Source organism: Passer domesticus, chromosome 24 (genome assembly GCF_036417665.1).
Source record: "Passer domesticus isolate bPasDom1 chromosome 24, bPasDom1.hap1, whole genome shotgun sequence".
NCBI classification, from domain to species: domain Eukaryota; kingdom Metazoa; phylum Chordata; class Aves; order Passeriformes; family Passeridae; genus Passer; species Passer domesticus.
The window spans coordinates 3,790,621-3,934,016 of NC_087497.1; the positions used below are offsets into that span (position 1 = coordinate 3,790,621).

General features: G+C 49.2%; 1 protein-coding gene and 1 long non-coding RNA gene across 3 annotated transcripts; both read left to right on the forward strand.

Moving 5' to 3' along the window:
• The first annotated feature begins 2,101 nt into the window (after positions 1 to 2,101).
• Positions 2,102 to 118,758, forward strand: GRIK3 (glutamate ionotropic receptor kainate type subunit 3). 2 transcript variants are annotated; one of them, XM_064398689.1, is made up of 17 exons: positions 2,102 to 2,475; positions 66,407 to 66,583; positions 67,401 to 67,658; positions 69,131 to 69,312; positions 73,686 to 73,739; positions 77,751 to 77,924; positions 80,480 to 80,623; positions 82,557 to 82,664; positions 86,420 to 86,533; positions 89,051 to 89,254; positions 97,998 to 98,221; positions 104,202 to 104,320; positions 106,100 to 106,317; positions 112,846 to 113,068; positions 113,284 to 113,534; positions 114,461 to 114,491; positions 114,872 to 118,758. In XM_064398689.1, the coding sequence occupies exons 1-17, from the start codon at positions 2,361 to 2,363 to the stop codon at positions 115,102 to 115,104; spliced, it is 2,829 nt and encodes a 942-aa protein (XP_064254759.1). In that variant the 5' UTR covers positions 2,102 to 2,360; the 3' UTR covers positions 115,105 to 118,758. The 2 variants fall into 2 exon arrangements, with proteins under 2 accessions (XP_064254759.1, XP_064254758.1); XM_064398688.1 differs by lacking the exon at positions 114,461 to 114,491 and having other exon boundaries at positions 2,109 to 2,475.
• LOC135285924 (uncharacterized) lies at positions 90,455 to 96,553 on the forward strand. Its single transcript, XR_010350546.1, has 2 exons — positions 90,455 to 92,017; positions 92,100 to 96,553. It is a non-coding gene; the product is annotated as an uncharacterized LOC135285924 (long non-coding RNA).
• Positions 118,759 to 143,396: the final 24,638 nt, after the last annotated feature.

Below are 143,396 nucleotides of genomic sequence, written 5' to 3' on the forward strand. Positions count from 1 at the left end.
GCCATGTGAGCTGCTCTGCTGAACACCTCAGGTTGCTTTGGGAAGGAGAAGCCATGAAAGCCCACGAGCAGCCCTGGAGTGCTCCTCTGCCTGTGCCCAAGCTCGACTGCTGTGGTAATTTCTGGCACAGAGCTGTTCCTGTCCTGCCCTGTCTGACCTACACGCAGGAGATGAGGACTGTCTGTGACCTCCACACACCCATCTGCCACTAATCAAATAATTTAATACAAAATAAACTATTTGTGCTGGCTCTGCAGTAGGATCCAGAGGCTGAAGCTGAGGTTGGAGCCTTATCAGTGCCGGATACTGACAGAAAGGCAGGAAGCAGCATTCCAAACTAACTGAATATTTCCTCCCAGCTACAGTTTAATTTAAACTCTCCACAAAATCAAACCTCTACTCCGTGTGCTGGAGTCTGCAAAGAGCAAAGAACAGCCACAGCCGAAACAGCCCTTTTTACCTGCTCCCTCCCAACAGCTTTGTGGGGCTTTTTTATCTGCAGGTGCAAAGAGTCACCAGGTTGTGACATTTAATTTTATAACAAGTTCACAGAAACAGCTGTCCTTCACTTAAGCAGTATTTAAAGAAATTTTCTTCCATGCCCTTTTGCTAAATCTTATCCATGTTGGTGTCAGGAGGGATAAAAATATCCTTAACACCAGCCAGTCTTTTCTGTAACCGTCTCAGCACAGGCAGGGAGGTTCGGGCTGGGAGCTGCAGCCTCGGCCCTGCCCACAATCAACACCAACAATCCCCCTCCTCCGAGACCGAGCTTGTGGCAGCGCCTGGAGGGGGCTGAGCAGCCCCTCTGCCTCGGGGCTGAGGAAGGAGTAAGACGAGGAAGAGGAAGGAGTAAGACGTGCCCTCCACCACGACACAGTGCTGAGACCCCAGGCCACGCTCAGCTGCGCCTTCCCAGCCAGGCACCGGCTCAGGGAGGCACCGAAACATCCCCGGGAGGGGCTGGTCCTGCCCCGCCCGTGCAGCCAGAGACTCTTCCAGCTTTTCCTCATGATCCCGTGCTGGTGAGGCTGTCACACTCCCCGGCCAATCCCCCCCGCCGCTGCTGTGCCATCAGCCAGAGCCCAGACAGCACTGCAGCGGGCACGCAGGGAATCCCCCGCGTGTCCACCGTCCCGCACTCGCTGCCTGCTGGCCGAGGCGACACGCAGCAACTTCTCTTTGAGTTGTAGATCAATAATGACTTGAGGTGTTCCTCCTCCAGTCCGCACACCCCGGCTCCCGGAGGCTGCTCCTGGATGGGGCTCTGGAGCAGAGTGCAGGACGGCGATCAGCATTTCAGGATGCCGAGCTTGCTGCTGGCAAGGAAAATTAAAGAGATGAGCCGATACAGAGTAATAGTATGTTTGTAAGAAAATTAAAGATTTGCTCTTCAGCTGTTCCAGGCTGGAGTTAGCAGACAGCTGGCAAATGGCAACGATTGGAAATGATGGAATAGATCAAATTATTTAAATGAGAAAAAAAGAAATTCACCCTAGCCTGGCCCAGCACGTTGACAAAGCAGCTCCCGGTCCGCTGCACGGGCAGCCCTTTGTCTCTGTCACCGAGGTCATTAAACTCCCGGCTGCGGAGCGCGGGCCGGGCGCCCGCCGCGGTCACCCTCCTGCAGCGGCCCCTCCCGCCCCCGGGACACCGGCCCCAGCCCCAAACCCCCTGCCCGGCCTCTCCCGGCGCCCGCCGGCGGGGACACCGGGACCCCGGGGTCATCAGGGACCCGCGAGCGCTTGGGGGACACCGGGCACCCCGCGATCTGCGTGGCAGGTCTCCGTCGGGGGCAGAGGGAACAGAGGCGCTGCCGGGACCCCTTCGCCATCCCCCCCCGCCCCGCGGTGCCCGCCGAGGGTCCCCTTGGCATCCCGCCCCGCGCCCGCCGCCGGCGCTGCCCTCGCCCCGGGGGAGCGGGCGGGTGCCGGGGTGTCAGCGGCGTGCCGGGTGTGTGCCGGGGTGTGCGTGTGTGTCGGGGGTGTGTGTCAGGGGGTGTGAGTGTGTCGGTGTGTGCACGCTCCACTCCGGGGCTTTGCGCGAGCCGCGCATCAGCGGTAGGAGGGGACAGAGCCGCTCCTGGGGCGCACCGGCAGCCCCGGCTCCGCAGGTGCCGCCCGACCGGCACCGGCACCGCACGGCTCGGCACGGCCCGCCTCGGCTCGGCTCGGCTCGAAAGGGAGCGGCCGGAGCTGCGGCTGCCGCGGGACGGGCCGGCGCGGCCGCTCTAAGATGTGCCATGAGCCGCCCGGCCCCGGCGCCGAGCGGCCGCTCCGCCTGAGCCCCGGGCAGCAGCCGCCCGCGTCCCCGCTGCCCCTGGGGCCGTAGGGCCGCGCCGGCCCGCGACCTCCCCAACGATGCCCCATCTCTGGCCGGCGCTTCGCCGCGTCCTCTGGGAATACTGGGCAGCGCTCCTGGTCGGCGGCTTCTGGGGACAGAGCTCGCACGGGATGCCGCATGTCATCCGGATCGGTAAGGGCCGGCGGCGGCGGCGGGAGAACTTCGGCGCCGGGGCGGAGAGAGCGCTGCCCGGGGCCGCGGCGGGGGATGCGGTACCCGGGGCTGCGGGATGCGCTGTCCGGTGCCGGGGCGGAGGTTCCCCCGGTGCAGGATGCCCTGGCCGGGGCTGGGGACGCGCTGCCGGTGCCGGGGCGGCGCGGCGAGGCGGGGGCTGTGTCCCGGAACGGAGCGGGCAGCGCTCTGGGTGCGAGCAGCCGCCCCGGGAGAGGTGAGAGGGGGGTGCTGGGCACCTCGCGGAGAGGAGAGCAGAGTGCTGTCCCTCTGGAGAGTGGGGTGCTGATTCCCCGGGGAAGGGGGACGCTTTGCTCCCGGAGAGGACAAATGATTTGCCTGTGGAGAGGGAGGATGCTGAGCCCCCAAAGACGGGGGATGCCGGGCACCCAGAGAGGGGGGATGCTGATTCCCTGGAGAATGAGGATTTTTGCTCACAGAGATGGGGATGCCGAGCCCCGGGAGAGGGGGCATGCGGAGCTTGTGTCGAGGAGGGCTGCGGTACCCGGTGCGAGGAAGGCTGTTGAGCCTGCGGCAATAGGGTGCTGTGCAGGGGTGCTTTGACCCAGGGCTGGATGTGCCCAGAACAAGGGACAGACAGCCCGGGGGAGCCCGCGGCACCGAGTCCCGCTGCCTGGAGGATGCCGGTGGGCTGGCTCCGCTGCAGCTGCTGCTGAGGACCAGGCGTGTTTCATTAAATTGCTGAGGTTCTGGGGAAAATTAATTTTTAATAATGTTACATAAAGTAATTGCACAGATAACATCCTGGGAATGAGTCTGCGATCTTTCTTTTCCTAATTAAACGAGATACTTGTTTTAATCATGTCATGTAAAGAACGGCGCTGATTTCTGTTACATCCCATGCACTTTGCCATTGGTACACATTCCCGGGGATTTGCTGTCTGCCCACTAAAAATTACAAGGACAAGTTTACCTGCTTTTTGACGGTTCAAATTTTAACTCAGAAAAACGAGTGAAAACTGAATAGATAGGTGAATAATTTTAACTGGGAAAAAAAAAAGGGTCTTACTCATGCCAGTGCAACTGCACAGCAGCAATGTGAAAGCCAGAAAGAGAAAAATGCTGCTCCTGAGGGACAGGTGCTTTTTGAAGTGAAACACTGTCACCTCCAGCACGGCTTGAAGTGTCTGCATGGCCCAGATCATCTCATGGACAAGGGCTTGATTCCTGCAGGGTGAGCAGCTGGTCTCCCCCAGACTTCCGTGAATGGGGCACTCCAGGCAGATGTTATCCCGTGCACATTGTAGTGCCAGAAATATTGGTGGAAAAGGTTAATGGATCTGCCTCCGGGCCTGTGGCCCTGGCGGCTGCTGAACTTTCACCAGAGCCAAGCTGTTTAGTATGCTCAGCCTCCGCCTGGAACAGCTGGAAATGTTTTGTGCCACACAAACCCACTCCCAGGGAAGCTCGGTGGCTGCTGACAGGGCGCGCTGGGCTCCGCCAGTCCCACCGCAGGAGCGGGGAGGAGGTGTCCTGCTGGGAGAGCCCCCCCGTGTGTCACCAGCCTGTCCCCAGCGAGCACCGCAGTGCCGTGGCGGAGTTTCCCTCCCCGGCAGGTCCCAGGGCTCTGATCGCCTTGGGGGCCGCCAGCCGTGTGCGGGGGCTGTGGCAGCTGGGCTGCCGGGCTGGCAGCTCCTCCTGCTTTGGGCTTGGCAGCAGCGGGCCTGATTCTTGGTGGCCAGAGCCGGCTGCTGCCAGGCTGGTGCTCCGAGGGGCAGCTGCAGCTGTGGCAGATGCTCGCGGGGAATGGGCTGAGGCCGCTGGGGCTGGCGGCTGCTGAGGCTCCAGGGAACGCTCAGCTGGCTCCTGGGGGATATTCAGGCTCAGGAGTGTCCCTGGGGGCTCTGTGGAGATGTTTAGTGTCGACTCTCAGTGCCTCAGTTGTCCTGAAAATGGATTTTCTAGGCTCAAAGCAATTGCACAAAAGGACAGAGGAGATTTCAATGCAGAGATTGCTGCCAGCCCTCCACGAAAGCGCTTGGGTCTGCTGCAGCTCTGCTCCCCTTCACCGGGCAGGGAGGGAGGGATGGAGGCTGGGAGGGAGGGATGGAGGCAGGGAGGGAGGCAGGGAGAGAGGGAGGGATGGAGGCAGGGATGGAGGCAGGGAGAGAGGGAGGGATGGAGGCAGGGATGGAGGGATGGAGGCAGGCGGGCAGGAAGGGAGGAAGGGTTGCTGTGGCACTGCCAGCACTGCCGTGCCTTCCACAGGAACGGTCTCGCTTTACCTGCTGAGAAATCCCACAACAGTCAGCCCCTCATCGAGCCACCTTCTTGATCAGTAAAGTGAGAAACTTAAAAGATCAGAAAAAAAGGCTTTAATCGGGGCTGCAGGGAGATCTGTGTTTACCTTCTCTCTCAGCTAAAACTGGCATCATTTTGTGACCTCTTTTTCAGCCCACTGAAAAACTGCAGCTTCTTGCCCTGCATTAATTTGTGCAAAGCTGCCCTGGCTTTCAAGTAATTATTTTAATTATTAGGTTATGCCGAGAAGTGCAGAACACTTAAGTAACTATTGGTTTAGCACTGAAAATCAAACCAGAGAGAAAGCAGGTAACTTCTCAAAGCTCTCTTTTTTCCCTGTGAAGCTGACTATTAAAATAAATACAGGGAGAGATATCTAAGAAATGGAAGAAAAAGCCAAAAGCGCTCTTTCTCCCACCAGTAAAATATAAATATTTAATCTACACATCTAAACATAATCTATACATGCACCCGTACAAAGAAAATCTGTGCCTTGGTACAGGATGCGCTTTTTAAAGCAGGAGCTGGTATCTGAATCTTATTCAACAGCTGCTCGGTTATTACACAATCTGTTAAATATTTGAAAAAGCCGTATCAGAAAACACCACCCGAGTGCTCAATTCAGCTCCAAGTTCCCTGGAGCAGAGGCAGAGGAGGGTGCTGGTGTGAGGAGCTGCTCACCCCGCCGAGGGATCCTGCGCTGCTGCCCGCCCTCGCTGCGGCTGAGCTCCGGCACATCACACCTGCTACCAGGAGCTGCGGAGCATTTGCAACGTCGCAGCTAAAAGGAGTGCCAGCGAGGTGTTATGGGGCCGTGGAGAGCCCATTTGGCTAACCTGCACTCGGATTAAAAAGCAGATTAAACGCACAGACAGAGCCCGATGCCATTTTGTAGAGCTGGTGGCACCGTCCCTAACAAAGCAGGGCGGGATGGGTGGCGCAGCTGGAGCAGGGCTGGTGGCTCCAGCAGAGCCATTCCAGCCTTCTGCTCTGCTGAAGCACCATCAGGAATTCCTCCGAGTGACTCTTTTGAGGGATTGTGTGTTAGTGAGACACCCGTGCAGATTGGATGCCAATGGGATGGGATCAGTAAATTGTAAAGAACAGACCCTGGCACCGGGCAGGGAGCAGGAGCTGGATTTGGAGAGTCCTGAGTGGGTTTGAGAAGGTGACACCACGCTGCCCTGCTGCCATCACTGCCCTTGGCCACCCACTCCTGCCAGGAGTGCCCCTGGTGTGCCCCCTCTGTGGGCAAGGGTCCCAGCCCACCCCTGGGTCACCCCAGCCCAGCTGTGTGCCCCTCTGCAGGAGGAGTGTGCCAGGCCAGGGAATGGGTTCATTTTCCTTGCTGCATTTTAAAAGGCATCACCTCCACATCTGTGTCCTCACTTTTGTGCCAGGTTTTTTACTGAGGTTCTATTCCTGCTGATATTTGTGGCAATAATCCCACCTCAAGCATGTCTGACAGTCCCACTCCTGTGTCTCCGAAGTCGCTGTGAGCAGGATCAGTCTCCAGCAAAGCTTTTAAACAAACAACCCTGCGTGAGGAATTTATCGGATTTTATTTCTTGTAGTGTCTCTCTAAGCTGTGTTTGCATAGAGAAGGGGTCAGAGCATTGATTGTTTGTATGATTTGCAAGTAACACAGAAAACACAATCAAATTGGAATCCGTGTGAGAAAAATATCATTGATTATTTACACAAATACATAGAAAACAAATTCTGTGGATAATTATCCTGCTCTCTGTGATTGGCTTTTCTGAGGCTTATTATGCTTGTCAGGAATTTTATTTTGAAACCACCTTCCCACACTCTGCAAATGAAGTTGTATTTTTAAAAATAAAGCAGAAACAGGCTTTTCCAGGCTGAAAAGGCAGCGCCCAAGGGCTGGGAGCTGCACAGCCATGGGGGACATGAAGGCTGGAGTGGGAGCCCTCAGCAAGGCAGCTCCAGGGTTTTTCTGCCCAGCTCATGCCTGGTGACCAGAGTGGCCAGTGTTCTTTGGGGAGGCTGGCAGGGGATGGCACCAGGGTGGTTTTAAATCACTTTTATTGCCTCTGTAGCTTCTCCTGCATTCCCTTGGGCATTTCTGTGACCGTGCACCCACTGCTCAAGCATTTCATGGTTGATAAAGTTATTTCAGGTCACGAGACGCTTTGTGTGTCAGATAACACATTCTGGTAATTTCAGCAGGATAGGAGGGCGGCAGTGTAAATTGTTTGGTGGTAAATGAATTCTGAATACATTTGAATAACAATGTTAACTCTTTATCGCAGAATAGTCTAATTATTTGATCTTGGCATTCTCTCGAGAACTTCATACAGGAAATTAAGATCAAACCACATAGCAGAAAAGAATAGACTCTCATTTATCACGAGGCAGGAGAGACAGCAAAGCAGACAGCTCCGTGCTGGGCTGCTGCCTCGGGGCACTTGGACACCCTCGGGCTGGGGACAGCAGGGTGTGGGCACAGCCTGAGGGGTGAGGGAGCCTTGGGGGGCTGGGTGTGCTTGGATAGAGGTGGCTGCACATCTCGGGACACGGTGACACACACCGGGATACCCTGACACACCCTGGGACACACTGACACACACTGGGACACACTGACACAACCAAGACACACTGAGACACACCAGGATACCCTGACACACACCAGGACACAGTGACACACACCGGGACACAGTGACACACACCAGGACACAGTGACACACACCGGGATACCCTAACACACCCTGGGACACCGTGACACTCACCAGGACACTGTGACACACACTGGGACACAGTGACACACCTGGGACACACTGACACACACTGGAGCACACTGACACACGCCAGGTCATACTGACACACACCAGGACACACTGACACATCCCAGGACACACTGACACGCTCGCTCCCGTGGCATGGCACCTCCTCCCGTGCTGCAGTGTCACCTCTGGTTTTACCACCAGCAGGTGCAAATCCTCCTCTTTGACCCGAATCTCTGCATCTCGGGTGTTTTTATTAATGAGAGTGAGCAGGGGCTGCTGCTGGGAGGAGGTTCCTGCAGAGCCTGCCCGGCACAGCCCGCACGGAGCGACGCTGAACTCATTCTGTCTCGGCAGAGCCGGCTCCCTTCTCCCGGGCAATGAGGCGCTCTTGGGTACAGAGCAGCACTTCCAGGGAATTAGCGCTCCTGATGGAGACCCAGTGCTCCTGTCGGAATCAGCGCTCCTGTCGCGATATGCGCTGGCGCCCAGCCGGGCCCGGCATCGGCAGAGGGCAGTGCCCCGCCGCGGCTCCGCACCTGCTCCGGAGCAGCGCGCCGGGCCAGCCGAGCTGCTGGGCATGCTGGAGCCTCCTCCCGGGGCAGAACGGATTCCCAGCTCTCGTACCGAGCTGTGCCAGCAGAGATGCTGAAGTCCCTCCTCCCGGGGCAGAACGGATCTCCAGTGCTCGCATCGGGATGTGCCAGCCGAGCTGCTGGGGATGCTGGAGCCTCCTCCCGGGGCAGAACGGATCTCCAGCGCCGGCACCGAGCTGTGCCAGCTGTGCCAGCTGTGCCAGCTGTGCCAGCCGAGCTGCGGGGGATGCTGGAGCCTCCTCCCAGGGCAGAACGGATCTCCAGCGCTGGCACTGAGCTGTGCCGGCAGAGATGCTGGGAATGCTGGAGTCCCTCCTCCCGGGGCAGAACGGATCCCCAGCTCTCGCATCGAGCTGTGCCAGCAGAGATGCTGGAGTCTCTCCTCCCGGGGCAGAGCGGATCTCCAGCTCTCGCACAGAGCTGTGCCAGCTGTGCCAGCAGAGATGCTGGAGATGCTGGAGTCTCTCCTCCCGGGCAGAGCGGATCTCCAGCTCTCGTACGGATCTCTGGAGATGCTGGAGTCTCTCCTCCCGGGGCAGAGCAGATCTCCAGCTCTCGCACGGAGCTCTGGAGATGCTGGAGTCTCTCCTCCCGGGCAGAGCGGATCTCCGGAGCTGTGCCAGCAGAGCTGCCGTGCTGGAGTCTCTCGCGGAGGAGACACGGTGGCAAACCCGCCCGGCGCGGTGTCTGCAGCCAGCGTTAAGCCTCCTAATCCAGTGTAATGTGTGTCTCCCCAGCTTCGCCATCTCCTTCCCCTCCTCTCGGCTGCAGCTTTACCGCGATGCTGTCTGGCTGTTCCTGCTCCCTGTGCACAGCAAAGGACGGGCGTGGAAGTCTCTGGGAAAGGCAGATAGCGAGTTGAAAGCACCAGAGCCATGGGCGAGGGGGTTAGAGGCAGATGGTGAGAGGAGCTGAGGGCTGAACGAGAGGATAAGTGCTGCTCTAGGGCAGGAATAGATGTGGAACACGAGTGCTGTGCCCCTTAGAGAATCCAGCTCGGTTTGCCAGGCAGGGATTGTCGCAGTGTAGGCCGGTGCAGAGGGGATTTAAATGGGATGGGGGTTCATGCATTGATCCATCGATTCGTGTTATTGACAGTGAAAACAGGGGTGATGTGCTGCTATTTACCACTTGTAATAAAGACTAAAATAAATGCAGGTCCTTAGCACAAGAGAGAGCTCTTAAAGCAGGTGGAGGGCTCAGCTCATTGCTTTGTCATTGCTTCTGCACCAGCTTTTCTTTGTGGTTGCATTTTTAACCCCTTCTGCCTCCTCTCACCCCCCTTTGCTGTGCTGCCCCCGGGAAGGCACAGCTTCACTGCTCAGGTTTGCACTGTGACGCTCTCACCACGCCAGCATTCCCTGGATCCTTGTGCTTTAAATCTGCAGCGAGACACTGAGCATGAACACACAAATTTGTGACTGCTCTGTTATTTCTGGCAGGGAAGATCATCAGGAAAACGTGGTTCAGCTGCAAACGGCTGAGGAGAGCGTGGGGTACCCCTGCGTCAGAGGCAACCCCAGAGCTGCTCTGAGCTTCCCCCACGCTGCTCAGCTCTGCAGCACTGGCAGGAAGAGAGGAGAGCAGACATCAGCCTTGGGCACCACACAGTATCTGTATTATTTAATGCTTTAGTCCCGGGACCTTGTAAGACATTGGCTTTTTTGCTGTGTCCCAGCCAACAAACTGCACTCCCTGTGTGGGGTCAGATTCAGAGAATAAAAATCAGAAGTGGGAAGCATTGAGGGAACAACTGGCACATTCTGTATCAGATCGTTGTGCCCGGGACATTCAGCACAGCGGTGTGACCTGGAAAGCAGCAGGAGGGACTGGGCTTCCAAAGGCACGGACCGTGTGGGGACGTTTGGAGAAGTTTTTAAGCAGACAGATAAACCAAAAGCTTAGACAAGACAAAGACTTAAAATTACATAAGTGTTCAGACAAATTCTTGAATTTGGGCCTTGCACTTTGCTCATTGCTCTGGCAATTGGGCACTGGGGATCCCCTCTAAGGGGTACCCAGCTCCCCTGGCACTGAAGCACTCAGTGTTACACAGGCTTTTGAGACAAAGTCCAATTTATCCTTGGTGCCTGCAAGCTTCAGAAGCACCAGCTGTGTGGAATGGTGGTTCCTGCCTCCAGTAAGGACTGGGATGAGGCCACTGACTGCCCTGGCAGAGGCCACTGGGCACTCATTAGCTGGTAATGACATCTGATGGCTGCGGCATGTCCTTTGTTCATGGGGGACTTGGGGGTGAACAGCCCAGATCTCTGAACTCACCAGCTCCCAGGTGAGTAGGAACATACCTCATTCCTAAAATAACAGAGCTGGTACTGCAGAACCCAAACTTGATTAGAGCTGTGGAAGTGTACAGGGAGAGGAGAGCCGGCGTCGCCGTGGGCGGCTTCCCCCCACTCTAATGAATAGATGGCTGTCAGCTCGCACTCTTCTCCCAGGATGGAACAGTAAATAAAATCTGGTATAACCCTCAAATTTAGCTGAGTTATGGCTGTCTGTGGGGACTGAGGTGTTAGACTTGTTGGTTAGCTCTGCAGTGAATTCAAAGCACTCTGAGGGAAGTCACCGCAGTGATTTTAAATTCCACCCCCTGTGAGACACTGTGCCTGCCTGGGTGCTTGGGCTGAGGGGGATTTTTCCTGGCTGCAGCAGAAGTTTTGTGCTGGGAACAGGGTGGATTCTCTTCTGAATGGAACAAACAGCCACGGCACCCACTCAGCAGAGACAAGGCTGGATGTCATAGAACCTCAGAATGCTTTGGGTTGGAAGGGACATCAAAGCTCAGCTCATTCCACCCCCCTGCCATGGGCAGGGACACCTTCCATTATCCCAGGCTGCTCCAAGCCCTGTCCAGCCTGGCCTTGGACACTTCCAGGGCTGGGGCTGATGTACCCCTGGGGCTGTCAGATCACCCACCCACTGCTGGCACTAGTGTGGGAGTGTGCCCCCCAATGACAGAGTGGCAAAGCTAGCCTTTGTCCCCCAAAAAAGGAAAGAAGCCCAGAAGTTTCTCTCAACGATCAGGTGAAAAGCCACCTCATAGGACCTCAGAGACTTTACCAAAAACTCGGAGTCATCTAATTGGATAGAAGCCAAAAAGTCCCGCCTGGCCCATCAGGTAGAAAAGAAGAGAACAAAAGAACTAAGAGGCTTTTGTGAGGTGTTCATACTAGGGGCAGACCTCTGTAGTTGGCTCGAGTTTTTCTGTTTGTTATTTTGCCTTTTATTAAACCTGTTTTGTTTCTAACACTGCAGCAGAAGCCATCCTGCTTATTATTTGCCCCCAAAGTAATAGCTAAGCTATCCTTGGGTGTGTTAGGTTCCCTTTTGAGGGTTTATAAGACCTAGCCTGAGAAAAAGAAACCTAACACGTGAGGAGCAGCCCCTCAGCCATGCCAGGGATGTTCCCTCCCTACAGACCTTGGGACAGACACCAGTCCTTTAGCACTGCAGAACTCCCAGATGATATTCTTTTATCGGATGTGCAGCAAAAGGTACATCATGATTAGCCTTAAAAGCTTAAGCTTTTTCTTTGCCTGTGCAAGACAGATTTATAATATTTTCCCTTTCTTTTTTAACACTGCATTCTTAGCGCAGACAGTGATTTATTGAACAATCAATTTCCTTATCTACGTAACACATTCAGGTGATCCATCAACGCCAGATAATCAATCCAGCTCGGGATTTTAAGTGTATATATGTATACTTGTATATATATTTTCCTCCTGTACTGTTGTCAGGCCAAGTAATGTCTCCCTTTCTTTGCTCCTTTCCTTTCCCAGTGACTTCTGTTTATGGTGTGTAAAAGAAACCCCCCAACATTATATTACACCTTGTAAGTTTTACGGTACTTGAGAGGTTTATGTGCTATGAATGTAAAGGGCAATGCAATAACGCAAAGGGCAGTGAGACATTTTTAAGCGCAGAAGGATATACACAGAGCTGAGGAGATAAATCTGGGTGGATAATCGTCCCACTGTGTCTCTCCTATTTATGAGAGGGAAAGACATTCACTGCAAATCATGCTTCAGGTCACTCGTGCTCTGGTCTCTGCTCTGCTCTGCTCTGCATTATTGGCTGCTTTAACTGCTCTTAATCTGCTTTGGGGTCTCTGCCCTGGTTTGGAGCCGTGTCCTGGCCCAGCAGAGGGGCTCAGCCCAGGTGGGGTGTGATTCCCCATGGCTGGGGTGGTACATTGGTACAGCTCAAGGACTGGGGTGAAAAACGCCAATCGCTTGGTTTAAAATTTTTAAAGTTTAATAGTAATAAAATTGTTATAAAAATAATAAAATATTAAAAAATAAAATAAATTATGTATATTATATAAATATATATTAATATATATATAATATATATAAATTACAGCAATAAGAATTTGGACAGTCAGAGTTAGGACAATAAAGGACAATAAAAAAGCAAAGAATTACGAACCTTCGGATGCTTTCCTCAAAAAAGCATGGCTCGCTAACAAAGGATTAACCCTTAAAAGCAATAGCCTGTTGCATATTCATATATCTCATACATGATGCAAACATTCCTTTCAAACTAGGGATTTTTCTGTTTATTTCTGTCCCTCTTCATCTTGCAAATCATGGTTTGGCTCTGTGGCGTCTGAAAGGAGGTAGAAGGAGCCTGGTTCTTCTTGAAATATTTTTTCTCTTGGGATTTTAATGTCTTGTTGCTGTTATCTCTGTGTGAAGAATTTCTTGATTATCTTATCCATTCCTTGAGCTAGTTAGAAAAGCATCTTACATCTCATAGTTTCTATTTTAATATTATGTTGTAGCCTAAAACTATATTTGACACACTACTTAAAAGGATTAATACAGCATGACTTTCTAACATAACACATATAACATTCATTTTAATATTTGCAAAAAGCCAATCATATAATACATGTTTTTCACAACTGGGGTACGTGGAATTTGATGTGGAATGTCCTCTGTGATATAATATTTGATGTGTCTGTCCTCTGTGAGTTGGGAAAGGGCTGAGCTAGGGAAGGAACTGTAGGAGGGATTAAGAGGAGTCCCAGCTGCCAAGTCTGGAGCTTATGGTTGGTTGAGCTGGGAAAGAGGAGCCTGGGCTCAGCCTCCCACAGTCTGGGTGTTCAGTGCTGGGGTTTGGGCTGTTCTGAGAACAGGTCTGGGAATTCAGCTAACACTGTTCCTGCAGGAGAGGAACTTCTCAGGGCATTCAGATTTCTGAAACAATCAAGCCATGAATCCCTCTCAAATGTGAATATTCAGAATTCAGCATTTGCAATTAGCAGTAGAATTGGAGATGAATTGCCATTACTTTCAGAGGTCAAGATAAGTTGCATACAAAGGTCACTGTTCCATATGCTTGGTTCAAAATCCAATTTGTTTTTTGGGCTTACGATGGCAGAAACACTGATGATTTTGCTATTGCCACATGTTAGGTATTTTCCGTGCAGGAAAAGACTTTGCTTTAATTACTTTCAGTTTTAACTGGCTGGCACAGAGCTGAGATTTCCCTGATTTGAAGCATCTCATCAAAAGTTGAGAACTGAAAACCTCGTGGTGTGGCAGAGCCCCATGGAGCTGCCAGGAGTAGGAGCTGGTGGCTGCTGTCCTGCTTCCCATGGTGACAGCAGCTCTCCAGAATGTCCCTGGGGTGGGAGGAGGGGAGAAGAAGCTGCAGAGAATCCTCAGAATCCACGTCCCTCCCATCCACGCAGTTCTGCAGAGCCCAGCACCTCCTGCAGCTCCAGGTGCTGTTTCTTTCAGCAGCAATGCCATTACCATTTTAAGCTGAACCAGGGACCTGTAAAAAGGGTGTTCTTGGTTTACATCTCTGGTCTATAAAATCTTAAGGACCTGCTCTTTTTTTATAGGGAAAGAAAACCATTTTCTTCCTCATTTTATGCACTTTTCTTCTTGTGATTTTTTATTTCTGCAAAAGCAGTTTTTGTCATCTTTGCTTAGACAAAATTCAAAGTAAGACCCTGGATGTTTTGCTTCAGGGTGGCATCTCAGCTTGGCTCATAATATTTGAATGGAAATAGGATCTGCAGTTTTCTCTCCTATTCATCTACATCACAGCAAAAGGGTTGTCTGGAATGGGTGTTGCAAAATCTTAGATGAAGCTGATAATATTTTTTAAAATGCAGGGCTTGTCCCTGCACAGTTGGCCAAATTTCCCTTAGGTTAAAGTTACAAATAAGATGTTGCATACAAGAAATTCTCAGTTCTTTGAGCAGCTACTTCTACCCTGTGGTGCATTCCAATAGCAAGAACTGACTTTGGATGTGTGCCCATCTATTTATAAAGGATCAGTAAATAAAATAGTTAGAACCATCTTTACTTAATTTTCTTAGACATTAATGCAGTGGTTTCTATTGGAGTGCTTTTCTTTTCTGCAGTGCAACTTCATCCATGAAATGTGGCAATTTCAGTTGCTGCATCCATTTCCTCCAGCTGAAGGGAGAGCAATTGGCACAGAGCACCCAAAATCCAGCCTGAGCTGCAGATCTCCCTCTTTACACTTTGGATTTGCATTTACTTTATAATTTTTCCGAGGCAACTCCCACAGAATTGATTGTCACTCCCTTTCCTTCTCTTTCCTACTCCAAGGATCACACACACACACTTGGTGCCCCTGGCACAGCCACTCCCTCTGTGACTTTCAGCTCAGATGCTGAACTCCCCTCCTCATCCCCAAGCCTCAAAAGTGGAGGGAAGAGATGAACACAGCTGAAATCCTGAACAAGCTGTACTTCCTGGTATTTTAAGAAAATGCTGAATTTTAAGAAAGCTCTGAGTTTCCTCAGCAGCTGGATGAGATTTTTTGTTTGGGAACAGAACCCCCAGAACGTTCCTGGCTTCCTAAAGATCCTGGGAGGTGCCACCAGCCTGGGTGACAGCACTGGTGACACTCTGAGCACCCACACTGACCCCACCACCACATGCACATGACTTAAAGGGAAGTTCCCCCCAGCCTGGTGCCCGTGGATATTTAATGCTGGCCCAGGCACTTGGTCTCTATATTCTGTGTTATTAAGGTCGTTCTATGTGGTTACACGACTCTTTGTGCTCTGTGAGTGTTTGTGGGGAAACCAATTTCCATATGAATTATGGAAGTTGATACCAACAGGGCTGTAATTCGTAAATTGTTCTGACAGCAACATTTTGTAACAGAACACAGAGAAACCAGGGTAATAAAACTTGCCATTAAGGGAGTGGACTTGTGAGTCCTAGAAAGAAATCTTGTCCAAGGATTATTTATGATCATTGCACACCAAAATGTGTTTTTGCATTTTTATTGCTGGCAAATTACTTGTAAACCCACCAGGGAGCTAATGATTTTTCCTCTGAGGCCATGCAACTTCGTTTTGGTTTATATATATCCATTTTTGCCACCAGTTAAGCTGTCACTTTTGATTTAGATTAACAATAATTATTTCAAAATAGCTCAGGTGTTAAGGGGTTAACTGTCTTTTGACTCCAGCTGACAAAATCTACAGGACAGTGATTCCAAAGGAGAAAGGTGGTGCCTGGGCAGGTTTTCCCTGGATCACTGCAAAGGCGCTAACCACCTCTAATGGGGAGCACGGATTATTTATGTTCTTCTGCAGCTCCTCATTAATTTTTCAGAGCACTTGCTTGAAGAGTTCCGACTTCTGGGCTCCTTCATTAGTGTTACCTGTTCAACAGCGTGCAGCAGGGGAGGTGACACTTCTGAAAGGAGCATTTCTGCTTTCCAGGGGGGGACAGCAGCAGGAAGCTCTGCACAGGGAGCTGGGAGCAGGGACAAGGTTTTAGAGAGGTTTTGACCTCCCCAGTGGGGCTGGCTGGTGCAGGGGCTCAGTGGCCTGAGCCTGCCCGTTACTCCTGTGAAAAATGCCAATTACTTGTTTTTAGAATTTTAAAAGTTTAATAGTAATAAAATGGTTATAAAAATAGTAATATAATTAGAGTAATAAAAATTTGGACAATTAGGATTAGGACTGTACAAGACAATAAAAACAAAGAATTATGGACAATCCAGGTACCTCTTTCTGGGCAAAATAAGCCCAAAAAAGGACCCACGTTAACAGAGAATTAACCCTTAAAAGCAATAGCTTGTTGCATATTCATCCATGATGCATAAATTCCACTGATTTGAGACCCTGGCAGGGGGCTCAGAGACCTTGGAACAGAGTCAAAAACACCTGTGCCTTTGATTTTAGCCCATGGAAAAAGTTATCAACTTTGTGTGAAGATTTACAAGCCACAAGAGTTTGAGTAGAATGATGGTTAATTTGTCACAGGGTGAAAAGTAGAATTTTGGGGTTTTAGAATTGGGGTTCAAGGGGAAAGATGAAGGAATCTGGGCATGTCCTGTCCTTCTTCTCCTTCTTCTTGGCCTCCATCTTCTGTGTGATGGTGGCACTTTTGGATTGTTTAGAGTAGAGACAGACTGTCTGACATAGGTGATAGGTATTGGGAAATTATTGCAAATAAAGTACATGTAGTTCTTAGTATAAAATGTTAACACCACCTCAAGGGCAGTCAGTGTGCCACGAACTGACCTGCTGGACAGAGCTCAGCTGGTCAGGGAAAGAATGTTATAGATAAGGAAAAATAAACAACCTTGAAAAGCAGAATCAGTGAATCTCAACTTCTTCTTTGGCTGTGGGGCTGGGAGAAAAAAGACTTTCTAACACCTTAGGGTCATCTCGACCCCAGAACCCCATCACAGGCGCAGCCATCGCTGCTCCTGCTCCCACCCTGCCAGCCAGGCTGAGTTCAGCTGTGCCCCCGATGTGTCCTGTCCCCCAAGTGTCACCAGGGCCTCTGTGTCCCTTCACAGGACAGCAGCTTTCACCTATCCTCCTGCAGTCACTGACAGCAGGAACACCCCGGCTGCAGGGAGCAGCAGGGAGCCCAACATCAGCCTTACAAAGGTTAAGGGAGCACTAAATATTCCTGGCCGTGGCTCTCAGGGTGATGACACCTCTTTTTTTGTGATGTGCAACCTTGGACAGACTTTCCTGGAGCTGCCCCCAGAGATCACTCAGTGCCCACCCACTGTTGTCAGTCCAGCTGGCATCCCCTGGGCACAAGTAGCAAATGGGTGGAGATGTTTGTTAGATTTTGGGGGTCATGGGACATTTGTAAATTCATTATCAAAGTCAGGAATTACTAATTGCATTTTTGATCGTAACAGAGCGTTTTGTTAGAGCCACATTTCCTTTATGGATTTTCAAAGCCTTATTTTTAGAGAAATAGTTTTTGATCTGTTGCTGGCTCCTGTTCTGCTCTATTACAGACTCCCTGCATGGCTTTGAACAAATGACTTTGCTCTTCTGTGCCTTAATTCTGTACTTGTAAAATAGGGCTGAGCACACTACCAGCTCCTCTGGGCTGTGGGAGTGGGAAGGGTTTAGAGCCTGCAGATGTCAGTAGCCGAGCTTGCCACACCCAGCAGGATCTTTGAGGCAGAACAAGCAGATATGAGCAGGAACAGCCCTATTACCAGTGAAATACTGGGATTATAACCCAGGACTCTCTGACTGGAGCAATTCTGGGGGAAAAAAAAAGAGACTATCCTAAATACACTTAACTGCTTATTTAATGTAGATTTTAAAAGTTATTTATCGAAATTTAGCAACTGTTTACTCAATCCAGTACTGGAAAGCCTTTAAAACATACTCTTAATAATCCCTTTGTATTTAACTAATGTACAATAGCGTGTGCTATTACATTGCAATTACACCCTATTTGAGACACTTAATTAAAAGGGAGGCTGTAATGAGCTCCCAATTGTTTGGCTCCTCAGCCAGACCCACACGATGGAGATTCTGCCTGTCAGCGGGTGCCAGGCACATCCTGGAATGACACAGTGGCAGCGTGGAGCTGCTCCATGAGAGACTGGGTCTGTCTGGGACTGGGTCCGTGTAGGACTGGGTCTGTGTGGGACTGGTTCTCTGTGGGACTGGGTCTGTGTGGGACTGGGTCTGTGTGGGACTGGTTCTCTGTGGGACTGGGTCCATTTGGGGCTCGTTTATTTGGGACTGGGTCTGTGTGGGACTGATTCTCTGTGGGACTGGGTCTGTGTGGGACTGGGTCCATTTGGGGCTGGTCTATTTGGGGCTGGGTTTGTGTGGGGCTGGTCCATGTGGGGCTGGTCCATGTGGGTCTGGGTTTATATGGGGCTGGTTCTGTGTGGGACTGGGTCTGTGTGGGGCTGGGTCTGTGTGGGACTGGGTCTGTATGGGAGTGGTCTGTTTGGGGCTGGGACTGTGTGGGGCTGGGTCCCTTTGGGACTGGGTCCATTTAGGGCTGGTTCTGTGTGGGGTTGGGTCCATTTGGAGCTGGTCTATTTAGGGCTGGATCTGTGTGGGGCTGGTCCATGTGGGGCTGGGTCCATTTGGGACTGGTTTATTTGGAGCTGGGTTTGTGTGGGGCTGGTCCATATGAAGCTGGGTCTATTTGGGGCCAGTTCTGTGTGGAACTGGGTCCATTTGGAACTGGGTCTGTGTGGGGCTGGGTCTGTGTGAGGCTGGTCCATGTGGAGCTGGGTCCATTTGGGGCTGGATCCATGTAGGGTTGGATGACCAGGGTCATGACCCCACAGGGCTCTCGGGCTGTTGGGGATCACTCCCATTCCATATGGGATGGCTCCAATCTTCTCCTCCTCTCTGGGAGAGAGGTTGGACCATGGATACTTTATGATTCTGGATTCCAGAGCTCCCCAGGACTGGAATGTCACAGGTCAAGGGTGCTCTTCAGAAGCAGCTCTGGCTTCATCACTGCCATGGGAACCAGCACCAAGCCCTTCTCTTCAGGAGCCACCTCCAGCTTTGGCCACAAGTTCTGATGTGGAAGGGCAGCCTTGGAAGGTGCACCAAGGCCAGAATGCTGCGTGACGTTCTTGGGAACCTTGGGAACCCTGCTCTGTGCCTGGGCAGCACATGGTCTGTCCTGCCCTGCCCTGGCCTCTCCCACAGCTGGGAATCATAAATGTGGCACACACAGTGCCGTGCTGGGAATCATAAATCACAGTGCCATGCTGGGAATCACAAATCTAGCACACAGTGCCGTGCTGGGAATCATAAATCACAGTGCCATGCTGGGAATCACAAATCTGGCACACAGTGCCATGCTGGTGTGGTTACCCTGCCCCGTGCCAGGCTGCCATGGGCTGGCTCTGTGCAAGAGCTCTCAGACATCTGTCTGCAGCCAGCTGCTTGCCATCCCACCAAGTGGCTGCTCTGCTTCTCTCAAATAAAAAATAATAACCCAAGCCCCCTTTAATTCAAGCCTGTTTGAAATCAGAAGCGACAACAGCTTTGCGCTCGCTCCATGGCGGGATATGAAGTTAATTTGTATAAGTGATTCTCTTGCTTTTAATTTATCAGCCTGAGATTCCAAACTGAGGAACACAGGGACCCCACGAGGCGTGCCTGAATCTTTCAGGAGTGGAGCTTGTTTATTCAAGTGCTTGAATATAGCTCTTAATGGTGTGGTTGAGGAGTGCAGTGCAAGGAAGGCAGGATAAGAGATCCTTCTGCTCCCTGGGTCACTGTCCAGGCCCTCACTGCAGTGCTTGTGCAGGACCCCAGAGTGAACCAAACCCTTCTCTTACAGAGAACTGAAACAACAAGGACAGAGGGATCTGTGTGCAGCAGCTCTTTGGGTTTTGCAGGGGATTTTGAGGCCAGCCCAGGTTTATGAGCTGCCCATGAGCCCAGTGCACAGTGTCTCATAAAAATCCTCATTTTCCCTCTGGTTGGATTAATTTTTTTTTTTTTTTTTTTAGAGATGGGGTAATTGAGAGGTGTTTTTCACTCTACATTTTCTACAAATCCATTTCCCACACCCTCTCAGCTCTGCAGTTGTATTTTGTTTGCAGTCTAAATCTAATAAGAGGATCAATGGAGGTTTTGGCAGGGAATGGTCCCAGTCCTGGGAGTGGTGACTGATGCAGCCACATGTCAGAAATCCAGGACAGCAGCCCTTCCTCCCAGGCATGGGCCAGGGAAGGCTGTTCCCTGGCATTTTGGTTAGGAAAGGAAGGATGCTTCCAAGTGAAAGGGAAACAGAAACCTCCAGGTGTTTTTTGTTGTTCCAACTGCTTTAAAATGATGTTTAGATTTCACGTATCAGTAATTACATACACTTGGGTGGTATTTAATGCCAGCCACTGATGGATGCTCTATAATCCTATAGAGAGAGAACACGTTTGTTTTCTGGGGCTAACTGCACACAATCTGTTATTGTGTGATGTTGAATACTTCGAGGGTTGGTGCTTTTCAGTGTTGAGCATAAAAGCCAGGCCTCCCTGACAATAACCTCCATTAATCAGGCCTCCCCAGTCCCCAAGCCTTGGAGACTGCCACGTCCTCTTTGTACACCAAAGCTTGCCAGGATTCCAGAGTGAAAAACCTCCCACCGATCTCCCGCTCTTTCATTTCTTCTTTTTTTGGTTTAAACAGGAAAATAGCCTCCCAGTACAGCTCCCACTGCTTTAGCTGCATCTCCACACGTTTCTTTTAAACTAACTGACAGCTTATGGTGGGAAGGAGAAACAGCTGCAACTTGCTGGGAGCGGGGAACTTCACTTCCAGAGGATTCAGCTCCTTTTGTTTTACACAAGAGCTGTTGAGTGCTCAGAGCTTTAAAAAATACGGCCACTCATTCCGGCTCCTGAAATGTGGATTCAGGGCAGAGGTGTTCTGCAGGCTCCCCAGAGAGCTGGAAGCAGGAATGAAGATCCCCCAGAGCCCCACTGGCTGCTGTGCTTGGCTACACTTCCACAAACTCCCATGGGAAATGAAATTTTGGTGCTTCAGCTCAAGTTTTTATCACTGTTGGAGTCCTCAGCTGTGCTGTTTGATATGTCCCAAACTCCCCAACTGCTCTGAGTGGATGGGAATGACAGAAGGAGAGGACACAGCCTTAAGCTGCACCAAGGGAAGTTTAGGTGAGATGTTAGAAAGAAATTCTTCACTGGAAGAGTGGTTGGGAAATGGAATGGTCCCAGGGAGGGGTGGAGTCACCATCCCTGGAGGAGTTTCAACACAGACTGGAGGTGGCACTGAGTGCCAGGGTTTAGCTGTGAGGAGGTGCCAGGGCATGGCTTGGGCTGGGTGATATTAAAGGTCTTTTCCAGCCTAGTTCACTCTGTGATTCTGTGATGTGGGAGCACTCCAAAGTGATCCTGCTTTTACTGAGGTGCTGAAGCATGCCAGGGCTTCCAGAGTGGAATCACTGCAGGGCAGGGCCAGGCTGGGGCAGCACTGCAGGGGATGGGAACTCTGGGTGAGAAAAGCATGACCACGGGGCTGGGGAAGGAGGTGGCAGTCACCTGGCTGAGAAAGGGGGTTTGAGGAGAGCAGAATTTGCTCCAAACACCATCCTCTTCCTCTTGGGCAGCTCCTGCAGTGGGGACATGCAGGGTCCCAGCTTGGCCAGCCACTGTGGTCAGCCAGCAGCCAGATCCCCTCAGGCCATGGGTTTGTGGTGCTCCTTGGGGAGAAGGGCCCTCCACTATGGTTTAAAGCACGTTGGAAAAAGCCAGAACATGCAAGAAAAGCCAACAAACCCAGACTGCAGCTGGACACTTTGGTGCTGAGCAGTGTGTAACCTTGACCTCATCCAAGCTGTATTTTCCTCCTGAAGTCAGTCCCTGCTTGTCCTTGAGGGGCAGTTTCTCAATGGAGAAGAGACTCCTCGGAGCTGCCAGCCAAAATAAACCTAATTGTTGCATTGTGTCTGAGCAACTCTGAAAGTTGCCAGTAACAGCTATCTCAGACCATCACAATCAACATAATTTTGGTCTTAATTGCTAAGTATTGCTGTAGAAAGACTGGCTGTCTTTCTGCTCCAAGTCCTCACAGTTGCTCTCCCAGGTTTCAAGATGCAGTGAAAGTTTTTGGGTTGGTTTTTCTTTTTTTTTTTTTCACACTACGTTTCAAATGCTTCATTGTCAAACTGGTTAAAAGCCCTTATTTATAAAACGTGTGCGTCTCTTTCAGCTTAACTGAAAAGGCATTAAAATAACTGCAGCTGTGGAAAGAATAATTACAGCGAGATTTTGTCAAGGACTCTCTTGTCTGATGTTGCCATCTGTGACATGGTGAATGCAAAGATCATTTGAAACATAGGCAGTTAATGTAGAGAATAATTTCAGAGCTTTTGATATTTATGGTAAATTATTGAAGTTTATTGTTTGGTTTTATGGCCTCATTATTCCGTGTCGTAAGGATCTCTGGTTTTTGTGTTGTTCTGCACTTCGATTTCCACTTTGTGAAGAAAAGAACCCTGCAGTAAAAGTAACACTTCACACATTTCAGAAATGTTTCAAGGAGACATCATACTAATCAGATTATTTTCATGCACCTCAATATCATCCTTGATGCCTTTAAAAAAAAAATCTGGAGAGAAAGATCTTCATTTTGACCAGGTGTTAATAGTCAGTCCTTCAGGCATGGGCAGTGACAGGGGCTGGTAAACATTACAGACTTGCATTAATTTTCTCTTGTCTCTTAGAATATTGTTTCTGAGACTCCCTCTGAGAGGACATTGCTGCATTATTTCCTTCAACAACCCCTGACTGGCCAAATTAGGAACAGACTGTCGCACTGGAAATGAGTAATTGGCTGCCAGAGACACAGAAAAGGGGACTTGGCTTCCCCCAGACTGGCTGCTCTGAGCACGGGGCTTGTGCTGGAGCCAAGTTCGTGTGCTAATTAACCAAATGAGGGCATGGCCAGGCTGGGGGGCAGCTCCTGCCAGGCTCCCCCTGCTCCTGCTGGGTGTGTCCCATGTCACCTGCACGTCCTGCCCCACAGCAGGATGGGGACAGCACCCCTGTGAGTGTTTCCCTCTAAAACCCAAGGGACTGCTCCTGCACTGGGCTCTGAGCAGGGTGTGAGCAGCTGTGCCCAGGGAGGGTGACCCCGGCAGGAGACTGATGGGGTGAGGGCTGAGGCCTTGTGGGGCTACCTAAAAACATGTCAGACAAAATTAAGGGAATAAAAACCAGTTCTGTTTATTGAAGGGCCTTCAGGTACATTTCAGGCAGACAAAGCCCCCCAGGGCTAAACCCAAAATGGACAATGGGTCACAGATTGGTCCATTTTATAAGTTTGGGCCATTTGCATATTGGGGGTTTATCTTCCAATTCCAGCTTCAGCTAATGAAGTCATTGACCCCAAGTTTGCTCCCCCAACTCACTTTTGTTTCCATCTCTCAGGCCTGAGGCAGTGAGGTGTCCTTGATTGCCAGCCTGGAGAGGAATTGTTGTGTCTGCCCAAAATGGGAGAGCAGCAGCTCACACTGTGTGTGGAGTTTGGAGTTATACACTAAAGAACTGCAGGATGACAAATACATGGAGAATATAGAAGCTGAAATGCTGAGGCATCAGGGTCACCCTGGGTACAGCACCCACTGTGCCAGTTCCTCACTATGGCTGCTTACAGCAAACCCCCCCAGCCTTTCTGTGTAGTGCAGGGATGGTGCTGCTCACAGAGGATGAGGTTTGCTCCTTCTGGGGAGCTTCATGTGGCTCCATCTGAAAAGCTTCATCAGCACTTTGCTTGCAGGTGCTGCACAGCACATCCTCAGCAGCACTGTGAAGCACAGCAAGTGCCTCCTCCACCAGCTTTCCCTGCTCCTGCAGCACTTCCACAAGCCCAGGGATAGCTGAGACAGCCCAGCAGAAGTATTTTGTTCGATATGAACTTTTCAGTGGGACTGGGATTGTGTTTCCAACAGCTGAGGCTGCAGCTCTGCTGTGTGCTGGCAGTCCTGGGCAGCTGCTTTGGAGAGCGTGGAGCAGAACTTGGGAGGGATCAGGAGCCACCTGTCTGCCCCTGCAGAAGAGTCTCTTCCCACCAGCCAGCCTTCTGCACCGGCTGTGCGTGCCCTCTGCAGCTGCTCAACATCTGGATCTCTCTCTGGCTCTGTCCATGCTAAGTGCTGGCAGCACAGCCTGAGCACCCGGAACTGCTCCTGGGTCACTGGGCAGGGCACAGCTGCTCCAGCCAGGAGCTCTGCCCTGCAGATCCCTGTTTGTCTCCAGGAGAAGGTCGTGGGCACTTCTGGAAACCATCTGAGGAGCTGAAATGCTGCAGGAGGTGGGAGGGGAGGGTCAGGAGCCTGCAGTGAGCAGACGTGCAGCAGCAAGAGTGCAGCAGCCTGGGCTTAGGGCAGCCAGCAGGGCAGAGGTGGCAAATCCAGTTTGCCACAGCCCAAATGCTGTGGGCTTACTACAAGAGGAACTAAACTGGGAATAAATGTGAAGGTCAGGGATTAGTAGAGAATAAACCAGGTAACATTTGTTTTTCTATCTATAATACAGCCCTGGGGCAATTCCCTGTTTGCCCTCAGCCATCCAGGGGCACAAGAATCCCTCAGGAGTTTCTCCTGAGCCTCACTTCCCACCTCAGGCTGTACAGGAGGCTTTGCCACATTTAGCTCAATCTTTCACATTTCTGTACCTAAAATTAGACACTGTGCTCCATCCCTGCACTCCCGGAGTTCCCAGCCCTAGGGAGGTCGATGTCTGCAAGCACATGAAGAAATATTTAAAGAGCAACATTTGCAGACCCCTGGAAGCCAGACACTGCCAGGTGTTCCTTTATTTAGAGGAAAAGTAAGTTTGTGTACGCAGGTGGTTTATGCTAGTTAGTAAATTTTGGTAATTTGTCTATCCCTGGTAACTTGCTTTGCAAAACAATGCAGCTCATTTTGGAAACAAATGAAGCACATGGATTCAGAGCTGTGCAGCTGATGAAACACAGGCAGGACAAAGCAGTTCCCCACTAGGGACTTTCCCTTTCCTCTGAGCAGTGATGGTTTCCAAGCAGAAGAATGTCAGAGAGTGAGAGCTCCCTGTCAGCTCAGCCCCAGGTGGAGCAGGAACCTGGTCCTGCAGGGCTCTCACAGGCTGGGGGTGCCAAAAACCACCAGTGGGAGCCAAAAAACACCAATGGGAGCCAGAAAAACACCAGTGGAGACAGGAAAAACACTGGAGCTCCAAGACAGCCTCAGGTACTGACAGCAGGAGCATCATCTTTGGGATTCCTGATTCCTCACAGACTGTTTCTGTGGTGGGAATGTAAAGCCCCAGAAATCTCTCCATGCAGTGACCAGAGGTTTATGTCCAAAAAGGAGACAGATGAGTCCTGTAACTTTATAAAGGGAGAGGCCATGGGGCATTCCCCTGGGATCGCTCAAATTTTTGGAGGACGCAGCCTCCTTTTATCCCAATTTCCCAGCTGCATTTCCTTTCTCTCTTTCTCCATTTCTGAGGTACTTGAGAGGTACAGACTTCCCAAAATGCCTGATACCCAAGATCTCCCTTGAATGTATAACCCTCCTTTTAATTTTTAACTCTTACAGAATTTAGGGATTTTCTTTCCCATTGTTTCTTTCATCTTTCAATGTCTAATTTCATTTATCAGCAAACCTAAAGTTTATTTGTAAAAGCAAATATCTTTTTCCATTCGCCAATCAGTGGAATCCTTCCCATTGTTTCTTTTCTCTCCCAGTGCTAGTTTTATCTACCAGCAGACCCAGAGGTGGTTTGTAAAGACAAATCTGCTGCTGGTTTGTAAAAACAAATCTGCTATTCCTCTCAAGGTGAGGCACATGGTCAAGGGCCAAGTTGGCTCTGCCCAGCTCCTGCACGTAGGAGACAAGGTCAGAACCTTTCCTAGATGTGTTTACAGGCACTGCCTCAGCCCATGAGGTACCACTGGCTGGTTTTGACCCCATGCTGTTGAAAGCCCTGAGAGGCAAAGCCTCTCTCCAGGATCCCAGAGCCCCCTGGGTCTGTGCGAGCAGCGTCCACTCCCCTTGTCCATACGTTTTTTTTCCCTGTGCATAAAGGCACAGATGGCCAAGCCCTGGACAGGCACCCGAGGTTTGTGAGGGCACGTGTGTGCTGGGTGTGAATGCACACTTGTCTGAGCACAGCCCGAGCCTGTGCTCACTGCTACCACTGCAGCAGGGGCTACCCAAAGTGCCAGACCTGGTGCTGACACACAGGGAGTTTTTCAGCTCAATAAAGCTGCAGCAAGTTCTGCCCAAAGTGCCAGACCTGATACCGACCCACAGGAGGTTTTTCAGCTCAATAAAGCTGCAGCAGGTTCTACCCAAAGTGCCAGACCTGATACCGACCCACAGGAGGTCTTTCAGCTCAATAAAGCTGCAGCAGGTTCTACCCAAAGTGCCAGACCTGGTGCTGACCCACAGGGAGCTTTTCAGCTCAGTCCAGCTGCAGTGGAAGGTGTGTACAGAAATCTCTGTGTGCATAGCCAAGACTTCTCTCACTCATGAGGTCCTTGGACCTCAGGGACAGGTATGAGGAAAAAGCTTTTGCTCTGCTATTCCTGGCTGTGCCTACACCAGGTCTGCTGACAACACCACTGAAGGAAGTTAAAGGTTTCAGGTACTTCTGTTCTCTCTGAGTGCAGTGCTGGAGTTTGACACAATGGGAGCTGGCAGGGTGATGGGATCTGACAGCTCTGAAACAGCCCCTGAAATACCAACTGGCCAAGTGAAGCTCAGTTGTATTTGCAGGGAATGTCCCGAGGAAGAAAGGAATGATGAATCTGACTCCATGTTCTCAGAAAGCTAATTTATCATACTATATTAAAGAATACTATACTAACTATACTAACAAATACAGAAAGGATACTTACAGAATGCTAAAAAGATAATAATGAAAACTTGTGACTCTTTCCAGAGTCCCAAGACATCTTGGCCCTGATTGGCCAATGAGTCAAAACAACTCACACCAGAATGCAATGAAACAATCACCGTGGGTAAACAATGTCCAAACACATTCCACATGTGAGCACAACACAGGAGAAGCAAATGAGACAAGAATTGTTTTCCTTTTCTCTGAGGCTTCTCAGCTTCCTGGGTGAAGGGATTTGTTCAGAGAATGTGAATGCCACAAAAGTCTGCACCACATCCATCTGCAGTGGGACAGTGCAGCAGGGAGCTGCAGGGGGACATTTGTGCCCCTCGTGGCTCCAGCTCTGCCCAAGGACATCTACAGCAAGAGCACAGGGGATGAGCAGGGCACTGCTGCCAGAACAAGCCATGGACACTGGACTGTGCCACCTCTGCCTCCCTGCCCCAGCTGTGGACAGAATTCCCAATGCTACACCAGAGTCAGGGAATCCATGCCAGCAGAAACTGGGGCTGCTGGCCTAGTTACCACCACAAACAGGCAGGAGAAACCCTGCACTTGCATGTAAGCAAGAGTCCTCGTGCTCTTTGGTTTCTTTTCCTCTGGCTCTCATACTTGTTAGCTCAAATTAACATTCATAATGCAGAAGCCATTGGAACATGCCTTCCAGACTCACAGACATTCCTGTTATGGTCAGGATTAATCACAAGGGATAATTAGAGTATTAAATGAAATAATTATAACATTATGACTCTAATAACCAAATTCATGGATATTAGCTTTGGAGAAAAGACAAATAGAGGAACCAGAGAAGTTTTGATGGGTGCCTCTAGCTGCATTTTTTTTTACTTTGCATTTTTGATTTAAAACTCCCAAACATCTTCCACACTGAGACAACTTCCCATAATCTGAAAGGGCTGGAGCCATGGGGCTGCTCCTGCAGAATATCCACAATGTTTGGAGTGCTGAAAGCTGAGCATCACAGCACTGGGGAGTGGGGAGCACCCTGATTGCCCCTGCACCAAAAAGCCTCAGGGCTGGGGAGACAGAGCTGCTGGAATGGTGGAGCTGTACCTACAGAGTGATTTGTTTGTGTGGCAGTGCCTGCTCTGCCCTCTGGCTCCACCACCTCGTGCCAGCTAGGAGATGCCCAGCCAGCTCAGCTCCGTGGGACACCAGGCTCTGGCAGCATCTCCTGGCCCCAGGCGTGACCTCCTCTGAGAAAATGGAGATTTTCTCTGCCTCGAGGATGTGATTATTGCATCTGACAGAGCCCTGAGTGCAGCCAGGCTTAGCTTGTCCTACAGGACAGCTGCTGCTCTCCAGGGATGCAAACCCTGGTGGTCAGGGCTCCTTGGAGCCCAGGAGGTTTCTGTGGCACTAATGTATGCTCAGTCTCTCTCCTATATTCTGTGTCGTGCTACAGAGGAATAAATGAATTCATTAAAGAATTATGCAATTGCAAATGTTTAAAAATACCAAGTACGTACATTTCTGGGAGCCTACACAGCCCTGTGAGGGGCTGGATGGGGATTGGCACATGTTCTCAGGGAAGGGAACAGGGAAAGTGCTGCTGGGAATGCAAGCTCTGCTGCTCAGTGCTCTGCACACACTCAGCACAGGCAGGGCACTAAAAATGCAATGAAATCTAAAATACACAGACTAAGCAATTTCTTCTTTCCAACAAGCAATATTAATTCTCGATAATAAATTGGGGTTTTTATCATATGATCCCTGGATGATTTAGAGTACAGCCAGATTTATATTAATATTGAATATTTCCTCTCTCAGGCAACAAAAGACAGAGTTCCTTTTGGTACCTGGAAACAGTTCCCACGATCTGGGGAAGAAATCTCAGTGTGAACTACTAATATGCCATACTCCATATATAACCTGGTATCTGCACTTGCAGTCTAGATATTCTAGTCGAAGTTTTAGTATCACTCAGTTCCAAAAAGAGACAAGACTTGGGGAGCAGTTGCACGTCTGAGCAGGCTGCAGATGCCTGGGCTGCCATGGACCACACACCCCCTGTCCCTGCACACTCTGGCTCAGCTCTGCAGTGAGTCCCTGCCTGAGGAACATATTACACCACTTTAATTTCAGAATTTTTTCGTAATATTAAATGATAAGATTTTTTTTTTTTGCAGAGTTCTGACAAAGCAGTCAAAATCCAGTTGCAAATGCTCTGCTGTTTATTGATAGCTCCGTAATACAGGCGAGGTAGGATGCCAGACAGCTGCATTTCCTGGCATTTAAAAAGAATTCACTGTAATGTATTGTAATGCATTAGCATAATAATTGGTAAGCATTCGCAGATGAATAGTTTACTGACTGATAGATTTTGTACAGAAACTGTGAAGGTTACATGGAGGGTGAAAACATTTCACTGTGTCAATGAACATACTTAATTTTTCTGGAAGTGCTATTTAAATTGTGCGGCGCTGGGACATTAGCATAACAAAGGCACAACGCGCGAGTTTGTGCCGTGATGGGGAACACTGCCCTGCCGGGCTCCGGCGGTGACCCGTGAAAGGAGGGCTCGGGGTGCTCCCAGCCCGGCACAGACACGGCAGAGTCCCGCGGCTGGGGCTGCGGCTCCTCCTGTCCTGCTCTGCTGCCTCCCATCCCTGCCCTTGTCCCTCCTGTCCCATCCCTTCTCCATCCTGTCCCTGCTTTTCTCCCTCCTGTCCTTGCTCTTCTGTCTCCCATCCCTGCCCTTGTCCCTCCTGTCCCATCCCTTCTCCATCCTGTCCCTGCTTTTCTCCCTCCTGTCCTTGCTCTTCTGTCTCCCATCCCTGCCCTTGTCCCTCCTGTCCCATCCCTTCTCCATCCTGTCCCTGCTTTTCTCCCTCCTGTCCTTGCTCTTCTGTCTCCCATCCCTGCCCTTGTCCCTCCTGTCCCATCCCTTCTCCCTCCTGTCCCTGCTTTTCTCCCTCCCTTTCCTGCCCCCTGTCCCAGCCCTTGCTCCTCCTGTCCCTGCACGGGTCATCTCTTGTCCCTGTCCTTCTCCCTCCTGTCCCACCCTTTGTCCCTCCTGTCCCAGCCCTTGTTCCTCCTGTCCTTTGTCTTCTCCCTTCCTTCCCAGCCCTTCTCCCTCCTGTCCCTGCTTTTCACTCTCCTGTCCCTGCACTTCTCCCTCCCTTCCCTGCCCTTCTTGCTTCTGTCCCTGTGCAGATCCTCTCTGTCCCTTCTGTCTCCTGTCCCAGCCCTTCTCCCTCCCATCCCAGCCCTTGTCCCTCCTTTCCCTGCACTTCCCTCCTGTCACTGCCCTTGTCCCTCCTGTTCCATCCCTTCTTCCTCCCTTCCCTGCTCTTCTCTCTCCTCTCCCCGCCCTTGTCCCTCCTGTCCCTGCCCTTCTCCCTCCTGTCCCTGCTTTTCTCCTTCTTGTCCTTTCTCTTCTGCCTCCCATCCCTGGGCGAGTCCTCTCCTGTCCCCGCCCTTCTCCCTTCCTTCACTGCCCTTGTCCCTCCTGTCCCAGGCTTTCTCCTTCCTGTTCCAGCCTTTCTCCCTCCTATCCCAGCCCTTGTCCCTCCTTCCTTGCCCTTGTCCCTCCCCAGCTCTTCTCCCTCCTGTCTTTGCTCCTCTCTCTCCCTTCCCATCCCTCCTCTTTCCTGTCCCTGCCTTGTCCCTCCTGTCCCATCCCTTCTCCCTCCAGTTCCCACCCTTCTCCCTCTTATCCTAGCCCTTGTCCCTCTCGTCCCTGCACTTCTCCCTCCTTCCCAGCCCTTCTCCCTCCTGTCCCAGCCCTTGTCCCTCCTGTCCCCAGGCCAGCTCCCCCTGCCTGCTCTGCCCTCCCGGGTGCCAGGGTTTGGATCCTCTGGTTCGCTCCAAGTCTGATGAGCAGCGTCTGAGGGAGCTGGGGGGGCTCAGCCTGGAGAACAGGAGGCTCAGGAGGGACTTTCTGGCTCCCTAAAACTCCCTGGCAGCAGGGTGGGACCAGGTGGGATCAACCTGTTCTCCAGAGGACAAGGGACAGGATGAGTGGAAATGGCCTCAAGCTGCTCCAGGGAAGAGTCAGGTTGGGCATCAGGAAGAATTTCTTCATGGAAAGGGTGATCAGGCATTGGAAGGGGCTGCCCAGGGAGGTGGTGGAGTCCCCATCCCTGGAGATGTCCAAGGAATGACTGGGGGTGGCACTGAGCACTCTGGGCTGGGGACAAGGTAGGGATTGGTCACAGGTTGGACTGGATGCTCTTGGAGAGCTTTTCCAGCCTCAGTGATTCTGGGATTCTGTACTGGTACGTGTCAGTGTTCTGGGCAGTGTTCTGGGCTTGGAGACAACCCATGGTCCTGACCCTGGGAGTCACCACAGCTCCTGTCCCCTGTCCCCAGAGCCACCAACGCTTTGTCCTCCAGAGCTGAGCTGTGGAGCCCTAGAGCAGCGCAGCTGCAGGACCAAGATAAGTAGGGGAAGTGGGCAGCACCAGCAGGGTTTGGGCTCAGGGGAAGAGGAAAGATGCAGAGAATAGTATTTAAATATCCATGAAGTGCCATGTGTGTGTGTCTGCGCTGCTTCTCTCAGGGCACAGCGGCAGGGACCTGCTCATGGACAAAACCTCATCGCAGACTGGGACACCTTGAAAGGCTTGCACTAACTCCCAGGTTTTCTCTGGGTCTTCTGAGGTCTTGGGCATGAACAGACATCACCTGGGTCCCCTTGAGAAATGCACATTTCTGAATAATTCACAGCCTTTGGCTGCTGCCTCAGTCTCCTCCCTCTTGTACCATAGTGACAACTCTGCAATTACCTCAGAGAAAACCAAAAAGCCATTGGAAAGGACACAGCTGAGATTTTTCTGGACAGAAAGTTTATGGAAAGCATTTAAAATCAGATTTTCACTTGCCATTATATATGTTAATCCCACTGTCATCTAGAATAAATTGGGGAAAACAGATGTGAGGAGGAATGAGATATTCCAGCATGGGAGAAGACAAAGATTTCATCTGCACTGGCACCAGGTGGCACAGACAGGCCTCACCTGCTGGGGATCCCAAGCTGTTTCACCACACAGTTAATGTTCATCTCCAGAGCAGGAATATGGGATTTTCTTAAAATCAAAGGAACTTTTTGTCCAGGTGATAAACCCAAAAATCTTCTTAATCATATCCATCTGACCTACCAGAAACAAACAGATTTTAAGTGTTTTAAGATTTCATCTGAGAGCCTCGTGGACAGGTAGATTTGCACAGGTACCTCATTAACTGTGGTACAGTTAGGTAATTTCTTCCAGAAATGATGGAAAGATGAATCAAACCTTATTTACAGGGATCTTTTATTTTAACATTTGTGGCATTCATTTTTCCTCCCTGGGAAGTTCCTGTGGCATAAGGGGGGAAGGTGCAAACAGGATTTGTACTTAACCTCAACATTTGTCATCAACAAGACGCCCTTCTGTAGATTTTTAAAACCACCATAAAACATGCAACACATGGGATATAAATAATGGATTAAGAAAATCTTGCTCGAGGTAAGAATATGTAATTGCTAGAAGAGGTTCCTTATTTAAGAACAGGAATATTTAGGATTTTGGGGAAAGAAAGCCCCTGATGAGGAGTCCACAGACAGACAGGCAGCTGCATCCCAACCAGACCCTTCCATGCCTTCCCTCAAAAATGTCACATTAAACAATTAAACAACTCTTCCTCCTGGTATTTTAACTGTGAATCTTCTTGATGAGCTGTACACAAACATGACCCATTCAACTCCCTGAGTCTGACTGGAAATAAGGAAATGGAAATGCAGTTTATAGTAACAGATTTCCTCTGACTTTACAGCTGCAATGTGTTTCATTAACACTTCGGCAGCAATTTGCACTATTAGGGACAGATTTTCTTCCAGTAAGAAGAGAGAAAATGTACCACTGTGGAGTGTAAGGATGGAGTCTCCAGCCACTGCCTCCCACGGGCTGAGCAGGCCTGGGGAGCTGGGATGGAGATCTCTGGGCAGACACCTCACCTCTGGGTCTCTCTGATGCCTTTAGCTTTTATATTTTCCATATATTTGTAATTCTTTAGTGCATAACTCCAAACTCCACACACAGTGGGAGCTGCTGCTTTCCCATTTTGGGCAGACACAACAATTCCTCTCCAGGCCTGGCAATCAAGGACACCTCACTGCCTCAGGCCCTGAGAGATGGAAACAAAAGTGAGCTGGGGGGAGCAAATTTGGGGTCAATGACTTCATTAGCTGAAGCTGGAATTGGAAGATGAACCCCCAATATGCAAATGGCCCAAACTTATAAAAGTGTGAAACCTGTGAGCCGTTGTCCATTTTGGGTGGCCCTGGGGGGCTTTTTCTGCCCTAAATGTACCTGAAGGCCTTCAATAAACAGAACTGATTTTATTGCCTTAAGTTTGTCTGGCCTCTGTTTTTAGATAGCCCAATAAAGCATCACCAGACAGGGCAAGAACCCCACAAAACAGGCAGGACACACCCAGGCCTGGTGTGGGATGGAGGTGGCCGTGGATCTCACAGCACAGAGTTATCCCCAGGCAGCATTTCTAGAGGCATGTCAAGAATTACTCTGAGGGGAAATAAAATTTTTCTCGTTCTTTCTCCCGCATTTCCTGTATCTGTAGTATAACACTGTAATTCCTGCATGTTTCTTAATAATTCCACTACATTTTTGATGTGAGGGAAGTAGAGAAAACACTTTCCCCAGAATACCCCAGAGGAGCCTTGCTCTGAATCACATCTCTCACAAATCCCAACACTGTTGTGCTCCACCAAGGCAGCACCAGGGGAACTTCAGGCTCCTTGTGCTCAATAAAGAATTCCCAGGAGTTCAAAACCAGTGGAAACAGGGCCAGGAATTTTGGACTGTTTGGGCTTTTTGGGCTTTGGGCTTTTGGTGTTGCTGCCTCGGCCCTGGCCTTGCCTGCAGCATTAAGTGATGCAATATAAATAATTATATCTAATTTTAAAAGAAAGGGCACAATACTGTGAGATGCTTTGTAACAGAAACAATCCCTTATTCCTGGATAAAACTTCCAGTGAAGGCATGACATTCACTCACCAGGAAGGGAAATGATAGAGGCAACTGGAGCTCTTCCAGTCTGGGTTTGCTGAGGCTCTGGGGGGAACTGGGGCAGCAGGTCTTGCAGTTTGATTGAGAACAGCTGTAAAATGGCTTTTTTTAGCTGAGAACTGGCTTTGGGAAAGGGCTGGATGGCAAATGGAAAAAGGACAAAAGCACATGGCCAAAGGGAGTCTGGGTGTGCTGGGGGGGAGCTCAGGATGGCTCAGGATGTGTTAAGGAACTGCAACTTCAGAGGGAAAAACACATCCAGCCACCAAAACGCTCATTAAATTTTACTTCTGGCTCTTTAAAGGAAATCTATTATTTATTTCTGTTCAGATATATTTAATAATTAGCTGAAGAGAAAGCTAGCAGCAGATGGAGACATTCCTGGGGACAATTTGAGTGCTGAATGTTTCATGATGAACAAATGTAACTCGCAGCCCTTTGCTTCAGACAGAAGGGGGTTTGCAGAAAATGTGGGAGGTGGCAATATTTTTTTTTAATGCTGTTTGTTTAGCAAATAAACTGTACTTTATTAAAAACACAAATTTTTAAGTCTTCCTGAGGAGTGTGTTAAAATCCATGTTAACATCTCCATGTTTTACACCAGATGAAAGCAGATCATTCCCGTGAATGAAAATGATGCTAATCCCTGGATAATGCAGACAAAATCCTGAGTGCAGCTGTGAGTGGGTTTGCCTATGACAGCAGCACTTCCTCCTCGCAGGAAATCCCTGCAATTTCAGGAGAGTTGGCATTTCTGCTAATTTTAAACACGAAGCTCATATTTTGCATTCAGATGAAGACCCCTTAGTGGGGTGGTCTTTGCTCCAGGCTGGACTCATCATTCCTGAACAGAAAATATGATTCCAGGGATTTTTTTTGTTAGAGGAGGGTGGACCTTGCACAATCAAATCTCAGTAAAGATGTATGAATAGTACCCAAACCTAGAAAAACCCACTATTTTCAGTCCATTCCTTCAGTTACTGGGGAATGATGTGAAGAGGGAGCTCAGCCTCCTGCAAACTCCCCTCTGCACTTTTTCATGAAAATACATGCTTTCTCCCTCGAAATTTAACAGCCTTTCCTCCCTTCCCCTGTAGCACTAAAAATCTCCTCAAATTCAACTTTTTAAAATTTTAATTCTGTCAGTGTTTTAAACATACTTTGCCAAACCCACCGATGGTCTGTAACTGCAGAGGGCACAAACACGAGAGGAGAGGAGAGGAGAGGAGAGGAGAGGAGAGGAGAGGAGAGGAGAGGAGAGGAGAGGAGAGGAGAGGAGAGGAGAGGAGAGGAGAGGAGAGGAGAGGAGAGGAGAGGAGAGGAGAGGAGAGGAGAGGAGAGGAGAGGAGAGGAGAGGAGAGGAGAGGAGAGGAGAGGAGAGGAGAGGAGAGGAGAGGAGAGGAGAGGAGAGGAGAGGAGAGGAGAGGAGAGGAGAGGAGAGGAGAGGAGAGGAGAGGAGAGGAGAGGAGAGGAGAGGTCTGGGGGTCCTGGGATTCCAGCAGGAGCTGTCTGTTGCTGGGAGCAGGGTCTGGAGAGGCAGACTGCCTGGCTGGCACCAGTGCCTTAGGATTTTAGCCTATTTTTCAAATCCTGTTCTGCATTAGTGCATAACTCTAAACTCCATATAAAGTGTTAGTTACTGTCTCCACATTTTGGTCAGACAAAAAAATTCCTCCAGGCCTGAGATCCAAGGACACCTCACAGCCTCAGACCCCCAAAATAAACAAAAGTGAGTTGAGGGGGAAGCAAACTGGAGTATTTGACTGCATTACCTGTAGGTGTAACTGGAGAATTACCCTCTGATATGCAAATAGACCAAACTTATAACTGTATGAAAAACTCATGACCATTGTCCATTTTGAGTGTAGCTCCTTAATGTACCTGAAGGCCCTTCAATAAAGACACAAAGATATAAATATACAAATATATAAATATATTAAAATATTTATAAAATATTTATAAAATATAAAATATAAAAGTATATAAATAAATATATACATTTATATACTTGTATCTAATATCTATTATAAAGGTATAATATATAAAAATATATAAAGACATACCTCTATAAAAATATAAATATATAATATGTATCTATATAAATATAAATATACATAGCAATATGTAATATATATAAAGAAATATAAATATGAATATGAATATAAATATAAATATAAATATAAATATAAATATAAATATAAATATAAATATAAATATATACATATACAAATTAATATACAAATAGATCCTATTTTACTATTTTCACTTTGTCTATACAAATAAATATACAAGTATATCCTCTTCTATTCTTTTCACTTTGTCTGGCCTCAGTTTCCAGGCAAGCTCCAAAAAGGCATCAGCACCATCCCTTCCCCAGCACGTGGCAGTGCTGGCAGGCCTGCCCAGGGCACAGCAATGCCACGTGCCACGCTGCCTGGGGATGAGTTAGTGCCCTCAGCACTGAGAACACCCTAGAATGTGGACTCTGGGAAGTGGTATCGATGCCGGATGCTCTGCACAGCACACTTGGCTGCCCCCATATATACTGGGTAATAAATGCCCCCTTGGTAGGAGGAGATGGTATTTCATTGCAAAAGTAAAAAATAATAACGAGGGAAAGTGCTATCTCAGCTCGCTGCATAAACAGCTCAAATAAGCAATATGCAGGCATATCATTTGGAACCCAGATTAATAATTTCTGTTCTGAGTGGTGGTAGCTGGCCTGATTTATTGTGGTGATGGTGTTACGGCCTCAGACTTTATTGTCCTTTAAATTATACTGCAGTCTATACAGGAGGCAGACAGGGATCTAAATCAAGTGTTATTGCCTGTAAATTTGGAAACAAATAGTAGTTTTTCCCCCTTTAAATCACTGAGTTTGTGTGTTTTATAAGGTGAATGTTACGACTTTTTATGGGACTGAAGTTTTTGCTTCCCCACCTCTCTCTCCCATCCCAGCCCTGGGGGATTCACAGCCTGTGCCTCTGCCTCCTCTCCATTTCCCTGCACACTCTGAGGGGCTGAGATCTGCCCTGTCAGGGCACCACTTATTGATGTTTGTTTTATGTTGGGCCCTTTTGGGGGCTCCCTGGGTGGGGAAACCCTCCTGTAGCAGTTCTGTCCCAGGAAAAAGGAGATGCACGGGACTTTTTCGGTCTTCAGCTTCTTGTTTATTGTTACCATATCTAAAGTCTTGCATGCTGTCCACACCAGGCTCAGAGTGCTGGAAAAGCACCACAAAATGGCCAACAACCTCTTGTTGCAAGGTATTTTAAAGCTAAACTATCCAATTAAGAACTGACACTTAGATTATTTTCCCTTTTAACCCAATAACTGGTCCCAAAGAGCTGCAATGTATATATGTATATATTTTCTGCCCAGTTAAAAAATGCCACCCAAACCCATGTAGAAGAAGGAAGAAGAAGCATGAAGAAGGAAGAAGAAGGAACTTGGGACAACACCCTGTGCCCTCCATCTTGTTTCCATCCACAACATACTAAAAATCTCAAAACCTAAATTTGTCACCCAAGTGATCCACCTCCACTACTCTCTATAATATGTTTCACACTTTTGTGGATTCTAGTGTATCTTGAAGTCTAGGAAACTTTCTCCATGAATGAGGGTCAAAGTCAGTGCCCCTGGGTGTCAGGGCACCCCAGAGCAGACAGAGAAATATTGAGCAGACAAATATTCCCTGTGCCCTGGGTTCCCACACTGTGGGTTCCCACACTGCACTTTTGGGGTTTCTGCTCAATGGGGTGATTTTAATCCAGCCCAAAGCCCCACACCTGCAGTGGGATGGCAGTCAGGCACTCACTGTGGCTCTGCAGCTGGCAGGGAACCACCCTCAGCAGCCATGTACACAAATATCAACCCTGATTCTGAGAAAGCACACCCACTGGGGGTGCCTGCTGGCACCACGGGCTCCAGGGCCTGGGATGGGGCAGCCCAGTCAGGAGGTCACTGGGGAGCAGGGGGGTGAAGCTGTGCTCCCCTCCGAGCTGTCAGACCAGAATTCACTCACAGGCACTGCTGGCTGCTCATGGTTTTGTCACTTCACACCTGGATGTTGGAGCAGACTGTCGCTCTAGGACACTAAATAAAATGACATGGACAATGACACTGGAACCTCCAAGGGAAAAGAAGGGAGTTTAATTTCTGACTCCAACATTTATAGATTTTCAAAAGTGGCAGTGGATTGGAGGGTGACGGTGCCACCTCTCCAATGACACTGGACAAACCAACAGTCTATCAAATTTCTCCTCCTCCGGAAAAAGACAGAATGTAAAACTATTAATTATTTACATAAAATTGTGTGAGAAAGTTCATTACAAGAATGTAACCATCAGAATGCTCAGAGGAACTTAGAAGAACAGGGCGACATCAGACCATTTCTGCCGTGCCTGTGGTCCTGCTCAGAGCATTCACAGTGTCCCTGTTTGCTCCCTGGGGACACAGAGCAGAGGTGAGGGCAAAGCAGGGACCCCCATGGCAGAGCCACAGGGACAGCGGGAGGCCCTGACAGCAAAAGGACCCTGTCCCAGAGGGGCTCTACAAACCCAGGCAAAAGGCAGCCGTGGCTGTGAAGAGCTTCTGGGGCTGTAAACAGCTGAGAGAGAGAAAGGAGAGACAGGGAAGGAGAGGGAGGGCGGGAGCCTTGTGGTGCAGATGGAGGGAAGAGTGGCTGGAGTGTGGTTACCAAGGGACAGCATATGGCACATTACAAATCCCTCCTTCCCAGGCTGCCCAAAGCATTCCAGCTCTCAGCTCAGCACAGAGGGAGCTGGGCAGACCCCTCCTTACTCACACAGGGACTGAGACTCTGCTCTGTCCTGCGTGGCACAGCCTTGGACAGCCACAGAACAGGCAGGGCAGGGACACTCAGAGTCCCCAGCCTGTGGCTGGAGCCACGGGCAGAGGATTCAGAGCATTTTCACACATCAGTTCTGGCTGTGATGCTGCTCGCAGACCTGGTGATGATGTATTTGCCTGGCCTCCTCTCAGGGAAGAAGAAAAATGGGGAAGGCAAAATGTTTCTGTGTCTTTAGGCTTGGAACAAATCACTTTTATGTTACCAGAGCAGCTGTAACCATTAGGGAATCCTGGTGGCCTGAAAGAGCTGCTAAAGAAAACCTTCCTGAGCTCCTGTGACACCTGGGTGGAGAAGCTGGGTGTGACCATGGGCTGGCCAGTGCTGGGGACCCTGTGGGGTCCTGTAAGGTCACTGCAGGCGCTGGCACTGCTGGGGCAGGAGATGAGGGGAGAATCCTGCCTTCCCAGTGTTCTGGTTCCATTAACAGATTTGCAGTAATGCCTCTCCCTCCTCTTCAGCACAGCACAAGCCAAAGCCCTGCATGTAAATAAACATGAGGAAAGCCTTTACTATCACATCTGCATATTTTAGTTGAGCAAAGGTCGGAGTTACACAGGGAATGGAATGGCCTTAAACTGCCAAATCCCACTCAGTGACCCTTCCTGATCTCTTCAGTGCTCAGTGCCCTCATGGAGGAGAAACAGCTGTACCTGAACATGTAAAGTTCCTGAGACTCGGGGTATTCATTGCTGCTGCCATGCTTTCAGCCGATTCAGCAGCTTCTCACCCGTGCTGTGCTTTAGCTGAGAGGCAGCTCCAGAGAGCTGAGCCACATGCAGAGGCAGCACAGGCAGCTGGCCTGCAGCTCTCTGTGTTCTGAAGTGGAGATCTCTACTCAAGAGCTGCGAAAAAGGTGTAAAATGCCACCTTTCCAAGGTGTTAGTGTCCTAAAAACAATGCTAAGAGGCCCAGCCTTGGATGTGGCAGCCTGTGCCTCACCTCCCCTGTCTGCCTCTTTGTTCAGGCTCTCAGAACCATGACACAGACGCTATCAAGGCTGAACTTGAGATGACAGCCAAGTTTGGAGCTCCTGCTTTTTGAGTGGGTTCATAAATTCAGCATCACATGGTTTGCTTTTTCCTTTAGAGATCTATAAAAAGCAGAGTGCGTTGTGCCCCAGCGGGGCTTTGGCACAGGAATGGTGCCATTGTGAGAGCAATCTCCCCTGGCTCCTTTTTTAAACACCCTCCTGGAGTCCCTCTGCCCACGTTCTGGTGAAAGCACTCCACAGCTTAACAGCTTTGACATTTTCATTTCTGTTTTCCTTGAAACCCTTAACATCATCTGATTGAGCATTACAGCCTGTTTGCATCCTGTTGCCTGCGAATATCTATCACAAGCCCTCACGCTGGAAGCACGAGGCGTGAGGCTGTGACAGAGATGTCCTGATGAAGTGAAGGATGGCAGATGAGCTGCTGCAGCCCCTCTCCGAGCCCTGCTCTCCTCACAGACCGTTCTGTAGATCATTTGCTCTCTGGCTAATGGCTCCTGGCAGGTAGCACAAGAGCCTGTTTTTATTTCATGAGCGCTCCCAGGCTGCTGCCAGGGCTCCTGGGCTCTGCTCTGCCAGGAACACAACTTTGCACTTTTCTTCCATCAGCTGCTGCTGCAAGGGCATCACAGACCCTGTGCTGCTCTGTGTTACCCCTCAGCATCTCATTCATGGCTACAAGCAGTTGGGGAGTATTGCATTCACAGGGGATGCCCGTGGCAGGAATGATGCATCTGACTCCATGTTCTCAGAAGGCTAATTTATTATTTTATAATACTGTATTATGTTAAAGAAAACTAAATTATACTATAAAGAATAAAGAATATTCTAAAGAAACTACTAAAGAATACAGAAAGGATACTTACAGAAGGCTAAAAAGATAATAATGAAAATTCAAGACTCTCTCTTGAGAGACTCTCTGACCCAGCTCGGTCCCAATTGGCCAATGAGTCAAAATAACTCACAGCAGAATCCAAGAAACAATCACCTGTGGGTAAACAATCTCCAAACACATTCCACATGACCACAACACAGGAGAAGCAAATGAGATAAGAATTGTTTCCTTTTCTCTGAGGCCTCTCAGCTTCCCAGGAGAAAAATCCTGGGTGAGGGGATTTTTCCAGAGAATGTGAATGCCACAGGGCAGTGAAATGCAGCCTCACCAGGAGCTGTCAGGAGATGGAGCCCATGCCAGGGAGCCTCCCTGCTGGGAGCTCCTGACTAAAGAGCTGCTGTTCTGTCATTAATACCCCACACAGCTACACGTCCAGGCATTAGCAAGCTGCTCCTCACAGCTCTTCTCAGATCTTGTCCCACAGCTCTGGAACACGCTGTTCCACAGGAGTCTGTGGATGTGACAGACCCAGCTGAGGGGAGCTCGGTGCCTCGTGCCACTGGAGGTGGCAGCCCCAGCACTGCTCCTGCGCCTCCCCAACCCAATATCTGCCCAGGGACTGCCAGGGTGGGGGCCAAAACAGCACCCAGGTGCTCTCAGAGCTGCACCTTGTACCCCAAAACAGCACCCCAGTGTCCTTAGAGCTGTACCCCAAAACAACACCCCAGTGCCCTCAGAGCTGCACCTTGTACCCCAAAACAACACCCCAGTGCCCTCAGAGCTGCACCTTGTACCCCAAAACAACACCCCAGTGCCCTCAGAGCTGCACCTTGTACCCCAAAACAGCACCCCAGTGTCCTTAGAGCTGCACCTTGTACCCCAAAACAGCACCCAGGTGCCTTCAGGGCTGCACCTTGTACCCCAAAACAGCACCCAGGTGCCTTCAAAGCTGCACCTTGTACCCCAAAACAGCACCCAGGTGCCTTCAAAGCTGCACCTTGTACCCCAAAACAGCACCCAGGTGCCTTCAGGGCTGCACCTTGTACCCCAAAACAGCACCCAGGTGCCTTCAAAGCTGCACCTTGTACCCCAAAACAGCACCCAGGTGCCTTCAGAGCTGCACACTGTACCCCAAAACAGCACCCAGGTGCCCTCAGGGCTGCACCTTGTACCCAGCCCTCATCTCCCACACAAATCCTGTTCTGCTCCCCCTCTGCATTCAGTTTCAGCAAATCCTTCCCAGACAAAGCCAAGGCTACAGAGTGCCTGGCAAGCAAGAAGCTTTTCCAAGCCCCATTATGTGTTCAAAGGTGCTGGACATCAGAAGGACTGCATGTCCCTTTCATTGCATAGCAACTAATCCTGCCAAAATGATGATGATGATTGCCACAATTTCAGAGCTCTGGGTGTTCCTCCTGCAAGAGCAGCACAGCAGAGGAGCACACAGACCACACTGTGACACCAGGGACAGGTCAGTGCTCCCTTCGTGGGGTGCCAGGTCTGTGTGCCAACACATCTGAGGGATCCATTCACCTTTGATCTCTGTTTTAAGTTCTCATCCTGTGAGCAGAGAGTCAGAGCTGGGTGTTCTGCCAGCCTTTGCCCTGGTGCACAGGGGTTTGGGCACAGCCCCAGCAGGGATGGCACCTCAGTGGCTGCGCTCCCTTTTTCTTCCATTTGCTTGGGGGTCCAAAGCATGGCAGGGTTCAAAGGACCCCCAGTGTCACAGCAGCACGCTATCATCTCTGGGAGCATGATTACAGCCAGGACTGAAAATTGCACAAAATACCTCCCCAATGATGAAGATTGCAGGGAGGCTGGAAAATTACCTTTTTCATTATGTCTTAAAAACACTGCAATCTCAGCCTGTGTCTGAGATTCCAGGAACTGGTGTGTTGTTCAGAACAGCACTGCTGGAGTGGGCTTGCAGAGAGCAAAGCAAATGGAGCCTTCTCCCAGCCAGGTACACCAGGACCCCTGTGACCCCTGGTTTTAAATCCCAATACTCTGAATTTGCCATGGTTGTTGAAAGCTTTCTGCAGCTCCCACTAAACGGCAGGAAATGCTGGAGGAGGTTTAAAAGAGGAGAAATTGGAGCCCAACAGACGCTTTTGCAGGCTCTCAGAGGTGCCCTGGGATGACCCAGGATGGGGGCTGGAGAAAGGACTGCATTGGAGAAAGCACAGGGGAGAGTCTCACAGCTGGGTCTGTCCCCTCCAGGGTGCACTGGGAATCCTGCAGGGTGCTGGGGTCGTGCAGCAGCTCCTGCAGCAGTGCAGATGAAAGGACCCCTAATTCCCATCAGCAAAAACCAGCTGCCAGCCCACGGGTGCTCCATGCACTGTCCCTGAACCCCGAGTCAGGGTCTGGCAGCAGCTCTGCCAGCTGCCTCCTCCCCATCCACAGGTGATGCCTTAGGGTTTCAGCTTTTCTATTTTTCATGTTTGTAATCCTGCAGTTCTTTAGTGTATAACTCCAAACTCCACACACAGTGGGAGCTGCTGCTTCCCCATTTTGGGCAGACACAACAATTCCTCTCCAGGCCTGGCAATCAAGGACACCTCACTGCCTCAGGCCCTGAGATGGAAATAAAAGTGAGTTGGGGGCAGCAAACTTGGGGTCAATGACTTCATTAGCTGAAGCTGGAATTGGAAGATGAACCCCCAACATGCAAATGGCCCAAACTTAAAAAAGTGTGAAACCTGTGACCCATTGTCCATTTTGGGTGTAGCCCCTGGACATTTTGTCTGCCCTAAATGTACCTGAAGGCACTTCAATATATATAACGGCTTTTTATTCCTTTAATTTTGTCTGGCCTGTGTTTTTAGGTAGCCCCAAAAAAGGCATCAAGGGCTGCCTGCTCCATGGGCACGGGGCAAATGTTCTCTGTGGGCTCCATCCAGGCACAGGCAGATCACACAGGTGGGCTGATCAGACACCCATGAGCATGGACATGGCTCAATCCCTGTCTGGCTAAAGGAAAAACCTGCTCAAAACTGTCTGGATAAGGTGCTTCAGAGCCACAGAGACAGCTACTTCTTTGTGCCAGCCAAAGGGCATCTCTCTGCTGCCCTGAGCTGTGTTTGGGCCTGGGGTCAGGGATGGGCTCACCAGGAAAAGACTTTGCCCTCAGAGAACTGGAAACCCTCTTCCCTGCAGTGCAGCACCCAGATTCTCTCATTTAAACATCACAGAGGCTCCAGGGGCTGAGGTGCAGCTCCTCAAGCTGGGGAATCTTTCTGAGTAACTTTCTGGTCCTGCACAGCTGCTCACACAGCACTGGCACCACAGCCCTGGCCAGCAGCTCCCAACTCTGCAGCCTCCAGCCTCAGGGAATGTACCAGAATGTGGAGATAAATTTTATTCAGCAAATCAGAGAGAAAAAGGGCTTTGGCTGGGAGCCCACCCTGGCTCATGGCTGAATGGGAGCCAGCAATGAAATTAAAAGGCAGAAACAAACCACAAAAAGCATTGTTGAGGAAAAGGAAAAGTAGCAAATTGATAACAACAAAGATAAATGAGAAATAAAAAATTCATAAGAAAATCTAAAGGCATCCTGATAGAATATCCACGGTCAGCAAGGCAGAGGAGAACAGGTGAAACCCTAAGAAACTCTATTGAACTGACAGAACATTATTAGAGCAATATGATGTAATTGTTGTTACCAGTGCAGAGACAACCAGGAGAATATTCAAACAGATTTCCTGATCTTTACAAGGAAAGAAAAGTGGCATCTAGTGCCACTGAGGGAGGCTGAAGTGCATTTCTCCCCGTGGGTACTGGGGAGAGAGCCCAGCCTGCAGTTTTGAGGAGAAACTAAAAACCCAACAGCTGCCCTGAGGCCTGGGTGATGACCTGGAGCAGCTCGGGGTGCAAGGACTGATTCCAACAAAATGTGCAAATCTGGAGAGCTCTAGGAGCTTGGAGAGAGTGGTATGAGGGAGGGGAGAGCAGGAGGAGCCCGTTAATGCAGGCTTGGCAGAGCTGACAGGAAAGTCAATTACTGGAGCATTTAGCAGCAGTGTAATGCTGCTGCACACATTTCCATGGAAAACAGTCGTCAAATAAGTCTGACTTCACTCTCTGATGAGGTTTGGGATTTGGGTGATACAGCCTCTCTTATCCAGTGCTGGAGCTCAGTGTTGAATGAGCCTGGTGCAGGTGAGTGGCATAAATTAGTGTGAGGAGCTGCTTGGGAGGATGGGGAATGCACAGAAACTGGTGAGGTGCCTCTGCAGGGTGCATGAACAGGCCAGGGGTCTGAAGGGGCAGACTGGCATTTCTTGTTTTCCTGTCTATTTTTAGGGAATAAAAAAATACAAAAATCACTGTACCAGTATCTCTGAACCCTTCTTAGAAACAGCATCCCCTTGGAGCAGCCCAGGTGGAGAGCTCACACAGTTCTGGGAGCCAGGGGTGATGTATCTGGTTTTTAGAGTGCCAGCATCACCCTGGCTTTGTACCCTAGGACAAGAAATTGTATTTTGGCAGAAAAGACATCCAAGGGCTATTTCTTCTCCGGTTTATGTGGTTTAATCATTCTTCCTTCCACCCCAACTGCTCCCACTGCTGGGAAGTAACACATCCCATGTGTCCCTGCACCAAGAACTCCAAACAATGCGCTGTCTTTGGAGGGCTGTGAACAAAACACAGCACATTTGTGAGGCACTTACTGGGGCTGCTATAAAAAGCACTTCCCATGAAGTGTGCTAGTGTGGCACAGCTGGTCAGGTCACCACTGGTGCTCCAGACACACTTCCTCTGCCTGAATCAATTTTTGGTGTCATTTTTAGCACGCAGTGAATCTTATTTCTTGCAACAGTATAACAGTAGGGCACTAAATAATCGCATTAGGGGAGGTGAGAACAGATGCATCTTGTTTTTGAAAACATTTCAATTTTCAATTGAATCAGCCTGGTGAATTCATGCTCAGATATTCTGTGCTGCAGGGACACTTAATAATAAAAGTTCCTTTCACTTGCTTTTCCAGGGCGCAAATCTAATACATGACTGTCAAACTCTGGTCACTATTGAATTTACACTGGCTTTTTCCTGGCTATCAAAAGCAACCAAGTGGCCCAACTCGAGCAATTTGTGGCTGCTCAGAGGAGCTGGAGTTCCCCTCTCAGCCAACACAGCCGTGCACATCTGCACATCATTTAGAAGGCTTGAATTTGGTTTACAGAAATCAAACTTTTTCAGGCTAAGGGCAAGAACCCAGGAGATGGTGGCAGAGCTCCCAAGGGATGATGTCCTGGTTGGAGGCAGAATGGGCAGGGGTGGCTCTGGGCTGGGCAGGACCTGGCACTGCTCACACTGGGCTGCTGCTGCGTGGGACCAGTCTGAGCCCCTGCAGGGCAAAGTGTTTTTTCCTTCTGTCAGAATGAAGTCAGTACCATCCCCCTGGCTGGAGGCACAAGTCTCAGACTAACAGGCATAAAAAGCCTTTTTTAGCTGAGTTTCTGAAGACGAGGCATTTGAAGTCGGCGTCTCCGATTAGTCCCGTGGCAGCTGAGCACCTGTGATTGCGTGCTTTCATTAGATTTTTGTGTTAATTGAAAATGCTTTTGAAAGCCATGGAGTGCTGTTGTGCTGCAGCCTCAGTGACCTCAGCCAGGTCTGAAAAAAGGAGCTCTTTCCTTTGAAGCACCCAGGCAGGAGAAGTCTGGCGCCAAGATGCTCAGAAAATTTGTTCTATTATTATTTTAGGAGAAGAACAAACAGATTTGGCACCAGCAGCAGAGAGCCTGGCCCAGGTCAGTGTTTCTTGCCTGGGCTTTTTCCATTCCCACAGGAATCCACAGGCATCTCCCAGCACTGCCAAATGCTGAGGGGCTCCAGGTACCCGGAGAGGAACTCAGTTCAGGGCAAGTCCTCCCTGGAGCAGAAAGGACTTTAGAAAAGAGATTTCTTCCCTCATTTTCCTTGGCTGGAGAGCTGCAGTGAGTCAAGCTTGCTGACAGTGATTCAAGCCTGGATTTTACCCTTTCAAACACCTGCATTTCTTTCTTTTTTAGCAGGATCCATCCAAAAAGAACTCAACAAAGAAACAGGGTTTCATGCAGAAATCGAGTAAAAGCTATCATACAATTTTGCTCTGATGGGAGGCAAATACAGAGTAATTTGGGCTGAATTTTCCTTTAAGTTTCTTCGGAAATGAAACCTGAGATGGGAAGGAGGATGAGGGAAATTGCTCCTCTGTATCCCTGGGAGCTGAAATTGCTGAGCACTGCAGAGCTTCACCAAATCCCCTTATTCAGGACACACTCTTGCAGCATTGGTAGATGGGACGGGGCTGAGATTTGAGAATGTCACAAGCAGCACCACGAGCAGGCAGGGGCTCTTTTCAATCCACCATGTGCATAACAACCCTGGTAGGCACAACATTTTCAAATATTCTCAATATAAAACTCTTTTTTAAATGAATCTGCTTGCCATGTATATGCTGTGCAGACAGATAAGGGATAATGTGCTCAACACAAGGTAATAATTCTTCATCATGCGAGCTCCTATATTCACAGACAACCTGCAGCTGAGCAAATTCAGTCTAGGCAGGCCCCAGAAATACCTATTTGGTCATCCAGCAGAGCAGAGGACATGCACTGGGAAACTTCTGAGGAGTTCAGCCTTCTGTATGTCATGAGATGACCCAACCAGGGGTCAGTGACCACAACTTCAGCACATCTCCACACTGTCCAGCAGAAAATTGACTCTGAGTCAGCACAACAAGGCTTCTCCTTCCTTAAGATGAGCCTGTGGTAGATACCCCCATGCTTTCTCCAGGCCAAGGCTGTGGTGGGATCTACATCTCTGACAGGGGTGGGAAGCAAAGCTCCTCTGGCCTTTGCTCACTGCTGACTGCACTGTCCTGGGGCACAAGGTCACCCAAACACACCACACTCAACATGCACCTGCAGGGCATTTTAAATAATGCACTTTAAAAATGAAGACATGAAAGTGCCTGCAAACCTAAGACACCCCACACCACGAACGTGTCGGTGGAGTTTGAGAACAGGCTCGGCAAATAATGGAGCATCTGTCTGCAAAAAAACAGACAAAGGGAATAATCAGGCCTGGGCTTATTTTTATATCATAATTCACTGCTGGAGTGTGAGTGTCTGTGGCTGGACTCCTGATAAGCAGCAGGCAGGCAGGACGTGGTGACCAGCTGGTGCTGCTGGCACGGCTGCCTGCACTGCAGCAGGACAGAGCAGGACAGGAGGGGAAACCACAGCAATTCCATGGCAGAGGAGGGAAGGGGCAGGCACTGAGCCCTGGAGCACAGCTAGTGTCACTGTGGCACTCCATGGGTGGTGGTTCACCCCACACTGCTGCACCACACCATGCCATTATGATTTTTTACCTTTCCTTTCATATAACCTGGATGAATTCTCAGTAAAATGCCCTTAGCATGCATATTTGTAATCCCTTAAGTCTAATAACTTAACATAGTCCTAATATTCTGTTAAAGTCAGGAGACCAAACTCCCAAAGCCTTGCAGTTGGAGGCTGGAAAGCCCTATGCTATCTTGAAAAACCAATATTCCCGCTAAAATACATCCTATAAACCAGGATTGGGCCCATCCAGGGAGGAATACTTCAAGGGAGGAATACTTCATTCAAGCCTCTCATTGGGGGATCTTCGTTAGATATGCTAATTAGCAAGGTCTATTAAATTACATACACAATCTATCGTGTGTGTGCATTTCAGCACGCTCCACCTTGGCAAAGTGTTGCACCATAAGGATCCTTATAAACACCAAGATAAAAACCCTATAAGGTTTTTATCCATAAGGATCCCTATTGAACACCAAGATAAAAACCCCTTTATCCCTTAACCATGTCTGGCTGTTAATTTGTCCTAAAATTACCAGGGAAAGACACCACCCACGCTGCTGTACCCCACAGTGGGGCTGCTGTGCCCTGCCTGAGCCCTGCCAAGGCTCACAGCCCCTCCACACTGAGAGCACACAGGAAACTAAAGAGCCAGAAAAGCAAAGTACTGCCAGAGAGAAGAAAAACGACCCAAATGTAAGTGACAAGTGTTGTTTGAATAGGAAACAGTGTCTCGCTGAACTCTGCACATAAAATGAGTGGAGAGAGTGGAAAATGTCTGAAGCAATTTGCAGGGGTTTATTGAATCCCCACAGGGAGCTCCAGATGGTTTGTGTGGCCAGTGTGGCTTTTGTTGCTCATGCAAAAGCTGCCCTGAGTTTTCAGGAGCGTTTGTGGTGGCAACAGGGTTTGCTTTCCTCTCTCCCTGCCTGCACTGGCAGGGGGATTCTCTCCCCAGTGAATCCCACAGGGGCTCCTCTGTCCTCCCCACTGCCACCACCAGCCCTGGACAGGAGGGACACGCTGTCCCTGTGCAGCACATTGGTGTTCATCCCCCTTCTCTGTGTTTTTGGGAGTCAGAGGCTCGTCCTCAAACCCGCACTTCTGTTTTTTATGATGCTTAAAGATGTTTTTGTGGGCTCTGTAATGAGGCAATCTGTTGTCATCAGGCTGTTCCAAGGGGTTTGTAGGCAGGATAATGCTCAGGCACAGCATTTCCCAGGGGGATGAGATCCACAGGGCTGCTCCTGACTCCTGTGACAGCACCTGGCACAAGCCTCCACCCTGTGCCCCACGAGTGTAAAGGCATCAGGTTAAAACCTACAAGATCCCCACACATCCTGTTAGGTACAGTACAGCCATTCCCTGCAAACCCTTCCCAACTTCTCCCCACCAGAGCCAGACTTTCAGCTGGTGGAGAGCAAATGACTTCCAAGACCAGGGGAGGCAGCAGCTCTGGGGCAGCCTGGGGTTTTGCAAACCACCCCCAAGCAGAGAGAAGCCCTGAGTCAATTATACATCCAAGCTATTCTTTCCTTGCAGTTTCAGATCAGCCCCCACCATATGCTGTGCTCTCACTGCTTTCTACCTAAAGTAGAAAAGGAAGAAAAGTATTTGAGGTTTGGGGTTTTTTTCAGTTGTGCATTTTTAATTGGACTATAAATTCCACTTTGTTGTGTTCTAGAATGTTATTTTTATTTTCCAATAGAACTGTCTCTTCTTTGATGAGGGCAGAGATTTATTACCCAATTTCCAGCTTTACGTCTCCCTTTTGGTCTGTTGTTTTAGCTGTTTCCTGGTTGTACAGACAATCCCTTTCCCCATCTTTTTATAGTTGAATTTCCTCAAGTCCTTGTTTCTGCACTACTCATTAATACCCACTTCTTTCACTCAGTCTCCTCAGGATTCATCCTGGATCCATCCACACACCTACATTTCCATTTTATATCTTCTTGAGGATGTCTGTCTGAGCTTTCCATAATTAGACAAGATATTGTCATTGCGCAGTGTGATGTTACAGTGATTTTATGGCTGTGTTTATGCTCTGTCCCCATGCCCAAACCCTGCCCAGAATTACTGAAAGGCCACTGCATGTGTTTATTTTTATAAATCCATGGAGAATGTCACATCACAACCTTCAGGAGAAGCCACAGCCTCTTGCCCAGGACCCTGTCAGGAGCCTGAACCAGTAACTGGTGATTGTGCAATGGAAGGAAAATGGAGCCAAAGTTAATTTCAGCACAAATACCCTGTAACCTGCTAATTAAACCAACTCCCCGGTGCTCTGCCCTAAAATACCTCCTCGTTAATAGGCAGGGCAGCAGGGCCACAAGTAGGACACAGCTGTGCCCTGGCAGAGGCTCTCCTGGCTTGGGCACTGCCAGCCCAGCGTGGGGTGGGCATGGAGAGCTTGGGTACCTGCCCTGGGCACCTGAGAGAGAGCTGAACTGCCCTGGGCACCTGAGAGCTGAACTGCCCTGGGCACCTGAGAGAGAGCTGAACTGCCCTGGGCACCTGAGAGCTGAACTGCCCTGGGCACCTGAGAGAGAGCTGAACTGCCCTGGGCACCTGAGAGCTGAACTGCCCTGGGCACCTGCAGACCTTGAGTACCATCCCTACACACCTGGAGGGCTGAACTGCCCTGGGCACGGCCCTGCCTGTCCCCCAAGAGCCACAGCAAACCCCAACCAGGCTGTTCCAGGGGTTTGTAGGCAGGATAATGCTCTGGCACAGCATTTCCAGGGGGATGAGATCCACAGGGCTGCTCCTGACTCCTGTGACAGCACCAGGTACAAGCCTCCACCCTGTGCCCCATGAGTTTAAAGGCATCAGGTTTCAACCTACAAGATGCTGGGTGCTGGCCACACTGCAGCCAAAATAAGCCCAGGGCTGCTCTGGTGTGGTGAGGTGACTTCAAGGGACAATTCAGGTTTTAATTCCAAGCCCTGCACTGCCCACGGGGCTCAGTTTCTGACCTTTCTGCACACAACTTCTGTGTTTATCTAAGCAAAGCCTTTTTTGCTTCTAAACTAAAGAACCAACCCACATCCTTCACTATTATTTCGGTCTATTTATACAAAGTGTAGCTCTGTGCAGACTTGAAAGGTCACAGGAAAACCCAGGGAGTGAGTTGGCCCCATCGGTTCTAATACTGCTTTGACCTTGGGAAGATTCCTTGTATTAATCCAGGAAAAGGCACAGTTATTACTATCTGATTCCACTTTAAAAATGAAAATTTGCAGAAAGATTCAGAAGAGAGAAAAATCTCCCCCCCTTCCTTTGGCAAAGTGTTTCCTGTGGGGGCGGGTGAGCAGCCGGAGGAGGAGAAAAGTTCAGAAAGGCATTTGTGTTTATCCCTTTAGCTCCACAGACAACCCCCTTGTTCCTCTGTGACCTTTCACTTGCACTCGTCCTGCAGAGCCAGACCTTTGTGTATCTTTGTTTCTGCATTTCAAAGCAGGGATTATTTGAAGAACACTCAAGGAAAAAATAAGTTTCTAATATTCATGCAATACACCCTGTAAGAATGTGTTTCAAAATACACTTGAGCAAGATGAACAATGCCTGCTTGGATGAGTTCTGGGAGGGAAAGCTAAAAATAACATTATTAACAGTAAAATCTGTGAAGGACAAAGCCACACACATGGCTGCACTGGTAACCATGGCCCGTCCTCAGCTCATGGCCCATCACTGTGACTGCCCACCCCCCTGAGCAGAGCCACCAGCCCATGGGGACATGTCTTGGTGTCCCCAGCAGAGCCATGAGTGGGACAGGAGAGCCACAACCTGCTCAGCAGCCAAGGGCAGGTGTGTGACACAGGAGCTGGGGCACCCTGGGCAGCCAAAGCCGCCTGTCCCCAAAGCCCTGGGAGTGCTGCCAGCCATCCCTCACTGAGGGACAAGGGAATGAGGGTGGATTCTCTCTGACCAACTGCAATATTCACACTTCCAGGGGATTCTATTGACTGGCTGCAGCTGCCAAAGAGATTAACTTGGGACATCCTTGTGTCTGGATTACTCTACTGGAAGAAATGAGGAGTTGGGGTTCCCTTAGGTGAGGGGAGAAGGGGAAGGTGAAATTCACGTCTGAAACCCATTCAGTTGTTTCAGCAGCACGTTAATGAATGAAGTTCAGAGCAGCTCTTGCAGGCAAAAGGAACCCAGGTGGAATAAACAGTTCCACATGCTAATCCAGTCAAAGTTTCTGTCTTCATCTCCAAGGGGACTGCAGGATCATCACTGCATTAAGGCTCAGCTAAACAAAGAGGGGGAGCAGAAGTTGTAGCTGTAGGATTTTTGGTTTCATCAAGCCTGACATCTCTGAGATAACACATAATTTTCATCTCTGTTTGAAAGCATTAATAAAAATTTGTTAGTTCAGCATGAATGCCTTGGGAAGAACCTCCCAAATCCACAAAACTGAACAAAGAGCTTGAATTCACTAAAATGAGCTCCTGTTTATTGGGGTAGAAGTATTTTATTACTGAAGATGGGAAAGGATCACACCTGCACTGGCTCCCTCATACCTGCCAGGAGTGAGAGGATCCACACTGAGCCAGGGTCACTGCTGATCCTGAGCAGAGAATCATTTTCCTGAGCCTTAATCCTACCACCTGCAAGCTCCAAAAGTCCCATCCTTCCTCCCCTTGCCTTCTAGCTGGTGTCTGTTTTTTCTCTTTGCACTATAAAGCTGGAGGATTCTCTTTCTACTACAAAGCTGAGCGAAGCCCTAAGCTGGGTTATCCCCATCATTGTCTGGTGAGACGTGACTCAGGTCAGGCCTTGCAGCATTTCCATAAACAGTACTTAGGAGGTGAAATAATTCACACCACGTTTCTTGTGAGTATTTGCCCCAGAGGAACCTGAGCAAAGCCTGGAGATCCACAGATCTCCCTGCTCTGGGGAAGACAAGGTCACCTCCATGGTCACCCCTGGGGCAGCAGTGAGGGGTGCAAGGACAGACCCCACCTCCCTTCGTGGTTTAGTTTCGTATTTTTTCTGCAGTGTTGCTGCATTTCAGCCGCAAGGCCCCACCACAGGAGCTGGAACACCACCACTGATTCCCAGTGCTGCCTCATATATCCTCATTTTTACTGCTGCCTTTTTTGGGCTTACCTAGAAAGAGAGGCCAGACAGAATTAAAAGAATAAAAGCAGGTATATTTAGTGAAGGGCCTTCAGGTACATTTAGGGCAGATAAAAACCCCTCCAGGGGCCACACCCAAGTTGGAAGATGGTCACAAGTTTTTCAGACAGATATAAGTTTGGTCCATTTACATATCAGGGGTTAATCCTCCAATTACAGCTTCAGATAATGAGGTCAGATACCCCTAAATTTCTCCCCCCACAATTCTCTTTTTTTTACACTTTTTTGGGGCCTGAGGTAGAGAGTATCTCAGGCCTAGAAGGATTGTATTGTCTGACCACAATGTGAAGACTGTAGCTAATACTTTATGTGGAGTTTAGAGTTCCACACTAATGCAGCACAGGATTTGAAAAATAGAAAAGCTAAAATCCTAAGGCATCATAACAGCCCCAAGGTGTTACTGGTGGATTTTAGCTAAGGGAATCCCACAAAGCAGGGGAACTGCACACACTCACCCTGGCAGGGCAGCCAAGGTCAATAGCAGCTGCAGGACAGCACAGAGGATGCAACTTGAAAGCCCTGTGCCCCCTGTCCAGCCCCCTTGCTGGGATTTTACTGGGACTGACGTGTTTGCAGCAGCTTAATTCTGAATATTGCAGAGGACAAGTGGCAGTGACCCGACACTTCATCTAATGAGCTTCACGTGCTGCTGCCCAGCACAGTCCCACTTACTGCTGGGCCAGAAGATGCTGGAAGCATCTTTTCCAAATAGCTTTTAAATATATTACACGCCTCAAGAAGAAAGTGCTGCAAGAACTGGCGGCTGCAGCGGGGGGTGTCTGTCTGCAGCATCCTCTCTCCATTTGCCTTCACATGGACAGCTCTGCTTATTAATCTTGCTTTTTGTCACTTAACTCAGAAAGTGAAGATATCACTCAAGTTCTGCAGCAGTTATTTGTAAAGCAGAGGAAATCAGGGGTGCTGTCCCCATTTCCAGTCCATGGTCCAGGTACAGAGCACTGACCCCATGGGGCTGTTCCCTGCTGCTCATCCCACACACGGGAGGAAGAGGAGGAGGATTGTTTTGCCCAACTTCATGTGGTTTCCCCCCAGACAATCTGCTTACTGTACAGCCCTTGTGAGAGGAGGATGCCAGCTCGTGTTCACTGATTTATAAATAGGGTGGGAAATAGGAACCCTTCACTCCTCAGTTTTCCTGTCAGAAATCTCTTCCTTCAATATGCTTTTTAATTAAAGTCAAATTCAGCTCAACTGCATGCTCAGCTCCTTTTGCAGCTCCCACTCACCAGTATCCCTTTTTCTCAAGCTTCTTCAGGCCACTTTTCCATTGAATTCATGCTACTCCCAGTTTACAGCTCCCAGTTTACACCATTACAAAGGAGATATTGACACACCTAAAATGTAAGAAATGGCAGGAAAAAAAAACCTATTCCAGAAAAAAAAAAAAAAAAAAAAAGACGTCTCACTTCAATCAGTAGATCCATTAACCCTTCCAGAGACCTGCCTGCTCCCTGGAGCAGTTTGCTCATTGGTGCTAACGAGGCATGAGTTATTGCTCATGTTTATGATAGGTTGATGTATCCCATTAATTAGCTCTGCATGAATCAATGGAAGCCAGTGAACACATAATCCTTGGTAATTCATAACTCTGGAGCAGAGGAAACAGTGTCCTCAGCATTAAATAAACAGCAATCATGATGATGAATCTCAGGATTCCACACATCAGGGCTCGAGGGCTGGTGTGAGCAGTTCCAGGGTCAGGTCAGTGCAGAGCTGCCAATGGCACAGTGACATCCTCTGTCTCGAGTGACAAAGGGCTGTGTGAAGCACTGCACAGTGACTAACACTCTGTTTTAACTGGATTTACGTCTCTTAATAAAGCTTTCCTCTTCCACCTTCTCTAGAATTGGAATGCTTTTCTAATTCCCCCTTTTCTGATCTACCAACTAATAATTTACCCATTTTAATTTGTGATTCATTGTGTTTAGTCATAATAATGAATATTCAGCTTCATTAGCAGATACTTGGTTCAGTTCCTGCTGAGACACTCAGCTCTGCCAGGGTGGCAGCTGGATCATTGGCAGCAGATCCCTCTGGCACTGGGGTCACTGGCAGTGGATCCCTCTGGCAGTGGGGTCAATGGCAGAGGATCCTGTAACAGCAGCATCTCCCTTCGGAGCAACAGCCCCCAGTTCTGTAGGGACATGATGCCCATGGCACTGACACCATGCCTATGGCAGTGACGCTGTGCCCATGACAGTGACACCGTGCCAGTGGCAGTGACACCGTGCTGATGGCAGTGACACTGTGCCCATGGCAGTGACGCTGTGCCCATGGCAATGACACTGTGCCCATGGCAATGACACTGTGCCCATGGCACTGATGCTGTACCCATGGCAGTGACACTGTGCCCATGGCAGTGACGCTGTGCCCATGGCAATGACACTGTGCCCATGGCACTGATGCTGTACCCATGGCAGTGACAGTGTGTCCATGGCAGTGACACAGTGCTGATGGCACTGACACTGTGCCCATGGCAATGACACTGTGCCCATGGCACTGATGCAGTGCCCATGGCACTTGGTGCCCATGGCACTGATGCAGTGCCCATGGCACTTGGTGCCCATCACCTCCCTGGAGCAGGGTGCCCACAGCAGGTGCTGCCCTCCCCAGAGCTCAGCCCTGGGCGGTGTTTGGGAGCAGTTCCCTCCCATGGCACAACCCAAATCCCTTTTCCCAGCATGGACAGCACCAAGACCCTTTCTGCTGTGAGCACCCAGATCTGCATGGGCACTGCCAAGCTCTGACCCTGGGCAGAGAGGCAGGAGCAGGATAAACCCAGTGCCAGGGCAGGCTGAGAGCAGGCAGGGCACCCACACGGTGCCAGGGACCCCCAGCCACCCTCCCTGAGCCCAGGGCAGCGCCGTGCTCAGAGCACAGCACCAGCACAGCCCCACGCCAGCTGCTCCTCTGCGAGCCAGAGCAGGTTCTTAAAGCTGGTTTTGATCATTTAGGGAATGTGGAATCCCTTTGGAGCTGAGCTGCCAGGCAGGTCCAGCACGTCCCTTCACATCCCCTGGTCTGTGTGTGGCTGTTTGTAAACCAAGAGTACAGATGACAGGAAAATAATGAAAGCATTTTTCAGAGCAGATCCTTTTGTCATTCCCTTTTTTTTTAGGTGTTTTTTTTTTTCTTCCATTCCCTGGAATAAAGTGCTGCTTTTAAGCCAGCAAATCTTTCAGCTGTAATTACCCTGGGCATTCAGAATTGAAAATTAAGAAATGGGGGGACAGAGTTAAAACAGAGGGAGGGAAAATAACCATTCATAAAATATATTGAAGATTGTAGGTTTCAAAAATGCCCTCCCCAGGCAGACCTTTCCCATCATGAAAAATTTCAGTCAAGGTATATTAGGAAAGAATTCTTAAAAAATTGTGAGCTTTTATTCTCACAGGTCCCTGTGCTGCCCCCACCTCCTGTACCCAGCAAATGCCACATCCTGGCAAATTCTGTTTTTTTCCCATTGCTTAACAACACTAAAACATTAAAATAGAAAGAGGAAAAAGCAAAATCAGCCTCTGAATCTCCCAATTACACCTTTGGCTGCCCCAAGCACCAGCAGCAGGGGCAGGTCAGTCCTGCAGAGCTCCACACTCCCTCTGCATCCCGCACTTCCTGGGGACCTGTTGAAATCTATTACAGACCTTTGATCTCTGCCTACAGAAAGGATTTTCTGAGGAGAGGAGATGGGATTAAGCAGAAACAATTTTCCCAGGGCACTCTGTGGGTTTTTTTCCCCCTTCTCTGCTTTCTTTTAAACAGAAGATGCCAACAGCAAAGATCCTCACAAGGTTTTGGGACTGTCAGCTCCTGAATGGAATCCATTCCATCAGTCAAATTTAGCAGCTATCAGGAGCAAATACTCAGCATGTGGCAAAAAAAAATCTTGTAAAATGGAACTGTTAAATATTTAGGGCAGATGACAAACAATGTGTCATAATATTTGCAGAGCTGCATTTGCCATTCAATGCCTTGTCTTAGTCAAGGCCCCAATTTTTGGAAGCATCAATGCAAGAGTGAGAAACAAGTTGACTGTTGGTGTTTAGCTACACTGTGAATGGAAAACAGGATTTAATGCAGGTTTCTTATGTCTAATATATGCTACATACCAGGTGGGTATTAACATTTATTAGCTGCGTCTTAGCAATGAATATTGGAGAAAAATTTAATTAACATGCAATAATTGGCATTTTAATTTAGCTTGGCAGGTCTGTGTGCAGCCAATGGGCTCTCCCAGTGCAGAGCTCAAAGAATTGCAAAATCCAGTTTAGCTGGGAAGACAATTATTTTCCCAAAAGAAGAGAATTTGGTTTCCAGCACCCTGTATTCAGTTTGCAGTGAATTTTCACAAATGAACCAGTAGCACCCAGTTTGCACTGGGATAAATGGGAAGAACAGTCACCTGCTTGGAAGAAGCTCTTGTCCCCAAACTGGGGAGGGGGGAAGGAGCCAGCCCTCAGATCTCCAGCACAGAGTAAAGAGAAATCCAGAGTTTTTTATCACCCTGCAGGGTGATAAAAAAACTCTGTTAGAAGCCTGGCACGAGGTGGGATTTATGGGATTTATGTTCCAGTGTGGCCTCACTCCCTGCTCTGCACCTCACCCCTATGGACACCCCAGACCCCTCCACAGGGCAATAAAACCCCACAGAAAACACACTTCCAGCCATGCCACCTCAACCCTGTGTTACACTTCTACAATAATTTGAAGCTTTCAGCCCCATTTTCCCCCATGTTTTGGAGTGTAACACGTGCTCTCAGCTCAAAGCACTGCCATAAAAATGACATTTGAGTGTGCCTGGTTTATCCAGCCTCAGTGGTTGCCAGGCCATTTGCTGGGTTTAGGCTGTTCCAGAGAGGTTTTGGGGAGGGGGGCAGGGATGGGCATGGACTGGTGGCACAATCCAGTCCAGCAGTGGGGTGGCAGAGAGTGGAGGCCGGAATTTACACCAATAAATTCTGGGCAGCACACACACACAAATCTGAGCAGGTAAATAATCCCAGGGAGCCCAGATACCTGGTGAGGAGTCCCACAGTGGGAACAGGACAAGCACAAATAGCCCAAAGCTGCCAGATCTCCCTTTTGTAGAGAAATAAACCTCACAGACCCCATGGGAGCCTGTCCCAGCCAGGAGGGCAGTGGTGGGATGTGGTGTCACTGGGACATCAGCCCTACGGGACTTCTGAGGCTGCCACTTTGGGAGATTTGCATTTCCTGTAAGCTGAATACTGTGTAAATTAAAAGTTTCGTGGCATTTCCCTTGCCTTTATCTTGATGGGAATCTGTTCCTCTGAGATTATGATGCCGCTTTCTTTTTTTTTTTTTTGTAATTAATTGAGCTGCTTTAAAAAAAAAAAAAGCAGCAAGCCCATTTCATTTTAATCATGTGTCATGCAAATTAGAAATTTAAATATCATTAAGAAATCTGTTGCTAACTTAATTTATTTCTGCTGTAGCACCACGGAAGGCTTTTGATCTGAGATTAGCGCTTTGATCCGCTCCCTCGGTCGGGGTTACGCTCCGCCGCCGCGCTAAACGCTCCTCCTCAGATGTCAAACGTGCAACACCAGAACAGCTTGTTCAAAGCATGGCAGAGGAAACGCTGCCAATTAGGCCAAACGAGGAGGGCTTGCAAGGAGTGTGTCTCTAGGAGCCACAGTGTGGTGTTTGTGAGGGTCCCCTTGCAAATAAAACTCACCAGCCACAGTGTGGTGTTTGTGAGGATGAGGGGAGAGATGAATCTGACCCTATATTCTTAGAAGGCTGATATATAATATTATATTATATTAATTATATCATATCACATCACATCATATCTATCATATTACATCAATTATATTATATCACATTATAATATAATATAATATAATATAATATAATATAATATAATATAATATAATATAATATAATATAATATAATATAATTATATATAAGTATATATAATATATATTATATACATTATATATAGAATTATATTATAATTACATATAATTATATAATTATATAATTATATTATATATTATAGTATATATAATATATATTTTACATAATTATATTATAATTATATATAATTATATAATAATTATATATAATTATATAATTCTATTCTATTCTATTCTATTATATATAATATATTATATATATTATATTATATTACATTATAACATGTCATATAATGTCATATTATGTTATATCGTGTCATAACATGTTATATCATGTTATATTATGTTATATCATGTCATAACATGTCATATCATGTTATATTATATACTAAAACAATACTAAAGAAAGAGAAAGGATATACCCAAAGTCTAGAAAAGAATGCATAATGAAAACTCGTGACTCCTCCCGGAGTCACAGCTGGCTTTGATTGGTTGTTAAGCAAAAACAATTTACACGGAACCAATCAAAGATGCACCTGTTGGTAAACAACCTCCAGACCACATTCTAAAGCAGCAAAAACAGGAGAAGAGAATCAGATAATGATTATTTATATTTTTTTCTCTGAGGCTTCTCAACTTTCCAGGAGAAGAAATCCTGGTGAAGGGATTTTTCAGAAAATATCACGGTGACACCACAGCCTGTTCTCTTGTGCCCTGGCTCGTGGGGACAAGCAGTGCCAGCATCCAGCTGAGGATGCAACAGGTCATCCCCAGGAGCAGTGACAAACCTTTCCAGAGCTTCCCTATCTACTGTTCATTAAAAACACAACCTGCCATGTTCCATTAATTCCTCATTTAGTGCGAGTAAAGTGCTGATACATACATTTTAGCTCCAGTGGTTTTAATCAGTTAATTTAACCAGAAGCATTAATAATGTATTGCTTTGCCACTTGACTGCTCATCTGTTAAGCAGCTTATACATAGAAGAATGTCACCCCCTGTGACATGAAGTGCCTAATTCAGAGCAAACGAAATAGGATTTTGCATATTCAATACAAAAATGAGAAAAGAAGGAGACACCGTCTCCTGGGAATGGCTCAACCTGCTGTGACGGGATTTCTGTCCTGGCAGGTGGGAAATCCCTTCTCGTGGGACACTCTCACACTTTACGTGTCTGATTTTCTGGTTGAATTCATTTTCTTGGCATTACTCAGCAAGTACCTGGCTCTGCCTCCTGCTGCACCATGTGCTGGAATCAGAGGCACTGGGAATGCATCTCTGTCCATCAGCTCCCTTGCCAGCCGCCGTGGGGTCCCAGGGACACCCCCAGAGTGACCAGACTGGGGGGCTGTGGCAGGGAGGTGACAGCAGGACTGCTCCCACTCGGGTTTGGCTGCATGATGCAGGGTCACAGCAGCTGAAATAAAAACCTTCCTGGTCACATTTGAGGGTGTTTGGGGACAGGGAGCTCCTGGACACTGGGGGGATCACCCACCCACAGTGCCTGTCTCTCCTCTGAGCTCATGGGAGATTTGAGCTCCATGTCCTGCCTCTTCCCAAGGATGTCAGGCAGCAAATCCAGCCAGGTGTGCTGGGGAGCTCAGGAACACCCAGACCCAAGCCCAGAGGGGCTGTGCTCAGCCCCTGCTTGGCTCCGTTTCTCTTTAGGGCATCGTGGGCACAGGGAAAGCTCCTGGGTGGGCAGGTACAACACGGGCTCCATCAGCCCCATGAAACTGGGGTCCTCAGCAAAAGCAGGTGGAAATGCCTTGGACCTGAGAGCCAGGGAAGCTGCCAGGGTGGGAGCAGCTCAGGGACAGGCTGGTGCCTTTTTGATTTGCACAAAAGAGGCGCAGAGCGAGCCAGACACACCGGCTCTGAGGTTAATCCTCTCCCCCCCGTTCCAGGCAGATCCTGCTCCTGGGTTTTTAGCAATCAGCATCCAGAGCGAGGAGCTCCCGTGGGCAGGGCCAGCTCAGCCCCTAGCCAAGCCCTGCACAGGGGCTCTCTTGCGTGAGGCGTGTTGATGAAGCCTGAAATTGCTTTGGATCCTTGGCTGTGCTGCATCACATTAAGCAGTGCCACGCTGAAGTGACAGGGCCAGTGCATGATCAGCAGCAGTTGAAGGGGACAGGGACTCACATCCTGCCGCTCTGTCAAAACCCAGAACCCACTGACAGACCACAGGAATTATTTTCAGCTCCTTCCCAGAAGGTTTGTCTCAATCAGTTCACAAGTTGTGCTGGCTGCCTTGGCGTGGAGCAGCTCCATGGTCCTGCTGCAGGGCACATCCCAGGATGCTGCCTCTGCCACTCAGGGCTGGATGGGAGCCTGTGGAGAGCTGGGCAGGGACCCACTGCACCTCTCTGGCAGCAAGGGCTTCCCAGGAGTACTGAGGGTTCTGGAAGTGTGGGAGCCCCCAGTGCTCCTGGCACTGCTTTCCTATCTCATCACTTTACAGGGTGGGGTTGTTTCTGTTTGGGGACCAGCTCTGAGGTTAATCCTGGGGTTGTTTCTGTTTGGGGACCAGCTGGCATCAGCACCACACCTGGGGGCTCTGCTGTGTGCCAGGCTGAGCACAGGACCAGCTCCTTGGAGCACACTCCTGGAGCATTTCACTGCAGCAGCTCCCTGGGGGAAGGTGCAAGGAGAGATTTCTTGTGAATAAATCTGTCATTGCTTTCCCATTTTGTTTTGCTGATGTTTATTACCCTCTGGATTTCCTTGCTCTCTCTGCATCCTTATTATTGCACCTGAGACTGCCACAATCCCCCAGGATGGGCAGGTTCTGGGAGTGGAAACCCCATTCCTAGACACAACCTTGTGCTCCAGGGAACTTTCTTTCACTTCCCAGCAGTGTTATCTCATTTCTCTATATAATGCTGCTGTATAAACAGCAGCTCTCAGGGGACCTGGGCCATGACAGTGAGATTCTCCCCACTGGATTTGCCAGCCAAGCAGCAGTGTCAGGTTCTCCAAGCCTTCCCAGGGAGGCAGCTCTGTGAGGAAGACTCTCCATAGATTATCCACTCTCTGCCTCAGGGAGCTGTGGAGCAGCATCCTGCTGGAAAAGGCACTAAATTCTGTGTACCTCTCCTCATATCTGCTAATACTGTCCCCAAAACAGAGTGATTTGTCCTCAGAAGAGGGCAAATCCCATGCCTCAGGAGGAAACAGCAAAAACATTTTATAACCTCAGAGAAAATAAAACACAAAAACACAGCTTTGGGCATGGAAGGGCTGTGAGAGGGAACGGGAGCTCCCGTGTCCCTGAGGAGCTCTGCCAGCTCCATCCTCGGTGAGAGCTGTCTCAAACCAGGTATTTCTTCCCGGATGTCACATGGAAAGAGGCTGTCAGAGCTGTCTAAATGTGTGAACAACACTGTCAGCGGGGGAGAGAAAAGTGTTATCAGAAATAGTTGTTCTTCAAAGCTAAATAACTCCGTGATTTATAAGGAGTAGAAGATAAGAGATCACACTGCACGCTGAGGGCTGCTGAAATTTTCTTTCTGAGAATGAAAGCTGTTTGTTTTGGTAAAAGGCAAAAGAGGGGAGAAATGAAAACCTAAAATCCTTTGACTTTCTTGACTTAGCTCTTGACAAAGCTAAAAATAGCTGCGCTGGCACTGAGCCCATGCAGCCATGTCCTGGGATCACTGGAGCAGTGGAGGAGAGTTTCCAACCCATTGTCCAGGTGTCATTTACCATTCCCAAGGTTTTCCAGCATCATCCCTGGGGACAGAAGAACGCAGTGCAGTCTTACTGGATACAGACAGAGCTGGGCCTGTTCTGATTGCCATCAATGGGATTTTTGGTGTTCTGTGGGATCCAGGTTTTACCCTGAAGAGAGGCTCAGTTTTTGCTGCTCTGAGTGAGAGCCTCTGTGGTTTTCAGCCAAACTTCCCCTTCTGCCTGCCCAGCCCCACTACTGCTCCTCTGGTCTAGACCCTAAGGGAGTTTCAGCCACTTGCTCTGGAATCTCATTTCAGATTTTGAAAACTCCTCACCTTAACAGCAATATCGAGGTCATCAAATAAAATAACATAAAACAGTCAGACGTGAAGCTGATTGTAATTAGTGTGTTTTCCCATACGCTGGCTGACATTCTCCAGAGAGCAATTAGTCTGCTTTAAGAGTAAAAGACAACTGAATAATTATTTAACCTGCCTGGGATTGATTTTAAAATCCAAGAAGTCAGATATAATAATGGATTGCTTCATCAAAAAATATGTAAAATAAGTGATAAGCCTTCATCAACAGCTTGTGTGAGGCATCTCCTACAAGGCTGACTCCCAGTCCTAGATCCCACTGCTCCAAAGGCCCCCCAAACATGGCATAAAAAGGTTTCCAGGGAAAAATATCTGTGCAAACAAAGCCAACCTGAATTGATAAACTTCAGTGTGTGTTGAACAGCACCTGATGCTGCAGTGGGGAGTCCTTGGGCTCTATTGACTGGTCAAGGAACATCACACATAAATCAGGCAGCAAATCCTCTCATGAACCTCAGGAGGATGTCACAAAGCATGACCGACTTTGCTACGGACATCTTTTATCTCCCTGCCAAGCCACAGGACAGGAAGAAAGAAGGAATGAGAAGCTGAGACCTGCACACACAGCAAAGAGTGGGAAAGGCCACGAGCCCCAGAGAGCATCCAGTGATCTCCAAGACATGGGAACTAGCTTCCAAAATAGGTTTAGAGAGGGACAGCAACACTAAAGGAGCTCCACTTCTACTTTCTTGGGTGGGATTTGTCAATATGAGGTGTATAAAAGTGGAGAATTTTGTTGTGAGCTTTCCACATCCATCAACTCTCATCTCTGAGAGTGAAGCCAGGTGAGGTTTCTGCCCAAGGCCCATGGGGGAACAGCTGGAGCTGCCCACAGCTGTCCAGCCCTCAGCAGCAGATTTCCCAGCCCTGCTCCTTCATCTCTCCTGCTGAGGCTTTCAGGGCACTCCTGGGGTCCCCCAGCCCAGCCATCAGCCAGCTGATGTCACACCCCTCGTGCTCTCAGTGCCACGAGCTGAGCATCTCCATTTTGCTCAAATGGAAGAACTGCAACAATTATTTTCATAATTAGCTGGCTTTGCAAATTAATGCCAGTTATGCTGTGTAATCATGATGAAGATTATGCATTAATCAGCTGTTTCAAGCCAGTTATTAGGCTCTTTAAATAAAGATGGGAGTGAATGTCTCTGAAGGAGCGGCGTGCGGCCAAGAGGGATGTGAGGATCCAGAGGGGTGTGCCATGCACAGATCTGACATCAGGTGCTCCCAGTCTCCCCAATTTCTGAGAAAACACCAGGCTGGGGCATGCTGTGGCTGCCCTCAGCACCTCAGGGAGATTCCCAATGCCCCAGAGTATTCCTGGTGTGTTCCCAGCAGTGGGAAATACACAGAAACACATCCCTGCTGCCTGTCAGCTCTCTCATCACCTGGCCCTGAGCTCAAGGTGCTGGGTGGCTGCACAGAAAATTCTTTCCTGCCAAAAAGCCTATTATATCCAGCTGGATGTCTGGAATGGGAATTTATTTAGGATCAAGCACCAATAATCCACATTCCCAGCCCTTCTGTATTCTCTCATAATAAGACATGCTCTAATGCAACTTTGAAAGTGCTGGGCTGGGAGAAAGCCTAATGCCAGCTAGTGGATAATCAATGTTACATTTACCACTTATCACTTCAGGATGATACTAAAAACCAAAAAAATCCCTGGCTAAACAGTCTGGACAGTGAAACTTTGAACAGAGAGATGGGGTGAATCTCACACTCACTTTAGTTTTGTTTATTGTGTCTGATTTGATTTTGTAAATGAACTTTCTTCTGCCCTAAGAAACTTAAGTTGAGCTGCCAGCATATGCAAACTTTGATATGGATGAATAATTTTCTTTGCACCAGTCAAAACCCAAATGTTTTGGCATAATCCAGTGAGAATGAGGCACGTGGACAATTCTGCTACACTCCTGCCTACGCTGCTCAGTGTTCTGGACTGAAAACCTGCCCATGAGTGAGTGGCTGAAAATCACGTGAGACTGAAATGACACTCCAGAATGAGCACTCAGCCTCTTCTTTCTTTATTCTTCTGCCTATTACCAAAATTAGCACTGAGTTCAGTGGGTTTTTTCTAGCAGAGACATGCAGGAAACAGCTCAAACTTATTTTATGTCTGTGAATGGAAATTAATTCCCACCCTCGCTTCACAACTGGGGACAGGATGCACAAAGACTGCAGAGGGAGAGGAGGAAAGGGACTTGTGACAATCAAGGGGAGCAGAAACTCAGAGGCTTTTTGCAAGTCCTTCTGCTTCCTTGCTGAGGACATCTCCAGCCATCACTCCTGTGCTTCACCCATGGCTCTGGTCACACTCCTGGGAGGACACCCAGAGCACGGCCATCAGCCAAGTTGTCAGCTTGGCTCTGGCCAAACTGGAACTCCTGGCTAGCACCAAACTGCCACAAAACTACAGAAAATGTGCTCAGGCTGCTGGAGGAGGATTCATGGCATTGCCTGAAAGCCAGCAGGGCTCAGCAGACATCTGTTGTCTACAAGAAAACATTTGAGGACTATCTTAAATTGAAGAGGAAGGTTTTTTCCTTCTGCTAATGAACCCTGAGACCATCTGTTACCAATTGTACTTGCTTATTTCGCTCATCCATTAATTATTTTGCTTTACTTTTGAATAAGATAGAGCAAGGTTTGTGTCTTTCTGTGGTTCTGTGAGGGGCTCAGGGTGGCTCCTGCATCTCAGAGACAAGGACAAATCATTACATAAGCCATGCCTGCACCAAGTCACTCCAATTAGAGTGGCTGTCAGTGGGAACTGAGGACAAGACTCACAGACACAGAGCCAAGAAACCCAGCGATGCTGTGACATGAGCTTGCTGCCCTTGGGGAGGTGTAATGGCATTAACAACTTTTGAACACAGGAAAGCTTCATCCGAGATGTGCATTACTGAGCAGAGAAGCTGTAGGGTAGGCAAATCCAGAACTCTCTGCTGGTCTGAATTAAAAACTGGGAGATCTAAACATGAGGAACAATGAAAAAGGAGAATGGGGCTGAAAATGGCACTGAAAATAGCCAGCAGCACTGCCCTGCCTGTCTTCTGTGCAAGGACCAGATGGGTGATGAAACAGGAGGATTTCAAGAGGAGGGCAGTGCCAGTTTTGTACCCAGTAACTCCCCAGAGCACAGACCATAGGCAATAAGCCTGTCCACTTCCCATGGTCTGGTCCTAAATTTTTATGGGAAGCCACTTATCTAGCTCGTAAAAATATTGCAAGACTTTAAACCACCTGTTACTGCCCCACAAAGCTGCCACCCTGAACGTTCTCATAGACCAGAATATAAGAAAAACTCAAATCTTCACATCTTCATTTCAGTGCAGGACAGGTCCTCAAGCAAGCCCTGCTCCACCTGCAAACATTCCAAGAGTTTTCTCATCCCTGCTGCATGAGTTTGTCAAACAAGCTGTGGCTCAAGGGTGGAATTTTTTTGTCTTGCAGGAGGAATCTTTGAGTACGCAGATGGCCCCAACACGCAGGTGATGAGTGCTGAGGAGCAAGCCTTCAGATTCTCCGCCAACATCATTAACAGGAACAGAACTTTGCTGCCCAACACAACCCTGACCTATGACATCCAGAGGATACACTTCCACGACAGCTTTGAAGCAACTAAGAAAGGTAAGAGCAGAGCAAACTTCTGAGCAGCTTTGTGGCCATTTATTCAGCAGAAGAAAGGTCTGGTTTCCAGACCAGCAGCTTGTTCTGTCCTGCTCTCACCAGTGATCTGGATGAGAGCTCCTGCTGGAGCTGACCTTCCAGAGGCATTTTAATACAAGGGGAACAACTACCTTTTTTGCCTCTGAAACCTCAGAAAACTCCTTTCAGCGTTTGCTCTAATCCTGAGCAAAGGGCTGGAGGCCATGCCTGTGTTTGTGTAGCTGCATCCCTGGCAGTGTTCACATCCATCCTGTGGATGTTCTGTTCTCTTAATAACAGTCACTTTTGATTACTGGATAACAGCAGCACACTTGAATTGCTGAAGGGGAGGGACTGCACAGCAAAGGCTGTGAGCTGGTGACCTGAGGGCTCGTGGAGTTTGATTCTGGCTGGGGAGAAAGGAAACCTGCTGCGTGAGCTGGCAGCTATTGGAGGGACATCAGCAGGAGGGAGCTCTCTGCTCCCAGCCAGCCCGGTGACCCCCTGTCCCTTTTCAGATGGTTTTGTGGTGGAGGCTCCCTCAGAGGGGTTTGGCACTCCTCTGTGCCTCTGCCAGTCCCTTTTCAGATGGTTTTGTGGAGGAGGCTCCCTCAGAGGAGCTTGGCACTCTTCTGCACCTCTACCCACTGGTCTATACCCACCTGGCATAAATCATTCTCTCTGTGCCCTATCACTGCTGCAATTAGCCAATATCAGTGCTGGGTCAGTGCCCACAAGTGTTTGGGCTGTGCCCATAGCTGTCCCAGGCTTTGCTGACATTCCTTCCTTGCCCCTCCAGCCTGTGACCAGCTTGCTCTGGGGGTCGTTGCAATATTTGGACCTTCCCAAGGCTCCTGCACCAACGCTGTCCAGTCTATCTGCAACGCCCTGGAAGTGCCCCACATACAGCTCCGATGGAAGCACCACCCTTTGGATAACAAGGACACTTTCTACGTCAACCTGTATCCTGACTATGCTTCCCTGAGCCACGCCATCCTGGACCTGGTGCAGTACCTGAAATGGAGGTCAGCCACCGTGGTGTACGACGACAGCACAGGTGGGTAAAGGAGGGGCTCAGAGAAGGAATCCTGGAGATTTTCTGTCCTGGGTCTCTTTGGGAGCTTTTCCAATGAACCCTCTCGAGAGCCAAATGATGCCCCGTGCACTGATGAGTTCCCAGAGCTCTAGACAGGGCTGTGGGAGGCCCTGGGAGCTTTTAAAGCATTTCATTCACAAAGCTCCAGCAAGTGGAGCTGTGAGCTGGCACAGGGTCATGGGGGGGTTCATTGGCATGGGGTGACCATCTCAGCTTGGCTCTTTTGGCACTGTGGTGCCCCTCTGCAACAGAAAAGCCCCTGTCCACAGCTGCCATGGAGGGAGCAGTTCCCAGCTAAAACCAAAAGCAGTTCTGGAAAGTTTTTTTTGTTTTCTGGATAATTCTGTAACACAGAGCTGGCAAAGTTCTTCATGTAAGGAAAGCTGTTGATGGTTAAACAAAACAAAGTGCTGCACAGCTCTAGATATAGACCCCCCCAAAAAAAACAAAAGCCACATTGGATAGCCTGTCCAACCTAATTTCACTAAACCAAATGGTTTCTTTAGGGGAGGGCTGATGAGAACACAGTTTGACATTCCTGTTTTGCAAATGTGGGTCACAGTATGTTCCCTTTGTGGCATATTCTAATGTGTTTCTTCTGTGCAGAGGGACACGCTTCTCTCTTCCCTCTTGCATTAGGCATCTGCTGAAATTCTCCTTGCAACATCAGATTCCAATAATTCCTGCTCAGCTGCGTCCACCATGGCCCTTTGCCTTGTGCAGGAAACAGAAATGAATTCTGAGGGTAGTAGGAAGTTACGAGTTGTGATTAAGTGACCGTTACGATCTACGCGACTCATAAATCCAAAGTGCATATCCATTTTTTCCTTTTGCTGGTGTGCATGGTAAATATGCAGATTTTAATTTGTTGTGCAGCTGATTATCACATCCTGTCCTTTCTCAAGGGCACATCTGCTTAAGAAAATTCTCTGTGATCCCAGAGGTGTCTGAGGTTAGGACCAACCTGCTGTTCTCCCCTTCCTACTCAGTGCAGGGACCCATCCAGCTCTACTGGCTGCAGTGGTGGCAGGGAACCACCAGGAAAAGCCATTCTGTCCTAGAACAGCTCCTCTGGGGTCAATGGTTGACACGTGGCACCTTGGCTTTGATTTGGCAAGGGCCTTTTGAAGGAGGGATGGATGGATGGATGGATGGATGGATGGATGGATGGATGGATGGATGGATGGATGGATGGATGGATGGATTGGGGATGGATGATGGATGGAATCATGAATGGATGGATGGAATCATGGATGGATGGAATCATGGATGGATGGATGGATGGATGGATGGATGGATGGATGGATGGATGGATGGATGTCAGTCCTGATCCCATTCCATGGAGAACAGGGGAAGCACTGAGCTGCTGTGGCCCAGCACTGGCTAAGGCAGACCTGTAACGCTGTGGGTTTGTCTCTGTGTGACACCTGAAGGCCTGATAAGGCTGCAGGAGCTCATCATGGCCCCGTCCCGCTACAACATCCGCCTGAAGATCCGCCAGCTCCCGCTGGACACCGACGACGCCCGGCCGCTGCTGAAGGAGATGAAGCGGGGCCGGGAATTCCGCATCATCTTCGACTGCAGCCACCTGATGGCAGCTCAGATCCTCAGGCAGGTGAGCAGGGGGCCAGCAGGACAGCAAAGTGGCTGCCCAGGAGCCCATGGGTGAGGGGTGGCTGTGATGAAGAGTGGCCCCACCCTGGGTGCAGCTTTCCCTTGGGCCGCAATCCACAGCTGCACTAAAAGCTACAGCATGTCCATCCTCCAAGGACTGCTGGATTTCTACAGAAAATAGTGTTTTCACTGAAAAACTGGAAGTACCAAAAAGTGGCTGTGGGTGAGAAGAAACAAATGTTGCAGGAGGAGAAGGGGCTGTGCTGAATGCAGCGCCCAGCCCAGGCTGGTGCTGGACAATTCTGTGGCTCTCCCTGCAGCTGCACAGCCCCAGCCTTCTTCCCTCTTCCCCCTTCTCCCTTCATTCAAGCTGGCTCTCCCAGCCAGGAGGGACTGCATCCTCTGTCCTTTCCCCAGCAGCGTCTGCAGTTCTTGGACTTTAAGCCAGATGTCAGTGATTTTCCATTCTTTTGGGCTCCCTCCTTTCTTCCTCCACAAGTTCCTCCACTGGAATTCTTGCAGCTCACCCCAGCTCCTCCTCATTCCCGAGTTCCTTTGGGATTCAGGGTCAATGTGAGGCAGAGGAAAAGGCTCTCACAGAGATGCTAAAAACCAGCTGGTGGAAGTGTTTCTCCTATCAGCCCAGCACAACACCACCACACAGACTAAATAAATCCCTGCAGGGATGAGAAAACAAGCACAAGGGAAGAGCCTTCTCCTGCAACCTGCATGACACAAAATGAAGGAAGTGCTCAGAGAACTTGGAAAGCCTGGGAGGGATTATTATGGGAAGCAATAGAAGGGGCTCATTGTCTCCTGCCAGTTATTTTCCTGTGCTGGTTGTGTTTGGTGCTGCTCACTTATTATACAGTTTATTATAGTTTATTGTGCCATCTGCTCAGCTCATCACCGCTGGTGCAGAGTGAGGAAGATGGAGGAGAGGGGGGACTAGGGGAGACAAGTCTCTCTAAGTCCTTCTGGCTGGGTTTGTGTGTGTGTGTCAGGGTTTTGTCAGGACCTGAAGCCATGGATTTCAGCTTAGCAATAAAATACTGTGTATTTTTACTCAGGGAAATACTGATGTATTTTTCAGAATCTGGGAAGTTGCACAAACTCAAACCACAGCCTGGCTGCTCTCTGCATGCCTGGCCACTCTGGTGTGTAACATCAGGCAGGTTCAGAGCAGTGCATCACGACCTGCAGGTCACCCGCATCTGCTGAAGACTAAGAGCTGTAGAAACCTCATATTTTCCTCACTTTTCTACCTAGCAAGAAATCCATGCCTAGAAGTGCCACTTTTATTTGGGAAACAGCTCTTTTCCGCTGAAAGTACGAGCTAGGCAAAGCCATCTCCTGGAGGAGGGGAGTTTGCTTCCCTTCACAGCGGCAGAAGAACAATGCACAGAACAAATAATGGACTGAAAAAAACCCAAAACAACCCAATGAGGAAGGCCCAGGATTCTGTTAATGCCAGAATTTGTAATAATAATATTTTATTGCTATTATGTGTCTTTTGTAACATTTTGGTCAGTACACCAGTCAGCTCTGCTGACATTTGGCTGGACAGAGTCCCTGGAGTCTCTTGGCCTTGCTGCCACCCCCATGGATGGCAACAAGGTTCTCACAAGAACCTTGCTAAAATTTCCACTCCCTGATACTGATTTTCATTGCACATCTTCTGAAAACACAGAAGGTTTGAGCACCTGCAGCCTGTGCTGGCTGAGCAGCTCTGACTGAGCAGTGCACACACCATCATGCCAGTCGGGTTTTTGCTCCCCAGGGATTCAAGATTCCATGCTCCCACAGCACAGCACTGATCATCTGGGCAGGTTTTTTTTAAACTGGAGTAGTAAAAAACACCAAGGATTAGTAATCCGTGAGTAACACCACATGAGGCAGCACAACTGTACAGAGATTGTCACCTACTGCTCCAGCCTGGGTCCCTCGGTGAGCAGACATCAAACCATCTATTATTTTGCCCTCTTGGAAAACAAGTAATTGTAGAAACCTATCACAAAGTGAGTCGTGCTTATGAGGCTTTCCTGTTCTACCCCAGATTCTCCATCCTTCCTCAGTTTTGGTCCCTTGTTGTCGCTCCAGGTCTGTTCCCAGGCTGTCCCGAGCAGCCTCTGTGCTCTGCAGGGCACAGCTGTGCCTGTCAGCTCTGACAGAGCTCCTGCTCTCATCCCAGCCACTGCCTGTGGCTTATCCACCAGGATGATCATTTATTCATTTCCCCACAAACCCAGATGCATCCTGCCCCAGGCTGCCAGTGCTGGGAAGCTGGAGCTTCCTTCTGACAGCAGGTCTGGGCTCCTCAGCTATGGCCAGAGTGATCCAGCCATAGAACGTGAACTGGGATCTCATTATTTGCTCCAGACTGGCTCCCCATCACTAGCTGGTGCTTCCCACACTGAGGTGCCATTCCCTGCTTCAGGGTGTGCAGGAGGGGAGAGCCACACTGCAGCCCCCAGGATGCACTGACCAGGCAGGGACTGGGGGACAGGACGGTGAATGGCCACAGGGACAGCCCCCAGACTTTCAAAAAGCTACTTCCAGAGCAAGAAACCTGGGGTGAAATCACACTCTGGAGTCACAATATCTAGGCTTGCAATCCAGATCCTTTCCTTTTCCCTTGTTTTTTGACATCTCACTTCTTTTCAGACTGTCACTTCCTTCCTCGGAGGTAAATTCCGCCCTAGTAATTTTAGCAAAAAACCAAGGGAGGCAAACATTTCCTGGGGGGACTTGAAGTCACTTTCTCATCAGTGGGGATTTTAAAGTGCTCTTGCATGTGTTTTCTCCAGAAAACATGCTCACACAGTCAGCATCCCAGCCAAACAGAACAGGGATCTTCCTGTCACCAGCCACCAGTTTCAAGGTCACCTTTCTCATAGACTGAAAAGTGCTCCCCTCCTGTTGTGAAGGGCATGGTCATCCAGCCAAGGCCCCTTCAGCCCATGGTTGTCCTCTGAAAGAGCTTCCAGGACAGTCTGTTCTCTCCAGTGCTCAGTTATGCAAATCCCAGCAATCTGCAGGAGCCATCCTGCGTGTAGGGGCTGGCAGGGAATCTCAAGCTGTGCTGGCCAAGGGCCCCCAGGACCCTGATGCCCAAAAGCTGAGGCACAGGGGATATTCCCACTCCCCATCCTTGTGCCTACACCTTCACTGACCCATATTGTATTTGTGGGGTGCCTCGATGAAGGCAGGAGTGATGAATCTGACTCCATGTTCTCAGAAGGCTAATGTATTATTTTATGATACAACATTAAAGAATACTAAACTAAACTATACTAAAGAATACAGAAAGGATACTTACAGAAGGCTAAAAAGATAATAATGAAAACTCGTGACTCTCTCCAGAGCCCTGACACAGCTTGGCCCTGATTGGCCAATAAGTCAAAACAATTCACATGAAACCAATGAAACAATCACCTGTTGGTAAACAATTCCAAGGCAGAAAAACACAGGAGAAGCAAATCAGATAATTATTGTTTTCCTTTTTCTCTGAGGCTTCTCAGCTTCCCAGGAGAAAATTCTTGGGTGAAAGGATTTTTCAGAAAATACGAATGTGACAGACTTCTAAACCAGGCCCTAAATCAGGATCTGACTATTGTGCTCAGGAAGGAGAGACAGAGGCAGGAGCTCCATGTATTCACTGCACAGATGGGACTGAAGGTGGGGATGCAGAACCCCAGAATTACATGTGTCAGAAATCAAAACCCTTTCAGCTGCCTTCTCAGCCACTACATGGATGTGTGACTCCAGAACAGGCTATTTATGGTCAGTCTGTACAGGTTTTTGGGGGGTTCTGTTCATGGTTTGGTACTGGAGAAGGAAAGGTGACCTCCTCTCCCACAGCCATGCCAACAGAGCCTGTGGCCCTGGAGGATCCTGCACCCATGAGCAAAGTGCCACAGTGCCCTGACACATCCAGGGACACCAGAAATGCCACCAGCTCTCATGGGAGCTGGACACTGAGGCTTTGCCATGCTTTCTGAATGGTTTGAGGACCACAGCTCTGCTCAGCTCAGCACTGCAGCATGTGCCTCTTGCTGATGGGCCTGGCTTAACTGCTCCATGGCCTCAATCCTGAATGCAAACCTGGTGTTTCCAGTTTCTTAACTGCTCCATGGCCTCAATCCTGAATCCAAACCTGGTGTTTCCAGTTTTTTGACTGCTCCATGGCCTCAATCCTGAGTCCAAACCTGGTGTTTCCAGTTTCTTAACTGCTCCATGGCCTCAATCCTGAATCCAAACCCAGCATTTCTGTGTCTCTCCTGCCACATTTACCTGCGAGCTCTGAGTTTTATGCTGCATGGCTGTTATGTTCTTGTCTCCCTTGACTAACCCCTTTTCCCTCCTCTCCTTAAGGCGATGGCAATGGGGATGATGACAGAGTATTACCACTTCATCTTCACCACTCTGGTAAAGTACCTGGCTGTGCACAAACCTTGTGCACACTGAAGGGGGGTGGGATGTGAGGGGGCAGCTGGAGGGATGGGTGGCTGATCCTGGTGTGCCCTGCACTGCCAAGGGATGGGAATTGCAAGGAAAGGGGAATCTTGGAGCCTGCCAGGAGGAGAGGACAGGGCTGGGCCTGGCTGCAGGTCAGGGTCAGACCCCAGTGACCTGGCTCTACCTCCCCTGCTCTGCAGCACTGCCTGAGAGCTGTCAGTCCTCCTTTGCAGTGCACAGATGTGGGTTCTGGCTTTGTTTTCCCTCCCAGTCACTTTGATTCCAGTGTAGCTCCCCACACAGCGACAGTGAGCACAGGGAGAGTGCAAGGCTGCAGCCCCCACACTGGATTTGGTGGGACCCTGATGCAGCAGGAGCTGGGGATGAGCACCCAGGACCCCTCTGGAGCCAGGAGCAGCCCTGCTGTGGTCCCAGCTACAGCCCTGCAGGTTTAATTTCCAGGAGGGGAGCTGAGCCTGACATTAACTCCCCTCTGTTAAACACAGGCCAGTCCTCTCTGACTCCAGGAGGCATTTGGCTTTCCTAGCAGGGTCACTTTTGTCTCCATTTAAGATTCTATTGTCTAGTCTACTGTTGAATTTTGCGTGATTTTGAAAATCTAATTTATCTTTTTGCCTTTAGGAAAGAAACAGACTAAACTAACCCTTAAAAACTACAAAATTTATTTTTCAAATGCAAAAGACATTTTAATTACCCCTGCTGCCATTATCTATTCCAGGCAGCTTTAAGCATTTCCCAGATAACCTCCTATTAATCAGCCCCAGCTGAGCCTGGAGTACATTTCATGTGTAGGTACAGCCTGGAGGTGGGAAAAGAGGAATTATAATAAATTAATAGATAAGCAATCACAATTAATGCCACTTTCCTGAAATAACAGTTATATCATGGGAAAGATATTTTAATCTGTCATTCCTTAAGGCAATGTTTTCCTAGCTTGCAATGCCTGTGCTTCAGCTTCCCCAGTACGAGACCCATGGGGTGCTAATGAATTAGTCTATTATGTTATACTGAATGTTTCTAAAAGGTCCCCAGTCAATACTGAGCACAGTGTATCAACACTTGGCATGAAATGCTTCAACATTTTGCTAGGCAGCACGACTACAGTTCACTGACTCCAGCATGAAGAGCCCCATCAGCCTTTTCCACCCCAGGAGGAGGAGCAGGAGGAGGATCTCTGGTCTCTGTCACATGCAGATTTTACACCCAAAGCCCAGCAGGGAACACCCCAGGTCTCCACCCTTGTGGGGGTGTCTCAGCTGTCTGTGAAATGGGGCTTTGCAGCCACAGCCAAGCCCTGCCAGATCCCAGGGCAGAGCTGTGGGGACACTCACCCACGGGCAGCAGAAGACAGGGATGCCACCTTTGCAGCCTCCCACTGAGGATGTGGCATCTCTGAGGATCAGTCCCCAGCATTGCTGCCACCACCAAGGAGCCCAAGCTTGTCCTGATTTGGGGGAGAGCATCACAGGAACACTGAAAGCAAAATTAAGGGTGGAGGGGAGAATTAATCTGCAGTACAGAAAATAATGAGTGAAAGGGAATGTAGATGAGGTGGAAAATAGAACCAGATGTTTCAATTTGTGGCTGTGCAGGAGCAGAAAATCCAGAAGAAACTGATCTGATGATTCCCATCCACACCTCCCCACGTCCTGACACTCAGCTGGTATTCTGAATTATCCTCTGATCCCAGGAGGTGATAAATCAGGCTGCAGCTGAGATTTAAACTGGAACCAGAGAGGGATCGGATGGGAGGTTGGTTTCTATAGGAACTTGGTGAAAGGAAGGGTTGGTGGGGAGCAGCAAGGCAGGGACAGCACCCAAAATACCAGTGGGATCTGAGAGGTGGCCAGGGCTGGTGGTTTGACACGTGGGCAACAGAGACCATGGGGTCTGGAGCTCAGGGATCTGATTTGTCACACCCAGTCACATTCTGAGGGGGATATCATCAGCTTTAGCAACCAAAAATTATTTCCTCACAAAAATTTCTGGAATACAAACTGAAGTGTCTGATTAAAAATGAATCTTGGAAAAACAGACCCATTCCAGCAGGTCAGGCACAGAACTGCTGTCCCCCCCCCAGCCAGAGACATGAGCACCTGTCTGAGGTCAAACCACTGTATTTGCCCTTAGCTCCCTTAAGTCATTTAAAAGTCAACATTATAGCCTGGTTTTCAGTGCCCTTTAACAGAACGTGCAGGTTTGCACTTGCAATTTTTCAGGGTTAAAAAACAGCCCAAAAACCCAACTGCCACTGTAGGGTGATTAATGATTTGGTCCCTGCTGCACCTGCGGGTTTGAGCACTGCATCCATCAGCAGTGAGCCCTGGGGCTGCAGAGGCCAGGGCCAGGCTTACAGAAAAGATCAAACCCCCAAAGAAGCTTATTAAAGCAAAACAGCCACAAGAACCCTCACTCCCCCATGGAGAATGGTGTCTCAGTTTCTGGCAAGTGCTGCTGCTGCTCTGCTTTGCTTAGGGCAGCACACGTGGGACTTTGGCAGTCCCCTGTGGGCTGGTGGGTGCTGCAGGTGGGGGGCCCCACAGTGTGGCTGTGTCCCACCAGCACAGAGCACAGAACAGCCCCAGCACAACCCCAGCACAGAGCAGAGAACAGCCCCAGCACAGCCCCAGCACAGAGCAGTGAACAGCCCCAGCACAGCCACAGCACAGAGCACAGAATAACCCCAGCACAGAACAACTCCAACACACAGAAAAGAGCAGCCCCAGCAGAGAGCACAGAACAGCCCCAGCACAGCCCCAGCCCCAGCACAGAGCACAGAATAACCCCAGCACAGAACAAGCACAGCACACAGAATAGAGCAGCCCCAGCAGAGAGCACAGCCCCAGCCCCAGCACAGAGCACAGAACAGCTCCAGCACAGCCACAGCAGCTCATCCCATATGAAGCTCTTCTTGAGAAGCCCTTGTGAGAGCAGGGAATGTCACATATTCCTGCTTGTGAGAGCAGGGAATGTCACATATTCCCCCCCACGCTCCATTGCAGACTTGCGGTGTTGCCTTTCCACCTCCCCACATTTAAACTGCCACGAAACCCTTGCAGAAGTTGTTCAGGATAAACACTGATGAAATATATCCCATCCAACAAATGGTTCACCCTGACTGCCATCTCACCACTCCCTCACTCCCCCTCGGGTGAGCTGCTTGGCTTTGGGGAGCAGATCAGCTGCCACATGCTCCTGACGTGCTGTCTAACCCCAAACTCGTTGCTGAGCACTGAAGCTGGAATTCAGACACGTGGAGAGCCAAGAGCTGCACCACAGCAGTGCTCCCCAGTGCCTCCCAGTAGCCCCAGTGCCCCTCGCTGCCTGCCAAGCAGTGCTCTCAGGCTGGCAGCCAGCAGAGCTGAGCACTGCCTGGCTCTGGTTTTCACATCGTATAAAGGGCACCCTCATTCATCTGCAGACTGTGTAGGCTGGTCAGAATGTCAAGAAATGCGTCTTAGTTCCTCTTTGATAGTCTGCAAATTGGTGTTTTGCATTCAGAGTGACTCTGTCATCCGCAGCACCCTGTTGGCCTCAGCACTGCCAGCAAATCCTCCCTGGAAAGGCCCATGGGAGCTCCAGAGACAGAAACTCTGCCTTGTCCCCCCTCCCTGGGTCACAATCTCTTTTTTCAGGGTTGCAGGCAGTGATTCTGTTTTTCCCCCCACAATCCACTCTCTTTCTTGCTGGGTTCTTTGGCTCTTTGGTAGGAGTTCCCTTCTGCTGGGTGTGGGGGAACCTGCACATACGGCACCCAGATTCCACCAACACCTACAGCCCTCTGCAAGCACCACTGACGGCAGCAGGCAGCACAATCCTCTGAATTCCTGAGGGATCTGTTCTCCCTCCCACCTTCTGTGGGCTCTGCTGTCTCGCTCCAAACACAGACATGAACCGACGCAGAAAACTCAAACAAAACAAAGCTAAGCAAAATGTTTAAACCGGTTTCTCTCTTTTAAGGATCTTTATGCATTAGACCTAGAACCATATCGCTACTCTGGGGTGAACCTGACCGGCTTCCGGATCCTCAACGTGGAGAACCCACACGTGTCCTCCATCATTGAGAAGTGGTCCATGGAGAGGCTGCAGTCGGCGCCCAAGGCAGAGCTGGGGCTTCTGGATGGTGTGATGATGGTACGGGCAGTTCAAACAGGGCACAGGGGTCTGGGCAGCAGGGCAGGGTGGTAAGCAAGGCAGGAACAGTCAAATATCGATGATATTTTCGCCCCCGACCAAAATGTGACTCCATTTTATCAGAAGGCTAATTAATTGCTTTATTATACTATATTATTCTATACTACATTACATTATATTACATTACATCTAAACTGAATCTGCCAAGCACTCAACCCTGCACATAACTGCCCTGAATCTCGTGCCTGTCACCGACAGTCCCAACAGACACACACACTTGGCCCTGATAGGCCAAGGAAACAAAACGCCATCACTCTGGATAAACAATATCCATTTTGCATTCTACTTTTGCACAACACAGACACAGCAAATGAGATAAGAATTGTTTTTCCTTTCTTTGAGGTTCAGAGAATGTGAAACCCAGAAATATTCTTGGGAAGAATTGTGCCTTGCTTTTCTCTGTGAAGAGAAATATGGCGACAATTGAGGCCTAAATGTTACTTTTATTGGTTTTTGTACCAGTAACAACTCATCCCAGGTGTCTGCCTGGAGCTGCTTTCTTGCATTCTTCAACAACTGTCCCTCAAAGTGTGGGTGAAGCCCACACCCCACTGCTGTGGTGACACTCCTGCTCGGGCCCAGCTGCCAACAGATTGCCACCAGAGAAGGCAGGTAGCCAGGACATGTCCCAAAGAGCTCCAGCTGCCCCCGAGAGCAGAGGGACACCAGCTCCCAGGGCTGGGAGCACAGCACACGGCCAGGCTGGGCCAGGCGCTTTGCCGAGATTGAGATAGGGGAAAGAGCCAAAGTGGCCAGAGATGGGCTGAGCTGCAGCTTGGATGACTCCTTTAGGGTCTGATGGCAGCTCTGCTCTGCTGAGTTACTGCTCGGAAGGTGCAGCACCTGCTCACCCACCTGCCTTCCCTGCCAGGCTGTCTCTGACCCCCGGAACTGCTGACTGGCTCCCTCCTTCCCCCTCCCTTTAGATCTGCCAGAGCCAAAGTGGCAAAGCCTCCCAGACTTTCACCTTGAAAAGGCTCCTCAGAGCCCTGCTGTTGTGGTTGCTGTTAGGGGAGAGACCCTGTCATGTTTTGACCCTGGCACAATGCCAGGGCCCCCATGGAAGGTGTATTTCCAAAATGGTTACTGTGAGATGTGACCCGGAAACAGAACAAAGCAGGCTCCAACTTGGGGATGGAGGGGAAAACACAACATTTTATTAATCTACAACATAAGAGACAAAAGGGGAAAAAAGGAAAAAAAAAACCACACATAGCAATCCACAATGGAATACCTCAAAATACATTCCTCCTCCTCCCCTCCATTTTCTCCACAGAATGAAATAACACCATAGATTTCCACCCCGTCACCATCTCTCAGCTAATCAACCTTCAGTCCATCATCACCCCTCAAATAATCAACCCTGAAATCCATCAGGGAGAGAGGAGTCTTCTTAACCTACGACAGACCCCCACTGTCCCCAGGCTGCCCAGGGCTGAGCCCCTCTGTGCCTGCAGCAGAGCTCAGTCCCCAACACTGCCTCTCCTCCCAGCCCCTCTTTGTCCTCTCAGAGGGATCCTGCCTTTGATTCCTGTTTGCCAGGTGTCTATCCACTGGGGCCCTGGACTCAGCTGGGCATTACAGTCTGTAATTCACCATGAAATTGCATGGACGTATCCTTGCCTCCCCTTTCCTCCAGCCCCAAACTCACAAACTTGTCCCTGCTGTGGTCCACACCCGCCCACGGATGCAGGTGGGGCTCCTGCTCTTCATGCTTGGTTGCTGAGAGAAGGGAAGGTCAAAGGGATGGCTGCCAAGGCTGGAGGATTTTCTCCATGGCTACGTCCTGTGAGATGTTTGCTCAGTTATTTGCTGTATTATTTTGTTTCATTGTGGTTTATTACGCTGCTGCTACACTCACATCTGTTTCGTGCCTCCGTGAAGCCAGCAAATAATGTATTTTCACTAGGAGGTCTTACCACATCAGAGTGAAAAATAAATCCAATTCTCTTGATCAGTGTTTGGATGTAAGATAGGGCATCCCAAATTGAATCTAAAATGATCACATTATATGGGGGAAAAAAGTTCTCCCTAGTTCAGATCACTGAAATGCTAGAATATGTTACAAAGCCATGAGGTCCTGATTTTGGTGACAGCTTGTGTCATTTTTGGAAAACTGTGTGCCCACAAACATCTCTGTTTCTTATTTTCCCATGTATAAAATAGTGTAGAAAATATGTTCTCGTACATTTTTTTTTACACTCAGACAAAACAGACTCAATAAGAACACTCTGTTACTACCTTCCACATTTAGAAGCCGTTGCCTCCCTCTTTGACACCACAGCAGGAAATGTGCAAGAAACAACCCGAACAGCCAAACGACACTTCCAGAATCGCTGATTTTAGACAAAACCCCGAGCCTTTGATCTAAACAACCAAGGAACCACCAGGGAACACAGACAGAGAACCCCTGGGGCTGGCGGGGGTAGCTCAGAGCGGGTTCCACCTTTTCCTACGAGCCGCCACGGCCACCAGCGCTGTCCCCTTCCCTTTAGACAGACGCTGCCCTGTTGTACGACGCGGTGCACGTGGTGTCCGTGTGCTACCAGCGCGCGCCACAGATGACCGTCAACTCCCTGCAGTGCCACCGCCACAAGGCCTGGAGGTTCGGCGGCCGCTTCATGAACTTCATAAAAGAGGTAAAAGCGTGGTTTTGTTCGACTGGAAACGTTCCCCTGGAGGAGTAGCGGGTGGAGGCTTGGCAGGTGCAGGGTTAGAAAACTCCCTGGGCCAGGAGCTGTGAAGCCCTTCGGTGCTCCCACTGATGCCTCAGGATTTTAGCTTTTATATTTTTCATATATTTGTAATCCTGCAGTTCTTTAGTGTATAACTCCAAACTCCACTCACGGTGGGAGCTGCTGCTTTCCCATTTTGGGCAGACACAACAATTCCTCTGCAGGCCTGGCAATCAAGGACACCTCACTGCCTCAGGCCCTGAGATGGAAACAAAAAGGAGTTGGGTGCAGCAAACTTGGGGTAAAATTATTTCACTACCTGAAGCTATAATTGGAATATGAACCCGCAATATGCAAATGCACCAAACTTATAAAAGTGTGAAAATCCGTTGTGATCCATTTTTTGGGTGTAGCCCCTGTGGCGGAGGTTTCATCTGCCCAAAATATACCTGAAGACCCTTCCACAAATATAACCCTTTTTATTCTCTTAATGTTGCCTGGCCTCTGTTTTTAGGTAGCCCAAAAAGGCATCAGCAGCACCGCAGCCCCGCGGGAGCTGCAGGGCTCAGCACGCAGCTGTGTTTGCTCCAGCTGGGCACAACAAACATTCCGTGTTTTCCCCGGCTCCCGGGGGGCTCCAAGGGCTGCACGTCCCACAGGCAAACCACCTGCACGCCCAAATGAGCAAACACGAGCCTCCCCAGGACTCCAGGGTGGCAAGGCTGGGAGCAGGCTGTCACTGCTCCTCAGGAATTAATGAGGGGGAGCCAGAGGAGGGTGTTTACTGGGAGAAACGCCAGTTATTCCCCCTGGGAATACATTATGCCACCTTGATCACACTGGGATATTTCAAGCTCCCCCAACCATAAAGGAAGCACGTTTCCCAGTGAGCAGCTTGCACAGGGCTGCTCAGGGGAGAGATCCCCAGGCTCAGCTCCCCACTGCTGGGATGGGATGCTGAGCAGCAGCGTGGCATTCCTGCAGGAACATCCTCCTCAGGACAATGGGACATCCAGCACTGTCCCCAGGGATTGGAAACCTCTCTGTCCCCCAGCTCCTGCTCTGCTGGCACAGAGCACCTGGCACTGGGGGTTCCATCACCTCCTAAATCAGAGAGATTCATTCCCGGGGTGCTGCAAAATGAACAGTGGGAAAGAAATTTAATAACATGGGGGTTTTTTTGTGGAATTGAATTGAGGCATCTTTACCCCAAGCTCCTGCTCCTCGTCCCTGTCAGACCAGGCTGTTCAGGATCTCAGTCAGCCAAGCACTGAAAAATCTCTGGGAATGGGATGTCCCCAGTCCCAGTGAGCACCTTCCCCGTCCTTATGCTGCCAAAACTGAAGCAGGGCACCAGCAGCACGTGGCCCCAGACTCCTGTGCCTGTTTCCAAACCTCAGATCTTGCTCGCATGAACTCATTCTTGGCCTCTTCTGCTCCAGTCTCCCTCTGGAAGGACAGAGGGGAGCATTCCCAACATTTAAGCTTCCACACACCTTGGAAGCACCAGCGAGCTGGTGCACAAAGGGATTTCTCCTGGCTGGAGCCGTCCCAGAGCCGGCTCCCTGCAGCCGGTGTTTATCAGCACTACAAGGATGAACGCAGCTCACAAGGATGCCGTGATAAATGCAAGTCGTTTTCTACTGAGTCATCACGTCCTGCAACAGCTGGTGAGCACAAAAGGTGCAAACAGAAATTGTAGCAAGGACTGCAAGAGAGTGAAGGAAATCTCCAGCTCCGTCTGCAGTCTGAGCAGCAGCAGAGGGATTATTAATTAATCAGGCTCTTTAGGGAGAAAGAACCAGCATAAGGACTAATTAAAAGAACATACAGTGGAGGGCAAAAGATTATTTATGATACTGAGTAACAGCCCTGCTACTTTTTCTCCCTTCCACAGGCCCAATGGGAAGGATTAACGGGACGCATTGTCTTTAATAAAACCAGTGGTTTACGGACAGATTTTGATTTGGATATCATCAGTCTCAAAGAAGACGGCCTTGAAAAGGTAGGCAGGGTTTGTTTTATCTGCATGTGGCTGAGGATAACGCTGGTGCTCAGCAACAGAGGAATGGTTGGTGCTGTATTGATTCCAGGTTTCTGGGGTTTATATAAAAGGATATTCACTTTGTGGGATTTCTCAGATCCTTTTCCATGCTCAACCATGACTCACTCGCCCTGAAGCCAGTGCGTGGGATTACAGATTGCAGAAGTGCTTGTGGCACTTTCCTGGGATAGTGGAGGAAAAAGAAACTTTCTGAACATCCATTAACCCCTCCCTGCCCTAATCAGGCAGGAATGACACCTGTCCCACTCCCTCTTGCTGGCCTGGCTCACAAACCCTCAGTTGTTCTCTGAGGAGACCACAGCACTGGAGATCATCATCTGGAGTCATTTCCCACTATGAAATTCCCAAGTCTGGGGACAGCCCCAGTTTGTTACAGCCTGGAATTTCCAGGACGATGCACTGGGTATTTTATTTATTATCTAAGGGACAATAAGGAAAAAAGAGAAGTGTGGCCTTGCCTGCCTGGCTGGGGGTGTCATGAGGGTTGAGAGCATGAAGACTGCAGCCTTAGGTCCTCCAAATTAGTGCAGATCTCCTCTGGGCACAGTAAAACCATGCTGATGTGCAAATCTGATCCCAGGTGTGCCTGGGGACTTAATTTCCTTCTCTTCAATTACTTAAAAAAAAAACAAACTTAAAATAAAAAGGCAACACACACACAGCCTTAAAGCCCTTAGAATGCAGGTTTCAAGGTGAAATCAGCTGCTGACAAACAGAGCAGCAAGTGGCTGGAGCACAGGGAGATGTGATTTCCAAGAAATTCCATGATTCTGACTACTCTGTGAGCGGCTCTGCATCCCTGTCCTGCTACAGGTGTCTATCACCTGTACAGGAGGAATTTGGCAGGGCAGCAAGGCCCTTTCTGGAGCAGAGTCTGCTTTCCGACAGGTACCAGGTGCCCGTGGCAGCCAAGCATGGTGCTGGCTCTGTCCCTCTGGGCAGGGGACAGGTTCTGAGCCTGTTGGCTCTGTCCCTCTGGGCAGAGGGACAGGTTCTGAGCCTGTTTGTTCTGTCCCTCTGGGCAGGGGGACAGGTTCTGAGCCTGTTGGCTCTGTCCCTCTGGGCAGGGGGATAGGTTCTGAGCCCATTGGTTCTGTCCCTCTGGGCAGGGGACAGGTTCTGAGCCTGTTGGCTCTGTCCCTCTGGGCAGGGGACAGGTTCTGAACCCACAGGACACCTGGCTGGCAGCAGGGAGGGATTTCAATTACCTGTGCATGGCCTGAGAGCACAGGGGACTTGTCCAGGGAATTAGTCACTCGGCACAGGGAGGCAGCCCTGGATCCATCCTCTGTCTGGAGGGGATGGATCCTGCACTGGGAGGCTCCCGTGCCACATCCCCCTTCCTCACTGGCTGGTATTCCTGGGATTTGAAATGAATGGCTGCCACACTTCCCCACCACAGCAGCAGCTCGGTGCCTCAGGTACCACAGCTCAAGGTCACCACAGCTCTCTCCTGCTGGGGAGATTTTGGTGTCAAATAAGGAATAAAAGAAACGTTTCAAATCAACCCAGTGACCTTCAGTCTCGCTGGCTGAGAAAGGAGGCAGGACAGAGCTGGGGAAGGTGCCGGTGCCTCACAAGAACTGAGCAGCAGCTGACCTTTGTAGCCTTATTTTTTTTACAAAATATTTTGTTTATAGAGCCTAACCAAAAATAACAGCACATCTTTTTGAAGTCCAGCAGCACCAACACGCTGCTGGAGAGCTGTGTTGGGCAGATAATAGAAAACATGCCAGATTTTGTACCACATGAATCCAAATGTTTAAGCACAGCCACAGAATCACCTGTCAAACCAACACCTTCAGGTGGGCTGAGCAGAGCTGGCACCAGCTGGAGTTATTGCAGTTCTCTGTCACATCAGGCACACTGGAAGCTGCCAAACCTCGACGTGTCCCCTGCACACCCCATCAGCTTTTGTCTCCAATAATTCAGAGATTTCACAGTTCCCACCATTATTTTTCTGAAAGCTTCGTGTCAGCTCCAGAGGGGTTTTAAAGTATCGATGTCAAATCTCTGTTGAAGCCAGAATTCTGTCAATAGTTAATCTGAACTAACAAAACACCAAACTACAAACAAATCCCAGCTGGATTATGCTTTATGTATCACAGCTTATGTTTGTTGAGCTTTAGGATTGAACCCCTGATCCTCATACCTCCTGGATGTTCCAGGGATTACAGGAGTATTACCAAATCCTAATTACATATAGTTTGACTATCTGACTCACACAGTTCTCTTAAAGCACTTTTTCCTTTTTCTTCCTTTTTTAATATTTTAAACTGATTAATTCAGCCTTAAGTGCCATGCATTTAATTTTCTTAAAGAAAACGTAGCAAGGCAGAAGTGATTGGGGCTGCAGTGCAGCAAACTGGGGCCTCTCAGACTTGCTTTTTTCCCATCCACAATAATAATAATTTTTGACATTGCAGCTGTTTTGTGATCCAAGGCAGAGATGGGGGATCGCTTCAGTTTTACCTGAAATATTTAAAACCTTTCACAAAGTTCATGGAAACTCTTCTAGAATTTATGACAATTTTTTTTGCCAGGCAGCATTGCTCATTACAAAGTCTCTTTTTGGGGAGGCAGTAAAACCAAGTTCTCCCCTTGGACTGCTGAAGAGGCTGAAGAATCTTAAAAACAGCAATAAATAAAAGATGGGAAGCTGCTGGCTCCCTGGTGGATTGAGCTGGCTGCCTTTGGCTTCTCTCCGAGTCCCACCTTGCAGTTTGACCCTACACATGGATCATTCTGTTCCTATTTCCAGGTGGGGTTTGTTTTTTTCTCACTGCCAGGCTGGCTCCATGGCCACCCTGCTCCATTTGCGGGCAGCACTCCCACATTGCTCCAGCTTTCCTGACATTTTATCTCACTGTCACAGTCCTTTAGCCACTCCTGCCTTCAAAGTTTGTCCCAAAGCCTCCCCTGCACCGTGGAGATCAGGTTAACAGGCTTAGCCTCACCCAGATGACTTCCTTAAACAGAGACATGCTTTGCCATTTCTGGATCAATAGACTTCATTGAAGTCTAATAATTTATTACATTTGACAGCTTGAGAAACCTGAGCACCTGAAATGGAGCTGATGTGCCTGTGCCACCCCCTCCTCCAGGTTTGCAGCCAGGATTGAGACTCCCCCATTGCAGGGATTTCCCAAAGGGGGGCCCAGGGCCCTGCCAAGAGATGTGTTAGAAACCTGCAGCTGATTTTCCATGGCACAGAGAGCAGGAATGGTCCCTATCAGGGATCTGCAGAGCTGGTTGAGCCATTTTTAATCCTCCCCACCAAAGCAAATTGGTGGGGAAATGGAAAAGAAATAAAATGGACTCAGATTTGTGGTTATTTTTCTTTCGTTGTGCTTTATCCTTGCCCAGATTTGACTCTTTAGTGTGGTTTGATTGCTGCTCTATGCGGTGCCTTTGCAAATTGTTCATTCATTCAGCCCCTAAATTCCAGTCCCCACAGTCTTCATCCACTGCAGCAGCACAGGGATTGTGGAACATGTGCCACTGGACTGACCTGCAGCTGAAGGGTTAATTTATGGTAATTCCAGTTTTGCTACAGACAAAAGAAGAAAGTTCTCTTTTCCAGGCCAGTAGGATGCTGGGAACAAGTGAGGAATGCAATGTAGGGATTGAGGAATGCAGGTAGGGATTGGGGAATTGGAGATGGGTGTTCACTGTGTTGCTCTGCTTCCTTTCAGGTTGGAGCATGGAGCCCTTCAGATGGTTTGAACATCACAGAAATCTCCAAAGGACGAGGGCCCAACGTCACGGACTCGCTGAGCAACAGATCTCTGATTGTCACCACGGTGCTGGTAGGGGACTGTCACTGTCCTTCCCCCTGAACCCCAGGGGTGTCCCAGGGATCTCCAATGTCTCTGAAAGGTCCCAGCATCCCAGTGCCTCTTAAAGGGATGGGACAGGATATAGGGTGGATTTGTATCATAAAAGGAATGGGACCAAGGTGCCCAGAGAGGAACAGAGACAGGGGACACTTGGTCTGGGGCAATGGGCTGGAACCAAAGGTCTTGTATCACTCAGCAAGGGGTTAGCAGGGTGGGAGCTGAACATAAGCCACAGACAGATGCTGCAGCAGCTTTCCTTGCCAATCAGCCACTCCTCCTAACGAACTTCCCATCCACCACATGACATTTTTCCCATTAAACATTTCCATGGCTGTGGAATTGTCTGGGTCCAGGCCATGGTACCCACCATGCCTCAAAGGCCACGGCATAATGCAAAACGATGGAGCCAGGAGGGGACTGTCAGCCATCTGCCTTTGACAGGCTTTTCTCAGGCAGAATTTCCATCTCCAGCTCTGTGAGCACGTACGAATTACATAAGGCTCGGGGTGATATCAGTTCCCATTAATTGTGCCACTCCATGGGCCTGCACACGTGCGACGGACTTTCCACCTTGGAACCAGGGCTGTCCTGGATCCCTGTGCCCAGGGGAGGAGGGAATGAGCTCAGGCCTGAGTTCTGCAGTGATTGCACTGCGTTTGCTGGAGTCTGAAACATAAAATAGAGCCCTGGATGTTATTTGCATTTGCAACACCCCTTTGTAGTTCTGCACTGCTGTAAATGACGAGAGAAGAGCCATAGGAGGAGCCTTTAAAAGAAAAAGCATGAAAGGCTATTTTTTCCCCTTTTGCTCATATTGCAGTGACTTGTTGGAAGAGAAATATTACCCCAGCAGCCAGTGCCGCTCTCCCCAAGCAATATGGGAACTGTGAAGTTATGAAATTGAGGGCACCTTCACTGAGAAATCGATTAGCAAACTGAGAGAGCTTGTGAATTGGATGTCTGGCTATTTTCAGTAATAAATTGTGAAATAGTCCGTGAATAAGTGGTTCACAGAGTTCAGAATTACCCCCTAGGAAATGTTTGAGACCTGGAGATACATTACTGAAGCGAGTGGCGTCCTAATGTTCAGTGCTTCGGCTGTTAAATATGTATGTAATCCCTACAGCGCTTCCCAAAATTAATAGTGCTTTATGGCTGCTCTGGAGCCAGCATATTTATATCCAGATCCATAGATTCAGCTGATTCACAAACAAAGCACTAATTCCAGAGCAGAACGCCGAGGAGGCGGCGGGGGAGCGCAGGATTGAGCCGAGCTGCGCGTGCCAAGCCAAACTCCATGGGCGTGATGTGATCAGCTGGGCTTTAGAACTCTGCAAATGGGGCTTCGTGCGCTGCCACGTCCCCTCCTGACCCTGCTGCTGGGCCAAAGGGGCACCCCCTGCCCCTCCGTGGGAGCACAGAGCCCCAGGGCAGAGCTGGGGGCTGCCAGGTGGGCAGAGACAGCACTACCAGAGCCCCCTCCTCAGAGCACCCCTGGGCAGGGCATCCATGCCCTACCAAGCCAGGCACTGTGACAGGGCTCCAATGAGGGCTCCAGACTTGCCCTCCCACCTCTTCAAGCCCCCCATGCCTGTGCAAAATCACAGAGGGTGTTTGCCAGCACAAAGCGTAGCCCTCCCTCACCATTCCTCTCTGGCCACCCCACAGCAAGGACAGGAGCCCTGCAGACACCCCCAGTTTGAGCCAGGGACTCGCTGGATGTACCTCACCCTCCTCTTGCCTTCCAGCTCTTGCCTGCTGCCCACCCCCTTTTCCATTTCCCTCTGTCCTCCACGCGTTTTTCCCTCAGGCTCCCCAGTGTTCCTCGTCCTCGGTGGCTGCCCAAGCCTGAGAGGCACCAAAGGATGCTGGACTCCTCTGGGTGGCTTCACCTGCCAGCCCCTGCTCGAGGGGAGGACCCACAGGTCACTGCTTTAGCTCCTGTCCCCTGTGCTGGAGCTCAGCTATGGGTCACCCCCAGGCAGCCAGAAGTGCAGCACACAGCCAAAGTTTCCCTGGGCAGCAGCAGGGCAGTGTCCACCAGGCAGTGCCAGCACAGAGGAGTGCCAGAGAGCTGAGTGGGGAGGTTTTGGGGTGGCCCCAGCCATGCACAGCTCCCTCACCCTGAATTTCACCCATCAGCCTGTGGTGAATGGCAGGTACCGTGTGCAGGGCGCGGGGGTGAGTTTGTCCTCCCCCTCTTTTGCTGTTTCTAACACTTCATTTTCAGAGCATGAAATGGTTATTTTTCTCCCTGAAATCCTACCAAATGGAAAACAGTTGGCTGCTCAGAAGAGACAAAATTAAATTTTGTGGGGTAAACAAGGTTGCTAATTAGCTGATGCGCTGTGCAAAGTTAATTTATTCCCAACATGTCACAGTGCCAGCCCTGCCTGGAGAGCCGTGCCTGGCGGCTCCGGCTGACCTGCAGAGGTGGCCTTGCCTCCAGCTGACCCTGAACTGGGACTTTTTGCTTTTCCTGTGCAGGAGGAGCCCTTTGTCATGTTCCGTAAGTCCGACACCGCCCTGTTCGGGAACGACCGCTTCGAGGGCTACTGCATCGACCTGCTGAAGGAGCTGGCCATCATCCTGGGCTTCTCCTACGAGATCCGCCTGGTGGAGGACGGCAAATACGGGGCACAGGATGAGAAGGGCCAGTGGAATGGCATGATCAAGGAGCTCATCGACCACGTGAGTGAGCCCGTGGGTGGCTGCCGAGGGCTGGCTGTCCCTGGAGCTGTCCCTGGGCTGGCTCTCTGGGGTGGGACAGGTGCCATTTCTCGCTGGCCTGGAATGCTGGAGCTCCTGACCCCGCCTGGCTCCTTGTCACACTGGTTGCCAGAATATCCCTGTGTCTGGCTCTTCCAAATATTAATTTGGAATTCCTGAAAAGGGCCGTTCTCCCAGCACAGAATAGGCTCTGTGGGTCCAGGCACAGCCTGTCCCACGGTGGGACACAGGCTGGGTGTGTGCAAAGGACAGAGGCTTCCCCTGGGCCTGGGGCACATGGGCTGTGCTGGGCTGGCAGCATGAGCTGCTGTCACCCCCGGGGACAAACATAAACCAGGGCACAGCACCAGTGCAGCCTGGGGAGCCCAGGCATGCCCCAGACACAGCCCAGCCCACTGGAGACATCCAGACTGCGGGAGCAGCTGTGCCCTGGACACTTTCATTTTTTATTTCCCATAAAAGCAACTTATTTGCTAAAATCTCTTGGGACACGGAGCTCCCTCTGCCACACAGCAGCTGTGCTTCTCCTTCCATGGCCACTTCCAGGAGCCCTTTAAGCCCCAGGGAACCTGTTGTAGCAGCAGCTTTGCTCCCGCAGCCGCCAAAGCGTCGCCGCGTCTGAAACCGCCACTCGCGGCCAGAGCTTGCTCTGTTTCCTAATTAGATATCTTGCCTCCAGCACATCCTGTGATCCCAAGGGCCCAGTTACAGAGGTGAGGAAAGCTGGTGTTTTTATGAATATCTGATTCCCAGAGAAGGCCTCTGGAAGAAAAGCTAAGGACAAAAAGAATGGCTGCTCTCTGCTGCACAGGCAGCAGTGCAGGCAGTGCAGAGCGCTCTCCTCCTGAGGTCCTGCTCAAGTGGGGCAGCCCTTGACCACCTCCAGGTCCTGGCTGCATTCTGAATGCACAGCCTGAGCAGCAAAGACACAAAAATAATCCCTCATAGAGCTGTGATGCTCTTACCATTCATGGGAGAAGAATGAGTTTGCTGGGTGAGTCACTGTGGTGTGTGGAGAGTGAGGAGTGGCTCAGGAGCTGGGCTGGCCTTCCAGATCTGCTCTCTCTGCCCTAAATGACATTGGACAAGTTGCTTCTGTGCACTGCTTCCTCCATCTGTAAAATGCAGATGATAATTATTATGTCCTTTTATAGGGACAAAGTGACAATCAGTTTGTGACAAGCATGGCAGGCCTCAGCTGGCCTGGCCCAGGGAGCAGGAGAGCAGCAAGGGCAGGCAAGGACAGCCCTGGGAGCAGGACTCCATCTCATGGGGGAGCTCTGCAAACCTGCCTTGGTGCTTTTCCTTCTGGAAAACTCCGTGCAGCTCAAAACACAGATTTTAGAGCCTCTTACACAACAGCCCTGCCGAGCTAGACGAGTGGCAGTGTCCCAGAGGAAGCTCTGCTGCTCTGAGTGATGTGTGTGACACAGATCAGAGCTGACACCGAGTGGCAGCTGTGCCCCTTGGCAGAGCCCCTCGGGACACGGCTCCTCTGCCTGGCCCCGCTGCTGGGAGCAGGCTCTGGGGCTCACTCACTGCTGGGAATGGGCTCTGGAGCTCTTTCAGTGCTGGGAGCAGCCTCTGGAGATCACCCAGTGCTGGGAATGGGCTCTGGAGCTCTTTCAGTGCTGGGAATGGGCTTTGGAGCTCTATCACTGCTGGGAGCAGCTCTGGAGATCACCCAGTGCTGGGAATGGGCTCTGGAGCTCTCCCACTGCTGGGAATGGTTTCTGGGGCTCTCTCACTGCTGGGATTGGGCTCTGGAGCTCTCTCCATGCTGGGATTGGGCTCTGGGGCTCACTCAGTGCTGGGAGCAGCCTCTGGAGCTCTCTCACTGCTGGGAATGGGCTCTGGAGCTCTCACTGCACTGCAGGGCTCACAAGGAGCAAATCCCTCCCAAGGGAATAGAAGCCAGTCAGTCATTCAGCCCAAACCATGCCACTTCCAGTGTCCTGCAAAACACCACAAGGCTCTCAGGAGACTTCAGCCATTCCCAAAGCTGTGGTCAACGAATTATGGTCATTTAGCCCAAACCATGTCACTTCCTCTGTCCTGCAAAACACCACAAGGCTCTCAAGAGGCTTCAGCCATTCCTGAAGCTACCTGAGATAGACAAGAAGGAGGTTTGAGGAGCAATCTCATTAAATAACACAAAATTCATGGTCAAACCTGCATTGTGGTATTTCTTGGGTAACTATCTGAAAAGCAAATCAACACACAGCAGCAGGAAAGGGCCAAACAGCAGGAAAAGGCCAAACCTCCTCTTCTTGCAAGTTGTGTTCTTAACTCTGAGATGCAGCTCTGTGCCCTGCCCTGCATGGCTGAGCATGTGCCTGCAGGGACACTGCCCAGACCCCACATGAAGCCATTAGCTCCTTTATCAGCATGTCATTGCTTTTTATAGCAGTGTTTATATAAAGCCTTCAAAAGTGAAATTGCAGCCAGATGGACCCTTCCTCAGCAGCATCTTCCCGTGGTGTGGGGAAAGGCACAACCCATGGACACTGCAACAGGCCAGATCAAGCTTATTTCACACCCAGGAGGAAAAGTGTTAGAGACTTCAAATCACGCTGCAGTGATGAAAACAGGGCTGCCCACATCCAGAGTCTGATATCTGAGCTGGCTTTACTCTGTGTTCAGTGTCTCCTTCTCATAAACAAATTGGAATCATTCAGGTGGGAGCATAAAGCAGGCAGGATTTTGTGAGGTCCAAATACCCAGGTCAGGATTAATTCAGTGCAGAATTCAGGGTAACAATCCAGGTCAGGATTAATTCAGTGCAGAATTCAGGGTAATAATCCAGGTCAGGATTAATTCAGTGCAGAATTCAGGGTAATAATCCAGGTCAGGATTAATTCAGTGCAGAAAGCCATTGCATTGCTGAAGACCCCCTTAGCCCCTGGGCTGCTGTGACACAGGTGGGCTGAGCTGGTGTGGGCTCCCTGAATGACCTGTGCAGAGCAGGGAGTGCTCCTGGGGTGAGGTGAGAGGCTAAAATGGTCATTATTGTTGCTCAGAGGGTCTGGGAGCTGTGGAAGCAGCAGATTCTGTGTACCAGAAATATTCCAACTCAGCTGAGGCTGAAATTTGGAGAGGAGGAGATGGGCAAAGCAAGGGCACCTGTCCCCTGGGGTGGCCTGCACTGGGCTGGAGATGCCCTCAGAGGAGCTGGGTGAGGGTAGGTGCATGACACAGTGTCTGGGGGACAAAGGTGCTGTTACCAAAGGGGTAAATCCCCAAAAGTTGGCCCCCAAAGGTAAATCACGTGCTAGGACAGGTGTTTACACAGTGAGCACTGTGAGCTTGACGCAGTCACGAATCCTCCCCCTCTGCTCTCTCAGATCCAGACATGCCTGGCCACAGGCAGGGATGCCTCGGGCTATGATCCTTTGTAAAATCCCTGTGTTTCTAGTCTGGCCTTAAGCATAAACAGGAAAAGCAACAGCAATCAGAGCAGCCCCAGCACGACCCTGTCTCTGACAGGTCCCCAGTAGCAGATCCAGAGACAACAGCCTCGTGCAGCTGCATGCAGCAGCCCTGCCCCGCTGCCTTTCATCTGCTGCTCATCCTCAGCACAAAAAGTCCCTGATTTGAGGAGTTCAGTTCATTCCCTGGAGAAGTAACCTCAGCCTACTGCTTATTGTCACCCCTCTGGCCATTCCCACAGAGGAGCCTTGATCAGAAGGGCCACGAGAGCTGAACTCAGGTATTCAGGGAGGTCTGGGGAGCCCAGGCGATGCAGAGAAGCTCCTGAGCCCTTTATTCATAACAAACAGGGAGCCTGACAAGTGCCAGACCTCCTCCTTTCAGCAACAGTGAACTGCTATTGATGTTTATTCATAGAAATTATTACTGATACAAGCAAAGCTCCATTGCACACCGTGGCCCATCCGTTCTGATTTATAAATTCCAGTTGTCTGGCAAAGCAATGCCTGCAAATCTTCCCTGTTGTTTGTGGGCAGAATCCCATAAAACCAGCAGAATGAGTTGTTCTGGACATTTTGCACAAACTTGTTCACAAATAAAACTTGTCTTCTGCTGCCACAGTGCACATCACATTGCCATTCAATCTGAAACTTCGGGTGGGAATAAAAGAGATGTGGCAAATACTGGGGTTTCTGATGGAAATCCCTGCCAATGGGAACTGTGGAGGACTTGTAATATCCATCCTTAGGATGACTCCTGACAGCTGATTTAACAATTCCACAATAAGTGGGCATTTTCTGACAGTAAATTCTGGCAGAAGTGCACATAGCATCACACTGCCAGCTCCCCATTAATGCTCTGCACTGGTGGATGTTTCATCTCATGTGTCATCATCTGGGGCTTCATTTGGATGTCACTGGGCCAGGGACAGGGAGCAAACAATTTAATTGGATGAAGTGTCCTCCACCTTGTGTTCAGACACTGCAGGACCTCAGTGCTGGGGACAGGATGGAAATAAACCAGAAGAGCTTTTCCTTTTGTGCTCAGATCACTGCTGGGTGGATTCATGACTGGGTCATACTCAGGGACAGGATGGAAATAAACCAGAAGAGCTTTTCCTTTTGTCCTCACATCACTGTTGGGTGGATTCATGACTGGGTCATACTCAGGGACAGGATGGAAATAAACCAGAAGAGCTTTTCCTTTTGTGCTCAGATCACTGCTGGGTGGATTCATGACTGGGTCATACTCAGGGATCCAGGTGAAGGATCTGTGTGTTGGGAGTTCAGGTTCTCTGTGTGCTCAGCAGGTGTTCCTGCCCCTTGCTGGCTGCTTCACTTGCCAGGAATCCGTAGGATAGGGCTTGTTTCTCACAGCAGGGCCATTCTCACCTGAATCCTCCAGCCTCCACATCCCTCAGGTACAATTAATGGCAGTTCCGATGCTGGAGATCATTCTTAAAGTGAAGATTATAAAGCCCCAACAGGACCTCATGGCCCTCATTCCTCCCCTTCAGCTCACAGCTGGGTTTTTCCTGCCAATTAAAAAAAAAACCTGGGTTTTTCTGTTCTTAATTCACCCCAGTATTGAATAAACCCATTGACAAAAACGATGTCCAAATAGTGAGATTGCAAGAGCAACTGTTAAGAGCTGGAGTCAGACACTCAGCACTGACCCTGCTCTCCTTGAGCATCCCTGCTCCTGTGAGTGCTTCCCTGCCCCTGGGCAGGCACGGGGCTCTCACAGAGACCCCCACCCCTGCCCCAGCAGCAGCCCCTCCTCTCTGAGCTGCAGCAGAGCCCGGCTGCCCCATCTTCATCCCCAGGACAGCCAGGCTGCTCTGCAGGGAAAGGTGCAGGGAGCTCAGGTGTGAGCCCAGCACACCCCAGGGAGCAGGAGCAGGGCACAGCAGCCAAGCTAGGAGAGTAGGAAGCAGAGACAGGGCCCAAGGAAGGAGCCCCAGTGCTGGCAGTGGCAAGAGACACTGAGGGATGACAGTGCCAGACCTGGGTAACAATTAAATCAGTAAAACACACACACACACTATTTCTGTCTCTCAGGCAACACACACATGATTAGTTTATGTAAATACCTAACGCAGATTGGCAAAATAAGCACAGAGGCAGCTTCTTTTCCCGAATAAATATTTATCTTGGTGCTTATGCTGTTCATGGGCTCCTCCATGACCAGCCACTGCCCACGGCTTGGCTCTGGCTGAGGTCAGGCACTGCAGGATTCCCACGGCTGCACAAGAGCTGTCCTGACCCACAGGCCACATCTCCCTGATAAATGAGAACTTGGAGATAAGACTTGGCATTTTCTGACGAAAACCAAGTATCTCTGCAGCAAATACCACCATCCCTGTGCTGAACACCCCGTGAACTCACAGCTGCTCCAGCCAAGTGAAACGCTGGAACTGGGTGAATGAGGAGATCCAAACCCTTGGAGGTGTGTTGGAGAAGTGTCTGCATTTGATGTGTAGCTGCCTTGGCAGAATTCATCTTTTTGGCCTCAATTCAGCAGAACACTTAAGAACAGGGACAGGACTTGGAAGACGTGTGAGCTCCAGTAAAACAGAGGTGCAGGCTTAAGTGGTTTTGCTGGACAAGGGTCTTTAAACCACTGGCACTTGCTCTAATTCCTCATCTTTAATAAAATCCACCTGACTGCAACAGCACAAGAGCCAGGGCTGAGTAAAGGAAGCAGCCAGAGTCTGGTAATTGACTGCCCAGTTTGGAATGTCAGAGCACAACAAATCAAAGCTTCACCCTTGGTGGGTTTGATTTAGATCCTCTCTGTCAGCAAAGCCTTAATTAGAGGCCACCTTCAGAAAAATCTGCATTGATAAAAAGGATATGGAAGTGCAGCCCTGTGCTGGCTGTAATTGCTCAGGACACACCCCAGCCAGGCTCCAGAATCCCTGCTCTGTCCTGCCTGAATGTGACATTCCCTGCAAGGACACTGGGCTGGGAGCACATCACAGGAGCTGCTGGAGCCACACAGTAAAATTTTATTTCAGCTCTAAAAGCAGTTGGATCCCTGGGCATCCATGCAGAGTTCTCTCTCTTCATTTTCTGTGGCAAAGCACAAACTCCAGGCTGTTCTTTAGCTCACTGTTATTGTTCTGACAAATTTGGCTGAGGCTCCCTCAGCCTGGCCATTGCCAGCGAGCTCTGACCACAGAACATTTGCTCCCTCCTTCAGAAAAACCCATAGCCAAGTCCTTCAACATCTTCTTTGCCTTTCCCTGGTGAGTCAGGACACCCACACAGAAGTGATGGAGGAGGGAAAATGCTGCATTTCTTTTGCCATTTCTGCCTTGTGACTGTGCGGAGCACGAAGCCAAAATTTCCAGGTGCGCTGGAAGGTGGTGGGAGCAGCCAAGCTCCAAACCTGCCAGGACGGTCCCCAGGATGCAGAACAACATCTCCAGCTCAGGCTGGGCAGCCACCAATGCCACCTCCAACCCCCTTCAGCTTCTGTCCCTGTCACCACAGCCACAGCTGGCACAAGGGGCTCACTGGCAAAATATTGTCCCCATTTTCCACAGCTTTTCACAAACGCCAAAATGAAGCTTTCCTGTACCAGGCTGATGTAAAAATGTATTTCCATCTGGAAAATGAGAAGGAAAGGAAACCAAAGGAAAGCAGGGCGCAGCAGGAGAGCCATGTTAGAAGAAAAAACATGGCTCTCTTTCATTTTTACCCTTGTTACATCATTCCTGAATGCCTCTGTTCAGGAGCTCTAAGGCTGCACTCGTTGGAGGGATCCCTTACACACACACACACACACACACACACACACACACACACACACACACACGTGTGTAAATGGACAAAAGCTCATGTAGAGACTCTTCCTACAATATAACACCCAGATTCCTCTATTTATAAATATTGCACTGACTTGATCACAGATTGGCAAGGTCAAATGAAACCTTTACCACAACCTTTACCCCCAGCACAGGCCAGAGATCTGCTCTGGTTCCTACAGTGAACCCCCAGTTCCTGCTGAAGCAAAGTATGTTCCAGCCAGTATTGATTTAAAGTCCATGAATAATGACAAATCTACTGTATCTCTAGGTAATTATCACTCATGGGTAATTTAGAATTTTAATTTTCAGAACCAGATGTTAAATAAATCTCGCCGGGGCTTCTGGCATGGGGGGAGGTTCTGCTCAACTTCAGAGCTGTAATTTATGTGTCTGTGTTTCCTCAGAAGTTCACAATCTCAAAGAATGATTTGCAAAGCTCAGGCAAGGAGGGTGATATTGAGGAAACCTTGGACGTGTTTACTTCTGGCTTTTAAGAACCTGGATGAATGTTTAGTGAGAGGAATGAATGCATCTCTTACCCAACAGAAAGAGGGTGAATGTGGTTGCTCATTGAATTAACACAAATTAGTAAATAACAGAAATAATAGAAACAAACACAATTCATACAAGCTGTCAGGATAAAGAATATGCTCAGCTGAAATTCTTCAGGGAGCTCAGAGCACTCCAGCAGGATGGGCTGAGGAGTCCATCATTAAAGAGTGTTTCCTCAGAGGGTCTCGCCTGCACACCTCCCTCCCTCCACCCCCAGGCACCAAGCACTCCTGCCTGAGACTGAGCCCCTCAAGCTCATGAAATGACGGAGGGAAAAGAAATAGAACCTCTTACCTCACACTGCCACAGTATGGCTCCCTGCAGCTCCATCCTCACCCTCCTCTCCTCTTGCATCAGCGTGAAAGCAGGACAACAACAAATGAAAGCAAGGACAACAACAACAACAAAAACAAACCACTGCTGCCAGCAGCAGGCTCTGCACACAGCCTACTCACTGTTTTAGAGTCTTGTGGTGAGGAGCAAGAAAAGGGCCACTGACACTTTAGAACTCAGTAAAATCTGATTTTTCTGACCGTTTCAGAGGAGCTCATCACATCGGGGCAGAAGCTGCAGAGGCTGTTACCTCCATTTGGCTGTGCTGTATTTTACAGTGAACATTGTACCCCCAACATCTGTATTTCACAGCACTGTACCAGAAACATCTGTACTTTACAGCAAACACTGTACTCCAACATCTGTATTTCACAGCAAAAAACCTGTGCCCCCACATCTGTATTTCTCAGCAAACATGTACCACATGTGCCACAGCAGGGGGGAACCCCAGGGCTGCACTTTGGGGGATTTTGGCCTGTTTCTGCTGTGTGAGCGCTGTGGTGTCTCCAAGGGGATGGAAGCACCTCTGTAACTCTTTTCTCCCTGCCTGTGTCCCTCCCTCTGTGCTGTTTGCAGAAAGCTGACCTGGCCGTGGCTCCTCTGACCATCACTCATGTCCGGGAGAAAGCCATCGACTTCTCCAAGCCCTTCATGACCCTGGGGGTCAGCATCCTCTACAGGAAGCCCAACGGGACCAACCCCAGCGTGTTCTCCTTCCTCAACCCTCTCTCTCCTGACATCTGGATGTACATCCTCCTTGCCTACCTGGGGGTCAGCTGTGTGCTCTTTGTCATAGCCAGGTAAGGGGGCCCTGCTGGCAGCTGTCACTCTAGGATATAAAATAAAATGACATGCACACTGGAACCTCCAAGGTAAAAGAAGGGGAGTTTAATTTCTGACTCCCAACATTTATAGATTTTTAAAAGTGACAGTGGTTTGGAGGGTGACAGTGCCACCTCTCCAATGACACTGGACAAACCAACAGTCCATCAAGTTTCTCCTCCTCCAGAAAGGAATGTAAAACAATTAATTATTTACATAAAATGTGTGAGAAAGTTCATTACAAGAATGTAAACATCAGAAGGCTCAGAAGAACTTAGAAGAACAGGGTGGCAGGGAGCTGCAGCACCAAACCTTTTTCACCCCTCAGATCCCCTCTGGCCCATCACCATGGGCTGGCTGCTCACTTTCACACACTCACAGCATGAAATAATTTTATTATTTCAGAAGTTTTGCAGCCTTCCCATCTTGTCAGCACCTCCTGGTGTATGAAGAGAAGTATCTCTGTGTCATTGCCCATTCATGCTCACTGCTCACACCCTTCCCAGCCTCTGCTGGGACCTGATCTCCCATCTCCCCCACCATTCCCCCTTCTATCTCTGTAAAGCTCACACAAACCCTTCCCTATATCAAAAGAATGGAGAAGCCGTTGCTACGGATCAGACAATGTGTCTGTTTACAAAATTAATATGCATCTAATTAGCATGTTTAAATCCTCTATGTTTAAAGGCAACATTTGCATACATTTGCATGTCTTGTTAATTCCACAGGGCCTTTGATGAGCCACAGTCCAGGGTTGCTCTCAATCCATGATCCCACCTATTCAAATCAAAACAAAGCACTTTCCCCCTCCTGCAGGCAGGCGCCCTCCATGACCACACACAGCCCTCACTGGAATATTTTGCATAAACACCTCGTCCACGAAAGATTCCTCAGCCCACTCTACACTTTGATGCTCATTTCTCCTTATTTCCAGCTGAATTTATACCAGTGGGTATTTCAGAACCCTCCCCGTTTTGGTCTGGGGGTCCATGCAGACCCTCTTCCCCAAGGCCTGCTGTGCTACACCTTCCTGGGAGCATCCATCAGAAACATTCCTCCCTCATCTCCTTAGAGAGTCAAAGGAAAGATCAGCTACAGAACTGGAGCAAGCAGCCTCCATTAACCCTGATGGTACAACAAATCTACAATTTTCAGCACCCCTCAGTCCAGGGGGGCATTTAGAGCAGATTTCCTGTGTTCACTCTGTCATATCCTAATTACACAGAGCAGCAGAGTGAGCTGGCCGTGAGCGCTGTGAGCACCTGCAGTGCTCACATTAGGAGCTTGTTTTTTCCTGCTCATAATGGCCAGATCCAGCCCAGATTGTCCAGACCCCACTTTCAAAGCATGTTAAACATGCGTGGCAAGGCAGGTACATCCTCTGGTCCCTCCTCTGCATGGGGACACAGCTGGACATTTGTTTTCTGTCACTATTGGATTAGGGACAGCTGAATGGAGTGACACAGACTCCAAGGTCTTCTCAGAAGGCAATAGTGAAGTTTATTAGATGTCACATCCTTTTATAGACTGTTCCAAGAAAGCTGGACCTGATTGGTCCTCAATCAACACCCCTCACCTCACTGGCTAATTAGGAACACCCTTCTTGTACACACCTTACAAGTGAACAAGTTCAAAACACCAGCTGCAAAGATTAAATATTATTTTAATTCTTTCTCTGAGCTTTCTCAAAGCTCCCCAAGAACAATGCCTGGGAAAGTTTATCTGACTTTCTCCCTGACCAGACTGTCAGCACTCACAGCTTTCCTCTCACAGGATGTGGAGGGCCCTCCCTGATCCAGACTGCAGCTGCAATTCCCTTCCTGCCTTGTTTTTGCCCACCCAGCCCTGTCAGGGACAGCCAGGTGCTCTCAGCAGCACAAGAATCTCCTCTGGGGATGTGGACCCAAGGTAACCATGAGAAGGAAAATCCTGTGGGGGCTGACAGCCCTTGGCTCCAACAACACCACTGGCTTCAATGGCACCAGCCTGCTCCTGTGCCCTGCAGTGACAATCCAAACACAATTTTACATTTTGGAGCTTATTTTTCCCAGCTTCATAATGACCAAATCCAGCCCAAATTGTCCAGATCCCACTTTCAAAGCATGTTAAATGCGCAAATTGTATCTGCATGTGAAATGCTGCAGAAGGGCTGGAGGAAATGCTGGGGCAGGCCCTGATGTCAAGTCCCCCAGGCACCACTTTGCACAAACAGGGATGTCTGTCCTAGCATGGCAGTGTTGCCTGGCTTTTGGCTGATGTTGAGGGATGAAAACCTGAAGAACTGTGGCTTTGTCTCAGGTTTTATTCTGAAATGAACCTCAGCATCTCACTCCATCACAGCAATTACGATGTTACAGAACAATTTTTCCCTATCAGGCTATTTTTTGGACTAAATTCAACACATAAAATATTGCAATTACAGTTTATTCTTCACATTTTGCTCCTGACATTTCTTCTGTCATCCTATTCTTTCAAATAACACCAAGTATTCGGAGTAATTAAAATTCTGCAGGAATGGTCTTTTAACACATAGAGATGGAAGGCAAGACATTTCACAGGGAAAATATTTATTGCATTCAGAAGTCATGGAAACAATATCTGCTTTTGACCCCAGCAAGACCTCTGAAATCCAATTCTCAGCGGAAAACCACAATCAAAATAGAAAAGCTTTAATTCAGAGACATGACTCTTCTGAACTAGGCACCAGAGCCCTCTGCTCATGCCATAACCATAGGTCAATGCCACTTAAAACAGACTCAGGAACTATTTAGAGGCAGGCAAAGGATGGATTTGGTTCATCTGTCATTTTAATCAGCCTTTCTTCGCTATTGATGGAGCCCCTGCTCCCAACCCCCATCCCCAGGGAGCCAGCAGCACTGGCTGTCCCCATGGCTCTGTCAGATGCTGTGTCTGGAGGCTCTGGTGCCAGGCTGGCACCTGTCCTGGGGCTCACACAGCCTCCAAATTACACCCAACCCCTCTGGCTGTGTGGCAGGGTGGGTGGGTTGGTTTAATCTTCATCCTAATTGCAGCGAGGTCTGGTGTGGCATTCACATTCTCTGGAAAAATCCCTTCACCCAGGGTTTTTCTCCTGGGAAGCTAAGAGACATCACACAAAAAGGAAAACAATTCTTATCTCATTTAATTCTCCTGTGTTGTGCTCATGTGGAATGTGGTTGGAGATTGTTTACCCACAGGTGATTGTTTCATTGGGTTCTGCTGTGAGTTGTTTTCACTCTTTGGCCAATTGGTGCCAGGCTGTGTCAGGACTCTGGAAAGAGTCACAAGTTTTCATTATTATCTTTTTAGCATTCTGTAAGTACCCTTTCTCTACTCTTTACTATAGTATTCTTTAGTATAGTATTTTTTAGTATAATATAGTATCATAAAATAATAAATTAGCCTTCTGAGAACATGGAGTCAGATGCATCATTCCTGCCTTTGTCAGGACATTCCCTGCAAATGCAACAGTCTGGGTCATCCATTTAAAATTTCTCTGGAGACGCAATTTAGACTCAAAAGTATTTTGTGTTAGATCTTTTAAATTTCTTCCAAGTGCTTCAATTTCCCACCCAAAAAGCTGAAAGAGACAGGAGAATGATGCTCGTTTTTGATGAAATATTTCTCAGACCCACAGTGCATGTGAGGATGAGGGAAGACAGCCACGGAGGGTCCTGAGTTCCCCACTGATTTGAGCTCTGGGGTCAATGGGCTCCTCTCCCTCCTTCCTTCATTACCTCTTGCTTCCACTAATGGTTTCTCTGCTCAAGCACTGGAGGCTGTTGCTGCTTTGCAGATTTCTGAATATTTCTCTGTCATTTGAGCTGCACCAGTAGGTTTTCACTCAGACCTTGAAGTTCTCCAGCGTGTCATCTTGCCAGGCTCATTGATCTTACCCACTCCCTTTCTTTTTCATAGTCTTTCATTGGCAGCCCAAGAAAGTTTTAATCTAATTCCTGAACTCTGGCTTTATCTGACAGAAAGGACCAAGACACCATCCTTTATCTGCCTCTGGTGTGAATCTATAGCAAGTTCTAAGGAATAAGCAGCATGTAAAGCCAGGTCTGAGTTCAGCCAGGTTCTTGTTTCCTTGCTGATTTCCTCTGATTCAGAGAGCAGAGGAGGGTGAGCAGCAAGGAGAGCCCAACATCACCTGGATGAACAAGCAGCAATGCCAGGTGCAGCCTGAGCAAGGCTCCACACCCCAAACCCAGCCCAGGGTGCTGCAGGAAGGTGAGATAAACCAGGGAGGAAAGGAGAGCTCATTGCACTGTACCTTGAGTGGAAAACAGGAGCAAAAAGTGGCACAGCTGTGCCCAGGTAATCTTTTCCAAAGCCACAGGAGCGTGGGCTGTGCCCTGTCCATCCTCAGGGATGGTTTTCCCCCCGTCTCCTCCCATGCTTGGCGCTGCCAGCACCACAGCTCTGCACTGACACGTGCCCAGGGCAGGATTCAGTGCCAGGAGGCTCCTGGCAGGGATCTGGGGCCCTTCTCCAAACAAATGCAACTGTCTGAGCGAGGCCACCCTGGAATGGAGCCACGAGCCCTCTCCTTGGGTGGTGGCGCATCTGGTGGAGAATTACAGAGGGAAACATCTCCTGATACAGGCTGTGGGCTGGGCTTTGAGAAGGGGCTGTTGTGAATCTCCAGGGATTCCAGAAGGAAGCGGAGATGATAATTAATGCCTGGTTCAAAAGCAATTATACCAATTATGTTTTTAATTTAATCTCTGCAAAATTTGGGACTCTCAGAAAATGTAAATAAACAGCTCTAAAAATATTAACATCTCTCCTGTTTAGCATCCTCCCCAGATCCTGGCTAAACGAGCTCATTCCCAGCAGTGCTTGCCTGCCAATCTTGGGCAGAATTTGCAGAGATATTCCTAGGAAATTCCCTCAGTCTTGCTCAAGAATTGCAGGGGTATCCTTGGAAATACACAGGGAATAAGTGGCAAACTGCCACCACATTCCAGTGTTCTGCCAGTGCCCTGACTGGGCCAAACACCTGCTTGTGAGGATGGTGGAAGATTCTACCTCTCAGTGACATAAATCCCACCCTGATTCCCATGTGCATTAGAATATCCTAAAATACCAGTTTGTCCCTGCTACTACTGCAGAATGACCAAGGCTTCTCCTTAGTCAACCAAAAATGCCATTTTTTCCCACATTTTTGAACTGTTGCATACAAGATATTTTGTGTCTGGAACCCATCCCATCCCACCATCACATGCTCCAGGTGCTGTTGTAGGACACGATATTGAAAAGATGATCCCAAGTGACCAAAGGCTCTGGGGAAGCCATCTGAGACACCTCAGGAGGATTTGGCTTCCCAGGTCTCTGCTCTCCAGAATGCAGGACACAGACTTACGGCTGTGTGGGTGACTTGGGCTGAATTTGGTTTTTTCTCTATAAAGCTGTGCACCAGAGGGTCAGCAGCCCCTGCACAGCAGCACCAGAGGCATTGAGACTCCTTTTTTCCAGTTCCTTTAGAGTCTTGTCCTGCCACATCTCAACTAACTGATGCCTTAGGATTTTAGCCTTTCTATTTTTCAAATCCTGTGCTGCATTCGTGCATAACTCTATATAAAGTATTATGTCTTCACATTTTGGTCAGACAAAACAATCACTTGAGGCCTGAGAACCAAGGACACCCTACAGCCTCAGGCCCTGACAAGTATAAGCAAAAGTGGGGAGCAAACTGGGGGTATGTCACTTCATTACCTGAAGCTGTAATTAAGGATTAACCCCTAATAGGCAAATGGACCAAAGTCATAACTGAATGAAAAATTCATGACCATTGTCCATTTTGGGTGCAGCCTCTGGAAGGCTTTGGCTGCCCAGGGTGTATCTGTTGAAGGCATTTAATAAAAACCCACTTTATTATCTTAAAACTGACTAGCCTGTGTCCTAGGAGCCCCTCAAGGCATCATCAGGACTCTGTTTCCCTGTGTGCTGCAGGTTCAGCCCATACGAGTGGTATGATGCCCACCCCTGCAATCCAGGCTCGGACATCGTGGAGAACAACTTCACCCTCCTGAACAGCTTCTGGTTCGGGATGGGAGCGCTGATGCAGCAAGGTAAGGGCACCCACCTGCTCTTGGGGCTTTTTCAATTAAAAATTTCTTTTGGTAGCAACCTCCCAGCACCTCCTGGCCCTGCGGCTCCAAGGAGGAGCACTGCCTTCATCTCCCTCAGCTGCTTCATTGCCCCACGTCCCACGGACTCTGCAAATTCCTATTTCTGTTCATTCAAACCATTTGTTCAGTTTCAGGATCTCTGACCTGGCTCTCTCTCTGTTCTAAATCAACTTCTCCAGCAGACAGGGTGCCTTGCCCTCTGCTCCATCCCCATTTTTCCCCTCCCCTGGTCATTCTGAGCAGTGTGAGATTCCCCAGCCTGGAGGAGCTGCCCTGGAGCCTGTGCCCAGCATCCCCTCAGGAGATCTGCCAGTGGCACTGCTGTGAGCCACCAGGGTCACAGGGACCCCAGAAATGGGACAGGGATGGGATCACACCCCTGTGAGTGAATGGAATAGAGAGATGCAATGAACAGAATAAATCTGTTCGGAAGGCAGCAGGGGGGGAGCTTGGGAGCAGCTCTGAATAAGGAACGAAATTCAGCTGCGATCTAATTGCAGAAAACCCAGGAATAGAAAGAAGTGGAAAATGTCAAACATTTGTCACACTTTAATTTACCATGTATCAGTGGTTATATCCAGAGAGCAAAAGAAGCACAGCCTCGGCTCAGTGGCAAGCACAGAGCTGCTCTGAGCTCCACTGCTGCCTGTAATAGAGATTCCTCCTGGATCTCAGCTGCCCTCATGGACAGTGACAGTTCCCAGCAAGACGGTTTAGCAGGATGAATCATCTCTCTTATCAGATGCTGATAAATGAAAAGAGCTATATTCTTTTTAACTCAATTCTGCATCTGAGAAGAAAAATATTTCAAAGGCAGACTGATGTCACAGCATCCAATGCATCAAAGGGCCGGAGATGGAAGAGGGAAGAAGCAGGATCTTGAGGAGAACCAAAGCACCCTCAACATCCAGGACTCCTCCTCTTCCTGGTGTCTCCTTGCTGCACTCTGAAGGGAGGAAAACTACACCCCATGCTCTGCTTTGATGCCACACTGTCTAAAATTGCTTTGCAAAGCCCAATCTTTGTTGCACTTTCCAGGCTGATAAATCCTCTGAGCACAGCTGTTTCAAGCCCAAAGCTCTTGCCTGGCTTTAAAAGGTGTTTTGGGTGATTACAAAAATAGCACAACCCATTTAGCCCTTCATGTCTGCTCAATAAGTCATTCCAGACCCACTACACCTTTCATGCTGTAACATCTCCTGCTTCCCCATTTCTGAGTGGCATTCAAAGCCCTGGACCCTGATAGTTCCTTTCTCTTGGTGTTTGATTTTTTTTAAACCTTGTGTATTTGAACACACTCCCCAGAGTGAGTCTTTTGAAAATAATCTGTATAAAAGCAAAGCCCTTTTTAAATGGCAGAACAAAACACTCATAAAAGTTCATAAATAGCTTGCTATTTAAATCTCATAAAAGCAGCCCAGTTAATTACTTCAGTTTGGATGTTTCCTGTAAATTGGGCACTGTACCCAAGGTCAGTAATCAAGGAAGAGGGTTTTTCTGCAAATGCTACAAAAACCCTACTGATATCCTTGCATGCAAGATGTCTGGGTAATTTGCCTCAAAACCAGTTGGCTTTAATTGCATGGCTGTAACAGTTTTGACAGTGAAACCTGATCACACACACACACATATATATATGTATATAAAATATGTGTATGGATATATAAAATGGGTTCTTTCCCTCTATTTCCTCTGCCCTCCTTCCCCTGTCCCCCCCAGGCTCGGAGCTGATGCCCAAAGCCCTGTCTACACGGATCATTGGTGGCATATGGTGGTTCTTCACCCTAATTATCATCTCGTCCTACACGGCCAACCTTGCGGCCTTCCTGACCGTGGAGAGGATGGAGTCCCCCATCGACTCGGCAGATGACTTGGCAAAGCAGACAAAAATAGAGTATGGAGCAGTGAAGGATGGAGCTACCATGACCTTCTTCAAGGTGAGACCAGGCAGAGGCTTTCTGCCTTCCAGGCAGAGATGCCAACGGGAGCCAGGACCAAGATCCAAAGACAGAAATCCCCCCAAGCCGCCCCTGCTGCTCCTTCTTGCAGCTTCTTTTGGTCTCACATCTTGCCCAGACTGAGATTGTCACTCACCTGAGTCCCACCAAGGCTAAATCCCCCTCCCTGTTGTTAACTGAAGTCACAGGTACAAAATTAAACTGATTTTACACTTTTGCAGGCTCTACCCCATATTGGCTCGGACACTCTAAAAACGTAGCAGGTGCCAAAGTGAAGCTTGTATTAAAGCCCCGCAGAGAAATCTTACATTCCTTAAAGCACCTTCCCAATTTCTACATCTGAGCCATCCAGCTTCTTCCTTGCCTCTGGCAGCACAGCCCCATGGAGCCCCAGGCTGACCCAGCCAGCCTAGAGGGACAGAGGAGAGCCCAAATGAAGCCCACAGCTGGACAGATGTTGCAAAGTGCCCTCCCTGACTGTATTTTTTTACAGCTGAAATATCTTTCTTGTCCTTCAGGTATTCATATCAATGTAATCCAGTTTTATTAACCTCTGAGATCCAGGGCAAGGTAACAGTACCAGTGCATCACAATCCAATTGCATTAATTTTGTCTATTTAAAGCATAATTAAATTCAGAAGTCAGTCAGATTCCATAGCCTCAAAAATAGAAAGAAACTGAGAGATGTAAAATGACCTTTAAAACCACTGCTGGCCTGTAAAAACCCAGTTTGAAAAGAGAGAGAATAAAGGGATAGAAATGAAGGGTGATTAAGGAATTATCACCCTGGCAAGGAAAGAGGCCCAAAGGAAGATCCCAGGCTTTGGCTCAGGAATGGGAGCTGGCTGCCCAACACCTCTGGCTCCTTCCCCTTCCACCACCCTAATGCAGAAAGAAATAGATGTGACTAGCACAGTTCAGGCTTTACCAAGCACTTAGTGCCTGGTCCTGCAAGATTTGAGCAGGCACAGGGTGATGGCAGCTTGATGAGGCCTCAGCAGTTTAATTGGCAAGACTCATTAAAGGAAGGCAATATGCTGGATTTTAATAACAGAGGGAGCATTGTTCCCATGCAACTTCTCTTGGCTCTGATGTGGCTGAGAAGCCACTGTCCTGCCTGGATCTGTCCTGACTCTGACAGGCAGCAGCAGAGGTTGATAAAGAACCACAGAGGGGGTGCTTTGATCTTTAGTGATTTTGAGAATGCCCAGTTTGCCTCCTGCCATGGAGCTGCTCCGTGCAGCTCTGTCCATGGCACAGGCAGATGTGTGGTGGTGTTTTCCAAAGCCATAAAACCCTGGAACAGCCAGCAGGGAAAGGCAGGCTGTAACTGTGAGTGTTAACTGCGCTTTCCAGTACGAGTTTTATATGGGAATAAAAGGAAACTGTCTCTTTTAACAATCATCAGGACACAGTATATTTATTGCTTCGTATCATTATCCATCAGAACCGTACTTCAGGCTTCTAACGGCCTTGGCATGGTTTATTGATGCAGAGTATTTTCCTTTTCCTTTTTATTATCACTGTTGTATGGAGATGAATTCTCAGGAATGTCCCTTCTGACAAGCATTTCCATTACTGGAGCAGGGGGAGCTCCCACGTGGGAAGCTCTGCTCACTTGTCCTTCCTGCACACAGGGACTTGGGAGAGACAGGATTTGTCCCAGCCCCAACAAGGTCTTTGTTCTCAGCTGGGTAATTCCTGTGGTGGGTTTGGTTCAGCTGCTCTGTCAGTGCCACCTCCATGGGGACGCCTGTCACAGCACAGAGCTCCTGAGGATCCACCCTCCCTCGGATGGGTGCCACTGGAAGAACAGCACCTGGCTGCCCTGCCTTGCTCTGCCCTGCTCCAGGGGGCTCCAGCAGAGACAGCCCCCACCAGCCAGGGCTCCTGAAGCACTCCTGCAGATCCAGAGCCTGAGCACCCAGCAGCTCTGAGCACACTGTCCCTGCTGGGACAAAAGGCAGCACACCACGAGGATCTCACCTGCCCCGTGGATTATCTAAATATTTAGTGTATTTAGCTATACTTGGCCCAAATTGCTGCCTGGCTCTTTGTGTGGCTTCTCCCCTCACAGCAGGGTCTCACTCCTTCCTTCCTTTCCCCCTGTTAAATCAGCTCCAAGCTGCACACACCAATCCTGAGCACCCCAGGCCCTGCAGCCCCTCTGTCAGGGCCCACCCTGCCCACGCTGGATCCCCCAGGAGTGCAGGAGGAGAGCACCCCCTGATCCTGGGAGAATGGACAACGGGAGGAAGAGGAAGGTGAACACCTTGCACGCTGCTCCATGAGATGGATCCCAAAGCACTGAGCTGTGCTCAGCCTGAGAGCTTGTGCAGAGCTCCCCAGGGACACTGCAGAATGTCCCAGTGGAACCCAGACCCCTCTGGGACAGCCCCACAGCCAGGGATGCTGCTCCCACAAAATTTGGCCCCGTGCAGCCGAGCAAACCAAGAGAGAGAAGAAAAGAGAGCTTTACCAACCATATTGGCACATTCTGACTTCATAAAAAGAACTTCTGAGGAGCTGTTTACTCCCTGGCAATGCAGATTGAGTTACAGGAATAAACACTGATCAATTAATTTAGGAACAGCATCTAGAGTTGATTATAACTCATAAATCCTTCCCATCCTGCAGAGAATGCTGCCTCTCTGAATGGAAGGCCAGGTCTCAAGTGCAGTTTGGAGTCTGGGTGTGAGTGTGTGTGTACAGAGATACTCATACAGAAATGTTAAATCCTCAAGACTAAGTATCTTCAGTTGGTGGAAATCAATTTATTTTTTCATACAGGCTGGAATTGAAAATCTTAAGCCTGAAAGTTCCTTTCTTGCCAATTTGGCTGATAAAAAAGCGTATATGTCTTGGCAAGATGCCTCGCAGGGGCTCCTCTAAACGATTCCATTAATTGATTTGGGTGACTGGCCCTGCAGAACTGCTTATTAAAGGTGGCTTCTGAGCTGTGGCTCTGAAGAATGAACTCGGAGGCGTTCTCGGCGTCGCTGCCTTCGGAGGGGCTGGCACTCTGCTTTCACACACACATCTCATTTAGCACTAACACGGGCTGATTAAGATGCAGAGCACAGCAGACCAGATTCTGGTGTTATTTATCCTGAATAAATCAAGGAGAAGCTGCACTCGTGTGAGCAGGAGTGAGACTCGACCCCGCCGTGTGAGCCGCGGCTGCAGCAGCAGCCCTTGATAATTAGCAATATCTCCCTCATTCCCAACATCTCGGGGCTCCTGACACGGGAACTTCTCTGCCAGGAAGAAGCCAGTGTCAGACCATTTATCTTAACGCTTCAGAGCACCCAAGCAGCTCCTCCTCATCTACCTTTGGCAGCAGAGTTGTCACTGAGGGGGACCTGGGGACACTCCAGAGGATGTGGGGGCACAGGAGGGTCCCTTCACCCACAACCAACTGAGATATGCTTCTTTTAAGAAACCCGTAAAAGTAAATGGTGAATCTTTGGAGAAGAAATTAGCACCCAGCCACAGCACAGCAAATACCAGATCAGACCAGTAACTAACCCAAATTTTTAAAGTTAAGCTATGGTAAAATAAGGGTTCCAGCAAAACAAAATGTACACAAAAATAAAGAACATAGAAAAAAACATCAGCAAAATAAACAAAATTTATGGCATTCTTTATTACTAAATTACTACTAAGATGATTTTGCTTATTTCTGTGGTGCAGTCCTGGCTGAGAAAATCCAAATTCCCATCAATAAGCATCACCTTTGCAGTGTGGTCACAGTATTTGAGAGAAGGAAGGGGAGAAATGAACTTTTCCTTCAACTACAAAACATGTTGTGTGGCTTAATTGTGTGTGAGCTGGAGCAGGGACACTCCTGCCCTCACTGCTCCTGTGATTTGGGATTGATGACCAACATTGCTCTCACAGCTGCTTCTGGGTTTGTAGCAAACCATCAGCCTGTGAGGGCTGTGCTGGGAATTACAGCTGGGGAATTTTCCCTTGGAAAAGTAGTTTTCTCATCAGGTTTTAGAGCCTGAGATGCCCTGATCAGGGCTGGGTGTGAGCTGCCCTGGCAGCACCAATGTCCTGCCCTCCCTCCTGGAGGGACCCCCGGCTCCTCTGCCCTGCTGGGTCTCAGCCCTGAGCCCAGATCTCATCCCAGCTCTCATCAGGCACCAGTGAGCAGGGACAGCAGCTCCATCCTCCCTTCCAGCCCTTCCCAGGTGTGCCCCAGCTGCAGGAGTGCTCCACCCCTGGCAGGGCCAAGCTGGGCTCAAAGCAGCCCAGCCAGAACTGACAAATCTGGGCTCTTCCTGGCATCCCAAACACAATTAAGTCCTTTCAAGCTAGAGTAGTGATTTAAGAGAAGAAGAGAAAAGTGGTTTTTCTCTTCCAGGGGGCCCTGTCTTGTGTAATTTCAGTTGCCTGAAGAGGTCCAGTGCCTCATGCAAGTCCCATTTGCTTCACTAAATGCAGCCTATTGATTTTTTGCCAGTTTATTTTGCTCTGTGCTCTAAACTGGGAGAACACTGATGTTAAAAGCTCTGTGTCAACACTCAAGGAGCATTAAATGCAGAAAGAGAAGAAGAGAGGGAGAGAGCCAAGGAACCCAGAGGCCTCTGATGTGAACTATATAAATGTTAAACAAGTCCTTATCAGCCAGCCGAGCACACGATTCATTTCAATTACCCATTGTAATGCACAGATATTTAATAATCCTTTTGGAGGCTACATTTCTTGCTGCTCTTTGAGGTTTGATAGATGCCACAAATCTACCTTACAGGCACTGGTCCAGATTTTCAAGCGAGGGAGATTATCCTGCCTCTTGAATGAAGTTTGCTCCAGCACATCCACTGCTGAGCATTCATCAAGTGGATTATAACGAGCACGAGCTTTAATGGAGAAGAAATGAATCCCTGGGTATTTCAGTCAGGAGAAGGGCCCACAGGGTTAAAGGCAGAGGAGCAGCCTTTGTTTGAACAGCACTGCACTACCCAGCTTTGGGGCAATGAGCTTTTGTTTAACTTTTGCTAAACATGCTGGAATAAAGGAGCTGGATGGGCAAAGCATTTGGAAAACGAAGCATTACAAGGGACTTTCAGCTACCCCACCATTATTTATTATGGTTTTATCAGAAGAACCTATGCTGGCACATTTTGGGTGACACTGACAAAATGATGGGGAGCTGTGGCAGCAGCAGTTGGGCTGGGCTTGGGCTCCATCTCCTGCTTTCTCATGGAAGGACAGAGACCTGTGGAGAGATAAAGGACGGCTGAAATCACAGCTCTGCAGCAGCAACTCCTCGTGCAGCAGCTGCTGAGAGGCCACCCTGATTCCAGACACAGCACAGGGACTTATCTGCCCTCTGACTTATCAGCCAGCTCCAGGCTCACAGAGGAGCAGAAGAGCTTTGCCTGCCTAAGCTGCCTCTTACAAAACAAGAAGGCAAAAACAGATCTAGGAAAAACAAGAAATGGGGCAGGAAGGAAGAATGGTGCATAAAGGAGCTGGCAGCAGTGGGAACACAAACCTGAATATCCAAGTGTTGTCCCAGGGCTGGTCTGAGGGAGAAGCACTGACCCACGGGAGCACTGGGACCAGCAAAGGGGCAGGAGGACACTGCTCTGCCAATCTGGGAAATCTTCCTAAACTAAAGCCAGTTCTGACCAGCAGTCTGGTCCAGTGGAAGGTGTCCCTGCCCATGGCAGGGGGGGAACAGGATGAGCTTTAAGGTCTTTCCCATCCCAAACCATTCTGGGATTCTGAGATTCTCTGACTTTTGTGATGACTGACAGAGACAGCTCAGAAGGTGCTCGTAGATAAATGGTACTTTTCAAATGTTATGGCAAGACGTAAAATAACCATATTTCTTCTCACTCAACACATTTTCTAGGAGAAAAAAAAAACATTCACATGAATAGCAAGCTAGAAAACATATTCCTTCCTTTGCAACAGAATGTCTGCTGATAGTGAAAGAATATCCATGTTTATTTTTAGCCCTAAGACAATCTTCTTGAATATCTCTGTGCTTCTGTTTACGTGGGTATGTTAAATCTGTTTGGCAGTTGCACATATCTCAGAGGAGACTCGTTTCCTTGCCATGCTTGAGGAAAGACAAAAATATCAGAGTGTGTGTAGAGAAAACCACATCCTCCAAAACTCTCTCTGTTCTTTCTGCATGCAGAAACATTACAGGGTAAACAAATCCTGGTTAGGAAGTGAACACATTTAAGCAGATCTTACAATGGCCTGGGAGTCAAGGGGGCCTGCAGGGCTTCGGGCAGGTTCATTTCCACCTCAGGACCTGGAGCACACGCACAGTGGGATGTTTGCTGCAACCCTTGTCTCTTTTTAAGGCAACATAAATCCAGACAATGCTGGGCAGTGAAGGCATTTAAGACAAAGTCAAATTCATGGTTGCTCCATTGTGTGATCTCCTCTCAACTATTATTTTTATTTACTTAAAAGATACCAGCTTTCAGCAAATGGAGAATTCATTCTTATTTTGGGGCTGGGGGGGTATCGGTTTTCCAGAAATCCAAAATCTCCACGTTTGAAAAAATGTGGGCATTCATGAGCAGCAAGCCCACGGCTCTGGTGAAGAACAACGAGGAGGGGATCCAGCGAACGCTGACGGCCGACTACGCGCTGCTGATGGAGTCCACCACTATCGAGTACATCACCCAGAGGAACTGCAACCTCACCCAGATCGGGGGGCTCATCGACACCAAAGGCTACGGCATCGGGACACCCATGGGTAAGTGACAGCTCTGCAGGTACCCCAAGGAGGGCTGGTCACCACAAACACAACACAGGTGATTCATAATCCGCTCCCAGCAGCAAATTTCCAAATAGCGCTGTCTGCCCGCTGAAAAGAGGTCTGAACTGTGCTGCTTAACACAAACACCTTCCCTCCCTGGTGGGATTTTTGTCCCTCTTCCCCTCTGTGCATAACGGTGTCCCCACCCCCAGGGTCACCGTACAGGGACAAGATCACCATCGCCATCCTGCAGCTCCAGGAGGAGGACAAGCTCCACGTCATGAAGGAGAAGTGGTGGCGGGGGAATGGCTGCCCTGAGGATGAGAACAAGGAGGCCAGTGCTCTGGGCATCCAGAACATCGGAGGGATCTTCATTGTCCTGGCAGCAGGCCTGGTGCTCTCTGTCTTCGTGGCCATGGTGGAGTTCATCTACAAGCTGCGCAAAACAGCGGAGCGCGAGCAGGTACCGACTGATCCCCCTGATTCTCTGCCTCCCCTAGCCCAGCCTGCAGGGCTTTGCACGCTGACCCAGAGACAGGCAGGGAGGGGGCAGAGGGATCCAGCCTGGCACCCTAAAATGCCATCCCCAGAGGCTCACTGGGCTGTCCCTCTGATGGCCTCCACTCGGGGGAAAGTCACTTCTGCTCTGATCAGGGTCATCTGCTGCTGCAGCAGCCAGACCAGGACACACTGGTAGGGTGGTTTAGAGCAAGCTGACAAATAAATCATTAAAATATAGACAGAAGTCCCTAGGAGGGGCCTTTCTCAGCTGTTACATCTTGCAATCACCTTGCACGTTCCAGGTGTGACTATCCACGCCTTCTCCCCAGTCCCATTCAAAGAGGAACAAGTCAGGGCTCACCAGGAAGCCTCACACTGTCTCACAGCTCTGCCACACTCGCAGACACAGCACATCATTGCTGATCAGTGCTCAGGAAACAACAGAACTGCTCTTCTGTCCTTCCCCTGCCGTGGGTGTCCCCGTGCAGTCAGTGGAACGTGCACTTGTGTATGACCAGAAATCAAAGCGAGCTGCCCTCATGGTGGACTAGACAGAGAAAGGAAAGCTGCCCAGTGGCAGGAGGGTCAGACCCCTCTGCGTCCCCTGCAGGGATCACACAGCACCAGACAGCCACCCCCAGCTCTGCCTTTGTGCAGGACTGAGCACGTCACAGGCACAGTGCTTACCGAGGGAGAGGGATCAGCCAGCTGCCCAAAAAAACCCCCAGAGCACATCCAGTACCTGAAACAGCCCCAAACCTCATCCTCACCCTCTGCTGAGCCCTTCCAGCCCCACTGCTGCCCCTGAGGAGCAGAACACTGCAGCACTAATGGGGTGTTTTGTCCCTGATGCCTTGGAGTGGCTCCCCAGAACACAGGCTAGGCAAGATCAGGAGAATGAAGTGGGTATTTATTGAAGGCCTTCAATAGGTACACCTTGGGCAATCAAAAGCCTCTGAGGGGCCACACCCAATACGGACCAAGTTTTTCAGACAGATATAAGTTTCATCCATTTACATATCAGGTGTTAATCCCCCAGTTAAAGCTTCAGGTAATTAAGTAATTTACTCCAAGTTTGCTCCCCTCAACTCACTTTTGTTTATAATTTTCGGGGCCTGAGACCGTAAGGTGCCCTTGATTCCAGGGCCTAGAGAGGAATTCTTTTACCCAAATAAAATGGGAGAACAGTGGCTGAGAGGCTATGGAGCTTTACAGCTGCACACTAACAAACTGCAGGATTGCAAATACCTGAAAAATATAAGAGCTAAGATGCTAAGGCCTCATCCCCGCTGTCCCCAGCGCTCCTTCTGCAGCGCCATGGCCGACGAGATCCGGCTGTCGCTCACCTGCCAGCGCCGGGTCAAGCACAAGCCCCAGCCCCCCGTGATGGTGAAGACGGACGCCGTGATCAACATGCACACCTTCAACGACCGACGGCTGCCCGGCAAGGACAACATGACCTGCAACACCGGACTGGCACCTGTGTTTCCCTAGGGAATGGCACTGGGGGGGTGTGGGAGGGAAGGAGTTGAGGCAGACACGGCTGGATGCACACTTAACTAGGGAAGAATGGATTAAAAAACAAGAGAAAAAAAAAAAGAAATAAAAAAAGCCTGGTTTGTTCATTTCAAGAACAAGGCCTTCGCAACCCAGCTGCATCCATCACCGCAGAGGAGCCAGAACTTCCAAGCACGGACAGTAACGTGGGTCTTGGGGCTTTTTGCGTTTGTTTTGTTACTTTTCATTCTTTCTTTTTAATGCTTCGATCCTCCAGGCCTCATGGAGTCCAACCACCACCCAGGAGTCTGATGTTTACACACTGCAAACACATGGAGGAGAAGCAGAATTGAGCCAACCCCGAGCGGGTGAGGAGGAGCCCCGAGCGTGGCTCCATCAGCACGGCAATAAACAGGAACACTCGGTCAGGTGTGAGCACCTGACCCACACCGACACACACAGCACATTTTGGATACACTGTCCAGGAACGGGAGAGGCATCTGGGAAGCCCCAGGATGGTGGAGGCTGTGCTTGCCCCAGAGCAGCTGGCGGTGGCCCTGACCTCGCGGCTGTGCTGGCCGCAGCCACCCGGAGCGGGACAGCCACGTGGGAGCGAGGTGGCAGAAGGTGACACTCGTTCCTCAGCAGAGCCAGGGCAGCTGACTGGGAAGGGGAAGGTGAGCCTGAAATGCACCCAAGCTCCGGGCCAGGGAGGGCACAGCGTGGCATGCACAGGACCTTCTGCACCTCTGAGTGACAGCACCCACACTCCCCGTGCCAAGCTCCAGCCCAGGGTGACACCGTGATCTCCAGGGCCTCTGCTCCGTCTCTGCTCTTCCAGCAAAGCTCAGTCTCTCCTGCAGAGAAGCACAGGAAGCAACCACGTCCAGGTTTCAGCAGCAGCAGGAGCAGAGCTGCTTCCAAGAGCCAAAAGTAGCGATTTCCATGAAATTCAGCAGTGCTGAACTGCAGCTCCACACTGGGAGGGACTGTGGGCCTGCTTTAGGACTAAGTGCTCTCCATGGCATCCAGGACCTGAAAGATGAATCTCAGCCAGGGCTGACCTGGGAGAAGCAGAGCCAAGCCTGGGATCCCTCCTGCTCTGACCATGAACTGCCACTCCTCAGGCAGCCTCTCCATGGGATTTAAGCAAACACACACTAAAATGTTTTTAGGAAATCTTCCATGAATTATCTTCTTATTTTCAGGTTGCTTAACCCAGAAGGTTGGTCCTGCAGATGAATTTAGGCAGAATTACCAAAGACCCCTCTGCTGACCTAAGGTAACACTCGAGTTACTTCCCTCAGCTCCACCCCTGCCAGGCAGCCAGTGGGATTCATTCACAAAATTAAACAAATGGAAATTCCTCTGCCCACCATAACCCAGAATGTCACACATGTGATGCAAAGGTGCTTAAAAAAGCTCTGGGTTAACCACTGGTGGTGTAGAAAACAGCAACACCCTTCCCCTGCAGGGGTGAGAGGGACAGAGACCCTGCAGGACCCCACCTGTGGGGAGGGCAGGAGGGGCAGGGATGGAGCAGTGCCCAAGCCCTGCACCCAGCTCTGGGTACAGCTGGTGCTGAGGCCACCACAGCCCTCCTGAGCTGCACAGCCATTCTGGAAAGTTTATCCTCGCCCAAAGGAACAAACCTGACTGTAGCTGATTTTGGATTTTTTCCCCACCTCTTCCTCTCCAGCTGAGCAGAATTAGCAGATGAGCTCAAGGGGGAAGAGCTGCTCCCCCCACCCCATCATGGAGCACAGTTTGTCCTTATTTTGCTTTTTCCATGATGTAAAGAAACAACAGAGTGACCCCAAGCAAAACCAGGTGATTTGTCATACTTTGACTCAAGTGAAGATATGCAAAGAATTTACATTCATTTTCACCTTTTCACAAAAACCATGAAAAATAAGGGATGAAAGTTGCCAATGCAATGGGCATCAGATTCTTACTAGTTTGCTGCACAAATACCTTGAGCAGAGGACGAACTGAAGTGTGGGGCAGCTTCCCAAAGCTAATGACATGCTTTCTGTATTCCTTTGCAAATCCTTAGGCTTGTCAGAGTAGTAGATTTTATGTTTTCCTTGCGGATTTCTAAGCTCTAAAAAAAAAAGCAGAGATGCAAACAAAGCCTGAAACTGGCTTTAAATGTCCAGAGAGTAAAATACCACAGAAATCAGCATTCATTTTGCTTCTTGGCAGATTTTTAAAAAAATAAATAAATATTGCTAATACCACAAACCCCATTTATTTATTGACAGCGGCCTGATTTGATTTTACTCACAAATGTAACAGGTGAGCATCTGGAATTGCTGGTGTACTGCCAGCCAGACCAAACCCTGCAGATGAACCTTTTCCTTCCATCCCTACACCCCTAAATCAGCCACGAACTGCAGCCAAATTCCTGCATCTACATCGTGGCTTTGAGTTGATCAGCTTGGCATCCAACAAGGGAATGTTCTGCAGCGCCCAAAAAACGCAGAGGAGCTGCTGGGACCCCAGGCTGGTGCAGACCCTTCCCCTGGCCCCGCTCACTGTGACCTGAGGGATGTGCACGATGTCAGCCCCAGCCTTCCCGCGGGACCGGGGGCAGCTCAGCCAGCAGAGCTCCTGGAGCCTGCCCGTGTGCTCCTGGTGGAGCCCAAAGCCATGCGTGCTCATGCCCGAGGAGGAGCAGCCAGCCCAGTGCCTCACAGCCACGTCTTGGGAGGTTTGGGAAGGGACAGACCCGATGACAAAGCCTCAAAGCCTTTTGTGAGCACGTCCGTGACCTGGGACTGGCGACAACTCAGTCTGAAATCTTCTGACTTCCAGCACTGTTCCTTTCTTCACTTGGCAGAGGGATTGGAAAACTGAGCAGGAAATACAGGCAAAGCAGGTTTGGGTTATTAAACTGTATCTAAACTGTTGTCACCTCGGCTCACCGTCCCCTTATCACTTGCTTTTTCCCTCCAACTCTCCCGTGAGACAGAGCAGGGACAGCCAGCAGCTGCCCTGGGGTGGATTTTCTGTTTGGAGTCAACCAACAGCACGTGTCAGGTCTGGTGTCGAGGGGACAGACCCGCAGAGAGATGGAATATGCAAAGGGCAGCCAGCTCTGGGCACCCACTGCTCCACCTCGGTGCTGGCAGCAGGACTGGGCTGGGTGCCAGCACAGAGGCTCTCCAGGCAGGTCACAGCAAAGGGACATCGTGGCTCCTGGTGGCTTCACCCGCTGTTCACCCAGTGACCGTGGGGTGCAGCAGTCCCCTGAGTGCTCGGGGCTGGCAGGGCACGGGTTATTCCCATTGGCATCATGAGCCCTCTGCTCTGTACCTTACTTTGACATGTTTCTCAAAAAAAAAATAAAAGAAAAAAAATAAAATAAAAAAAAAATAAACAGAAAAGAGTGGGAAAAAAGGAAAAAATAGTCTCCGTGACATTCAGGGGATTTTCCTTTGTGGACATGCAGAATTTCTATGAATATAGTTTTTTGTAAACATTTTGTAACAATTTTGGTTTCATAGTAACTGTGTTACTTGCTGATCATTCTAGGCTGATGTAAATACAATTTCCAAAAAATAAAAAAAAAAAGAAAAAATTCTGATTATTTTCCTTTTTAAGACACTGTGATATATCAAAGTGCACAGTTTGCTGTATGAAGTAATATGGTTTTAAATTTTAAATAAATAATTTCTAGAAAATAATGAAGTTTATGCCTGTTTATACTCAACATCTCCCTTCCTTCTTGCTCAGATTCTGTCCCAAACTCCCACTGTTGTTAAACTTTATCACCCATAAAGCCTGTGATGATAAAACCAGTTCCCAACTGGACCAAACACCTGGGCAATGCTGCTGGTGCTGCTCACCAGGGGGGTTTGGGCACGTTTGGGGCAGTGGTGATGGTCTCAGGAGAGGAAGGAAAGGTCCCAGTTTTGGCCAGAGGAGAGAAGAGACAATAAGGCTCAGCCAGGGCAGCTCTCCCTGCCCTCACAGCTCGATATCAGACAGGTAATCAAACCTGGATATTCCATGAAGAGCCATCCACAGGAGCTCTCTCTGTCGTGGTTTGCCTGGAGGCTGCCTCAGCTTTTCATCACAGAGAGGAGCAGGAGCCCCAACAAGGCTGCCAGGTTCATAAAGGCTCTGCCTGCCTCTTCCCTCCCATGTAAGTCAAAAATCTTATTAGCCCCATAAAAGCTGAGAGCACCCTAAAGGCCAGTGTTTAATAATCTAAATCTTTATGGCTCTGCTTTGTTATATCGAGGCAGGGAGGGAACCTCTGCAGTTCCTGGGATGGGAGCAGTGAGTGCAGTCAGAGCTCTGCCCTTTCTGCAGAGATAAAACAAACCCCAAAAGTGGAGGCACAGCCCCACGGGTGGCTCTGGACTTCAGTGGCACAGAAATAAAGACAACTCCTTCCCATTTTTTAAGTATTTTTAAGGGTCACCCTCAAAAATCTTTCACATCTCTATTCGCTTGAGCCCCCGGAAAGGCAAAGCTTTGACGCTGGTGCTGAGGGGGATCAGCAGAGCCAAGCCCAGCCTCACTTTAATGCTCTGAACCCTGATCAATATGCAAAGAACACAGGGGGGAAAAAAAAAAGAAAGAAAAAAAAAAAAAAAAGAAGGAAAAAAGGTAAAAGCAAGGGATGCCTTTGCAAAGCTGCCTCTGCATCACTTAGTATGAGAGACCTTCTCAGGGAACAAAATCCCTCCCCACGAGCCGAGGGAACGGGAGCTCCCAGCTGCGGGGACAGCAGGGGCAGGACGGGGCTGACCCCGCATGACAAACCTCCGGCTGCGCCAGGAATACCAGGAATTGTCAACATAAATCGTTATCAGCATTAACGCAGGCAGCAATTAACCTTGTCAGTCAGCAGCTCACCCTTTAGTGCCTGTGACCCACCGCCTGGAAGCTGCCAATCACCTCCCGATGAATAATGAATGAGACAACAGATTTCACTCATAAAACAGCACTTCCCTTTCCTTTAAGCATCAATTAATCCCTCTGGGCAAAATATGGAGAAAATCAGGGAATGGTGAGAGGTGTCTGCCCACCCTCCCACCACCCGGTCCCAGCCATGCACCTTCAGACACTTTAGATTTTCAGCTCAGCAGAGAATAATTTTTAACCTGGACTTCTTCCAGCAAAATCCCATTTCAAAGCAGTAATTGTACATCTGCGAGCAGGTGTTCTGCTGACCCTGGGTGTCAATGCTCTGATACATCCCTGTGCCCTCTCACAGGCAGCTGACATGGGCCACCATCACCCCTCTGTGCACTCGTGTTCTCTGTGAGCACCAACTCCTTTCTTCTCCCCAAACCAAACCAGACAAAATCTCTGCCACTCGGGGAGGGCTGAGGCAAGTTTGGACCTGAATGTTTTCACAGGTAAATTACGCTTGATTTCCTTAATGGAAATTTGGGAATGATGGCAGCAGGTAATCCATTGTCTCCTCTAGTGCCTGCCAGAGTGGGTTGGGCAGGACAGTCCCTGCACGGTATAAAAACTGTGTTTGGATCACTATGACAAGGCCCAAACAACCATGGAAATGGGGAGCAGCCCCTGCATATAATAACTTTCCATTTAATAATACTCTTGTCTGTCTGGCATCAGGATCTTCCTGAGATTTTCACAGGTGGCATTATCTCATCCCAGCCCAGCTTACTCAGCATGACAGGTTGATCCCAGATCTTGCCACCTCCATCTCTGGCTCCACAGATGAGAAATTGGAGTGACTTGCAGCACAACCAGGAGCTGTGGAGCCTCCTCCAGAGACCCTTCCTTTATTTCCCCTTCCAGAATGGGAACGGGGTCAGCTGGGCCCTGCAGAACCAGGGGGTGATGCCAGTGAGAAGTGGAGCCCAGCAGAAAGGTGAACAGCACATACAGAAACCTGCCCTGAGCTTCCAGACACCCAGCCTGGATCCAAACTGGATTGTGACATTTGGAAGAATTTGGTGACATTTCCCATCAAGAATTTCTGTGCAATTCCTGCACCTGATACTTCCCACCAGAAACTGAACCATGGGACTGGAGTTGTGCACTAATTTTATGGTTTTAACTAGAAAAAAACAGAGCCTCTGGCTTAGACAAAGCAGAAAACACCAAAAGACTGAAAGACTTTGTGCTGCACAGAGGGGTGAGGAAAGGGAGGAGAGCAGGAGCCTGGTCCATCAGCTCAGGACTGTGCTGGGAACATCCCGGGGATGCTGCTGCACTGGAGGACAGGGACAGGCTCTCTGTGGGCTCTGCACACCCCAGGGCTGCTCCTCTGCCAGGGCTGGACACCATCAGCAGCTGCACACACGTGGCCCTGGCTTTCCTTGGGAACCCCAGACATTAAGAGCATTAAAACCACTAAAAGTGTGTCATCCTGCCCCAAACCAAGAGCTGCCTTCCTGTCTCAGCCCCAAGAGCTGCTCGTGGGGAGCTGGGGCAGGGGAGAGCTGCAGGGATGGGGCAGGAGCAGAGCAGGAGCAGCTCAGCCTCGTGGACATTTCAGAGCTGAGAGCTCTGAGCAATCTGCAGGGGCAGACAAGGTGCTGACACCTTTTATTTTAAGTAGTATCGATGGTGCTGTTTAGCACACTCTGAGCAGGCTGAAAGCATCAGCTTAGTAAACAAGAACTCTTTTGGCAGCGCTGAGGTGACATATGGGCTGGAGATATAATGTGCCTTGAAATGGTTGTCGTAAATTAGCAAAGTGATGTGACACAGGTAACACCTCGCAGCCCGCTCGGGCTCAGGGGAGGAGCAGGTCTGGAGAGGTTTCTTTTCATGGGCTTGAAAGGGAGGCAGGAGGAAGCAGAGCACAGTCCCCAGCAGAAGGGAAAAGGGCACCATTAGAGGAGGGAAGGGGGCACGCAGCAGAGCACAGGGTTGGAGAATCACTGCAGAAAACACAAAAACGTGCTGCAGAAAGATTTCAGGCACAGACCATTCCTGTCTCTCAGGCTTTTTACCCTTCAGCACTAGTTGTCTTATTTTCATCATCCTCCCCTGCTGCCCAGAATCTCTCTCTCTGTTCTCCATGCACACTGTGTGCTCACATAATGGCTTTTTTTCCATTAATGTGTTTATCTTGCTCCCTGTGCTTTGTTGGATGCACCATTTGCTGCTTCTTTATAGCAAAGTGTCTGCAGCACCTCAGGAGCCAGTTTTGCTGGGGGAAGTTGAGGCTGGTACTGACACTGTCACTGAAGGGTCGTGAACCACGGAAATTGGCACCATTTTTACAGTTCCCATAGGACAGCACAAGGGAATGTTGTTCCCAGCACTCCAGGGCCCACAGCCCACACCACCCCACCTTGGGGTGCCTGGCAGCACTCACCTGTCCCCTCTCAGGACCTGAAACAGGCAAGCCCTGAGCCAGGAAAAAGCCAAATGCTTTCATTTGAACAAAGGGAAGAAGTTTCCACTTGGCGATGTTGTGGAAAGGGAATGAGATTTATTCCAAGTATTTCAGCAATACTGCTCTCCCTTTCTGTGGCCTTGCTAAAACAACTCAGAGAGACATAATTGAAGTGTTTAAGAAGCATCTGTCATTATTAAAACAAAGTTGCTTTGCAATTTTACTATTTCACTGCAGTTTCATTATCTCATGCAAATGAGCTGCTCTTCCCCTCTGTGGCGGGGCTGGAGGGAGAGGAGCCCCAGTGAGGGAATTTATTACCAGTTCTCACTCTTGAGATTATCAATTGCAAATGAAGGAGCATAAATACATCTTCTTTAGCTGCTTGTGCCACATTAAGGAATGTGCTCCAAGCTAATGGCTTTGCCACTCTTGTCTCCTCACAGGAGCAGAGCATGGGGACACACAGGCTCCTTTGGCTCACAGCAGCACTGGAGAGGCTGGAGGAGCCAGGGGCTGCTCAGCAGGTTGTTACCACACTAATCCCAACCCATCCTGCAGATCCTGCAGCTACCAGAGGCAATACAAGTGGGATAGTTTGTCTTTTAGCAGGAATTCTGCACCCTGATGGTCAGCACATAACCAGCCCTCCAGCCCTGCTCACACTTCAGGCTGTGTCTGTCCATACACACCTGTCTAATTTCCAGTTTCCCTTGCTGAACCAGTGCTTCCATGGCACAGAACTCTACCCCAAACCTCCCTGAAGCTGTCCCTGGATGGGGAGAGACCCCCAAGCCATGAAGAAAGGCTGTGGGGAGCTCCTGGAGCAGAAAGAGACCCTGCTTCCCTCCTGGCTGGACATCCAGAGCTGGGCTGGCAGAGTCCAGCAGCTCCTCAGACCCCAGGGACCATCACCCAGCCTGCTGCTGGCTGAGCAGCCCTGGGGAAGCTGGAGAACAGAGGAGTGGCTGCTGCAGGCTTTGCCCCACACAAGAGCACCATCACCCACTCTATGGATCCTTCACCAGGCCCAGCACGGCTTGGCCACCACCTACACTCACACCTACAAACCTCTACCTGTCATTGCCCAGCCTGGCTCCGGAGAACCAGTGGGAACAGCCTCTGGGGTGCCTCACAAGCCATCACAGGTGTTCCAGGTGGGGAACAGCTTCTGGGGTGCCTCACAAGCCATCACAGGTATTCCAGGTGGGAACAGCCTCTGGGGTGCTCCACAAGCCATCACAGGTGCTCCAGGTGGGAATAGTTTCTGGAATGCTCCACAAGCCATCACAGATATTCCAGGTGGGAACAGCCTCTGGAATGCTCCACAAGCCACCACAGGTGTCCCAGGTGGGAACAGCCTCTGGGGTGCCCCACAAGCCACCACAGGTGCTCCTGTTGGTGTCACCACAGCTCTGGCAGGGCCTGGCTGCAGCAATCCCCACGGAACACCAGCAAAGGGACAATTGCTGAGTGGCCTGGCACAGAGTGCAGCAGAACATTGTCACCAGTGTCACCAGTGTGGGTTTGGCCTGGCTGTCACTGCCCACAGGCAGTGAGGGGGTGCCAGGCTGTCCTTGTCCCCAGCACGGCTGTGGGGTCCCTCCACGTGCTCAGGTCTCCACCAATGCTGCAATTGCATTTTGCTCAGGGCATTTCCATCAGAGAGAAATGTGGCTGATCCCGTGCAATCCAAAGCTGGCAGCCTGCACTCAGCCATCCATCAGGAGTGGGTAATTGATGCTATCAAGGGCCAGTTTATTCCAATCCATGCAGCATTCACCACAACCCGCTCCCCTGCCAGAGGGGGAGAAAACCTTATTATCTAGACAAACCCCTAATTCCAACAAATTCGATTACCCAGGCAAATGGAAACAACACAAACAAAACCGTCTGAGGTTCTGAGGGCTGAATCACCAGTCTGTGGGCTCAGTTATTTGTTTCCAACAGGATTTACAGCACACGGTGGTCTGGGTCGGGGCAGTTTGGACAGAGCAGCCTTTGGCACCTGCTCACCCAAACACAAGCCCTAATTATCCTAAAGCCTGTGCTCCAAATGCTCCTCAGAGGACCTGTCCCTTCCAGACTGGCTGCATGAGGCTTTTCTCATTCTCTTCTTTTTTTCATTCTTTTTTTTTTTCATTTTTTCTCATTCTCTTTTTTTCTGATCTCCTCCAGCTCAGCTGCAAAGACAGGGCTGGGTTCTGCAGGTCTGAGTGCACCAGCTGGGACTTAAAGAATGATTAAAATGATCATGAATGTTAAATACGAGATTTGGGAACCTTTTGGGTTTATTCTTACTCCTTTGAGGCTTTTTTCCCAGGAGGTGCTGATCACTGGAAAGGCCCTGTAAACAAAAGCAATCCTGAATGTTTTCCACCACAGCATGACTGAGGTGGATGCTGCAGAAAATAAAGCTGGAATTTTTATTCCCCTGAAAATCGAGGTCTTTCTGAGACAGTCTGGACCAGCTCACCAATGGACACAGGCCACTTCTGTAGACAAGGACAAGAACTGAAATTTCAATTTTCATACCCAAGCAAGCAGTCAGGGCACTCCTATGGATTGAGCTCCCGAGCAAGGATGATGGATGAAGTAAACAACAGAGCTGTGTGGAAAGGGCAATGTTCTTGCTTGGGGAGGAATCACTTTCATTACAAACCCTCCAAAGAAAATTTGAAAACAATTTCAAAATGTTTAGATTTTCTCCAGATGTAAAAGTGAGAGAAGTGCCACTTTCCCTGCCAGGGCTGTGGGGGCCCACAGCTCAGTGTCTCCATGCAATCTCCTGCCCCACAAAGACACAGATCCCACAGGAAACTGTGGAACAGCAATCCTGCCAGCCAGGCAGGGCTCAGCACACTGCCTCTGCCCTCTGGCTTCCCCTGCACTCACCAGTTCCATCTCCCCAGGCTCCCTGGCTGAGCTCCTGCCAGTGCCAGCCATCAATCCCAGCCCTCCCAGCCTTTCAGCAGGATCATCTGGAAATGCCCAGTTTATGTTCCACGCTGGGATGTGCACAAAGTCCCTCCTGGGCCAGTGGCAGTGCTCTAATGAGCCCATCAATAAACCAGAGCAGCTGCTCTGAAAGAATTCAGCTGTTCCAAGATGGAAAAGTTCATTAAGTTTATTACATGATATGCTGGATGGGGTTTAGACAAGGGATCACTGCCAGATTATATAAACTCCCAAAGACATGCCAAATGAAGGAAGTGGAGGCAGGACAGGGAGTTTAAACCATCATTACCCCCAGAGGGGAGGGAACATCCATTTACCTCCAGTTGCTACCATGAAGCAACAAGTTTGATGAGATTTGAGGAGCCAGTGCTGCTATTCTTTGCCTGGGTTAGAAGAATGGAGCTTTGAGGGGAGAAGGGCTGGAGTAAAGACTTCTTCAAAGGTCACCTGTGTGGGCAAAGAGACCTCAGAGAGCAGCCTCACAGGGCCCATGGCACTGAAAGTGTTCAGAGAAAAATATGGAACCTGGAGTTAATTTGCCATATGACATGAAAATACACAAAGTAAAGCAGGACTAGAAAACCAACATATAGCTACCTCGTACCACGGGGATATCAATTAATTACTGACTGCTCTGGTAACTGGGAAGTTTGAAATGTGATGATTTAACAAGCCACACAAAAGGCTTAAATGTTCTCAAGGCGTCGATGAGGGAAAGTTCTACTTCATCTGCTCATAAACATGAGAAACCATACAGAGGATTAATTAGCAGCAATTAGAAATTAATGAGTTCCTCTGCTAATTCTTCAGGAAAGGAACACGTGCATTTAAAGGATCTCAGGCCATAGCTGGGTTGGAGTGGAACAGCCCAAACCACTGTCCCAGGAATAATTCCCATGATCTGCATCAGTGCCTCGGTCCTTCAGGAGCCCAGTGAAGCAGGAGATGCTGAGAGGTGCTCAATTAAATAAAAAAAAAGTGGAAAACTCAGTGAGGAAAGATGCACATTCCAAGCTTGGAGACAGTGCCCAGCACAGAGCTGACCCAGCAACTGGGAGCAGCCAGACACCCCAAAATGGATCTGGCCTGGGGCAGGAGCCCAGCAGGCACAGGACAGTGTCTGTCACACCTCCAACCCCCCCAAAATGGATCTGGTCTGGAGCAGGAGCTCAGCAGGCACTGGACAGTGTCTGTCACACCTCCAACCCCCCCAAAATGGATCTGGTCTGGAGCAGGAGCTCAGCAGGCACTGGACAGTGTCTGTCACACCTTCAGCTGTTGTGGTTGCAAGGGTCCCAGGATGAGGGAAGAGATGAATCTGACTCCATATTCTTAAAATGCTGATTTATTATATTATGATACTATATTATATTAAAAGAAATTATATACTAAAACTATACTAAACTATAGAGAAAAGCATACATCAGAAGGCCAGAAAAGAATGAATAATAAAAACCCAGATTCCCGACACAGCTGGACTGGGATTGGTCATTAAATCAACACAATTCACACGGAACCAATCAAAGATGCACCTGTTGGTAAACAATGTCCAGACCACATTCCAAAGCAGCAAAACACAGGGAGAAGCCATCAGAAAATATTGCTTTTCTTTTCCTCTTAGGCTTCTCACCTTCCCGTTAGAAGAATCCTGGGCAAAGAGGATTTTTCAGAAAATATCATGGTGACATCCAGCCTCCCCCAAAATGGGGCTGGCCTGGAGCAGGAGCACTGGACAGTGTCTGTCACACCTCCAGCCTCACTGAGGCACAGGTGGCAATTCCTAGAGACCACCTGCTCCCTGAAATCTGGCATCCCAGGGAACAGAGAGCAGGGAGGAAAGACAGCACTTGGGGCAAGGAAGAGGAGGAGGATGAGGAGGGTGAAAGGAGGAGAGGTAGAGGAGATTGCTCCAGGAACTGATTGCTCCATCATCCCTCTGCAGGAGCAGAGGAGCAGGAGGGGCTGCAGGGATGAAAGCAGCTGCAGGGACATACTCAAGCACACAACTCAGCTCAGTGATGGCATAAAGGCAGGGAAAAAAGGGAAAAGAAACTTAAAAGGCCTCAAAGAAGTCCTATTTTTAGGAAAAGCTGAGCACTCACCCTTGGAGCTGCCTGCCTGGCAATGCTGGTGGCTGGGCACTCAGACCACCGGGTGTTCCAGCTCCAGAACAGCCCTTCCTGCACTGGCAGCTCCAGCACCACTGCAGGAAGGAGCTGGGCATTTTCAGCAATTACTTTTTATAACTAGCAAGATTCATCCATGGGGTAAAGATTCCCATCAAAAGTAATAAATAAAAATCAAGCCTACATCTTATCAAAAAATCCTTTTCTTTCCGCTCTGGGCCTGTGAATTCCCACAAAGCCAAGAAAAGAGAGAGCAATTTTTAAATGCTGCTCTGGCAATAAAATCCTGATCTCTCGCAAATGGAATTCGGAACACACAACATGGGGCTATACATTATCCTGCCCAAAACTCCCTCAGGGGAAATGAGGTTATCAAAATTTGGAGAACCTAATGCAAACGCTGATCCTTCTCCAGTGCAAATGAACACCAGGGCAGGTATTGGAATGGTATTTTCCTCTGCTGAAAGGAGGTTGGTTAGAATTTGAACTTGCTGAAATAGCCCCATCACCTCTGATTTTTCATTCCTGCTGCAGGTGCTCCCCAGCACTCAGCATTTATTTATGGAAAGGTTCTTTCCATGCCGTGCTGCCCTTCCCATTACAATACAAATTACTGCAGAGTTCACGGGCAGGGTTCACAGAAACACTCGAGTTAAATTCAAAAAGAATTCATAATACTGCAGGGGATTGGGAAGGATAATCCAAAACCTGGAGGCTTGCAAATGAAATTCCCTGTCAAGGAGGATGTGATTTCAGGAGCATGGCAGGGAGGGCAGGTGGCAGCGTGGATCCCAGTCCATGAGGATGAGCTGGCACTGCATGGGCAGGATGCTCTCAAGAGCCTCAGCCAGTCCAGGCAACCCTGCAAAGTGACTGATGCCTTGAGAAGGCTGACCTAGAACAGAGGCTGGACAGAGTTCAAGAATAAAGAAAGGATTTATTAAAAGTTCTCAATGGATCCACCTTGGGCAGCACAAGAGCCCAGCCAGGGCTGCACCCAAGATGAACCAAAATGGCCACAAAAATGGACACCTGGTCATGGGGTCTCTCACTGCTCCATTTTCATATTGGAGTTAATTGTCCAATTACAGCTTTAGCCCATCAAGTCCCATCCTTCTTGTTTTTCTCTCTTCAGCCCACGTTGTTTCTGTTCTTGGGCCTGAGATTTGGATCATTTGTCCTTGGTCCCCAGCTGGAGCAGGAATTGTTTTGTCTCCCTGCTCTGTGCAGAGAGCTCACCATCCCCTGATATGAAGCTCAGAACTGCACACTAAAGCAGCACAGAATCTGAAAAACATAAAAGGTAAAACTTAAGGTATCATGACAACTTAATAAATTTTAGAATTAGAATAGAGAATTACGCTGCTTCTGCAGGTTTTTATCTGGTATCCCACTGGAGGCTGACCTTGGTCTGCCCAGAGTCTCTCCAGAGCCCACCCAAGCCCTGTCATGTCCATCACTCCTGACCCTCCTCATTTCCACGTCTCCAGTGGCTGCCAGGACCACATCAGTCCTGTCCTTACGCAGCTGCAGTTTCAGTTAGGGTAGGTTTTGCTTCTCCCTGCTCAGATGTCTGCTGGAAATGCCATGTCTCTCTCCGGGGTGCCACAGCAGACTGACACAGCGCTGGAGTGTTTATTTTCATCAGCTGAGACACGATTTCAGCAGGAGGAAACTCTGAGAAACACAAGGGAATGAGCAGAACCCGAGCTGTAATTCGAGGAGATTTCACCTCACTTCCCAGCCAGGTGCACACAGGGTTTCACTGTCAGGGCTGCTGGATTTGTGCTAAATCAGTCAGAACCTCCCTGAGCTCTGCCTTGTGCCAAGGGAAAGACCCAGCCATCAGTCAGAGGTGCTTATTCCAGGATAATTGTCATGGAAATCGTCAGTTATAAGACACTCAAATGATTTTTCTTTTTCCACTAAAAAATGCTGAGGAGAAAATTTGAGAATGCTGGAAACACTAGAAAAATGAGAAAGAATGAAAAATACTTATCAAAGGAAATTATTCAATCCTTGTGCTCTGCAGCAAAAGGAGATTCGAGAATTGTCTGATATGACATTTCTAGACTGAAGCATTATCAGGATGTTTCTCAGGCTCAAAGACTGATTTCAGCATTAAGCCTGTCTGGATTTAATCAGAAAAAACCGAGAATCCCCCATAAACAGATTCTTATAAGCAAAGGGGTTCAGCAACTCCTCCACCCCCAAGAGCGACTTATTTTATAGATTGACTTGTCAACAGTTTGTAACTCAAACAAAAACCTGGAGAGTATTTCCCTTCCCTTCCCCAGAAGCTCGTGAAAGAGATTTTATAGACATACTAAATATCTGCTTTAAATTATTATGAAGTGCAGTAAAGCACCATAAAACCATCAGTCACCAGTGGGAAATGAGGTAAATTAAAGCTGGTTACGATTTACAGTCCCAGTTCCTGTCCAGCTGTTTAGGGTGTGCTGTATCCCAAAATAAACTGTGGAGGAAAGCCAAATTTCAGGTGGAAGAGAAGGAATACCAGTAACACCGATTTCTTGAGCAACAAAAACAGCACAAGGGAATCCCCATGATAGTGCCAGGGGGAAAAAATGCAGATGAGGGAGGGTTTTAAGAATCCTGGTTAAAAGCCAGTCCATTCCTGAACCTTTCTTGAATTTATTTTAGCCAGGAAACGTACACAGATTTTTTTAGGAGCCCCATGAAAACACTCATGAAAATCTGTGCTTCAGAGGAAATTAATAGCAAATTACATTTGTTAGGTTTTACTTCTTGTTGCTCACAATTAGCGAGGCCTCATGTTAGCCCTAAAATGTGGAATGATTTCTTCTGAGATCTCACGAGACATGTGAAACTTTTGGAATATCAATCCAATTCCTGCCTTCCTGAGACTTTAAATTAATCACACTGATTACAGCTTTATTTACTCACCAAGGCCTGCTTAGTCCCTCCTTTGTTGCTGTAAAAAGCTTGTTACTCTCTTTAATTGAGCTGCTTTAGTAAACCACAAGCATTCACACTAATTATTTTCCTTGATGAGAGTGGAGTTCCTAATTACTAAAGCTCCCCGAAATCTGTCATCTGACAAGGAACATTACAGTGGCACGTGGGACAGTTCTGGGGTAGGAGACACAGAGCAGATGGTGGAGAAGGGAACGAGGAGCCAGCCCAGAGCTACATGGAACCAGGAACAGGAACTCCACCAAACCCTGCATGTTCAGAATACACAAATGTGAATGTTAATGTATTTATAGTCTTCAAATGAAAGATTAATTTGATAAAGTGTTTCATGTACATCAAAATTATTTAATCGCTCACGTTGCTTTGTTGACGACATTTGCCTTTTAAATTTAAATTTAGAGTAAAAACTTTTTCAATTAACATTTTTTATTTCAATGAGGTACTTTTGAGCTGATTTATCTCAATCCAATTCTAATGTAGCATTAAAAGAAAAATCAGAAACATTTGTTTCAACTAGCAGAAAGTAAAGTGCCATTTGGTCAAAAAGTCTGGGTTGCCATTTGGGCTAGAAATAAGTGGTTTCAGTGGAACATTCCAAGTGGATACACATAGTTTTTAAGTTCAACCAGTAAAATAGAAACACTTATTTTCATGAAAATAATTGCATTAAAAACAGATTTAACAGGAATGTTGGAGATGCTACAGCCCAAGAAGGAGATAGTGGACAGACAGGACATCAGGAGAAGCCTGGGCATGGAACCCTCATCAATCCGGAGGTACAAAAAGACTCCCTGGTTGTTTGCAAATCAAACTGGTAACAACTAAATCCAGGGAGCAGAGGGAAGGGGCCCTGGGGCCTGAAATGACAGTGATACAGGCAGGACAAGAGCTGGGAGCTCCGGGAGCTCCTGGATTTCTCATCCAGGTACAGACTCAGCCCAGCCTTGTTTAACTCAGGAGAACAGGCAAGTTCCCAGTTTGCAGCGACTCCGAGGCAGTCAGGAGCTGTAAACACGCTGTACTTGCTTGTTCACATTATAGGTGTGTTTATTCTTCTCCCTGGCAGTTACACGGGTTTTGGGTCAGTCAGAGTGCTGTAAGTGCTTGGTAAATGGGACAAAACAGCCTCTGTCGCTATTCCCACGCACAAAGCACCAATATCTCATCTTTAGCTGAACACATTAGCCAGGTCTCTTGCAGAATGGATCTGCTAACCAGATTAAATGCCATCTGAAATCTCTGGAGAGCACTCCTAAATACATTACGGGATTTGCATAACAACAGCCAGTTTAAGTAGCACACAGAAGGAACAGATGATGATCCACAAAACAAATCTGCATGTCTGAAAACTCCCTGCTCGCTGGCATTCATCCTGCACAGCATCACCCTCGGTGCGTGTGAAGCCATCCCACATCCCAGCAAGCCGACAGCATCCTCTGACTTCATCTCAGTGGTGCAACAATAATCTTAAATAATGTCTCTTCCGGATTAATCAGCAGGGCTGGGAGCCCACACCTCCTCTGCACAGCCCAGCCTGACACCACGAGGGTGTGCAGGGTTTGGTGGTGGACAAGGAGGGAGACCCAGCAGCATGACACTGTGCTGATGGAGAGGGCAGGGGTGCAGGCAGCAGCACAGCACAGCTGCTGGGTGACTCTGAAGGGCTTTTGGAGGATCCTAGGACAGCTGATAAGATCGGGGCGTAACAGACTGGAGACTCAGGAGGAGCTCATCATGCCCCGTGCAAGAGATGCAGAGATGTGTCAGGTCCATTCTGCATCTTCCCTCGGCGTTGAATGCTTTTCAGACTCTTATGGAAGGTTCATTTTGTTGGTTCAGAGAACACTGTGATCCCCTGGCAGTCACTTAAATAAACCTTATGTTGGTTCTGGAGGCACATCCTGAGCTCTGTGCCACAAGGGCTGCAGTGTAGAAGGTCCCAGCGCAGAGCAGAGGGTGAGCAGCAGGGGAGGGCACAGGCTGGAAAACCCATGGGGAAACAAGGCTCAGGCATGAGACAGTGCCAAGGAGCCCGGAGCAGCTGCACCGGTGTGCCAGGCTGAGAATGAGCAGGATGTGAACAGAGCTGGGGAAAGTGCCCCCAATTTTATCTGACTGTCACTCAGTTCCATAAACACTACAATTATCTCCTCATCCTAAGGTACAGCCTTTTTTCAAGGATAATCTACTATAAAAGACAGTTTCACTGTGACAAATGACCATTTACACGCAATTACACATCTGCCCCTTTCCAGATGTGGCTGGAAAAATTATACACTCAGCTCAGGGACACAGCTGGGTGCCACCTCCAGCCCCACATCCCCCAGGACTAACGAGAGCTGTGAAGAGCGAGGCTTTGATAGCTCAGCACATCCCACAAAGAGGCTCAGGTCGTGCCTACAGCCAGGAACATTTAAATGAAACGACTCCCGTTCCAGCACACGGCTGCCTAAGTGGAGAGTTGCTATTTTGGGTAGACCCAGAGGAGTCCCTGGTGTATTGAGAGCTTTAAGAGGACTGTGGTGACGGGCAGTTCTAACGAAGCCTCAGCTGCAGAGCTCTTTACAAAGATGTTTCACCAGCACAGAGAGCTGCGGGCTCCACATCAGGACCTTCTGATGGATCCAGGCCCAATTATCTGCCAAATGTTCTTCAGCTTTCCTCTGACCAGCGCTAATGGACCCACTTACAGCTGCACATAAAAATTGGTCAGCGTTAAATTGGAAAAAATACTTCCCGATGCATTCGTGGCTGGGGGCAGGGCTGGGCTGGAATAGCAGAGGGACAAAAGGAGCAGCAGGACTCGGATTGGCAGAGCATAAAGGAATGAAATGTGAGAACACTGCAAAAGCCACACTTGAAGTGACTATCAAATCGTGTTTACCAGGAAAACTGTGCAAGGGCTCCGGAACGCCCTTCCCCAACAAGCACCCACGCAGCGCTGCAGGCGAACAAAGCAGAGACACAAAACAGATGGAGAAATCAGCAATGAAAGGGAACGTTTCCATCTCCCCTCCCAGCCTGAATGGAGCACGTACAGGGACACGGTTCTTTGTGCCAAACAGCCCAAACCCTGCTAGTGCTCTCGGTGGTTATTCTGACGCTGCCTCGGGCTAGAGCAGCGAGCAGAGGTGTGGGATGACGTGGGATGCATTCACAGCCCTCTGCGGGAAGGTTCCTGCTGCCAGCTTGGATCTCACTGCTCCCAGGTATCTGCACTCACGTCCAGGGCTGGCGTGGAAAACACCACATCCACCCACACATCACGGTCCAGAGTGCAGGCCCCTGGCTGAGTCTTTATTTGTCTTTCTCTGAATTTTGTTTGGGATCTTCTCTGTGAATGTTTTGTTCGGTTCTGATTTTGCATAAACTGGTTCATTGTTCTCTGTTTCTCCCCTCACCTGGGCACGGGGGCTGTGCCATTCCCCTTCTGGTGCTGCACTCCTTTGTAACCAACCCTTTGCTCTTGCACAGTGTTCTGAATTTTCAGATTTCCCTGTTTGCCTCCTCATTCACATGACTGGAACACTTCCACGACAGTATGTCAAACTCTACAAAATCATCAGGATTTTGTGCACGTTGTTCCTCTAGTGCCGGGCCCAAAGGGGCTGAGTCTGTACCAGCCCCTGCAGGAGCTGTAATGGTGAGGAAAGAGGCTGCTAAAGAGAAAGTGCTTGTTCTGACAGTGCTTTAGACAACTGCCTCCTGCCAAATAATCCCACGTTGTTTTCCTGAAGTGCTTTTAAAACTGAAATAGCATTGAGTTAGAAAGCTCACAAATGGTATTTGAGACGTAAAGGGATGGAAATTAGCAGCTGATATGAATTTCCTGTGAGCAGTTCACAGAATCAGGTTTGACAGAACTTTTAATTCATAAGTGTGTTCATGAACATTTTAGCTGCCAGGTCATGTCACAGCAGAGAAATAGGAATGCAGCAGGATTGAAACGAGCCAACTTCTGTTCAGGAGTCGGGGCAAGTGCAATAAGCAGCCAGAGCTGAGTGAATAATGAATCATTTACTCGGGAACTGTCAGTTCGCTTTCTTCTCCAAATTGTCCTGGCTTCCTCCAGTTTGTTCCTTACCAGAATAATGTGTGTGATGAAGTACCAGCTGTAATTCACTGGAGAGCAGTCCCCTGACATCACAAACAGCTGCAGTGGGGTCCAGAGACCATGAGATCCATCATGGCTCTGGCTGAATGAGCACAACCTCGTGGCCCTTGGTTTCAAGCCCAGGAGTCACCCTCTGCTCTGGGTGGGAGGAGGGTCTCACTCACTGGACCCCTCATCACATCTCTGGAGCCCAATCCCCAGTGGGCAGGAGGAGCAGAGCAACCCAGTGAGCCACCTCCTCAAAAAGCCAATTCACCACCACTGTCCCCTTTGTGGGAATCACAGAACCCCAGAACCACCGAGGTCAGAAAACACCTCCAGGATCACCGAGTCCAAGCTGTGCCCCATGTCCACCTTGTCACCCAGCCCACAGCACCCAGTGCCTTGTCCAGTCGTTCCTTGGACACCTCCAGGGATGGGGACTCCAAACCTCCTTGGGCAGCCCCTTCCAAAGCCTGACCTCCCTTTCTCTGAAGAAATGCTGGTGGGACAGGGACCCTCCCAGTGGAAGTGATCCACCAGGAGCAGAGGAGCTGAGCCCAGAGGAGGTGAGCCACGGCAGCTGACCTGCCATAACAGCAAAAGCTTTCTCCCGGCACTGCTGCTGTACCTGAGGTGCTCACTGATCTGATCACTTTATTAGCATCTCCGGGTGCCCTACGAGTGCAATGTAGAATTCCACCCCATGTATTTATAGCTGGCTAATCACAGCTTAATTACCAAGGCTCAGCAGGCTCCTGTAGGAACACAGAGGCTGAGGCAGTTCCACCAGGAAACTTTTTATGAGATAAGCAGAAGCATCGAATTATTCAAGATGTGTGAGAAAAACCTATTTAGTCTTAATTGGGACAATTACCTTTTCCCCTCATTTGCATGTGGCATGAATATTAAAACCATGATAAAAAGAAACCCCTGTCACTGGCTAACTGCTGCCCAAAGACATGGGCTGTGGGGAGGAGGGGACAGTGCCAGGCTGAGAGGAGGGCAGAGCCAGCCTGGCCTTACTGCAGCTGCCAGCAGCCTCAGGGCATCTCTGCCAGGCAGGTGAATGGAAAAACTCATGAGAACAAAAAATCCAGGGAGAAGCAGCAGCATTCACAACATGTTGGGCATGTTGATGGGACCAGAAGGTCTCTAGTGGAGGAACTGTCTAGTGGAAGGGGGTTAGAACAAGATGGACTTTAAGGTCCCTTCCAACCCAAACCATTCTGTGATTCTCTCCTGTGCATCTTCTGTGCCAGATGGAGCTCCATGAGCTCCAGCAGCTCACATAGAAAGGCACAGATGCCTTGAGAAGCTGCTGCTGCTTGAGCTGCAGCCCTGCCTGTGACTGCCCCGTGCACCAGTGACAGGCTCATCCCCTGAAACCCAGCTCCCTGCTCCCTGCACAGCCCCAGGGACCCCTCCTGGGTTAGCAGCCCTGTCTGTTGGGCTGGAGAGGAGCAGGAGCCACTCCCAGCCCTCACCTGTGGGCAGAGCGGGGCTGCTTCCCACCACTCCTCAGCCAGGAACCCCTTCCCCACAGAACCAGGCAGCTCCTGCACTTGCCAGAACTTGGCTGACATTCGGCAGATATTAAGTTCTGTTAAGCCAAACATCAAGCTGTATTGACCCAGAGTTAAATATTGACAGAGGTGATGCCTGCACGATCCCACTGGCTGCGGCAGGACTTCAGGGAAAACTCTTTATCAGCTTCTGTGAGCCCTCAGATGCTGGAGTTTGCACATGTGATTGGACTGAGCAATGCCTGCCTGACCTTCAAGGAGCGGTGCAGAGCAGGATTTCCTAATTCCTTCTGACTTTCAAGCAAAGAACCCTGTAATATTATTTTCTTCTCACTGGTAGTGATTACTGTTGCTGCTGGAAACACAGCTGGGTTACTCCAGAAACCCCAACCCAGACCTCAGGCCTTCCCAGAAAGGGGGGAAAATACCAGTGTTTTCCAAATTACCTGAATATATTCTAGAAAGAACTTCTCCTCCAGATAATTGCATTCAATGACATGGAAACAAACCATAAATAGGACAGGTATTTAAACAGTTTTAAAAGCCTCATTTATAAGTCTCAGTGATGTTTCTAAAACATGTCTTACAAAAAGAGAAGGGGAGAGGACACATGTGAAACAATGCCACAGGTTGTCCTGAAAAGTTATGGATGTCACACCCCCTGGGCATCCCTGGTTCCCATCCCTGTTCCAGGCCAGGTTGGAGCAGCTCAGAACAGCCTGGTCTAGTGGAAAATGTCCCTGCATGTGGCATCTGTGATTCTAGTAAATTAATTCCCGTGAGCCCATGAACTAAGATATCACAGAATGGCTTGGGTTGGAAGAGACCTTAGAGCCTGTCTTGTTCCACCCCCTGCCATGGCAGGGACACCTCCCACTGTCCCAGGTTGCTCCCAGCCCCAATGTCCAACCTGGCCTTGGGCACTGCCAGGGATCCAGGGGCAGCCACAGCTTCTCTGGGCACCCTCTGCCAGGGCCTCCCCACCCTCACAGGGAACAAATCTTTCCCAATATCCCATCCCACCCTGCCCTGTGGCCGTGTGAAGCCATTTCCCCTGTCCTGTCACAGCCTCTGTCAGCTCCCCCAGGCCCAGGAGGGGCTCGTGGGGCTCTGGGCTGCAGACCAGCCCACCCCGCTGCCCCCCTGCCGTAACTCACTGCTACTAAAGAATCATAACAGAGCTATTTACAGCGGCCATTAAATAAGACAATATTTCAGCATTGATTTTGTGTCCTTCTCACTAGTGCACACAGCTTTTGATAACTCAAACCTTATGGATTTTTCTATAAACAAAAAATTATCCCCTGCAGCAGGCGGGAACGCTGGCTGGTTACAGCAGGGACAGGCCCTGGCCCCGGGGCAGCACAGACACAACTCCTGCACTTGTGGCTTCTCTGTCTGGGGATTAACAAGAAGCCAGAAATGGATGGTTGAGAACCAGCAGTGATACGGTGTGACCTCTGCCGACCTTTCAGCTGCCCATGAAACACTCTTTGTTTACTTTATTTATTTCTATTAATTTTTTTTTTACAAGAGAATGCAGTGACAGGACAAGGGGGAATGGCTTCATACTGAGAGAGGGCAGGGTTAGATGGGATATTAGGAATAAATTCCTCCCTATGAGGGTGGGGAGGCCCTGGCACAGGTTACCCAGAGAAGCTGTGACTGCCTCATCCCTGGAAATGTTTCAAGCCAGGTGCACAGGGCTTGGAGCAACCTGGGACAGTGGAAAATGTCCCTGCCATGAACAAAATGAGCTTTGAGGTCCTTCCAACCCAAGCCATTCCATGATTCTGTGGTTCTATGAAGTTCTAACCCTACACAGGAGACAGCAGCTCAGTGTCCAAGGGCCCAGGCATTCCAAGGGCTCTGTTCAAGCAGGAGGAGCCTGTGGATGAAGAGGGAAGCAAAATTTCCTTTAATGGGAAATGTCCTACATACGTCCCTCCATCCCTCCCCTGCAGTGAGCCACAATGTGCCAACATCTATTTCCAGGGTGTGCAAGGGTTGCAGGAGCCTTGTTCTGACTTCCTACACAAAACACCCCGGGAGTCCCCACAAATACACAACCAGAGCATGGAAAAAGGGGCTGCAAAATCAAAAACTCAAGTGCAGCCAAGGTGGGGGAGGCTGTGGTTTGTAGGAGGGCCTCTGGGGCTCAGCTTTGCCATGACTCCATGTGGTGACAGACCAAAAGACTGGTGGCACCTCAAGACACCCTCCATCCCCCTGCACCACCCCACAACCCCTCAGCTTTTTGCTGCATTACACCAAGAGCACAGCTGAGAAAATGCCCTTTTCTGTGCCTAGCTGGAGTCTGCCTGTTTTAATCACCTGAGCTCCTGAACAGCATCATTCACTCCAGGGGGGGCAGAAAGCAGCTCCCAGTCCATGGGCACTGGTGCAGGAAATTAAGATGAATTCAGTGGCTGCACACAGGGAGTGGGAAGAAAATTATACAGCTTGGTCTCATCTCATGTGTCCGTGGAAAATGAAATAAATAAAGAAATCTGAACACACACACACCCTCAAGCCAGAAATGTTAGAGAAACCCTTGATGCACAGAAAGAGGGGAGGATTGGCAGGAGGGGCAGCAATTTTGTTATGCTGGCAGTTATCCTTCCCTCTCTCCCCAAAGGCAGCATTTCCTAACCTCATGGGACCTTTTATGTCTCACTCACAGTAAATCAGAGGCTCTGAGGGGTGACTGAAGCGTGCCCAGCCCTGCAGGACCCTCAGCAGCCAAGGATGTCCCCCCACCATGGGGCTGGCAGCAGAGTTGGGACACCAGCAATGCATTGGTCTGTTAATGTTCCTGTTTGGGTGTTTGCAGACTGGTTTGGGTTTTTGCTGGCTGGCTTGGATCACAAATCCTTGACTGTGACAGGAATGATTGCTGAAAGGACAGAGAGAGAAAATTAATAAACAATAGTAAATTATAAAGCAGCCTTGCTGGGTGATTTTATAAAGACAAAGGGGTCAGGGAATTGATTGTGCTGGTCACAGTAAATATTTTTCTGGGTGATTACATTTGTGTACTGAATTTATTCCAAAACAAAAATGATGGGTTTTTTTAGCAAAGAAACCAGCTCATGAATCAGTCACTGAGTGAACAAACATTTAAACCCACTCAGATTCCTGTTCCTTAACAAGGCCAAGTACAGGCAATACAGGCTTTTACCCCCCTAAATTCAGTGTCAGTTTGTCTGATTCTTTGTCACTTTGTGTTAGTCCAGTTCCATCAGAAGGAGTTCCAGGAGAAGCAGGACTCAACTGCAGCAGCCCCCTGTTTCAGGCAGCTGGGAAGGAAGGTTTCACACCAGCTCACTCCCAGGAAACCTTTCCAGAGAAGTAAAAAACACCCCAAATTTCAGCTGCACTCTTGATCCAAATAATACAAATTTCCTTTTCAGCATGGAGAGGAATCTGGGAAACTGCTCAGAGATCTGCAAGACCTGTGCAGCACTTGGATTAGTAGTTCATGCCTTTGTGAAAGGATTAGCAGGATTGCACTGAGCTGAGGGTTAAGATGAAAATAAATTTGCATTTCTAAGATGCATAATGCAAAGTGCATGATGCACATCCCACAGCTTCCCAGCTCCTTCCATCAGACCTGTGCTTCAAGCACTGCAAAACATCAGGGATTACCTCCACCAGGACCTTGTTCCAACAATACAGAGCTCTCAAAATTACAGATTTCAATCTTCACAGCACTCTGGGCTTCAGGAAACAAAGGGATCCAGCCCAGACAGCATCAGCTGGAAAAGCTTTTCTCTGATCTCTCTCTGTGGAGCCCAGTCCTTGCCTGCTGTGACCACACAGTGAAAACCTCCCAAAGCTCACCCTGCCCAACGCCCTTTGCAGCAGCAGTGGCACATGTGCCACCATGCTGTTCCCCCTGCTCACACCCATATGCAAAGGCAGCAAAGTGTATAAATAAATAGCTGGTGTCACACGATTTATCTCCATTTGTCAGCAGTGACAGGATAACTCACTCGTGACTCCCCTGCTCCGTCCTCTCCTCATTCACGAAGATTGATGCTCCTGCAGATATTCCCCATCATGGATTTTATAGCCTGCAGGATGCAGGAGTTCCGTGTTTGCTGGGGCTGTGGCAGCTGCTGGGGACTCAGGGCAGCCACAGGAGCAGCACCCACAGGGTTCCATGCACCTCTCAGGGCTTAGTTTATTTTCCCTCTACATTACAGTGATTTTGTTCTACATATCAGCACATGTTCCCCATCCTGCTGTCCAGTCTGCCTGATCAGGGGCTGGGTAGAACTGTCAGGGTGCTGAGGGCAGGACAGAACTCCCAAGGATGCCAAAAGTAGGGCAGAACTTGCAGGGATTGCTCAGGGCAGGGCAGGCAGCTTCCACACAGAGCTCCCTGTCTCCTGTCCCAGCCGGGGGCACAAACTCTGTCCCAGACCCCATTTAACACACACGACTTCACTGGATCAGGGCCAGAAGAACCAGCATTCCCCATATGTGCAAAATGTGTTCCCAGTGTGTTCCCAATGTGTTCCCAATGTGCTCCTCAGCTGTCCTGGCTCTGCAGGCTGCAGGGTCTCACCCTGTGCCTGGCTTGGTCCAGTGGGTTTGGAAATTACTCACCAAAGCTCATTTCAAACACAGCCAGTGGTAAGGAAGCACATTTATGGCCTGACCACATCTCCGGGGCTTTCTGTGCCCAGAGTTGTGATTGTCAGGAATGGAATTAACAAATTAACAACCAGCCTGGTCTAACACACACCTGTGGAACAACACAGGGTGGCACAAGGGGCACAGCACCTTCCCCAGCCCCACAGGGGCTTTGGGGGCTCGGAATGGCACCAGGCACCCCTGATGCCCCCAGGGCTCGGTGCCAGCTGGGAACATGGAGCTCCAGCACAGACACCTAGCAAGAAACATTTGAAACTCCCTGGAGAACAGAATGATCTTAAGGCTGGCATAAAGGGTAATGACAAGATTACAACTCACAGAGTGAAAATAATAATGAATTAAGGTGATGGTATTTCCCAATCTTATTTCCAGCCTGAATAAATTGAATTGGTGCCAATTTCTTTCCCTGCTGCTGGGCTGGTAGATGGGATTCTGCTAGGGATGGAGAGTGCTGCCTGCAGCTCTGAAATGGGACAAGGTGGCAATCTTTATATTACTAAGCTGTATACAGGATCCTTGGAATTATCAATAAACCAAGAGTTCAAATGTCAGTGCTGTAAATACCACCAGGAAACGCACCTAAATATTGATTTATTCGTTACGTTAAAAAAACTAACAAGCAGAACTTTCTTTCTCTCCCCTGTAAATTTTCTCTGAGCTTCAAAACATGACACTATCTCTTATTGTGTTATTTTTTTTAAGGAGATAAATATATTTGAAGCCACATAAATAGGGAATGGCACAATCATCTGGCTCTTGCCAGCCTGGTTCATGAGCTGCTCTCACTGCTCAATCTGGAATTTTACCCAGTCTCTGTTTCACCTTTACCCTCCTCCTCAGTATTTTAGATTCAGATTTTCTCTATTGCTAGATCTGTACATACAGCACACTCACTCTTTTTTAGAAATGATAGATTTGGATGACAGTGATGGGTACAAAGTCAGGACAACCCCCTCTAAGGGAAAACCAGGATAGGGAAAAATCACATTTCCAACAAGATTGCTGGAACCTAGGTAACAAACATCCCAAATGTTGCAATGTTGGGGGTTAATTTGGCAGTGAGGATTGATGGACATTAACCAGCCTGAAGAAGTGCTGTGAGCAGCTGGAGCTGCTGCCCTGAGCTGGCTCACCCAGGCCTGGCTTCACACTCCTGCTAACAGCAGCCAAATGTCCTACAGCTAGTTTTATTAAAAACCCCTGTGGACTAATTCAGAATCAATCCTAAACCCTTGTAACAGAACAAATTATAATTATTGATTTATCTTTACTGCCAACTTGGAGACACCCATTTCAACCCCCAAAAATAGCATCCCAGTGATGCCTTTTTGGGACTACCTAAAAAAGAGAGGCCAGGAAAAATTAAGGGAATAAAAAGCAGTTCTATTTATTGAAGGCCCTTCAGGTATATTTAGGGCAGACAAAGCCCCCAGGGGCTGCACCCAAAATGAACAATGAGTCACAGGTTTCACACTTTTATAAGTTTGGGCCATTTGCATATTGGGGGTTCATCTTCCAATTACAGCTTCAGCTAATGAAGTCATTGACCCCAAGTTTGCTCCCCCCAACTCACTTTTGTTTCCATCTCTGGGGCCTGAGGCAGTGAGGTGTCCTTGATTGCCAGGCCTGGAGAGGAATTGTTGTGTCTGCCCAAAATGGGAGAGCAGCAGCTCCCACTGTGTGTGGAGTTTGGATTTATACACTAAAGAACTGCAGGATTACAAATATATGAAAAATAGAAAAGCTGAAATCCTGAGGCATCACCAGGACACGGGATCATGTGTGGTTAAATTTCAGTGTGAGCCCTCAGCAACTGTGGGCATGATGAGCTATCAGATCTCTCTCAGTGTCACAGAAAACTGTTTCAAATGATGTATTTCCCCCAGCTCCTGGGCCAGGGATTCAACCCAAGCCTCCATGCCTGTGATGTCAGGGAGGACACGCTGCTCCCCCGAGCCCCCACGCAGCTCCCCTCACACGGTCTGAGCTGTGATTCTTTTGCAAATGACATAATTCTCTGAAGAACGGTATAATAACATTGTTCTTATTGCAAACAGCCACCCACAAGTGGAAAAGACCTTGAGCTGTGAGAGGTGGGAGGCAGTGAGAGCTCCCTCCTAAAGAAAATAAGGCATTTAGCTTATAAATATAAAATGATCAAATAAAGCAATTAGTGCAGAATTGCACATATAGAGAGTGATTCACCTCTAATTGGGTTGTTCTCAAAGCAAATTAACTTTGAAATGAGGAATGTTAAAAAGATTTTAAAAAAAATATGGAATCCTAATTACTGCAGGGGAAGGAGCTGGGGGAAGTTGAGCCCAAGAGCAGCACAAAAGAGCAAGGAAAGGCCCCACGAGGCCCCACCTTCACTGCTTTATGGTTAAATACAAGGTGATCAGAGGGCTGGAGCTTCTCTGCCATGAGGAAGGGCCCAGAGAGGTGGGATTGTTCATCCTGGAGAGGAGAAGCTTTGGAGTGGCCTCTTGTGAGCTCCTTGTGGGTGAAGGGAGCTGCAGAAAAGATGGAGAGATAGGATTTAGAAGACCTGGAGTGCCAGGACAAGTGGTGATGGCTCCACACTGCCACAGGGCAGGGTTAGGGGAAAGAATTAGAATATCCTGGGTTAGAAAAACGCAGAGTGAAATTGTTGGGTGTGAGGGTG

Excerpts from the sequence above, each read along its gene's own strand:
- GRIK3 (XM_064398689.1), top strand. The coding sequence starts at position 2,361 with ATGCCCCATCTCTGGCCGGCGCTTCGCCGCGTCCTCTGGGAATACTGG. Across the intron at positions 2,476-66,406 it reads GCCGCATGTCATCCGGATCG|GAGGAATCTTTGAGTACGCA; the intron begins GTAAGGGCCGGC and ends TTTGTCTTGCAG. Across the intron at positions 113,535-114,460 it reads AAACAGCGGAGCGCGAGCAG|ATCAGGAGAATGAAGTGGGT; the intron begins GTACCGACTGAT and ends AGGCTAGGCAAG.